At 48.8% G+C, this 142,311-nt stretch overlaps 4 protein-coding genes and 1 long non-coding RNA gene across 10 annotated transcripts; 4 read left to right on the top strand and 1 right to left on the bottom strand.

Moving 5' to 3' along the window:
- The first annotated feature begins 77,239 nt into the window (after window positions 1-77,239).
- Window positions 77,240-135,353, top strand: LOC311594752 (neuroendocrine secretory protein 55-like). The gene is made up of 4 exons (XM_084776741.1): window positions 77,240-77,450; window positions 77,548-78,426; window positions 127,581-127,653; window positions 135,296-135,353. Exon 2 carries the CDS (start codon window positions 77,617-77,619, stop codon window positions 78,382-78,384), a length of 768 nt encoding a protein of 255 aa, XP_084632867.1. The 5' UTR covers window positions 77,240-77,450; window positions 77,548-77,616; the 3' UTR covers window positions 78,385-78,426; window positions 127,581-127,653; window positions 135,296-135,353.
- On the bottom strand, window positions 77,504-87,918 carry LOC311594754. Its single transcript, XR_014778205.1, has 4 exons — window positions 87,558-87,918; window positions 85,840-86,003; window positions 79,287-79,352; window positions 77,504-77,608 (listed from the first exon to the last, which is right to left on the bottom strand). It is a non-coding gene; the product is annotated as an uncharacterized lncRNA (long non-coding RNA).
- On the top strand, window positions 78,294-140,446 carry GNAS (GNAS complex locus). 6 transcript variants are annotated; one of them, XM_084776738.1, is made up of 12 exons: window positions 78,294-78,426; window positions 127,581-127,653; window positions 130,268-130,312; window positions 135,299-135,353; window positions 135,441-135,560; window positions 136,812-136,909; window positions 138,794-138,848; window positions 138,955-139,028; window positions 139,110-139,289; window positions 139,394-139,524; window positions 139,747-139,814; window positions 139,932-140,446. In XM_084776738.1, the coding sequence occupies exons 1-12, from the start codon at window positions 78,384-78,386 to the stop codon at window positions 140,076-140,078; spliced, it is 1,089 nt and encodes a 362-aa protein (XP_084632864.1). In that variant the 5' UTR covers window positions 78,294-78,383; the 3' UTR covers window positions 140,079-140,446. The 6 variants fall into 6 exon arrangements, with proteins under 6 accessions (XP_084632864.1, XP_084632865.1, XP_084632861.1 ...); XM_084776735.1 differs by lacking the exon at window positions 78,294-78,426 and adding an exon at window positions 123,570-123,880; XM_084776734.1 differs by lacking the exon at window positions 78,294-78,426 and adding an exon at window positions 123,570-123,880 and having other exon boundaries at window positions 135,296-135,353.
- Window positions 89,630-93,666, top strand: LOC311594749 (guanine nucleotide-binding protein G(s) subunit alpha isoforms XLas-like). The gene is made up of 2 exons (XM_084776733.1): window positions 89,630-92,628; window positions 92,846-93,666. Exons 1-2 carry the CDS (start codon window positions 90,339-90,341, stop codon window positions 93,124-93,126), a joined length of 2,571 nt encoding a protein of 856 aa, XP_084632859.1. The 5' UTR covers window positions 89,630-90,338; the 3' UTR covers window positions 93,127-93,666.
- LOC311594751 (uncharacterized protein) lies at window positions 121,235-123,325 on the top strand. Its single transcript, XM_084776740.1, has 3 exons — window positions 121,235-121,446; window positions 121,612-121,635; window positions 121,824-123,325. The coding sequence occupies exon 3, from the start codon at window positions 122,007-122,009 to the stop codon at window positions 122,859-122,861; it is 855 nt and encodes a 284-aa protein (XP_084632866.1). The 5' UTR covers window positions 121,235-121,446; window positions 121,612-121,635; window positions 121,824-122,006; the 3' UTR covers window positions 122,862-123,325.
- Window positions 140,447-142,311: the final 1,865 nt, after the last annotated feature.

The following is a 142,311-nucleotide window of genomic DNA, read 5'->3' as shown; positions in this document are numbered from 1 at the left end:
CCTGCCTGACCTGGGGACCATACGTGAGGTAGATGGGCCCCAGGAGAGGAATGGGTAAGAGAGCCTCCCCTTTATCTCCCAGCACTCACCCTCAGCCCTTTTTTGCCCTCTCTGCAGATGGAGAAACACAGATTCAAGGGGTCGCTTTTCCTGAGATCTTCTGGTTGATGAGGGTGGGTGTGAGCTCCCCAAGATCATAGGTGATTGGAGGGATGCCCAGGGGCCGAGGGATCCTGACTTTCCTAAGAGCTGCTGAGTGTCTGATGCTAATTCCAGCTGCTGGGGGTAACAGCGGGAGCACACCGCTTAACTAGAGCCCTTCCCTGGTGATCATCCTTAAAAAGCCAGAGGCAAAGTGTCACAGCAGCCATTGCTATTGACTTGGGGTTGGTAGTCTTTCCCAAACCTAAAGGGCCAGCAACAGCCAGAAAGCTCCCTGATAAGGGTTTTCATGGGAGAAGAATTATGAAAACAACAGAATCCTTTCTAGAGGTGGAGTCTTTCCCTTAGGAGCGAAGACCACAGAAAAGAAGGCCAGGAGCCACAGGGTGCTCCAAAGCCATCCCTAGCCTTCAAGAGGTTGGCCACACACCGTGAGTGCAGCTAGGCACAGGTAGGACCTCTCTTAGCTGCTGGCCATTAGCTATGTTCTTAGATTTTGGTTCTAATCTTAATTTTTGTTTGAGGTCCATGGACTGCTTTACCCTGTCGCCATTGCTGGGAGAGCGTGTTCAGAGTGCTGCTCTGATGCGGGGGCCCCTTCCCTTCCCTTCCCTTCCCTCCTACGATTTTTCTGTCTCAGATATCAAAGCATTGCTGTGTAAGCTGGACTCCTCTGGATTCTTTGCCTTGGCCCCAGCTTCAGCCTCTAGAGCTACCAGCCTCTCGCCTCATGAATCACACCAAAGAAAAATAAAAGAGACAGCCATCAGAAGCCCTGCCTGTTTTCCATTTGCATTTTTTGTAAATGTTTCTTACATCCCAGTAAGGGGCGTCAATGTGCCCAAGGTAGGCACATGGATGGGACTTTCGGTCCACCCTAAACATATTTAACTCTGTGGGTATTTTTGAGGGGCCAGGGGCACACTGCAGGCTTTAACGTCCATCACCTGATCCTCCTTCCAGACGTTAGGGAAGGTCTGCCCACAGAGGAAAGCCTTTTGAGTTTGTGTTGGCTCGTGTTTACTCTGTCAGGGTCTCAGCTTAACTGAAATGCATGCCTGGCTCAGGAAAGATCGGCCCCTCAACAGACCACATATTATCTATCTGTCTCTGGTCGGTCAGTACATTCCAAAGGCAAAGCCCTTATGGAAAACAGGCTTGGGGAAAAAAAATGCACATGCCTCCCAATATCTGAGACTAACAAGTCACCCCTTCAGCAAGTACCTCACTGTCCAAGCTGTGAGGACCACCTTCACCATACCCTCCCTCCAGGCCTGGGATGAAAGGCTCTCTGTGCGTCCTATATGTACCCATGACATCATTGTCCTCCCACAGCCCACTTTGCTGTTAAAGGACCTAGTCAAAGCCAGAGTTGCTTGACGCCAGTGTTCCTTATTTGACCATCAAGTGACCACACAGGGCCCCACTGCGACGTGGTCTCCAGAACCTCCACAGCAGCACTGCTGTTCCCCATCTTTTTCTCACGGATCCCTCCCACCCCTCCTTCATCCTGCCTTCATCCCCGGGAGCAGAACCGGGCGCTGTTTGTCCAAGCACCATGTGAGAGCCATAAATCCTGGCCTGTTCTTTGGCAGTTTCAGACATCGCAGGCCCAGAACCTCCTTAGCTTTCTTAAAGGTCACAAAATTTAATTAGAACCATTGCTAACTGTGTATTCTCGTTGTCGGTAAGCCTTAAATAATAAAAATCAGACCAAATGAGTCTAATCAAGGGAGATGGAAAATCGATGTCATATTTGTTCCAAGTAATTTCCTTTTAGAAGAGAAAAGCTCTTAGGGATGGTTTGCGAATGTAAAAGATGTTGAAAGTTGCTGCTAGACACTGACCATCAAAGTCAGCCCCAAACGGGATTTCTTTGGATGCTCTCGCTCCTCATTCCGGGAAAAGTCACTGCTGCGTGGGATAAAGGACCAAAACAGGGAGGCAGCCGTGCTCTTGTCAGATTAAGTATTTCTGGCTTTGCCAAATATATATATATATATATATTAAAGTGGGTCCCTTAAGACAGGAGAAAAGATTAACGATGCAGGACATACTTTCTCTTCCCTCCATGTTTCTCTGAAGAATTACTACCACCCATGCACAGTACGGGGCGGGGGGGGGGGGCGGTCAGAGGGTGGAGGACCCTTAAATATAATAAAAAATAAACAAAACGACACACACGTGTAGGCAAGGAAGAGAGCTGGCTGGTTCCCTCAGGCTCCTTTGATCTGAAATAGTCAAAAGACTGGTCAGTGTCTCCCGTAAACACCATTTCCAGGTTGGTTTTCCATGAGGCCTCCAGGAATTCTAATGCATGCGAATCCTAGGTGACTTCTTTCCTCAGATGCCACCCACTTTGCCCGGTACTCACAGCTTAGCTTGCTTCTCAGGAATGAGTGACTACCCCGGGGTCACCAAGAACTCCTAATTGCCAGGATGTCTAAGCAACAGCTATTAACCAGTTGTCGTTAGGTAGGCCCCAGGGAATCTAAAGGAAACCCTTAGCCCTTCACCCTGCAAAGCCTAGCCAATGTGCAGTGTGCAGAAGCAGGCAGACCTTTGTCCACAAGTTGATGTTGGACACATCTTCTCACAAGCACGTGCAACCGCACAGTGCAATGCTGCAATCTACGAAATCTCGAACACTCAAAAAGAATGCCATGATGTTTTTAAGTAAGTTTGGCTTTGTGTTGAGCAGCAACGTAGCTATCTTCTGCTGCTTGTGTGGGTTGGACACACTGAAGGGACAAGGGACATCCTGTGCTTGTCACTTGAGTTTTAGCACCAGAGCCCCAATCAAAGGAAAGAGCCTGAAAGGCTGTTTGGGGCTCTGGTTGATTGCTTTTTGTTCCTGCCTCCCTTTCTCTTGTATCTCGTTTTCCTCACTGTTGTTCTCAAAGGCTGTACCGGCCTCCTCCCGCGTCACCTGAAAACACACAATCTCTTTCCTGAGTTGGAGGGCACGCTGGCCTGAAAGGCATGTTGGATGTGTTAGTCTCCTGGTGGGCATACCGAGCCATGGCTGAGACCTCCTCCCAGCGCATCTGGCAGCAGAAGCAATCACTGCCATGCCACGTCTCTCTAACTAGACTGAAGTGATGGATTAGGGTTGAGATTTCACGCTGGACTCCTCCGCTTCTCTTTCCCTTTGCGATCGATGCCCCCTCCTTAGCCACAGGATCTTCCAAGTCCAGAAGGCACGCACTACTGAAGGCGGCAGTGGTGGAGGCAGCTCCTGGCAGACAGTGGGAAACTGCCTCCCCACTGTCACCAGGGGCATGAGCTAAGCTTTTTTGCTTCTGATTTTTGCTTTTGTTGTCAGGGTGCTTGGAGTCAAACCCCAGGCTTCACCTATGCTGGGAAAGCACTCTACCATTGAGCCATATCACAAGCCCAAAGTTTTTATTTCTTTTTGGAGGGGAAAAGTATCGTGTGTGTGTGTGTGTGTGTGTGTGTGTGTGTGTGTGTGTGTGTGTGTGTGTGTAAAGAGAGAGACAGAGACAGAGACAGAGACAGACAGAGAGCCTTCTCTCTTGCTTAGTTAACTAGTCATCGGGCTCCTAAGGCCCTACCTATCTCTGCCTTCTCAATGCTAGGATTATAGGCATGCGCACCCATGCCAGGCTTTGAACTCAGGTCTTTTTCTTTTATAGCAAGCAGATTTATACATTAAGCCATTCCCTCCAGTCCTGGATAGGCTTACACGGTTAGCATGGGCCACTTATTCCTGCCCACTTGCCATAATCTTTATGGGGCCAGCGGCAGACATCACCTGGAGAATAGACCCCAACTGGCCTCCAGCACTGGACTTCTGGGCAGGTGATGGGATCTACTCTTGGCAGCTAAGGCTGCCACTGCCCAAGTACTTAAACTTACTGGAAGGCTGTGTCACCCAACACTACCACCATCTCTCTTTCATTTTCTGTCTGCTGCCTAAGATCCTGTGGACAGAGCTGTGGCCCAAGACCTGGCATCCATCTCCCCTGGACAAGGCCATGGCTGTCAGGAGAAGGAGCTGCTCACTGAGGTATTCGTCTGCTCAAGACATCAGAACCAGCCCCTGGGCAGTTATTACCTCCCCTCTGTCCTACAAATAATTCCCCTGGGCAAAGTAATTAACTCACATGGAACCTGAAAGGGAAATTTATCAACGATTTAAAATAATACGCTGTTTTCACATAAGACCAACCCAGCCCTGCGCTTAGGCTTGCAAGCCTTTCTGTCCCAGGGGGATTCTCCAGAGACTTTGCTGTGGGAGACCAGCCCTAATGGAATCTGCTCTCTTAAAAGCGCCATAACTCAGTCCTGCTGCCTCTGATTCAGACAGTGTGTCCGCCAATGAGGAAGCGGAAGCTATATGTCACCCCTGCACAGGGCAGCCAGATGAGACGCCATCTCTGTAGCTGGGGGCGGGGCCGGGGCAAGAGATGCTGCTGTGCTCTCTCCCCCTCACTCAACTGGAAAGGGAGAATCCAGTACAATTTGAAAACAACTTTAGAGAGATAATGTACTTACTGCAGATCTGATAAAAAAAAAAAAAGATGGAGCGGCTCTCGCCTCTCGCCACTTGGTCCTTTGGGGAAGTCATGTTTTCTGAGAACTGTCATGATGGTTTGAAATGCTGTTTAAAATGAGTAACTGCTGAGGCCATGTCCGGAGAAGCAAGGCCCTGGTCAGAAAGAACACTACTGGACTTGAGGGGTGGGGTGGGGGTGGGGGGGCGCAGGGGCTTTCATTTTGTGAAAGGAGGAGGGAGCTTTGCGCGACCTCCATTTGGGATTCAGAATTTCAACTCAAAGCGCGGTTCCAAATTTAAACCCTCTGAATGCATCAGACAAAAAGGCCCCTCCATTATACCCTCAGTCCTGAGGGGAAGAAATTCATTTTCTGTTAGCTCCTGAGGTGGCGGAGGGATCGCTTTAATGTCCCCATTTTGAGGCCAGAAGAACAGGTCACCTCCGTGAGCCAGGATAACAGCACCCTTCCTCCCTTCTTGTGGGGAAAGCAGTGTTCACTGCCAGCCAAATCGCAGGCCTCCTGCAGGCTCTCCGCAGAGCACCAATTTCCCTGGGCTTTGCTTTGCTTTTCTCTGTCCTGGCAATTGAAGACAAATCGAGAGCCATTTTCTCCTCTACTAGCCAAAGTGCCTTGGCCATTTTGTTGGCCCTAAGGGCCTGCCTCATTCCCTGGAACCATTCAGCTTCAACTCCCAAGGGGACCCTGTACCCGGCAGACCACCCTGTGGCCCACTGTGGTGGACAGGCCCCTGCTGCAAAGGCTGCACATGTCACTGATAAGAGCGAAGGCCCAGAAGGGACTCCTTTGGGTTTACACGATGTGATGTGCGTTGAGAGTAGAGCCTAGATGGCTGCAGTATATACAGGGGGGGCGGGCTGTGGAGCTCTCGGTGCAGAGTGGACGACTGAGCGGCTGGGGCTTGCTTTGCTCACAGCCCGTCGTTACTCTTGGTCATCTGTACATCGTGATTGTTGCGTACTTCATCTCTTATATGACTATAGGTCCTCCCCATTTTAAGTCTTCACCCTAACCAATAATAGCATTGGGATTACACACTGGGTGAGTGAGATGTTCCCCCACTAAAGTACATTAAGGCAGTGTAAGGATTAAGGGGACAATGAAGAAGTCATCTGCCTTAGGGAGCTGGCTAGATATCAGCAGTCGTGAAGGCCGCTGGAGGTGGACTTCTCCACTCTTGGCAGCAGCATGTAACACCAAGTTATGAAAGCAAAGTCTCTTGTTTTTGATCAACTGAGTGGGACCTGAATCGTGTCTGTGTGGAAGCACGGCATCCAAACTACCCAGGAGGTCGCTAGCAGTCGGCTGGCTAAGTCCTGTAAGACCAGATAAGATGGCTCAATAGGTCAAAAGTGCCTGAGGCCCTGAGCTTCTTAGGAACCTGCTAAAGGCAGGAGAGGAAACTGGCCTCCACAAAGTTGTCCAATGGCCTCCACATGAGTGTCATGGCATGCAACTCTCTCTCTCTCTCTCTCTCTCTCTCTCTCTCTCTCTCTCTCTCTGTCTCTCTCTCTCAGCTGAAGAGATGGCTCAACAGTGAAGATTGGCACCGGCAGCTCTTGCTGGGGATCTGAGTTCAATTCCTAGCAGCCAAGTAGTGGCTCACTACCCTCTCTTAACTTCCGTTCCAGGGGTTCCAATGAGATCTTCTAGCGTCCTAGGTACCCACATGCATGTGCACGCAAACACACACACTAAATAAATATTTTTTTAAACTTCATTTTACTTTTCTTTACTTGGTTTTTTGAGACAGGCTTTCTCTGTGTAGCCAGGAGAACTCACTGTGTAGACCAGGCTGGCCTTGAACTCACAGATCAAGGCTTGCACCACCACCACTCAGCTAACGTTTTAATTTTTAAACTTTAAAGGATTACTATGAAGCTGGAGGTGTTTTGATAAAGGACACAGACACCCTTGCCCCCTCCCTTGAGAGTTAAAAATCCAAGTAGGTCTGCCAATCACCTGGACAGGAAAAAAATGTCCCTCAAGCTGGGTTCTAGAGACTTAAAAGGAGCACCGAGCCTCCTAACACGCAGGTGGACACAGTGGTCCCTGGCCACTTGTTCACTCTCACTCTTTGAGAGCGCTCTGCTTTACTCTGTGAGGAACCCTGCCTGTCTCCTGCGCTACACTCTATGCGTCTCTTCTGAATTCGTTCCCTGGAGGTCATGAGGACTGGGAAAGAGAAGACTCCAGAGTAAGATCCTGGTGGCATTTGAAGCCCCTAACAGCTTGCTAGGGACCACGTGGGGGCCATGTGCCATGACACTGATTAATGGAGGGTGGTCCTGGTGGAAAAGAGCATCAGGTGGCTCCTCTCAGGTAAGGACAGCTTGGCCAAAGGCTCAGACCTCAGAAGGCATGTGGGGTAAGGGTGCGGGAGCTCAGCAGAGCTTTGAGAGCTCAGAGCATCATCCCCTCCCCCTCAGAGCTCCATCAGGTGATGGCTCGTCCCCGGAGAGGTTCATGTTCTCATCACACTCACGAGCTGAGCCTTTGTTCTCAGGGCCAGAAGAATCAGCCTGCAATTTCTGCCACCTCCATCCACTGATTGACCCACATTTCTAGCTTGCTAGCACACCACATTTCAAACAGAGCATTTTCCCAGACTTGCTGCAGGCTTGTCCTCCTGGCAAAATTCAAAAATAAGAGAAAGAAGGAAAGGGGCGTGTCAGGGGAATAGCGATAAGAACGTGGTAGGTACTTGGAAAGGAAGATAAACAGACAGACAGGTAGATGACGGATGGATAGATAGATAGATAGATAGATAGATAGATAGATAGAGATAAACGGCAAATAGATAAATTGATGATAGATATAGAGATAATAGAGAGATGATAAACAGATGATGATGGATAGAGAAATAGATAGATGATTGATGGATAGATAGATAGATAGATAGATAGATAGATAGATAGAAGATACCGGTAGAGAGATAGATGATAGACAGACGTACAAGACAGCCAGATAGACATGGAGATATATCCTTGCAGGATAAAGAAGGGGCCGAGGAGACAGCTCAGTTGTTTGCCGTGCAAGCATGGAGGGCCTGAATTCAATCTCCAGAATACATGGTTTTGGTTTTGGTTTTTAAAAATCTGTGTGTGGTGATGTGTGTTAGTGATCTCAGTGCTAGGGAGGTGGAGAGACAGGAAGCCCTTGAGTGAGTCCCTGGCACATGTGCAGCCAGCCGTGCCTACTTGGCAAGCTCCGGATGGGTGGGTGAGCTTCAAAAAGAGGGTGGGTGGTACCTGAGTGAGACCTCTGCTTCCGCCATGCGCCCCTCCTCCAACTTTAACTGTTTCATGGTGACCAGGTGAGATTGTGGTTTATCTTCACCACGGAACTCCCCCCCCCCAACTTTGTGTCCTGTGTGGACAAATCACCCATCAGTCCGTTGTCTTAACACAGCTTAACCTTTCTGTGAACTCTGTACACGTCATTAATGAGGTAAGCTTAGCTTCTCGCTCCAAGGAGTCCTTTTCTCTCCCAACCCATGAGCCTCCAGAACATCAGAGCCAAATTGATTCGACTGATCAGGGAGAGAACAGTCAATAGGGCCACAGAAGGTGGCTGCAGGTTGGCACCATCAGCCTGAAGCTGGCTAGGCCGGCCAGGGCCTCAGGTAAGAAGCTGTTGAGTTTGAGGGGACACAATTGAATCAAATAGTGTTTCTGAATTCTGGACTATCGGTCTGCCCTGTCGAAATGGATGGCATGGTTCTTTTGAAATTGAATTTGTCCCTTCCTATTGGCATAGGGCTAACATGCCCTGTGAGGTCCAACTCCAGACACTCGCTTCTATCAATTAACGAAAACAGCCCAAGGCTGCTCCATGATCAGTTTAGTATCAGCGAAAGAATTTGTCACTGGTAGGTGCTGTCAGGCAGGCTGGACGGGCAGGCATTTAAACAAGAGTGAGGGCCTGAGGCTGGTGGGGGGGGGGGCGGTGCGGGGCTGTGCAGAAAGGTCCCTGAGCTTCTGGCTCATGGTACTGTCTGGGGTGAGCTAAACAGCGGATTATAAGGGAAGGTCAGCCAATGCCACTTTTGACTCTGACTGTACTTGGCTCTTCTCGGCCATGGGGTTGATTGATGCCACTCACCAAAAAGCCCTTTGTGTACTTCTTTGTTTATAAGCCTGACATAAACTGAGGTTCCCAGAGAGAAGATACCACACTAGTGTTGAGCAGTCTACAGAGCTGATTGGCTGACTAGAGTTTCTGTCGACAGTGGAGAGCCAGAATGGCATAGATGGGGAACCCATCTTTAGCTCCCTTAGCCTCCAACTAGCTGCCCATTGCCTACCTTGTGACTATTAGATAAGCCCTTTGAGGATGCACAAACAGACTGTAGCTTCTACCAGCTCGAAAGCTCAGAATGTCATGGGAGAGCATGCCAAACTGAGGCATCTACAGTTTGCTGTGCCCTGCCTGCCTAGTACATCCTCCGATGTATTTGAAATGTGGTTCAATGGATTTCTTTGTTCTGTTACTATTAAACAACAACAACAACAACAACAACAACAACAACAACAACAACAACAACAAAAACCCTTACAAAATTGTTACCATGTTGGAAAATAGTGTTTGGAGATAAACAGAATATGTGTTCCAGGGACCTAGCTACTTGTTTTGGCTGCAGAATAAATTACCTACTATCCCCTTTGAAGTGGAGAGCTGTGATTTTATGTTGACGCTGCCTACATCGTGTGCTGAAGCCCTGCACAGTCAGAGGCCTGCAGAGAGACTGAACTGCACAGCGAACTCAAAAGGCAGCGGTGTCAGGTAGAAAAGCATCACGGGGGGCACAGGAGGCACAGGAGGCAGCCTTGCTCTGTGCCTAGCTCCACGCAGGTGAGCTTTGAACCGAAGCTCCTCGTCTGTGATCATGTAGACGGAGGACTCTGTCATCCTTTGACACCAGTCTGAGCCTCCTAGTGCCTGAATGCCAAGTGAAGCCTTGATGGCTTATGAGCCGGCGACATGTTGGAGGCGGGAGGACCTTATCAGTAAATCAACAGAGCGGTGGGAGCCTCCCGAGGGCTCTGCAGGTCTCATCTGTGGGGATGGCCTCAGGGAAGATGGACAGACAGGAGAACAGGCAGGGTCTCACACTGTGCCCGACATGTGCCACCTTTGTGGAAAGGACAATCAACCCTGGGAAATGCCACTGTGCTTCCTACGTTGGCTCCCTGCTTCCCACCCAAATGCTGTGTCCTCTTGGGAGGCAAGTAGGTAAGCCGCATGTTGAGGCTTCCTTCCCTGGACCCTCAGTCTACTCTGTAGCTACCCATGGTGACTCCTGCCTAACACAGCTTGACCTTCCCTTCGACAAATAGTGGAGGCTTAACGCAGGCAGGGACAGGTAATCCACAAGCTCAAGGCCCGTCAATCTCAAGACCTCACTGTGATGTGTAGAGATCTTCGCACAGCGGCCACGGTGCTGAGCCGGGAGCTGGGGCTTTATCTGGCAGTGATGAGAGATGCATCTGCACGTAGGTTCTTTTTTTTTTTTTTTCTTTTCCTTTTCCTTTTCAGAGAGCGTGAAGGAAAGAGCCTAATCCAAGATATATCTCAGAGGCAAGAAGGAAGAGAAATTCAATTCCCCTTTCCTACATTCATGGAAGGGAAGTGGCCCCAAGCCCAGTCAGACAGAAAGCAGGGGGTCTCCACTTTGCACTCAGGATCCTGGGCATTGGCAGATCAGTCACCAGAGCTTGACAGACCCTTAGCATCGACTGTGAAATGCCAGAGTCCAGGGGCCACTGCCTGGAGGGCCAGCTGCCCTTGGCTTGACGCTCTTCCCCAGACAGAGCCGGGTGCTGGTGTTTCTTCTTTCCTGCTCAGTCAGTCCTTGGGTTCTGAGAAGGGAGGGTGGGTGTCTCTCGAACTGTCCAGGCTGTTCTTGATGGCCCTTCAGGGAAGAGCCGGGCAAGACAATCAAGTGCAGCCGACCCTTGATTGGATTGCCTTTCAAAAAAAATAATAATAATATCTGCAATCAGCGACTTTGGAACAACTAGGAACATTGGGGTGTGTAGCGGGGCCCTCAATAATACTGCAGAATTAGAGTTAATTTTCTTCTTTCTCTTCCTTTCTCAGTAGTGAGTCTGTGAGCGTGGACACATGCAAGCCACACACAGCACACGTGGAGAGGTCAGAGGACAACGTTGTGTGTCTGCCCTCATCTTCTGCTCCGTTTGAAGCGGAGTCTCTTGTTGACAACTGCATGCACCAGGCCAGATGGCCCTCGGCATTCCAGGGTTCTCTCCTCACCGCCTTCCAGCTCACCGTGAGAGGGCTAGGATTACGATGTCCGGCTTTTCATGGTCTCTGAGGGCTCAAATTCACATTCTCGTGTTTGTATGACAAGTGCTTTGCTCACGGAGCCATCTACTCACCCCTGGGGTTCACTTTAGGGATGTCCTGATACGGCTGGTGGTTCCAGGAGAGAAAGTCTTGAGATGGTGGCTCAGAGGGTTCAATGCTTAACATACACACACGCACACGCACACACACACACACACACACACAAACACACACATACATGCATAAAGGGATGTAGGGATGGGCACTACCATTCTTTCAGCTCCTCTGTGTTTGAGCTTTTTGCAAATACAGTTGTCAATTGTCCATCAGCTAACCCAGAGTCCCTACTTATGCTAGTGGAAATCTTGTGGGTGCATAACTAACTGACACCCCTAGAAACTGCTAGAAGCCATCAAGGGGAGGCAGGGAGATATCTCTGCATGCACTTGCACTGACCTGGAGCAGAGAAGTTCATGGAAGATCTGCAGTGCCTCCCAGCTCGGCCTCACCACCGTCAGCGTTCATTGCTCTTCTGGATTGTTCTCCAGAAGCCCAGTCACCCAGAAGAGTGGCATGTGGCTGTTCACCCAGAGAAGGAAATGGATGCTTGCCTGCAATCCTAAAGAAGTTTATCCAGACCTGGAGAGCTGGCTCAGAGGTTAAGAGCACTGACTGATCTTCCAGAGGTCCTGAGTTCAAATCCCAGCAACCACATGGTGGCTTACAACCATTTATATGCCCTCTTCTGGCCTGCGGCTGTACATGCCTGCAGAACACTGTATACATAATAGTAAATAAATATTATTTTAAAAAAAGTTTATTCAAGAGACTGTGGAAGATTGTGTTTATAAGGACTGAGTCTGAGAGTGAGCAGTGACATATATGTGTGTGTGTGTGTGTGTGTGTGTGTGTGTGTGTGTGTACATATATATATATGTATGTATGTATTACATGGCCTAGAGCTCACTACTGGCTTTGTGCTCCACTCACTATATTAACTGCAAAGTCACCACGTCCTCCTGGAAGCCTTCTCGCCTCTCTCAAGCCACAGTTATTCATAAAGGAAGACCTATTGGCCATTAGGACGATGAAGCCTTAAGATGTATTATGCTAAAGGACACTGATATCTCTGCCCATGGAGATGCAGCAAGATGAATGGGTGGCAGGAATGTCACCATTACAGTAAAAGCTAGTTTATCCGGCAGGCAATCACTCAGAAGTCTCGGGCCAACGAGGGCTGCTATTCTGAACGGTAGGCTGAGGTCTCAGAACCCCCGTTGAATGACTCCTTTGTGCTGGAGAACAGTTAATGGCTGGCTGGCTTGGAAGGGCCATGCAGTGGGAACTGTGGATTGGATAGAGAGTTCAGCACCGGGGTCTGGAGAGCGGGCCAGTGTCTCCCACACTAGCTGAGCTGGACTTTTTTGTCTGGTCGACTTTGAGGCGCTCTTCCTGGCTATCAATCCAAGCAGCAGGACTGAAGAGAGACAAATGATCTCTTGACCTCCCAGTTTTCACACCTCTGCATTTGTTAATCTCTCAACTGCTCAGTTAATTCACCGGGCTGTATAGGGCTGTCCTTCGAACACACCAGCAAACGGGTGTGTTCTACGTCAATGAGAGAATGTGGGGCAACTGGCACCACGGTGAGCTGTTTCATCAGGCTTTCTCCTCTTCACCTCTTGATCCCCTGTGAGTCCTGAGCTCCCCAACATCACAAGTTGCTTCAGAGAGCACAGGCCATGTCATGAGTGACGTATGGAGGGTGCCTTTACATTTCACCACCTTTGGTAAACGCATCCTCGAAAAAGAGCTTTCAAGGTGCTTGTTGGCTTTGGCAGTTCCTGACGGGGAGGATAGTAAGACCTAGGTCAGGTGCCAAAAACAAAGAGGAGACTTGAAAGAAGAACTCTCCCATAGAGAACTGAGCCTTGACTGCAACTGCAGCAATCAAACTTGGACCATAGTTTTCCAGAGATGGTCTTTTCCCTGCAACATAAAGTGTCCAGGGACCTTTGAGTGCCCAGTTTCCAAGGCGTTGACTCAGGTCTTTCAGGAAAAACCAGGCAAAGCACAGAGCAGAAAGGGTCCTTGAGCAACACTAGCTGTGTCCACATGGGACCTGGATGATCAAAGAGGAAATAAAATGCAAAGACATCACTCAGTGGGGAGACACATCTCCCACTGGCCATTTTAGGTAGAAGGAAACTGAGAAAAGTATGGGGAAAGATTTACCAAAGGCCCATGGGTTCCTGAAGCTGTTGGAAACTACACAGGGCAGGGCCAGGGGTGTAGGTTTATCCAGCTGTGCCTTGCAGGTAGCAAAACTCCCCCTTGTTAGGAGAAGGGCTCTCCAATTCTAGACAGTCCCACACAACCAGTAACCACGACCGTAGCTGATGTCATTGGATAGGGACAAAGACTTCCCCCAGGTTCCCACAGCCTGAGGAGCTCGTTGGGTCTTTGCGACACCTTGACTCAAATAACACCAGGTCCTTGACTTCCACACAAAAGGCATTTCAGGACTCGGCACTGTTAATTAAAGGTAAGACTTAATAAAGATATTTTAATATAGGGGTTTTTGTTTTGGTTTGGGTTTTGTTGTTGTTGTTTAGGTTTATGTGTATGTGTTGTTGTTGCTGTTTTGTTTTGTTTTTCGAGACAGGCATAACTCCCCTGGCTGCGCGCGCACACACACACACACACACACACACACACACACACACACTCAGTACATCTCTGCATACAGAAAGGGCATCACCTCTGTGCTGACAACCCACACAGCAGATGTTATTCATGCTGGACTCTTGCCTCTTAGCTGGTCGGAACCCTCAGGCAGAGTTTACAGTGGGGGCTTCAATCAGGTATGGATGATTTCTATCCTGCCTATAGTTTCCTGACTCTTTGAAGCCAATCTCCCCCCACCCCCACTCCAAGTCATCTTTGCTCTAACTTCTCTCCTACTGTTACAATAAGGGCGTCACACTGTGTGTCTGTTGTTGCACTGCTTATAAATCACTCCTTTTTTATCACTGAGTAATATTCCATGGCATACAATATATATGTACATACATACATATATATATTATATGTAACTGCCAAACTCGGTTTCACTGTAGTTCTGCCATTTTGCATTCCTACAGAAAACAAGTAAAAATTTTTGTTACTCTATGTTCTTTGTAAACTTGCGACTATCTATCAGGGTTGATGTCTGTCTTGCTATGTTTTTAATTTTGGCTATCTTCACAAGTGCCATTGTGTATTTCTTGGGTCAACAAGATGACTCTGTGAGCAAAGGTGTTTGCCATGAGAGTCTGAGGACCTGAGCTCTGCTCCCAGCTCCCATAGAAGACAGAGACACCAACCCCAACAGTTGTCCTGCAACCTGCACCTCGTACTCACTACACGCCATGCGCATACCCCCACACACAATAGCAATAAGTAAAATTAAAATAAATGTAATAAGCACTTCAATTTGTACTTCCCTAATGACTACTATTAAATATCTTTTCAAAATACTCTTGTTGCCTTGTAGTCTTTGCCATTGTCTATTTAATCTTTTTTTTACTTTTAAAAATTAAGTTGTTTTTATTGAGCTTTAGGAGACTGGGGCTTTCTTCTTTTTTCTTTTCTTTTTTTCCCCTCTTTTTCTTTTTCTTTTGGATGGGGCTCACTATGCAGCTATGGCTGGCTTCAAGCTCATAATCCTCTCTCGCTTAGCTTCCTCGGTGCAGGGAACACAGGCTGTGACGGTGCATATCCTGTATACAAGTTCTCTATCAGACATGTTTTTTGAAAATATTTTTTCCTTGCCTGCGGCTTTCCTTTCCCTGAGCTTTTTAAAAGCAGGAAAGGGTTTGCTGTTTATTTGTTTATTTTTCTATAAAAATTGAGTTTATCAACTTTGTCTCCTCCCCCTCACCCCCCAAAAAAAAACCAAAAAACAAAATTCTTGCTCCATCTTATGGTGATAGAGTTCCTCCTTTTCTATTTTTCCTTCTTTTTAAGATAGTCTCTCGTGTGGTCCAGAGTGGCCTTGAACTCACCATGTATCAGAAAAATGACCTCAAACCTCTCCTCTAACCAAGGGAGCTAAGACTACAGGTTGTGCCGCCGCCACCCAGTTTGTGTGACCCTAGAGCAAGGAGCCTAGGCTTCCTGCATGCTAAGCAAGCACTCTACCAACTGAGCCACATACCCAGAATGATTTTTACTAGAAGACATTTACAGGTGGGCTCTTAATTCCATGTCCATAATCCAATGCCAGTTACTTGCCGGATACAGCATGAGGTTGGGAGCCAGGTTTTGTGTTTAGGAGTTTCTTCGAAGACCTGAGGTCACTCCGGTGTTCACACTATTTGTTGGGAAGGCTTTGAAGATCTATGATGGTTGGCCAGCAAGTCCAGGGACCTTTCTGTCTCTGCCTCCCCAGCACGGGGATTACAGGCAGGCATTCATTCTTGTGCTTGGCTCTTTGCTGTGCTGGGAATCAGACTCAGGTCCTCATGCACTTTATTGACTGAATCGTCTCCCCAAGCCACATCCTAAAGATAATGCTCTGTTAGTTCTGATGAATGCTTGTCAAGGCAAGGCGTAGAACATTTCCATTATTCTGGAAATGTCCCTCCCTCCGTCCCTCTCCCCCTTCCCCTCGCACTCCCCCGACTCCTCTCCAGTAAGAACCTGGATGCCAAGAATCTGAATTCAGATCCTCGCACTAGCCTGGGACTGAGACTGGCTGGCCCGTCTCCCCCAGGCCCCTCAGTTTCCGTGCTCTCTTAGGAGTTCATCCTTCCTGCTGAGTCAGAAAGGAACCATCAACTCAGAATTGGGCTGGGAAACGTGGAAGATGGGGAAGCAGGATTGCTGTGCCTCTCCTTCCTCCACTGCCTGCACCTTGCTGTGTCCTCATGGATGCTGCTATGTGTAAATCCGGTCCCTTTCTTCTGAAGCCTGTGGGCAGTCCGTTGCTCCCTGGCACCTGTCCGGATAGCCTCTAGCTTCTGCGCTCCGCCTGAGGACTTAGCCTTCCGCTCCAGCATCTGCCAGCCGCAGCCCTTCTGGGCAGTGGGGTCTACAGGAAGTCTTAGAAGTGGGGAGCCTCAGTGTTCCAGCTTACTGAGAAAACCCCTGTGGATGTTTTTGGTCCTTGGCTTTTCTATGGACATTCTGCCCGTCTCTAAAGCAGTGCGGAGAACCTGGGACTATATGACACTCGACAGGGGTGCTCAGAACTGTCTTTGAACCCCTGGAACCCCACGTGTACCCCAGACCTGGGGGTGGTGCTCAGAAAAGCAAGGGCAGGGTGGTACTATGGCTTTGAAGACACATTTGCCAACATGTTGGAAATCTTTGCTAGCTAAGCAATCACCCCAACACCCAGGAATTCCTTTTCCCTTAGGTATTTGTACAGAGAAATAAACATGTCTACAGAAGCCCTGTTTCAAATTTTTCTGTGGAAGATTTATTGGTAGCAGCAAAACTAGGCATACAGCATCACAGAGATGGTCTACAAGATAAAAAAAAGAAAAAAAAAAAGCACTTGCTGCCAAAACAGATTACTGGAATCCAATCTCCAGAAGGGGAAGGATCGATGTCTGTAAGTTGACCTTTGACCTCCACACATGTGCTTTGACACACACATACACACACACATCAAACAAACAAAGAATGGCTTACTGATCCATACTACGGAATGGATGAGTCTCAAAAGCATCATGGTGAGTGACAGAAGCCAGATGTAAACACATGCATGTCACCTGAGTCTATGGAGATGACCCAGGGCATGCAAAACAAGCTCGTGTCGATAGAAGTCAGAAGAGCGACTGACTGGGGTTGAGGTAATGGGCTTAAGAAGAGGCATGATGGGGGTGGAGAGAGGGCTCCAGAACTAAGAGCACTCGCTGCACCTGCAGAGGACCTGGGCTCAGTTCCCAGCACCCACATCGTGGCTGACAGCCATCTGAGGCTCTAGTTTCAAGGCACCTGACAGTCTTTTCTGAACTCTGTGGATACCAGGCACATCGCGGGTACACACACATACATGCTGAGGTGACAGTCACACAGAGAAAAATAAATGTACTGAGAGAGAGAGAGAGAGGCTGCGTGGCATCTCCTAGCGCTCAGGAGAGACCCCTGGTGCTCACCGACAAGCAGAATCCCTGAGTTCTCCGTTCAGCCTCTAAAACTGGTGGAAAGAACCTGAAGGAGAAACTGAGTGTTGCTCTGCAGCCTTAACTGCATGCGCACGCATTCATGCACAGATGCATGCACACACAGAGAGAATAAGGTTTACTGATAGACGGGTTAGCTCTGACTCCCAAACCCAAATTTAGGGTCTTTTTTTTTTCAGAGACAACATTTGGAAATCTTATTTGCAAATCAGCCATTCCCCCTACCACCACCCTTTTTTTATTTAGTATCTTACTAAATCTCTGGATTTTAAATCATCTATTGAAAGTCCTACCCACCCCCTTCACCCATCAGAATAATGCTTAGGAATTAAAATTCTCTCCGATGCAAGCACTTTTTAATTAGACAGAGACCTTGGAACCTGGTCACTATATTTCTTCACTGAGCTCATCTGGCTGATTAGAAGAAGATGAAATGGAGAAATGTTGGAAGGAAGGTTGGCAGGAAAGGAGGCCTGAAATGCCACTTGGAACATCCTGAGTCCACCACTGCCTGCTTAGCCTGAGGCCTCTGAAGTGAAGAGGCGCTTGGACACCACAGTACTTGCCAGTTAACAATTTGGCGTGTGCTTCTTGGCAAAGCTGGCGAGATATAACCACTTACTGAGATTTAAAGGTGTCTCTGCCCTTGAGGTTCTTGTGGGTAATCTATAAAGGCAGGATCCATTTTCTCTTTGTCGTACTGTTTTTCTAAAGATCATTGAGTCTACTTGCTTTTACTGTTTCTTCCAAATCATCCGGAATGACTAAGATGCTGGGTATGGTTTGAAGGTCAAGAGAAGGACATTTTTTGTTGTTTTAAAGACCAAAGGATGAACAGGGATACTTCAGAAAATCTAGCAACTAGCTAGTCTGAGTAACCAGTGTCTGCAGAATAGTGTTTTAGATGGCTCCAGGTGACAGCTACGTGGTTTACAGTCATTAATCCTGGGGGATCCGTTAGGCTGATTAGCAAGTGGCAAGCCCAGGTGAGGAACTGTCTCCTGTGGGAGGTGGCAGAAAAGGGTTGAGCAAGCCCACAAGAGACAAAGAAGCCTTGTGCACATACTTAGAGGTAGGATTCATGGCTGTGCAAGCGATCCAAAAGCTGAAGCAAGAATCAGAGAGAGTTTGACGAGAAATGCAAGAACAGGCAAGTGCATACACTTATGCATGTGTGTGTCACACACACACACACAAACATACAAACACACACACACACACAAATTTTACTCTTGGGTAAGAGAAGGAAAAAAAAGAGAAGAAAGGAGGAAAGTCGTGAGAGAAGGAAAGAGAAGAGGGAAGGGGAAAGAAAGGGGGGATGAAGGTGAGAGAGGCTCTGAGCGTCGAGGAAGGCAAGAGGGAAGAGGAGGGAGATGTAGGCAACAGAGAAGGAGAAAGAGAGGAAGAAGAGAAAGAGAGAAAAGGCAGAGAGATGTCAAGCAAGCAGAGAGTGACGGCAGAATGCTGTCCAACCACGCTGCGCCGTACTAAGAGTGCCAGAGAGTTTGTTTGACTCCGTCAGAGTTTTGAGTCTTCATGTCCCAATAAGGAACACCAATGAGAAGTCCAAGGGTCAGAATCTATGGCCTGTGCTACCAAGAGTCCTACCTTCTTCACCTGAATAAGGGGGATCTGCCTGGCATCTGGGTGCACTAGCCTGCTAGGATTGCCAGACATAATGGGATGGGGTGTGTGCGGGAATCTGAGAGAGTGCGCCTCGGTAGAGGGACAGCATCCTTCCTGTTCCTTTCACATTTATTTGTATTTAGGCTGCAACTGGGCCACTGTTTCTCTCCAGGCAAGCCTGGTTGACGGACAGATACGATTAACTCTGTGCTTGGACTGTGTAAGGCGGAATCGAGTACCCCCTAAAGAAGATGGCCTGGGCATCATAGAGAGTATGTGGAGGTCAATCGTTGCTCAGTGTAGCATTTCTCCTATGCAGAGGACTGACGAGGTCTGAGTGATGGTGCTTGCTTCATGGGCATGAGGCTAAGAGGCCAAATCTCCAGACGCTCTTAGCAGCTGAGCTGTAATCCTAGCGCTCAGGAGGCTGAAGCAGAGATTACTGGAGCAAGCTGACTGGCCAAGTCTGTGAGCTTTAGGTTCAAGTGGAAGACCCTGCCTTAGTATACAGAGCACAATCCAGAACACACACACACACACACACACACACACACACACACACACACTCATGCATGCACACATGCGCTCACACACACCATACACACACACACACACACACACACACACACGCACACGCACACGCACACGCACATTAAAAAAATAAGGGAGCGCTTGACTCTCAGGTCAAAATGGCGGGCTGACCTGCTGTTGTGATGTCAAGCAAGTCGCCAGATGATTTTCGAAGATGGTATTATAATGCTGCAGGATTCAATAAACCGGGGTTAATGTGAGATGACACAATATATGAAACTGAAGACACGAAAGAAGCCATAGATAGCTTCCTGAGGCCCTTCACAATGACAGAATGCTTCATATTCAGAAAGCCCTGGACCCGACTCCGAGGCATCAGATCTTGCCGAAGGAGCAGTGGAAAAATATGAGGATAAAGCCAACCTTGAACCCCAGCTGAGAGAAGTTATTCAAGAAAGAGAAGAGAGAGAAGAATAGGCTAAGAGGTGATCTTGTAGTGGTGATCTCTGGGTGTGCCTGGTCTCAGCATGTTTTTATGACGTTATTTCAACCTGAATCACATTTTAAGAATTATTGGCTCTGCAGATGCCTCACTTTAAATAAATGTCTATTGTAAAATAACTAAATAAATAAAAATAAAAAGAAGAGGGAAAGAGTCACAGGAGCCATGGGTGTGTTGACATACACACACCCCCAGTATGTGTATGTCAAAATCAGTCAAAATTCATGGATCTCTGAGAAGCAGTGGGTGTTGGGCTTTCCCATGCAGAAGACAGGAGACCGATCCAGGGCTCAAGAAATACTGACAGGTCCTAAGACTGACGAGAAAGCACAGCATCCGCACCAGACCTCAGCAATTGCTTTTCTCCACTGCAGATTCAGAGAATGAATCAATCAGATGACATGGGTGACAAAGTAGAAACCCACATGCTGCCCTGTGGCATTGAGGGCGGCCACAAAGCACAGCTGAGATGCGGAGGAAGGTATGTGAGGCAAGCATCCCACCCACAGCACCTAGTGGTGGGCAGGAGACAGAACAGCCTCTGGGTGGAGAAGATGGCTGAGCCTGGAGAGGGTGGGGCCCTGGGTTTGTTAATTTTTTTTCTTTATGGCTTTTATAAGACACTCCTATCATAGCCCAGAAATTCATTATAGCCATTTGATGTATTAGCAAATTGGTTAAATAACAGGACCCAATCTGTTAAAGGCTGTCGGGAGAGAGCGTGCAGCAGTCTGTCCACAGAAAGGTGGGAAGGAGGCAAGCTGCTCTCTGCAGTGAGCATGGTAGCCCCGTGGAGCTCTTGGTGGAGAGATGATAAGGAAGGCCAGGCCAGAGCCTGAAGAAAAGATGTCAGGGGCTGCGGAGACAAATAAGCTGTAAAGGACCTGTATATAATACAAGTTCTATCCCAAGAATCCACATTAAAACAAAAAACCAAAACACCACCAACAACAACACAGCAAAAAGCTGAGCCTGATGGCAGGCGCTTCTAATGACAGTGATGGAAAGCCGAGGCAGAGGGATCTCTCAGACACATACAGGTAATACAAGCAAACACAGATGGACACAAGATACCCACACACACATATGGACACACACACACACAGGTCCCAGCTGATGGATTTACAGAGATGGTAGGGATAACAGATGGACATGGGACAGGAGAGCCAAAGCAGAGTCAAAAGTCTACCTTGCTTTTTAAAAATAAGACCTAGCTGGGTGTGGTAGCAAATACCTTTAAACCCAACATTCAGGAGGTAGAGGCAGGCTGTGAGTTCAAGGACAGCCTGGTCCACATAGTGAGCTTCAGAACTGCCAGGGATACATAGTGAGAGCTTGCCTGTAAATAAATAAATAGGTATACAAATAATTTAAAAAATATCAATATGAGAGGTTGAATTCTCTGTGAGGGGTAGCATCTCTTTGCAGGGGCCTTTTCACTAATGAAAAGAAAGGAGAGGGGCCGGGCAATCACCTGCCATTTTTGTTTCTGTTTTGTTTTATTTTGAGGTATGGTCCTATAGTATAGCCCAGGCTGGCCTTGAACTCACTATCCTCCTGGCTCAGCTTCCTAAGTTCTAGGGTTTAAGGTGTACACCCACCATTTTAAATTAACCCGTGAGCTATGGCAGTAACATCTAGACCAAATTCATTGATCTGCTCACATCCCTCCAACCAACACATTACAGGCTAGAGGAGCAGCCACAGATGAAGAAATCTAGAAGCCACATCTACCAAGTAACTCCTGGCAACCAACAGCCTGAATACGACAGGCTCTGAAAAGTATGAGTCAGTTGGAAGGCCCGGACACAGCCTCGGGCTGTGAATATCGGGGTGGTGCTAATATTCTGGATGTGGTCACCGGATTGGCCTTACGCTGCTGAGTGAGTCCTTTCTTCCAGAGATCTTTCCAGCAGCCCTGATGAAGGACCATGCAAGATGGTGAGGCTGACTTGGGCCTTCCTTGGTGGTACTGTTTTACTGTGTATGTGTTGGATTTTTTTTTTACACTAAAAACAATCAAGGCAAGGTCTGGAGAAATGGCTCAGCAGGTAAGGATCTGCCGTGCAAAGAAAAGGACTTGAGTTGGGATTCCTGGCCTTGATTTGGCTTATAATCCCAACACTCAGAAAATAGAGTCAGGATTCAGGGGTGGGGGGGCTGCTCCTGGCCAGCCATTCTAGATGAATTGATAAGCTCAAGTTTCAGAGAGAGAGAGGAGGAGAGAGGGGTGGGAAGGATAGAGGGAGGGAGAGACTGAAAGAAACTAAGGTAGAGAGTGAGGAAGACATCAGATCTTAGCCCCTGCCATCCATGGCCATGGCCAAGGTGCTGGCCAGTGGAAGCTTCATGTGTGAGTCTGGTAAAGACTCCACTGAAGTCTTTGCCGGAAGTTTCCAGCCTTGAGAAGCCAAAGTCCTGAGATCCAAGCTGGTGAGCTGTCTCTCCCTCAACACAAAGCCGACCCAGTACCCAGCACCCAGCACCATCCAGGACCCAAGCCTATTAACAGGGCTGATAACCCTCTCCCCTTTAGCAAAGGGATGGCTTGTTGAGTAGAACCAACCAACCGGTCACCATCCCAACCAGGCTCCATCCCAACCAGTCACCATCCCAACCAAGGTCCATCCCAACCAGGCTCCATTCCAACCAGTTACCATCCCAATCAGTCACCATCCCAACCAGGCTCCATTCAAGAGGAAGCACCAATCTGAGCACCATCCCTGGGGAGAGTAACGATGGTTCTCAGATGCGACCTTCCGAGGGCTAAATGATTTCCTGAACATTTCCCAAGCATTTCCTCTCATTTCTTCCTATAAGAGATGCCCTGGACAAATACCAAGGTATTGATTTTCCAATTGATCGAGGCGGAAAATGCTTCATACAGTTATGACTCCTGACAAGTGGGGGGTAAAAAGCCGATCGTAATGTGTCCATTTACTTTGCTTGATTATATTGCTTGATAACACAATATGTATACCAACACCCCCCATAAAGACCTCCCCCCTCCCCCCCCCCACTTTCTGAGCTGCCTACACTTAAGAGCGCTGCCAGTTAATACTGAAATCCATCTTACTGTATGCATTGTGAATTTCAAGTCCCTTCCAAGTAGGCTTTTGTGACATGACTGTGCAGTGTAGTTGCCCCTTTATCCATAATTGTAGAGTATGGACAGGCCAGATTTGAGGGCAGAGTTTTAGAGGGTGTTTGTTGAGGGCTGTTGTTGCAAACGGAAACACTGAAATCCTAATTGCTAGTTGTAAATATGCTTTTTCCATATTGATTAGATGGCAGCAAAATGAAAAGGATTATCTTATTAGACTATATTTAGGCCTAAGGCTGCCCTGTGTGCTTGACTCGGGGCACTTGTAAGAAACTCACTAATTATATGAAATGAAGTAGGAGGTCTGTTGAGGGGTCCCAGACGTCCAATGGCCACCCTCGGTCCTGGGCAAATGTTTCTTTCATGGCTTCATAGAGATTGTCTGTTCTACTCGCCTCTCGTGGCTAGGCAGGGGCCTTCTGTGCAGTGCCTCGGTGTTGCAGGAGAGCACACACTAAACAGGGCCTCTGTGAGAGGGTGCAGAGGGCCGGCTCGTCTTTTGCTGTGAACCAGGGGGCAAGGGCTGGCGTCGAGTGGGAAGCAGCAGAGCCTCACAATTCTTTAAATAAACTGCTTCACAATCAAGCTCTCCCGAACTCCCAGGAAGTGAGTCACTGAGGGCAAGTATGGTGACTCAGGAGAGAGCTGCGCCCTCCGCTCCCCAGGGGCACCACAAAGCCTTGCTGTTAATCTTAGGAAAAAGCAACAACAACAACAACAACAAAAAATGGTTTTGCTTTTTCCTGCCTTTTCAACAGTGAATACCAAACAAACCTTATCCCTTCCTTGACCAGGAAGATCAAGGTTCCCCTTGCCTTCCGCAGCTCAGCCTGGTTTAGTCATGTGGTGGACAGTCCTTTGGTCCAGGAGGTCCTTCACAGGAAGATGAGCTCAGAGACCACCACTCTCTGGATCCTGGGCTTCTTTCTCTCTGTGTGCTATGAGTCCTGTTGATCTGAGAGACCCTCCACCCAAGGGATCTTCATCAGACCAGAGCAAGAATCCAGGAAGCGAGTGAGGCAGTCGAAATGCTGCAAGTGTGCTGGTCACCCCAGGAAGATGCCAGAGAACACCCCGATACCAGCAGCTCTCTGTCACCTCCACTCAGCCTGCCATGGCTGGCCCCTCTCCTTTCTTCCTGCATAGGGGTGGGGCCTCTCTAGTCAAAGTGTGTCCCAGTGATATGAGATGTTCCACCACCTTGAGGATGACCCTTAAGCCAGGGCCTCCCTTTCAGCCTCGTTGACAATGGTCAAACAAGCACACCTCACCGAGTCCCAGGGTCCTCTCTAGAATACGTAGCTTCGCCCTTAGCTATAGGGTTGAGTTAAAAGTTAAGGTGAGCAGAGATTTCTGCAGCCTCCTGGCACTTGGACGGAGCCCCAGAAGGGAGCAGTTAATCTCCCCATTGGTGCAGGCAAGGCAGCACCAGGCTTCGATTTTGGCTGAGTTGTTTAATTTTCACTTCTGCTAACAGCCTGCCTTTAATGTCACCTCTCTCCTTATTCATTTCTGGCTTTCTGAGCTGCCACGGAAACCTCTCTAGGCAAAACAGTAAAAGTGAATGATAAGTCAGAGCCAGGTTCATTCTGGGTAATATATAACTTGGCCACTAACATAATGACTTAATGCAATGTTCCTCAGAAGGGGCGGGGACACTGCGCTCACTGGGTGGGTGCCCACGGTGTGCCAGGCTCAAGCCAGGCTCTTCATCTTCCTCCAGGCCTCCCTGATGTGTAGATCTCGAAGGTTCACACTTCTGTGACACCCCCGCACATTTGTGCCCACTAATTATGAGCCATTCTGCCATCCTGACTCCCATACAAGGCAGCACTCAGCTCTCACTCCTCCCAGCTCCAAGCCTCTGTGTCACCTCCATGGGCCTCCAGGAAACTTGGCCGAGCACTATCTCTGCTTCCTTGCCACACCTTGGGGAACACAGCAACAGCAGCACTTGTTCCTTGGTAATTAGTTGGCCCCATCTGCTGATTTCAGAATAGACTAAAGTGGAAAACGAGACTGTCTCAGACCACTGTGACACATCTGTAAAAGGCCAAGATGGACCCAGAAGTCCTCAGGCCCCCTGCCTTCTCTGTGGTCCTCCCTCGACTGGTTGAGCTGGTGGCTCTGTGTGGAACTCCCTAAGAACGTGTCCTTTGAAACCCAGTCACCTCCATGGCTGTCTCCAATCCTCAGAGCGTCCTAGGTCAAGTGAGCTATGGAGGGATGAAGAACTGTTGCACTCTCCAAGACCTGCCCCAAGCAGTCCCGACACCCAGGCTCTACTTCTCGTGACCAGGCTCCTCTTCAGGCCTCTTCTTCAGCGTGACCTGACAGCCGCCTACCTGCTTCCCCATCCCATTCCAGCTCTCCACCCCAAGGACTGTGCTCCACTCCCCTCCTTTTGATTTTTGTGCTCCATCACAATAATCCACAGAAGAAAGGAAGGCTGCTTGGAAACCAGAGGGGCCGCCCTACCACTCGGCTTCCTCCACACCTCTTACCTGTCCCCCCAGAACATCCACCCCTCAATTTCCTTAGTCCCTTACACACTCAACTTCACTGGCCTATCTGCTCTGCCGTCTTGTTCTTAAACTGTAAATTCTTTTACCACTCTTTTTCCTTCTGTCACCTCTACCTATAGTTATCTCTTTCTTGTTCTGTTTATCTTTCACTTTAGGGTGCTGTCTGTAAGGTCTCCTGGAAGGTCCATCCTCAAGCACAGAGTTTGAACAAGTGGATGGATGGATGGATGGATGGTTGGATGGATGATAGGTGGATGGATAAATGAATGGGTGGGTGGATAGATGGATGGATGGATAGATGGATGGATGGACAGATGGATGGATGGGTGGGTGGATAGGTAAATAGTAGGTGGATGGGTGGGTAGATTGATGGATAAAAGGCAGACTGTTAGATGAGTCCTTCATGTTCCTCCCATTCAGGGGCTCAATTTTTTGTCTTTAAAATGGAAGTTTGCACTCAGTGGCCTTTTCCAGATCGTTTGTGATTTAATGGTTCACTCAACAACTCCTCTTATGGAAGGCCCTATTAAGAAGGGAAGCACTAGGGAGGTCTGACTTGGTCCCTGACTCCCCACCAAGGCACTCTTACTGGGATGGAGAAAAGCTCCCATCTGGAACAGAGCCCACTTGATCACAGTGGGAAGAGCAGAGCAAGCACACAGCACATTTCATCTTGCAAAGCACCATCACATGCACCCAGCTTCGGGCAGGCAGCGGCTAGAGGTCACCAGAGAAACCTGCAAGAAAGGGCTGAAGCGCTCCCTGGGTTTATTCTGCTCCCGGCTCTGATGAGAGCAGAGTGAACACAGGAGGTAAAAATGCACTCACAGACCTTCATTGGAAGCCAACACTGCTCAAAAAACAGGAAGGCAAAAGCTAGGCATGGCAGTGCATACTTGTAATCCTGATGCTGGGGAGGTAGAGACAGATGGACCCGTTGGGCTCTCTGGCTAGCTATAGCCTAACCTATTTTGCAGGTACCAGACCACTGAGAGACCTTGTCTCAAAAAGCAGGGTGAATGGATCTGAGGAATGGCACCAGAGGTTGACTTCTGACCTCCATGTCCATGTACACACACACACACACACACACACACACACCTACCTGCACACATACACACTTGCAAACTCATGTCCCAGTACACACACATACCTGTACATATAAAGGCCTGCATACACACACCACACCTGCACACACACACACACACACACACACACACACACTTGTACACACATACAAATACATGTAAATGTGTTCAAAACCGCCCACTTTCCCCACACACAAACACAGGAAAGCTCAAAACCTGCCCTGTGATCTCCGAACCCCACTGTAGCACCCCCTCCCAACAGATCCCTGGTACCTTACAGCATGAGCTCAGTGACCACCTAGGATGACCGTATATTTCTAGAGTCTGCCACAGAAGCACCTGAGCTCTCTTAGCCACTCTAGAAGTTTCCGTACACCAATGGTCAGACTGTAAACTGCTGAGGGCCAAGCACGCATTTCTATCTCTGCCTTCCTGTGTAAAACATCACAGAGACCCCCTGCACTTGAAGATAAACTGGAGAAAAGCAGAGAAAACTAAGATGTGGAGGATGTATTTTTATTTTTTTATTAAATATTTTTTACATATACATTTCTATTATTACACATATATACAATGAACTACCTATAGTAAGAAGAACCATGTCACAATCAGAAGTTATATAAATGTTACGTTCTTAGTGAGGATGTTTTTTTTAATGCAGTTTTTCCAGCACTGCTAGGTACCCGTGGCTGGCCTCCCACCCGCAGGCTGGGCTCCCTTCCTCTCTACTTCTAGAGATGCATATTCCCATGAACATAAAACGCATTCCTGGTTGAGTATCTATTCATATCATTAACCCCCGCTCCCCGAGACCAGATACTGGCGAGCTGTTCCTAGAGGGCCACAGTAAATATTTTAGACCTTGTGTGCTGGTCTCTCCGACCCCATTTTGCCATGTGGCATGGCGGCATCTATGGCCATCACACAGACAACTTTAGCTACAAAAGCGGGAGGCTTGCATGAAGCTTAGCGGCCACTGTTTGCTGACACCCCGTGTGCACAAATGGACAAGGCAATCTCCTCTGAGCAGTTGCGTTGAAACGTTTCTCTCTGCCACACAGGTCTCTGGTCTCTTCAATCGGTTACATGCCTCACGCCCCACCTCGTGACACCCCTTCTTTCTCTGTGTTCTCCTATTTGTCTCCCTCAAAGTCCTAGCTCTGTGCAAGCGGTGACCAGCTAGTAAAACCATGCCCCGCACAAGACAGTTGTAAGTATGAACAAAAACTAAAGCACGAATTAAGATCTCACTCTTGAGATTAAAACAAAAATATATTTACATAGCATAACTACGTTTACATGGAAACCAAAACTTCCATTACAGTTAGGAATTACATATATTTTTTTCCCTCATAGTCTTAGGTCAGAAATAATTCTAGAAATCAAACTAGAAATACTTTGCTTCACAATTTAGGTCTTCTTTAAAGCTGAGAGGAGAGAGGGACTGGGGGAAGGGAAAAGAGAAGGGCCTGCACTTAGAAAATTATTAAATTTCCATTGGATTTATTTAAACTGCAAATTCCCTAATAGATTTCTAATATTTGGCTCATTTATTATATTAAGTAGATAATGCGTGTGTGTAGTTAAAACAAAAATAACTCAAACACTCCAAAAGGATTACCTGTGAGAAGTCAATTTCTCTCTCCCTCCCTCGAGGCAGGCGCCATGACTATTTTTTTTTTCTGTGAACCTCCAAAGACAGCACTTTGTATGTAAAAAGCATGTGTGTGTACATACAGAAAATAGGAGCACCACGTCTCATACACAGTGTTCCTTGTTTCCTTCCCTCGGCAGCGTGTCGTAAAGCGTATTCCATACGAGAACATATGAAGCTGTCTCCTTCTTAATGGCTGTATGGCACCATAATTTGTTTGCCCAGCCCCCCAGCGAGGGGCATTCATTCTCTGCTGAAGTTTTTCAGAGTATGAGGCTAATGCTTGCTTAGCTGAGCAGTGGCAGCTAAGTGAGGCGAGCCCTGTCAGTGGTACCCGAAGGCTGGTGAGGGCTGGGCAAAGAGCCTCAAGAGAGACCGGAGCCCCACACATGCCTACGGTGGGGGAATGTGGATCACTGAAATAACTGGTGCTAGGATCTTACCTTAGGAAGGTAACCCCACCCCCACCCCCACCCCCACCCCCAGATATCGTCCTCCCTCTCCTCCGGGGAGTAAGCAAGGCAGCTGCCACTCAAACCCTCTGCCTTTTCCCTGTCTGAGGAGTTGATTCCATGCTTGGCTTCAAAGGGCAGGCCTACCTTGTTTCCTCTAGCCCCACTGCAAGAATCCACTCAGGGCCATGGACTCCCCCAAACACCATTTGGGGGACCAGAGACTGGAAGAAAGAACCCTCTAGGTGCGGGTGTGGCTGTCCATTCCCATGGCACCCTAAGCTCACAATACCACTTGCTTGGGGTTCACCAAGCTCCCAGCTCAGATGGGGCGAAGCATGGTAAAAATCAAAACCTCAGAGTGACAGAGAGCCAAGTAGAGGGGATGGGGAGAGAGAAGGAGGGGGGAAGGGGGAGCCTGTTTTACAGTCCCTGGAGGAAACAATAATCAAACCGTTTTTGTGGTATTTTGTGCACTCTTTCAGGTGATGGTAGGGTACTGCGCAGTTTGAGTGGAAAAACAGACTCAGGCATTAAGAAGCCTACGGACTCCTGCTTAATATTTCATGGTGACAAACTGAATTGCTTTGGCAACATACCACCTTTTAAAATAAGAATTCTGCAAAATGGTCTGTCGTATTAGTGATTGGTCTTAAAAATTAAGGGACCTTTAAAAGCCAAGTCTCACGGCCAGCTTCTTAATTCACTTAAAGCACCAAAGAGTAAAAACAGTAAATCCTTAAGCATATAGACCATCCCATGAACCATGAGCACAGGCCGCACACCTGACTGCTTCCAGAAATCAGAGAACAAGGGGCCACCTCCGCAGAGGGCACATGCTATTCATCTGCTGAGGCACCCCGCAAAGAGTCTCAAGGCTCTGGCTTTCCCCCGGCAACTCCAAAACAACGCCTACAATGGATGACTCGGCAAATGGGAAGGAAATCTAATTCCCTCTGCAGAGCAGAGCCCATTCGGTGAGTCTATTAGCAGAATCTCCAATTGCCACCCTGGGGACAGCAGGGCCTGTCAGGTGTGCCTTCCCGTTGGATGGGAATATTATGCAAACTGGTGGTCTTCAGAAAGCGATCATTAAAGTAATGAAGTTGAAGAGTGCGGGCAGCGGACTCCTGGCAAACAGTTCTACCTTGCCAAGCTACTCCAGGGAACAACACATAGCCTGCAATGGTGCAGGGGAGTCCTGTAGCCCAACACAGGCCTTTCTGTAGCTGGATCCTTGTGGCCAAGGTAGCCCGGCCCCTTACAAACCAGTTGGCAATGGTTTTTGAGGCCTGTGCTTGGCTTCAGTGGCTGCATGTGCTTCGGAACCACTCAGGGTTCTTTGACAAGTCAACTCCTTTGACCTGAGAAAGCGCAACATTCTCACAGCAACCGATGAAGACTCGGTTTGATTAACCAAACCCAGGGAAGAGAGCTGAGGGTGTGGTGTGGGAGTAAGAGTGCTGTGGCCTTGATTTTTTGGCCTTCGGACCCCAGCAAAGGGGAAGCACTGGGAGGCTCTGGGATGCTCTGGGATGCCTGCCTCTGTCATGGACGCCAGAGGTCCCACCTTGAAACACTGGAAATGCTCAGAGCCTCCAAGTGCTGAGAACATGGCTGAAGTGCCTTCAAGTAGGGACAGAACCAACTGGAAGAACGCCTTCCTGGGCCCTGTCACTGCTGCTCATGGCTCCACGGGGGACCCTGAGATGGTCACAGAACTTCCTGGGTCAGAAGAACAGTACTGTAGACTGGGGGTCCCAGGGAGTGTCTGCTCTGTTGCCTCTGGACCTTTCCATCCAGGAAGCCGTGGGGCTATTTCCGCGCTCTGCTATAAACTTTGACTAAAATGAAGGCAAGAGCTGTGAACTTTAAGAACAAAAGTCTCACTACTCTCTGACGGTCTGGGATTGGATGAAAACCCCAGGCAGCAATATTCGAAGCTGCTCAGTACGGAGAGCTGGAAGCCATCCTGAGCGTCCCAACGTCCTTCTGGATCCTTCTCCGTGAACTGTGGAGGATCTGCAGATGGCTCAGCGTGCCTCCAGGAGATACATTGCAGGTCCTTGTGGAAAGATGCGGGGCTTGAGCCAGCTAGGTCCTGCAAAAAAAAAAAAATCTAGCAAATTTAAAATTAAGTTCAAAGCCCTATTCTATAGGAAAGTTTTGCTGGAGAGAGAGAGAGGAAGCTCATTCTCGGATGAGATCTGCTCCAGTTTTTATGAGACACCGGAACGAATCCAAGGGTTGCCGATTTAACTAAGCAGCCCACAGGAAAAGGCAAGCTGAGAGCATGAAGCGTACCACCGAGGAGGCTGGCCGCCTGCGGCTGGAAGCTCAGTCTGTTTATTGAGCGGTGATTTGGTTGGTATTGGAAATCGATGCCTTTCTTCCTCTACCTGTGTGGGGGGAACTTTAGGGGTTATCTAGAGAAGTGTGCTTTGGATCTGGTCTTGTGACCTCATCAACAAAAGTGCTCCTGATGGTTTCTCCTGAGCCTCTCTGGTCCCACTCACCGCTGTGTCAGAGCTGGAAACAAAAGCAGGAGGACTGTAGGAGAACTGCCTAGCCCCAAGCTCTTCTGCATGAAGCCAGACACGCATCTCCAGCCGGGGCCACACCCTCCACAACCTCCCCTACACCGAACCTCGCCCTCTGTGTCTTGCCTGAGGTTGCCTATAGGTGCGAGGACCGACCTCCTACAATAATCAGGAGCCAATGTTGTGACCCCTGAAGAGCTATCTCTTTCTCATTCAGGGCCTAGCAATCAGAAACTTCTTAGTAGATATTTCCAGAATAAACAAAACATATGTCTCACAAGAGGAGCCCACGGGGCTTCGGGCATTTCCTAAAACAGGGCCCACGACATTCAGTTATTCAAGAAGCCATTAACGAGGTGCCTTCTGTATGCTCAGACGGCACAAAGAGTGGCAGAGACCATCAGAGAAGTGACAGCACCAGCCCCACTGTTCGGGGAGTCAACAGTGACAGGTAATCCAAAGAAAACTACTGGAAACCAATAAGACAGCATGTGCTCGGGGCCTGTGGGCTGCTCTGACTCACAGCGGGGATGAGAGTGCACAAGGAAGAGCACTGCCACCCTCACCCCTTTGGGTCGTCACAGTCCCTCTTGCGGAGAGAAGTCTAATATAGTGATTCTCAACCACAGGTGCTGCCAATGTCCCACGAGCAGCGGCCACGGATGCCCCCACCCCCGTGTAGAATGATCCAGCCTTACACATTGGCAAGACGGGGTATGAAGCTGTGCTCCAGTGCAGCAGGTAATAAATCGTTCGGGTTTCAAGCCAGCCCGACATGGGGTTAGACACTTAAGAGCTGCTGTCCCCTAGTCCCTCATCAGCAGAACGGAGGCAATGGTAGACTCTCCCAGGCAGGCGCATTTTATCCTGTGAGAACAGAATGAGATGGTGCGTGCTGAAGGCTGGAGGGCAGCTCCTACCTCATGCATTTAAACGGTTTAGTTCTTGCAGTGACTATGAACCTAAAAAAAAAAAAAGGAAAAAAAATTTCTCAAACTGGAACAGAAACTTGTGCGATTCACCCTCATCACTTGGTTTTCTTCACCAAGGAACGTTCCACAACAGGGGTGTAAAGTCTGACTTGGTTTCTCTCAGAACTCATCTTGGTGTCCCCACATGGGCTCATCTTACTCTGGACACATATGGTTCCCCATCCATGGGTGAGATGCAAGAATTCCCAGCTGACCCGGCACTCCAGAGGCCTGGGGTTGCCTCACGGTGGAAGCGTCTCAAGCATCTTGTGAGTGCCTGAGAGAGTCTGTCCCCTGCAAAGGTCTTCCATTGACCCGAATGAAGGAGCCGAATGCTCTTATGGAGTTGCTGGGGCTCCTGCCTCATGAGGCACAGGTCCTGACAGTTACCACCAGGAAGAACAGAGAAGAAGGAGGCTCAGTGGGGGTGATGGGAGAGATGGGAAGCACCCCAGGACCTGAGCTGTGGAGACACTGGCCCAGGAGAGTGGAAAGCTACCACGCTCAAGGCATGTGGGTGCCTGATCAAGGAGCTCGTCTTCAATCCAGAGTCTGCTTTTTGTCCCCTCCCTCACTTCCTCCTTCCCTCTCTTCCTCCCTCTTCATCTCTCCTTTCCTCCCTTCCTTCTTTCCTTCTACCAAGCCTGATCTCGCCAGCAGGCTTAGTCATGGTTTCTGCTGTTCTTGCTCTCTCACCATTTTTTGTTTTGTTTTGTTTTTTAATCTTCCCATGTTTGTTGAAGAATCTTCTTTCATCACCTGCGCCACCCCGCTCCCTGGTGACAGTTTGTCTCCTCCGGCATAGCAGTAGCTTTCAGTGGGGCCACAGTCCCACCACCGTGTTCAAACTGCCAGGCTAGGCCATGGGAGGGCTCAGTGGATAGAGGAGTCTGCCACCAAGTCTGATGACTTGATTTTGGATTCCCAAAAATTACACTGTGGAAAGAGAGAACTGGACCCCTACAAATTATCCTCTGACATTCACATGTGCGGCATAGCACACACTCTTCACCCCAACATATACAAAATAAATACGTAAAAATAATGCTTAAAAATACCTCCCAGCAGGATGGCATGTGACGGGGGTGTGGGAAGGGGGAAAGCGGAACACATGACGACTCCCTCCTCTGAGAAGAAGGGAGGGGGAGGGGGAAGAAAGTGGGAAGGGGAGCTGGGAGGAGAGGGTTGCAAAAGGTATGCAAAGTGAATAAATAAATAAATTAAAAAAAAAAAACCTCTCAGACGACTCCCAGACCCCACACAGCCATTTGCTCAAGAGCCCATGATGTGTTGTCCATGCAACCAAAAGCAAAAGTGAGCCACCCTGGTGCATCCCCACCGCACACAGCCAGGCTGCATGTGGGCACCGGAGATCTAGACACATGAGTACAAAATCATGGCTGTGCCCAGAGTCAGTAAGGACAGGGATGAAGAGCGTGGTCAAAGAGCCTGGGGGAGGCTTTCTGGGGAGAGTAAGGACTGAGTGGAAAGACAAAATGATGAGGCCAAGTTCACAGGGAAGTAGAAAGGAAGCTGAAGCTATCGTGTGGGGGGTTCATGGCCGGCAGAGGGGTGGGAGCCCTGGCAACAGGGAGCATGCTTACGGAGAAGGAAGGTCACGTGGTGGGCCCAAGGTCATTGTGGGCGTATTCGTCTTCATCCTAGAGTAAGGTTTAGCTGGAGAGAGGGAAGAGAATAACTCAAGAATAGTGTCTCAGATTCTCTTCTTGATGGCCTGACCAGTAAAGGGCAGGAGAGCCTAGTTCTTTTCCTTGGGTACCACACTTTAAATAACTCCAGACCCGGTGGGAGAGAAGCTTCAGTGAATAAAGCACTTGCCTCATCAGCACGATGACTAGATGATCCAGAACTCACATAAATGCTGAGCAGGAGTGGTGGCAGCCTGTAAACCTGGCAGTTAGGAGGCCAAGGCAGCAGATGCTGGGGAAAGCGCCTAGCTTGGCTAGCCAGAATTGGTCAGCTATCAGTTCAAGTAAAGTACTCTGTCTTAAATAGGCCAATCAAGAAAGATGACATCAACCTCTGGTTTCCACGTGCACACACACACACACACACACACACACACACACACACACACACTCACACACACACACACACACATACACATGGTGGCATCCCATCGATGGAGAGATGGGAGGTGAAGACAGGCAGGTGCCTGGAGCTCAGTTGCCAGCTACTCCAGCCCCAATTGATCAAGTTTCAGGTCCACAAAAGGTCCTGCCTCAAATAAAAGATGGACGCCTAAGGTTGGCCTCTGATTTCCAAGGGTTCGCCAACACATATGCAAGTGTGCACTCATGCACATGACCACAAGCCACATGCACCACTATGCACACACTCAAAAGACACATATCCACCTGCTATATAAAGAATAGACTAGAGAGGACAGGAGTATGAGGGGACATTGCAGAGCTACAAGGAGATCTGTCAGGGCAGAGCTACTAGGGTGGTAATGGGGAGTAGATGGCTGAGGGTACTTGCTCCCCCAAGAGTGGGTTAGACACACGCTGAGGATGAGGGTGGGAACTTGCTTATGGAGTTCTATATGGTGGACACCCCCAAAGGCTGTGGAAGAAGAAGAGGGAAAAAACCAAAGACAGTGGGAAATCCTGGTTGATTTGGGGGAGAGGAGGTCTGAGGGCTTTTTAGGACATCCAAGCTTACTCCCCTGTCCAGCAATTGCTAGTGGCCACCTGGCAGCTACTTCCTCCACACCAAAACATAGTCATCACTGTGTCTTTCCCCAGCCAGGAACCGAACTCTTCCCCTAGGGACCCAACTCTTCCCCCAGGCCAGCTTTCTTTCCAAGGCAACCATGCAGATCTCTAATCTAGCACCTCAGACAGAAGCAGCAATATAAGACCTGACCACCATCTTCCAAAACAAAGCTCCTGATAGAGCCTTTCCCCCCAAACAACCAGGACCCACCCCAGCCTCTCCCCGACTTGTTCTTTGGTCACTCAGCTGAGCACCTTAGTATCCTGCCTAAAGGACAGAAACCTTGCCTTGGTAGTGTCGGGACCCTCCACAGACCCACACCTGAGGTCTTGCTCTGACTTGTCACCCAGTGCCCTTGTTGAATAACAGTCCCCCTTGCTGAGGGATGGGGCACAGCCACATTTACATGTCACAGTATGCATTCCAAATGGGCAGAGGGAAGTACTTGCTAAAACACCATTCCATCTTGTGCTCCAAGCCGAGGTCGCGTAAATGGATCTGTGCAGAAAGCGCTCTTTAAAATGCATTACGTGCATGAGTTTAAAGAGACGCCTGCTGCTCGGTGAATTTCAAAAAGGAGCAAGCCAGTGATGAACGACCTCAGGTTGTTAGAAGGCTAAGGAACAAGGGGCTGTGTCTGTCTGCCGGTAAATAAAGTGTGGTCATAGATCACCTAGGGGACGCTGCCAGGGGGAGGCTCCTAGGCCATCAGGGCAGGAGAGCACAGATTCCAGATCATCAGAATAGCATGCAATAAGGTTCCTATTTGGGTAAATTATGGAAAGAATCATGCTGCAGGGTGGGAGCTGCCCCATATCCATCAAGAAAGGTAAGACCTTGGGCTGTTGATCCCGTTTCGACACATCTGATCATGAATGTAACTTCAGTTCAGAAAGGAGACATTTGGAAGACCGCCTGAAGACACAGGCAGATAGGTGTGTTGTTTGGTGGAGGGAGGGATTCACATGTTGTTGGCTTGTGTCTCTATGAGCACGCATGAGTGTGGAGACCAAAAGTTGAAACCAGGTGTCTTCCCTTGTTGCTCTTCACCTCAGTCTTTGAGGTGACAGGTTTCTCATTGACCCTAGCGTTCGTCTGTTTTCCTAGGCCGGTTGGACAGCTCACCCTCCAGGGCCTTCCTGCCTTCACCTCCCACAGGCTGAAACTGTGGGTGCACACGGCCACGCCCAGCTTTTTTTTTTACAAGGTTCCAAGTGTTCTTACGATTGCACGCTCAATCTCTGATACATGGAGTCATCTTCCAAGCCAGGTTTTTTTTGTTTTTTTTAAAATTACCTTAGAGGATTCTACTTTTGAAGTCTCCATCCTAGGCAGGCCCTGATGAGATGAGTTTGTGTCATTTTAGGTCAGCCTGGCTTCATGAGTAAATAAATGAGTTGAGGTCATTGATGATCTATTAGTGGCACCCCTCTGGGTCTTCTCACAGAGCACCTGTGAAATTCAAAACAGAGTGAGCTATTAGCAAGCCATTAATGACAGTTCTTGTGTCAAAAGCAACATGATAGGTAGGTACTGTGGGGTGAGCTTTTGAGCAGCAGAAATGCTCCTGGTGTCCCCAGCCTCTGCATTTGTATGTGGGTAGCTTGAAAGCTACACTCCCCATATGAGCAGCTGAATGGAGGTAGGGCGCACACACCCTGTACTTTGGGGATAAAGGGGAGCTGTGTCCCAGGTGAGCTACATCTGTAGCCTGCTCACACTTCTGCCTGAAGGCTTTCCTTTCCATGTTTTACAGACTGTCGTGGGTCTCCCCAGCCTGGGTGGCACTGTTGTCACAGAGAGATCTACAGAGGCAGATGTAGGATGAAGGATGGGCTCCATCCCTTCAAGGTGATCAGGTGTATAATCACCCCGGAGCCAGTGGTTTGGGTAATTATTCATACAGACCATTTCCCCCCCAAGATGGACAGCTTCTCATGAGGGCTCAGGGGAGCTAAGTTGGCGACCTTGGACAAGTTATTTGCTTCTGAGAACTCTACCTCCTCATCCCCCCACCACCACCACCTGTAAAAGAACAGTCCTTGCCAACGGGGTTCCCCAGGGTGTATCTGTGAGCCCCTCCCCCATCCCGGCCGCTTCAGTATTCCAACCCATGCCCCAGTAAGGGAAGTGATGAACGATGCATGTGCGCAGGGCTTGGCCCTGAGATGAAAGGCAAGCTCCTTGCTCAGCTCCCCAGGGCCAGCCTTATTCATTAAGCAGGTTCTCATTGAGAGTTTCCAGGGTGTCAGGAGTATGCCTGCTCCCTAGGTACGCCGTCTCCTGGAGCCTTCTCGGTTTGCTGGCTTGAGATTTCTGAAGGAGTTTATTTGAACTCAACTCTGGGGATGCTTTTGGGAGATGGCAGTGTGAGCTGTCAAAGGAGTCGTTTCAGGGTTCCAGTGCTTGTGTTTCAGTCCCAGCATTGTCTCTGCAAGTGCCATGATTGGAGTGGTGACATTCCTGCCCGAGGAAGAAGCAAGCCACTGAAGCCATACTGATATGCAGGGACCACCCCCCCTCACAATATAAAGGCTTCTCATTACCGTCCCTAGGGCTATTAGACTCTTGTGTGGCGTGTTATGGGTATACATCCTTGTCCAGTCCTGAGGTCACCTTTAGGTGCTATCCACTTTGTGTTTTGAAGGGGTTTCTCAGTGGTACCTGGGCTCACTGACCATGCCAATGCAGACTCCACGTGGACTCCTGTCTCTTCCTCCCCAGCACCAGGATGTCAGAATAAAACCTTTCTCCTTTAAGTTGCCTTTGTCAGAATATTGCATCGCAGCAGCAGAAAAAGAAACGAAGACCTATGGCAAGCGCTTTACAGCCCGGGCTACCCCGCCAGCACTTTTCAGTTGCTATAAAAGAAAACTCACCCTTGAGGCCACATGTGCTTTTCCTCCATGGAAGCCCGTGGCACAAACCACAGCTCCATGTCTTCCCTCCTGCTTGGTGGCTCTGGACAGCACATCTCTCAGGCTGTTCCTGGGAATAAAACATAGAATCCAGGACCTGGCCTCTACAGAGTCCCACTGACGAAAGAGCCTCTGGTATGCAGCCCTCCATGAAGGAAGAGACTGAAAGTGCAGTGCTTTAAATTCGAGGTACTTGTCCCAGCAACCCCCACCTCCAGGTCTCCAGGCCTTGGAGCAGTGATGCCTTGCTCCAAATCTCAGCTTGCTGCTGTGTGGGTGGGATCAAGACCGCTGGAGCCTCTAAATCACCACTCATATGGTGACAGAATAAACGTTAATGTGACATTTTATATGTTTATCCCCCATAGCATGTTTTTTGTTTTGTTTTTGTTTTATTTAACCAAAGGCTGACTTAGACTCACCCATTACCTATCTGAGGGAGACAAACTCCCTGGTCCTGCCTCTGCCTCCCAAGTACTGAGGTTACGGATGTACCACACCACGCCCTGTTTCAGATGCCAGATTTTGATAGAAATATAGCCAGGCTGTACTTAGATTTCATACCTCTGGGAGAAGGCGATCCAGGTCCTAGTCCTCCAGCTTCACCCTTCACACTGTGACGCTCTGAAACACTCGCCATCTAAAATCTCCAGCGATTCAGTGTCCAGTGTCTCCATCTTAGATCCAGCAAGGCCAACAGTATCCACGCCATGGCTGCACAGGCCATGTGCTGGTTACCAATGAGGCACGTAATCCACAGCCCCGGCCAACCCAAGCCCTCAACCATGTGCTTATGGATAAATCAGTTTTGACAGCAGCCTGGAGAGACACAGTCCAAAAGCATGGTGCGCCACCGTGGGGAGGATGTGGGTCCAAAGCTTGGGCTTTCCTTCAGTGGTCTGAGCACAGAGCTCTATGCTCTCTATCCAAAAGTACCAATTCCTAAGCAAACAGACCCTCCTTTGGCCACTGTACAAAAGTGCTGTATCCATGAATGACTGTGGTTCTTCACTGCTGTTGTGTTCGGCAAAGTTTGATAATCTCTCCCCCATCACCACGGTATCTGCTCCCTGAAGGTCTGTTACCACCTTGCATGCCCCTAGATCTTCCTGTACTCTTTGGGGCTCCCTGTTTTTTTTTTCAGGGAGCCCATAGTTGTTTGCACCACAGACCCTGTGGAACTTGCCAAGCCTGGAGATGAGCCAGAGAGAGAGAGGGGCGGGGAGAGAGAGAGAGAGAGAGAGAGAGAGAGAGAGAGAGAGAGAGAGAGAGAGAGAGAGAGAGAGAGAGAGAAAGCTCCATGCTGGCACTGAAGCTTCAAATGAGGCAGTTAGTCTCAGGACAGTGACCCTGCTGGACCTCCCTTCAGGGCAAGAGCGAAAGTTGGAAACAGCATCTACAGAGTGATTCATATGAACCTGAGAAAAGCAGGAGTGAACAATACCAGCCCACAGAATCCTGACAGCCTTTCTCCTGTCTGGTAGAAGGGCAGGATGTTTTGGAATCTGAAGAAGACTCCCCCAAAGACCCAGAGCCACCACTTCATACCTCTACACACCTGGAACCTGTGCCAGGTGCCATCCAGGCAGCCCAGAGAGAAGGCATGACCACCTGAAGTCACTCCCAAGTGCCTGGGTCTCCTGGTCCATGCAAAGTTCACAGCAAATGACAACAAAGGCTTCTTGGAGGTGAATTTCAGCCCCTGACAAACCCAAGCCAAGCACTGTTCCTCTAGCCCAAGACAGCCTTGGTCTGTTGTTGGTTCCCTGTCTCCACATCTTCCCACTGTAGCACCCTCCCTGCAGGGCACAGTGGGCTAAGGACTTGTTAAAATGTTTGGATACAGTTCTGAGCTAAGTACTAAGGAAATCTAAGCCGGGAGTGGTGGCGCACACCTTTAATCCCAGAACTCTGGAGGCAGAGGCAGGAGGATCGCTGTGAGTTCGAGGCTAGCCTGGTCTACAAAGGGAGTCCAGGACAGCCAAAGCTACACAGAGAGACCCTGTCTCAAAACAAAACAAAACAAAGCAAAACAACAACAAAAAAAGAAAATCTACATTTGTTCTCAATGACTAATTTTGATTATCAATTTGACAGGATTTAGAATTACCTAGGAGATAAAAACCTTTGGGTGTGTCTTCAAGGGAATTTACAGAGAGCTTGTAAGTAAGAGAAACCCCATCCTGAATGTGGGTGGTATCACTCCATTGTATAGGGTCCTAGACTGAAGAGAAAGGAGAAAATGAATGAAATGCCACCTCTCTGACTCTGGTGAAGGCACTGTAGACACCCACCTCACACTCCTAACCCACTCCTTCCTTCCATGATGGATTGTATCCCTTCAAACTGTGAGCCTTCCCTTGGTTGCTTTTGTTGGGTACTCCGTCACAATTATAGAAAAATAGCTATGAGGATTGGTTTTAATGCCAACTTGCCACAAACACCTGAGTAGGGAGCCGCAACTGAAGAAGTGTCCTGACTGCCTTGATTGGCCCACCCCAAAAGTGGCCAGCACCTTTTTGTAGCAACCCAGGCTGGAAAGGTCATGGCAGAAGGAAGAGAAAGTATCTTTAACTCCCTCAACCACAAACAGTGACTTTACTCACTGTTGTCCTTGCAGCGGCTGCCCCCTTCACTGGCATCAGAACCAGCATTTCCAAGCGTGAGGCCTTGAGTGAGGACCAGGCGCTGTCTGGGTAATCTCAGGGGTTTGGGTGCTAGATTGGGGTTGCTGAAGCACGCAGCCTCATGAACCAAACAGGGTCTCAGCTTGTTGGCCCCTGAGGTGTGAGACAATTGTGACTACTTCAACAGAAGCTGATTTCATAAGTTAATTTTCTCTCTCTTTCTCCGCCCCACCTCTCACTTCCTCTCTCTCCTCTCTCTTTCCCCCTTCTCTCTCTCTCTATCTACCACTGGGGGGGGGGCAGGGGGAGAGATGTTCATATGTGCATGCACACACACACACACATGCACCCACACAGCACTCATTCTATTGGCTCTAGTCCTATAGAGGACCCTGGTTGACTCAATAATGAATACAGAAAATTGATACCAAGGAGGAGTCTGCTGCTGCGATAGGCCTGTGTGGTCAGCCTTTAGAATTGGCTTGTAGAACTTAGAGCTGCAGGCTAGAGAAGCCCTAACGCGCTGCAGAGCAAGCAGTGCTGGGCTGTCTCGTATAGAAGACAAGAATAGTGAGAAATACACAGACAGTAGAGGCCCAGCTCAGGGGGCTTCGGAGAGGAACAGACGAGGACTGAGGACTTCCTGGGCCCAGATCTGTTTGTGTTAAACTCTGGCAAAGCAACTGGCTGTCTGATTGCCCTGATCTGAGAATTTTGAGTGAGCATGGCCACAAAAGTGATGGGTGGCCGGGCAGTGGTGGTGCACGCCTTTAATCCCAGCACCCGGGAGGCAGAGGCAAGGTGGATCGCTGTGAGTTCGAGGCCGGCCTGGTCTACAAAGTTAGTCCATGACAGCCAAGGCTACACAGAGAAACCCTGTCTCAAAAAAACAGACAAAGAAACAAACAAACAAACAAATAAATAATGTAAAAAAAAAAAAGCAATGGGTAGATTTGTTCAATGGAGAAAACTTCAAGGCCAAAGAGCATTCAGGTTGTGGCACAGTTACTGCTCACTCCTCTTGCCCAAGTTTAAAGTGGAAAGCGAGTGGACTACAAAGGTTGGAAATTGTGCTCTTTGATGAGCAAGAGAGCATGAATTTAAAGCTGCAGACAAGGTGCAACGGAGAAATTTAGAACCGGGAAAGAGACTATCACCAGTAAAGAGGAAACTGGGCTCAATGCTGGAAAACTAGGAAAGACACCGGTACTCAGCTACCACCCTCCAACTTACACAAAGTCACAGGCATCCAAAGAAGAGCTGTGCAAGGTTCCGTGCTCACAAACAACTGGCCGGGTAAGTTTTTCTCAGGATTAGCTGCTGAGGCACACAGAGGCCGCTACAGCTGTGGTGGAAGAGGCCAGCCCACATCTTAGTTGGCAACACAGCCTGGTAGCAGAAGCCCAGGTCATGAGGTCTCAGAGAGAAACAAAGTCTCAAGTGGGCCCTCCAACTTGGTGCCGGTGTCACAGACGTGCCAAAATGGAAGTCACGAGGTCGTGGAGGATTACACCAAGGTTCCAGAGAGCTTGCTTAGACCCTGAAAAGATACTGCTTGAAGCGATCAAAGTGAGGCTAAACTACAGTGGAGAAGCCAGAGTGTTGGGGATGCTAAGGTTATGAGACAAGGAAACCTTCAAGCATGGAGTAGCATGGAGTGGGACTGGCCCAGGGGAGAAGCTGTGAGTGCTGTGCCAATCCCAACTGGAGGGAGACGGGTAGAGAAGCTGTTGGAGCCTAAAGGATGTCACTAAGAATCCTAAATGCAGTATGAGGCTGCAGGGGTTGTGGTGTGCCCAGTCTTTTCTGGCCGTGCTCCCCTCCTTTCCCTTGCTGTGTGTGTTAGAATATAGAAAGTGGGAACCAGGAACGGCTAGCTGCCCACTAATGCCCCACACCCACCTCATCTAATCTCCATTTCCCCATGGCTTCTCTGGCAATCAGAGAAGAGACTGTGCCAGAAAAGACATAAAAGTAAGCTCAGAAGAAATAAATGTATCTTCCTGTTGTATCTTTGACTTACAGGGGCTCACTGTGACTGGCTGCCCCAAACCCCTCCCACCACACCTTTCTACTGCGGTAGACTACACCCTCAGACATGAGCCATAGGAACCACCACCACCACCACCACCACCCCCTTTTTTTTTTTAAGTTTCTTTTGTCTGACCGTGGGAAAGATGTGTCTCTTTTGAACTGATCTGGTAAAACCTGGGCAAATGGGCTGGGGGAAGTCTTTGTGGGTTATCCTAGCCTCCTCGGGGTCAAAGGTGGGTAGTTGCCCCTACCCACACCTCCTGAATTTAGTCTCCACTTCTCTATGACATTTATTGCAATCAGAGAAGAGACTATTCCCTAAAACAGATTAAGAGTAAGCTTAGAATGCAGGTGTCGTCATATTCCTTGCCCAACTATCTCTGGTGTGAAACACCAGTGAGCATGCTTAGCAGGAGACAGAAGTGAGCCCGTGGTACCTACTCTTGGTTGAAACATCTGGAACTAAAACCAAAAATATGGAAAGCATGCCTGTGATGGATTTTTTGCTTAATTCAAAGTAGGGGAATCCATCTCTCTCTCTCTTTTTTTTTTTTGTTTTTTGTTTTTGTTTTGGGGGTGGGGATGGGGTTGTTGTTGTTGTTTGGTTTTGGTTTTGGTTTTTTGGTTTTTGATTTTTTTTGAGACACGGTTTCTCTGTGTAATGGCTCTGGCTGTCCTGGAGCTCTTTGTAGACCCAGTTGCCCCCGAGCTCACAGAGATCCACTTCCCTCTCCTCCTGAGTCCTGGAATTAAAGGTGTGTGCCACCACACCCAACCAGAAGATGCACTTCTAATTTGGATCTTTGGGGGGGGAGGGGTAAAAAGACATATCTTTAATCCAGATCTTGAGATAGGAAGACATATCTTTAATCCAAATCTCACCTGGGCCACATCTTCTCTGGAGGCCTTTATCAAGGAAACCGTTTGTCTGCTTGGCCTCTACTCACTAACCAGTTCGCTGCGTCACTAACATTAAAGCCTTCTTTTTGAGGGATCCTTATGTTTACGGAAGACGAGCTGAGACATCCAGCCTTGTGGACTGGGAAACTACTGAATTCTTGGACTTTCTGCTCACAGGCAGCCACTGTTGGATTAGCTGCACCACAGAGGGAGGTAGGCAGGAGAGATAGAGACAGATAGAGAGAGACAGAGACACAGAGAGACAGAGAGATAGAGAGATAGAGAGATAGAGAGACAGAGACATAGAGACAGAAACAGACAGAAAGACAGAGACAGACAGAGAGACAGAGAGACAGAGACATAGAGACAGAAACAGACAGAAAGACAGAGACAGACAGAGAGACAGAGAGACAGAGACATAGAGACAGAAACAGACAGACAGAGACATACAGAAAGACAGAGAGAGACAGAGACAGAGAGACAGAAAGTTGTTCTCTATGCCTGTTACTCTAGAGAGTCCTGACTAAGCCGGGCGTGGTGGTGCACGCCTTTAATCCCAGCACTCGGGAGGCAGAGGCAGGCGGATCGCTGTGAGTTCGAGGCCAGCCTGGTCTACAAAGTGAGTCCAGGATGACCAAGGCTACACAGAGAAACCCTGTCTCAAAAAAAAAAAAAAAAAAAAAAAAAAAGAGAGTCCTGACTAATACAGAGCTAGTAGATTCCATGTCCACTGAAGGGACATGAGCAAGGGCAGAACCATGAGAAGGGGACATGGGGAACCTGGCCCTTCGTACCACTCTGGTTAGAAGGTAGACTGAAAGTTGTCTAGTTACTCTGGACTTTTAGATCGGTGACAGATAACATGTCTTTGATGTCTTGCATTTGCAGGGGTCTGTTCTGATAGCCTTGTATTGAGAGAAAATGTGGAAAGACCCTAAACTTGCCTGTGTCACAGAATCTCTTAATGTTCATACATAGACTTCACCCAGGACTTATTAGACTTTCTCTAAGGCCTTGATAGCAAGTATTTTAGATACAGCTTTGTAGATGAGATGGGGGTGGATGATGAATTCTTATATATCAAGGAAACATTCTTTTAATTTTTTTCTTTGTAGCCATTGAAAAATGTAAAGAGTATTCTTTGCCAAAAGATGAGATTTGCCCTACAGGCAACAGTGCTCAGGCCCTGGGACCTAACATCCTTACCACTGGATTCTCCCATCATTCCTGGCACTGCTCACAACCTGCTACATCCCAGGACCCACTGTGAGACACATTTTCATGAATGTTATCTCTCATCGTGAGGATAGAGGAAGACGGAGGGCTGCTGTCTCCTATCAGGGAAGGCACAGAACAGGGACCTGCCTCTCCTATCAGGGAGGGCACAGGGCTGGGACCTGCCTCTCCTATCAGGGAGGGCACAGGGCTGGGACCTGCCTCTCCTATCAGGGAAGGCACAGGGCTGGGACCTGCCTCTAGTTAACATACAAGTCAACCCCCAACCACCAGGTCTTGCTCTGCACCTCAAGCTGGGCTATCTGGTGTCTTAGGCAGTGTTCTCTTGCTGTGAAGAGACACCGTGACCAAGAAAATAATTCTCTGGTGCTGCCTCACAGTTTCAGAGGCTCAGTCCATTATTGTCACGGAGGCACAGGCTGACATTGTGTATGGAAGGAGCTGGATTGTTAGGGAGCAGGAAAGGAAAGGCCTTGGGCCTGGATCGCACCTCCGAACCCATCCTCAGTGATGCAGTTTCTTCAACAAGGCCACACCTCCTAATAGTGCCACTTGCTCAGAGCCTATGGGGCCCTTGTCATCCAAACCACCACAGATGAAACCCCCTCTATAACAGGAGGGTGTGGCCTGGGCTTCATTCCCATGGGCGCAAAGTACTTACAACTGATGAAACTGATGTCAGGTCCCGTTGAAACCATCAGGCAAGTGGAGTCTGGGTTTCCTGGGGGTTGGGGGGGGGGGTAGGTTAGGTATAAAATAGGCCCATCATCTTTGGCTTTCGTGAATTCACCCCTGAGCCATTTACTGATCTGCTTCTGGTTGGCTGGCTGGGTGGACTACAGCGGTCTTCCTGGTGGAAGCAACGCTGGATGTGTAGCCTGCTCCCAGTGGGTCTAAATGATGTGTGGGACTTCCACTATGCTGATAAAGCACTCTAAGACACCTCTCCCTCCAGGCTGGCCAGCCCCTGCCCTGATAGTCCTGGTCCTAAGACAACCCCACTCCAGGCTGGGCACCCGCACCTCCCCCACCCTCATAGTCCTGGTCTTAGACACCCATGAGGAGGCGTCAAGAAGAGACACATAACCAGCTTTTCACAGGGCTGATGGACCCAGAATCAAGGCTAGCACTGGAGTAGGGTGTTGTTCAAACCACTCTGGCCTAGTTTGCTTTCTGTTGCTCTGATAAAACATGGGCTGAAACCAACCTGGGAGTGGAGAGGGTGTGTTTGGTATCGTAGAGGACCGCTAAGGCAGAACCTGGAGATTGTAACTGAAGCGGAGGCCGCGGAGGACGACGTTCACTGGTTTGCCCCAGGATCCTTTCTTTCCCCCCCCCCCTTTTATCTTCTTCAGATACCTTTCTTATCTAAGCCAGACTCAGCCTGCCTAGGCATGGTTCCAAACGCAGTGAGCTGAACCCTCCTACAGCAATTAGAAGTCAAAAAAATGTCTCCACCAATAGGTCCACAGGACCCTCTGATAAAGGCAGTTCATCAAATGAGGTTACTCTTCCTAGGCATGGCAAATTGACAACCAAGAGTAGCCATGTGTGTCTTAGAGTGATGCTGGACCAGAGAGGGCACACATAGTCTGAGTCTTGACACTTGGTCACTGCTCTTGGGGAATCCAAATAATCCTCTTTTATAAGATTTGAACTGAGAGGGCAGTTTCTTTTTTTCTTTTCTTTTTTTTTTTAAATGATTTATTTATTTATTTTTATGTACATTGGTGTTCCTCCTACGTGTGTGTGTGTGTGTGTGTGAGAGAGAGAGAGAGAGAGAGAGAGGTGGGGGGGGAGGATGTAAGATCTCCTGGAACTGAAGTTACAGACAGTTGTGAGCTGCCATGTGGGTGCTGGGAATTGAACCTGGAACCTTTGGAAGAGCAACCATGGTTCTCAAGCACTGAGCCATCTCTCCGGCCTCAGGTAGTTTCTTTTTGATGTTTTAAAATAAAAAGGTAATATTGTTTTCTATTCATTATTTTTTATTTTCTGTATCAGTCTCTACAATCCCAAATCTAGAAAGCTGTTCCTTTAACAGCATCAGAGTAATGTTTTAGTATATAACTTAAATGGTGAAGAATGCCCCAGATGTACTCCAAAATAGTTCATGGTGACCCTTCATCCCTATTAACTGCAAGCAACTTTATGAGGTCTGTAAAAGAAAGCGTGACAGGGTGTTTAATGCTGATCCCCACAAAGATTGTGAGAATGCTCTTAGGACTGGCCAAAGGGTCACAAGCGTGCTGTTTTGTGATAAAGCTAAATCCACAAGTTGCTGCAAGGTTTTGCTAAAGCCTGTCTTCTACGGGGTACCAGTCACTTCTCAGAAATCTAGCCTTAGGTTGAGAGAATAGGCAAACCAAGGAAGAAAAGCTACAGACGACAGACAGACAGAACATTCAGAGGTAGAAAAAAGAAAGGAGACAGGCCTAGAATCCACTAGGTAGCCCCTGGCAGAAAAGAGTGTGGGGCAGACCGAAACCTCATTAAAAGGGTCTTGAAAAATCAACCCATCAGGATCAGATTCTTCTCAAGAGGCTTTTGAATGTTAGGATTACTTTTTAAGGAAATAAGCAGTTTTATAGATTCCTTTTCCCCCAGTCAGATGCAGGTCTTTGAAATTAACCGTTTCCCCAGTTTGCCCTCTGATTCGGATCAAACTCCACCTGGTCCTTCTGAAGTGCTGTTGTGCAGGGTGTGACTCCTTGGCCACTCAGAATGTAACTTTGAAATGTGGTGGAGCAAAAAAACAAAACAAAACAAAACAAAACAAAACAACAACAACAACAAAAAGAAACCAAAAGCATTTTCAGAGAACTGGAAAGAATGTATCTGATTTCAAAATATGTGCTTAAAGAGAGGAAAGGTGGCCCAAACTGATCCTAGCACCAACTGCAGGGCCATCCTGCCCAGGCAGATTGGAAACGCATTCTTGCAGCAGGACAAGTTTATTCATATTTTTTTTAAAGGAAGAAATATGAAGATCTAGGCAGAGGGAGAAAAAAAAAAAAGCACCGTGGAATTAATATAGCTTGGGTTAATCAAAGCGCCTGCTTTTAAGCTGTATGCCCCCACAGAGGAGAGAATTAATGAGCACTTTATGCAATGAATATATTTTTTTTCTTTCATTATCTAGGTATTTCAGAGGAACGTGCTTCTTCTGACTTGAATTCTCCAGGTACCTCTCTTTCACTTTGCATGTATAATTACAGCCTCGAGTTGTTTGGAGAGTGAGTCTCAGGGTGGGGGAAAGCTTCGGGGCCCACACTCATGCAAATCAACTGTTCCGGCTAGCCTCTGCAATCCTCGGCTGACTTCAGAGTGAAGATTCCATTTTGGAATTATCCTCAGGCCAGTTTCGCTAGGGCTGGTTAGGGGAAGGGGTAAGTTACTAAGAAGAGCACAGGTGCCCAGCCCTGCTCCAGGAGACTTAACTCTAGCAGGTCTGGAGCGAGGCCTGGGAAGCTGTCTTTTTCAAAGTCCATCTAGCAGATAAGCGACCATGGTTAACCCGTGAACTGCGTTATGGGGGTGATTCGTAGACCCAAGGCTGATTCTGATGTCTGGAAGGAAGAGAACCACAGAATCCTGGATTTTTCTCTCATGGATCTTGGGCTCAGTTGCAATGTAGACCCCCTAAGCATGTGTGTGGGCTCCGGGTTACTGCTTGTCCTGGTTCGGTAGACCTTTGTTATACTGGCTGTGTCATTGTGAGTCCTTATATTGCACAGTTGTTCCAGCTTCCAGGAAATGAAGAGAGAGCCAGGGACTAGGTGGATGGAATTCTCCAGACTCCAGGTTCATGGCTTTCTCCCTCTCTGCAGCTTCACCACAGTGAAAAAGCAGGTAGGTGGCCAAAACCAAAAACTGAACGCATCCAAGAAGGCTGGTGCCACTGAAGGCTCTGGGCACGGATGTCGAGTTGGTGGACTGTCCCTGCCCAGCAGCAGGCTTTGGGAGAAGAGCCTGGCACAGGCTCCTCCACAGCAGTGTCTTCAGCCATTGTCTGCTCCTTCTAGGCTGGAGCAAGTCGTACCTGACTGGAGAAAAGAGGTGCTTAGGGCCTGCCTCGTTTCCTGTGTCAGAAGGGGCTCCAGCATACACGACTAGCTGCGCACCATTCCCAACACCTCGGTCAAGGTTAAAGAAGGAAACAGGCTGAGATGCTCCCTGACTGATCCCTGCCCCCACCCCCTCCACCCCCTCCACCCCCCATTTCTTCTGAGTCCAGAAACTTCAAACTCGGCCACATAGAAGCAGCCCTCCTTCTGGCTCCCCTCCCTCCGCCTCATTTCCATTAGCATAAGCAGTGCCACTTCCCAGGCCTGGGTTTGGGTAATTATGCTCTCATCAGTTCCATTCACATGTCCCTGCAACCGTCATTAGACACTGGTGTATAAAATGGTCATCTTTCTGCACACACAGCCAACGGGGCCGCACGGGGCCTCACAGCCCTCCACCCACGCCTGCTCCCTCCACAGGGGGGGATGGCTGGCAACAGTCCCTTCCTCCCACTGAGTGCTGAAGGCAAAGGCTTGGAGGGGAAGCATGGCTTTGCACCTTCCTTGGACCTCCTCCCTTCAGTGCTCGCCATCAGCAGGCCAGCGATCTGAGTCGACAATTGTCTTTTTCCTGTGCCTGGAACAGGCGCGGGGAGAACAGTTGGGTAAGCGCAGCCATCTTCAGGCCTGGCGTCTTCCCTGAGTCACCACCCAGCATGCCCTTTGTCCACTCACTCAATACCACTTGTCGAGTGTCTACTTGGAGGCAGGCCTTGGTGTAGTTGGTAAGTAGTTCAGCAGGAACTCAGAGAAAGCCCCCATCCTGGTAGACCCCACCAGGTAAAAACACAGGATGTGGGAACTATGTGGCTGTCTTTAACTATCAAGAACCAAAATTTCTCTTGGTTTAACTTAATGCATTGTAGGTTATGGCAGACAATAAACCAAACAGCTACTTATAAACATACTATAAACCTTGTTTGTTTGTTTGTTTGTTTTAAGAGACAGAGAGTAGACAGGAAGTTTGTGCTAGATTGAGGATGTGGTGTATCCCACCAGACCTGGAGGGACTGGCTGGAGACAGGCCGTCAAGCTGGCTGAGAGGTAGGAGATGAAGTGGAGAAGATGGAATTGGTACCCATCTGCACCTAGGAAGTCTAGGATGTCCCTGAAAGTAGAGACAAAACCACTTCCTACATCCAGGCTTGGGCTAGAGCTAAACTCCTGGACCTTAAAGGCAGAGAGTCACTTCCTTGGGCTTCATCCTAGCGTCTTTTGTAGGCCTACCCTCTTCCCTGGGAGTTGAGGTGCTAAGATGCCCTACAGTTTGTATGTGCCTTGGCCTTTCTCTAAGGGACACGTATTCAGAACTAGCATTCACACAGTGTGCTCCGAACTCCCCGTGGCTCCCAGCTTACTGCGTCTGTACTCATAGGCAACTGTAGCTGTCTTAATCTTCCCATCAAGCCTTGAAGGTGATCCGAACTCTGGAATGAAGTCTGCCTCAGAGACCTGTCCCTAGTGGCCTCTGTCTTTGTGACCATGGCTCTAAGAAGGAGAGCCTTCCAAGAATGGTGGGGACAATGCCAGGACATCCTCTAAACCCCAGTTAGGTGATGGCATCCTTCACACGGAGCGAAGGCTTGGGACCCCTGCATTAGGCACGAGCAGGTGTAGGAGACTCCTTGGACCCAAGTTGCGTCTATCAGCATGATTGTCGAGATTCTCTTTAAATCTCAAAAGGATGTCGCATTCCTGTCCTAGAATGGTCATGGACCAAGCAAAAACTGTGCCACCCTCCCAAGAGTTGGCTTTCCCAGATCATGGTCCCATAGCTGAGATGCTTCTGTGAGAGAAGGATCAGACGGGCTTTCCAGTAGAGGGAAATGAACAAACAGACAAATGCCTACGAAAAAAATGTCTCACAAGGGGACCCGTCCCATAGCAGCTTAAGAGTATGCGTTAGGTTAAAGGTGGGACTCCTGGGTGACACTGACTCTGCCAATGCTCACTGGTGCTCTCTTTGCCCCAAATAGGAGAAGCCTCCAATGCAGGGTGTTTTAGGGGTCGCTTGCATTGAGGTACATCACCCTCTCATGTATTAGGCTTTGTCCCTAGCCCATCTCTGATGGTCCCTCTGACAGCCCTGAGAAAGGATTTCAGGCGAGTGTAGATCTAGTCAAAACCCAGAGCTCATCAAGGTCTCCCTGCTCAGTTTTGGATGCACAGCACTTAAGGCGTAATTGGCATGACAGAATGGACAATGCATTCTAGAACGGAACACAAAATACACTTTAAAATGGAATAGCAAGTGAAGGTCATCCCCGCTGTTCAGAGGTGGACAGAGCATCTCGTACTTTGGGAAGGCTGTTTCCCCACATCTGATTTGCTGCTCGGGCGAGTCACTGAAAGTTACTGAAAACGCACATTATTTCTCTCTCTTCTGTTGATCATATTGATTCAGAGAGTCCCGGAAAGGACAGGGACATTGAAAGTGATGTACCTTTACTAGGAAAAATGGGAGTGTTGAGAACCGGACCGTACACCCTGACTCTCAGCCGCTGCAGAGCTAGTTAGTGTTTCCTCCATCTCTTCATTTCAACACACGATTTGAAAAGGAAATTTGACACTACCATTGCGAATGGGAAAAATCTGAGTCGCTTGCCACAAATAGGGAATTATCTATAGTGGTAGTCCTTAATGTGGTTATTAGCATAACAGCCCTGCAGTCACCTAAACCTTTCTCCGTTTCTCATTGGGATGCTGGGGTTGAGGGAACCGGAGATTTGGGATCTGTTTTCATCTGTAACTAGAGGATATTGACGCCTCATTCTTTGGAAGACCACCCCTGTGCTCCCCTACCCCCACCCCCCCACCCCCCCTCCGCCGCCAAAGCATCACACAGCATTAGCAAAGCAAAGGATCCTTCCAAAAAGAATACCAAAAATGGAGGATTCTGGGAGCTGAGGGCAGGCCCAGGTTTCCTAGGAGACAAATGATCCATCAACGCCTGTGCTGGGACATAGTTTTCATAACAAGTTAGTGCTGAGTGGTTTCGCTTATCTTGTTTTGTTACTTTTAAGAAATTAAAGTTTATATATTGATTTTGTTTTGAGGATCTTATTTCTGGCTCAAAACCCAGTTAAGCGCTTGTCAGGAAACATGAGGACCTGGCCTCAGACCCCCACCCGGCACCTACGCTAGAGGAGAAGGGTGCAGTCTAGAATCCCTGCACCTGGGAGGAGGAAGCAAGTGGATCCCTGGAGCTAGCTGGCCAGCCAGCCAGTCAGTCCAGTCCGTCAGACTGAATGAGCAACTCTCAAAAATCAAGGTGGAAGGCGGTCGAGGAAAACACAGACATGATTGCTAGCCTCCACATGCATGCATACATGTGTGCACCTGCACCTGCATGCATGTGTGCACAACACCCTTACACACAGAAACCAATATCTGCAAAGGGAAGACAGGGAGGCGTCCTTGCCACCTCTTCCCCTGTCCCTCTGCTTGGACACACGCAAGGCCCAAGCAGCCACAGAATTTGTGTGCTTTCCTTCTCTTTTACCACACGTCAGGAGCTACAAACATGGTTCTGTTTCTTGCTTCCATAATGCAGTAACAGGGCCTTCTGTCACTCACTGCCTGGTGATTTTTGAGGTTCTTTTTTTTTTTTTTTTTTTCCCTCCTCCTGGCCTGCGTCGTGACTCTCCATTGTGTGGAGGAAGGGCCCTTGGTGATGGCTTCCTTGTTTCAAGGCTACTGCTCTTACCAGCAGCTCTGTGCTGAATAAAGCTGGATATTCATCACCTGAGCTTCTGTGGTCAGCAGCAGGGCGAGTCCCTCGCGCTGTGATTAGCATATGCTTTAGAAGGTCGGTTAGTGCCTGTTTATAAAGCTCCCATCCCTGATGGGCTGGGGGAGCTGCGGCAAGGAAGTTGAGACGGGCTCAGAAATTTTGCTTTTTATTTTCTCCACGTCAAAAAAGATACTTCTTCTGGCCTCAGTCTGTAGAGGGGGGAGAGCGAGGAGGATAATTCAATTTGAGCTGCACACCCCCTGACTGGGTTCTGTATGAATTATGGATTTTTAAAAAGACAAGAAGGGAGGTGAGATATTGAATTTCCCAAACTGGTTTTTCTCTTACTCAATTTAAGGTTCATCTTCTTGTTCTGATTTAGGCTCTGGTGTGAAAAGTGGCTGCACAGCATCTCTCCTGGTCTTCTCCCAATTAGTTGGTGGGTGTATGCAATCCCAGGAAGCAAGGGGTTTCTTTTTCTGTGTTCAGGGGCTCTTTTCTGTGGTTCCTGTTGGCCCTGTCATTGTTTGCAGGAAAAATCAGAGCCCCAGGCCTTGATGGGGCTCAATAGGAAAACGCCAGGGTTCCCAGACCACCAAGGGACTCACATTTGGGTGCAGGGATGTTTGAGTGGGGGCTGGCACAAACGGAAGATTTGTGAAGACAGAAAAACACAGGCAGTGACTCAGGAATGCAGTCATCAGGGTCGTGACGTGGGGGCCTGTCATCTTTATGAAGTCTTTTTTTCTAAAACACCAGGCAGGCTGGAGCCGAGGGGTCTGTACCAGCTGTGACCTCATGTGCCCTCACAGGACATTTGCCCTTATCTGGAGACATTTTAGGTTTCTCACGACTTGCTGGGGTGGGGGTTGGGGAGTTGCTATTAGCATCTAATGGGAAGAGGCCAAGGACACTGCTAGGCATCTTTCAAAGTAGGGTCTCTCCAATTAAGGATGATCTCACCCAAAAGGGTCAATGGCTCACTGGTATAGAAATCCAACCCTAGCTCAACTTTGAGATAAAAATCAAAATTCTGCAGGAACTGATAGCTGCCTTGGTGCAGTGGGAATATCTACTCCACACATCTCGAGGGCAGGAGGAATGTTGAGTATTGTCCTGTGTCTGTCGCTAGCCAGATAGCTGGCACAGATGAGCCCTTCCTGTGCCTTCTTGACTTCTATGCTACAAAACATGCATGCAGAATCTCAGAGAGGAAATGAGAGAGAGAGAGAGAGAGAGAGAGAGAGAGAGAGAGAGAGAGACAGACAGACAGACAGACAGACAGACAGACAGACAGACACAGACACAGAGACGGAAAGGCTGAGAGAGAGACAGAGAGACAGAGATAGAGAGAGACAGAGACAGAGACAGAGAGAATAGTATTCTCAGGATTCCTAACAATTCTTCTCTGCTCATGGAGCTTTCCCAGGACAACGCTACTTTATATTCCTATAATACATACTGAGAAGGATGCTACAGTTGCCTTCCAGATGTGCACATTTCCCAGACAGCTGTTCTTGACAGCTAGTTAGTGAGGGGGCTGGGTCAGAACCGATAAGTCCCGAAGTCCCCTTTTTATTTTTACAAAACAAATCCAGCTTTTTTTTTTCTGATTATAAAAATGATACATGCTCATTCTCTCTTAAAAAATTCAAACTGTACAGGAAAACATGAGAAAGAGACATAAAGAAAAATCACCCCGGTCCTTACAGCAGGAGATAAACAAATGTAGACATCTTGCTGCTTATCTTTCTAGCTCTTTCTGAGGCATGGGCTTGTGTTTATTTTCTTGTCAGTGGGGGCGAGGGGGTGGGGTAGGGCGGGTGGTGACTTCATTCTCAGCCTCAGTAATGGTCCCGGCTGGGTAGTTCTCTGGGGTGTCTGTCCTATGCTTTATGCTGACCAGTCTCTCTCACCTCTGCTTCAGGGAACCAGTAATGTACCCAGCCCCAACTGTGACAACCAAACACTGTCTCTAGATGTCACTTCATGTTCTCTGGGGAGAACAACAACATTACCCCAGAGCCAGAAAAGGGTCTAAAGTCCAAGTTTTAGGGTTTTGTTGTTTTGATTTGCTTTGGTTTTTGGTTTTTGTTGTTGTTTTGTTTTCCCTTTTCAATTCTTTTAGACAGATCTCACTACGAAGACTAGGCTGGCCTTAAACTCAGAATTCTGCCTACCTCTGCTTCCCAAGGGCTGGGATTAAGGGTGTGTGTGTGTGACCATGCCCCCAGCTACACTTTGCAATTCAATATGGAAGATTAGGAGGCCAAGATTAGGAGCTTTATTTAAATTGTCTTCCTTGAGCCTCAGTTTCCAGTCCTACAAAGCAGGCTGAGTCTCCTCCCAGGATATGCGTGAGGTTGCGGGACCCTTTGGACCTAAGAGAATTTTGCATCTGGTAGATCCCTTGGGTACCTGGTCTTCTGTTTCCCGGGAGGAGAGGGGAGGGGCCTGTTCTGGGAAGGGAGTCTTCAGCTGCTCATCCCAGGCAGGTCAGTGACAGTTTCTGTTTGTTTGAGGTTTGGTTTTAGGTGAAATCTTTTGGAAAGCAGAAGTAAAGAAAATCTGCATCAGGGGGTCGATGTCGAGGGTTTTTTTTTTTTGTCTTGTGTTTTGTGTTTTGTTTTTTGTTTTTTGTTCCCATGTTAACTTTGTTATCTTTTAAGCTTCACATATTTTGAAACAGGGGTGGAAAAAAAATACGAATTTGTGAGAAGCTGCTAGAGATCTGGGCAGAGCCCCGGGGGCTGGGAGAGGTGAGTCACAGGCTGCTTGTATTAGATTTTCACCAAGTAACCCATGGTTTCAGCTTCTGCTGAGAAAAGAGGGGGCCCTGGAAGCCTATCTTTCTGGCCTCTTTCCCAGCTGGCCTCTGTTTCCACCCTGCCCCCCCCCCCCCATTGCGCCCTTGAGTGGATCCAGGAGGCCCTGACTTAACACCCGGTCTGGTGTCAGGTTGCCATGGAAAGAAGCCATGTCTTCCCTGGTCCCTAAGGGCTAACCTGAAGAGTGACCTAGGTTGGCTACTGCTCTCACTGACCTCTGTCTCCTAGTCCATAGCATAATGATGCCCTAACCCTCCTAAGCATCCTCCTTGAACCATGTCCCCCAGGGACCCAGAAGACCTAAAGGCCTGTCTCCTGTCCCTGCCACTCACTTGTCCTCTGCCTTTGAGCACCTGAGGCTCTTCGGTGACTTGCCCATGACCAGGTCTCCTTTGCTGACACTTCTGTGACTCTCTGGCCAACACTGATCTCTCCATTAGTCTGGGAGCACCCTATTGGCTGGGTCCCTAAATTTGTTCTCAGTTGTAGTGAGACCATCTCACATGACTCCCTGGAATCAGTAGATGTTGGGAGTATGTGTTTTCACTCCTAAACGTGTGTTTTGTTTTGTTTTAATTTTCAGCATCACAGTCTTTCATATCCATCTGGAGCGCATACAGCTCCCCAACCTGACCCTATCCCTGCTTTAGGGACTCAGATGAACATCTCCCATTAATGGGTTTGGGAGATTCATTCATTGAACCACCTGCCTGATGGCCCAGTGGCTCCTTTACTGCCTGCCAGCCAGTGTGGGAGAGAAGCCATGAGTCAGCAGACCCCGCTCCATGGCGTGACCATGGCGCCCGCTCCAGCCCTTTCCCAGGGAACGTCCTTAGCCATAATGGAGAAATCATGTGAGATGTAATTTATAGTGAAAACCGACCAAGCATTTGTTCTAGTGAGCCACCCATGCAGAAAGGGCATTGGACTATTGTGGGTGGGGCCCACAGCTGAGGGTGGCATACTGTTCTCCAGGTCAGGATGCCACAAGCTGGGCACCAGGAAGAGTGCTGGGACTGATCTTCTTGGTGGCCGTAGGACATCCTTCCATTCATGTTACCTTGGAGGGGTCTCTATCTTGGACCACGCATCACAACTGGAACACAGCACCTGCTCTCCCCCTGGGCATCTCAGCCCTAAGCCGTAGTGGCTCAGCAGCCAAGGCTGTGGGACTCGCTCTCCTCTTACCCCATCACCTCCTCCGTGGTTGAAGTATTGACGCCTCTCCAGGACAATCCCACAATTAGCTGTCTACAAAGAGGTTTGGGTTTTTCTTTTTTTGTTTTGTGTGTATGTGTGTGTGTATGTGTGTGTGTGTGTTTCCAGATTGCATCCCAAGTCATACCTCTTGATCGGCAAACATGCCATGGCTCACCCCGTCCCTGCCTGGTGAAAATCCAACCTTGGGGTACCTTGGGGTAGCTCCGTGGGGCCGAGGCCTTCTTCTCATGTTCTCCCTCTTGCCCTTCACTCACACGGCTCTTCCTCTAGAAGCCAATCTGCCAGGACTCTCAAGATATAAATGCTACAGAAGACCTATGTCTACCTTGTCTTTGATGTACCTCAGGGGCCCAGAGCAGGGATGGCAAAGGGTGACATATGTCCTGTGGGCTGTTTGTCCTAGCAGAGTAGGGTGACTCAGCATGTAGGAATAAGGATGGCACTGTGGCCCTGGCTTCTTTCTCCTTCCTCCATCTTTCCTAAGACTGTCTTAGAGGAGGTTGTTCTATGGAAGCTGAGGAGGAGGAGGAGGAGGAGGAGGAGGAAGAGGAGGAGGAGGAGGAGGAGGAGGAGGAGGAACTTAGCTCACTCCCACCCTCTCCCTACCTGGAACCCTTGGTCCTTGGTGACAGGCTAAGGGCTCCTCCCCGTTGGCTGACCTGTGTGCACAGATATTCCCTAGGTGTGAAGGCACGGGCCACAGATGCTCCATTCACAGGCGGGTGCCAACACCTAGTACTGGGGCACATTTGCTCTCTTAGAGAGTGGTCCAGAATCACCTCAGATTACATGAACATCTTGCCTTTCAGTAAAGTGAAGAGTTTTAGGGGAGCATAGGGAGGTATTTTGGGCAAACAGAGCCTCCTCTGAGCTCCATAGCTCTCAGATGGGGTGTGCTCTGCTTTGTGGCCTCTACTGACCTTCTGAACCTACAAGTTCTCCTGTTAGAGGCAACCGAGGCAACCTTTCCCTAGAACATCCCAGACATATGTATGAAGCCTCCTGGCCCAGTTTGCCAGCAAGGCCGAGCCCAGAGCCCGGATGCATCACAGAGCCTTTGACTTGCCTACTGCACTCCATGGCTTTTGGATGGTGATGCTTCTCCCTGATGCCCATCAGGAGTCCATACTGTCTCCTCCCCATGGCAGCGCACCAAGGCATTGGAGTCTTCTGCCTGACCTGAACCACAATTGCCTGGTAAAGGAGCATCTGGTGCTCTATCATAGATGTGTGCACAAGAAGATGGAGCTACTATGCAGACAGGTCACACACACACACACACACACACACACACACACACACACACACACACACACACACGTCGCAGTATGGCTGTTAAGCCTGCTTCATCCTGAATACACCTGTGCTCAGTGGGGTGTTCACTTCTGCATCTGACTCTTACTGTGGCCCATGGGAGTTCTCCCTCCTGGGGGACAAGTCAGCACACCCCCTGAGGCCACTTTTTTATTCTTCTCTGTGGTGCCCATCTCATTTGAAAGGAGTGACACCTTTCTGGCTGGCCTGTCTACTCATCTCTGGGAGGTTGGGCTGTAAGTTTAAGACTTAAACATTTTTGGTATGGAAACGACGGCTTGGAGCTCCCATGCCCTTGCTGTTTCTCCATCTTGTTTTGCCACTCAGCTGAAGGTCTGCATTTCAGTGTCACCTAATGGCTCTCCTGGTCCCCTCCAGACTCCCTGCTTTCTGTAGTAGCTTGGCTGTCTGTGCCCTCTGTGGGATGCTCTTCAGTACTGGTTGGCTGATGCTTGGGCTTTGGTCACGCTGGGTGATGCAGTGTCTCTTCACGGTGGGTTGGCCCAGGGTACATGCTGTACACAAGAGGTCCCCAGGAATGCCAGCATGCACTGTCCACTGAGGCCCTGGCTTCTCCTCCACAGGCCTCATTGCCCTCTATTCTTTCAGTCAAGTGTCATCACCAGTATTGAGTTGCTGTCTGGAGTGATGGCACCAATAGGAATTATTTTGAGTTACCTGTCTCCTTCCCTGTTTACCTATTCAATGATTTGTGCCCCTTAATGGCTCAAAGATATTTAAAATTTTAAACTATTCTTAATGTGTGTAGGTCAAAGTTGGCTCTCTCCTCACATAGGCTCTAGGGATGGGATGCAAGTGGCCTGTCACCTCTCCCAGCGGAACCTCAGCAGCTTTCAGCCATTAAATGTGGTTACCATCCTGGCTGACTGTTGGCCAGACTGCCCAGCTTTGAGCACATGCCCACACACCCATGCTCCAACTCATCAAGTCTAAGAGCCACCCGTTTCCTTCAGGAAGCTGGTTCCTCTGGTTGGCAAATGGCCTTTCCACCAAAATCTAGGTACTGTCACTGCTTCTGGGAGCGAGTTATGTCCGTACTCATTAAAAAAGGCCACGCCACGGCCACAAGTGTGCATGCCTAGTGAGTCATTCTCTATCTGTCTGTCTCTAAAGGACCTTTTTTCTAGGTCACAGGTTCTTATACTAACTGTCCTAGGCAGCAGGACAGTGAGATGGAGCTGAAGGAGGGTGACAACCCACTGGTTGAGTGTATTTCAATTAATTTCCTTTGAATTAATCTGTAAATAAGATAAAATTCAGTGCAGCTAACAGACCCTGTAACGTCCCTCCTGAGTAATTTGTCCCCAGTAGGATCTGGAACAAAATCTAGAAAAGCTTCTGGTTGTCATGACTGGGTGGCGGCAGTGGTGGCTTCTGGTATCTAATGAATACAAGCCAAGTTGGATTCACTGCCTGTGGTGGCCAGGAAGACCCCAGTACCCCAATCCAGCCTCATGTGAGCAGTGATCAGGGACCCCTGGTCAGAGGGCAGCTGCCCCGCCTCCATCTCTCCTCCCGCATGTGGCAATTTCCACAGTTCCCGATTCCAACTATCTTCCCCACTAGAAACACACCCAGGAGTCTTAGCTCTTTGTGAGGACAATGGCTACAGACCAGGAGGAGGGTGGGAAGACGAGGGACAGGTAACATGAGAAAGGAAGCGAAGCTAAGGGCACGGAAGTGCTGGAAAAGCAGAAACACCTGGGTCTTACCTGGCTTCCGCTCACAGACAGCCCATAGATAACCCCCAGCTGAGCCTCACAGCCGCTCCTCTTTACACTTAACCTGCTCCGCTTGTGTTTGATTCCTCTTCAACTTCTCCCCCACCCACCCCCTGCCCCGCCCCCTCCAGAGTGACTGCATCCTACATGAAAGATGCTCCAGCTCTGCTGCAGTTGAGTGCAATGTAATGAATGGGAACAGATGTTAAGAAATAAGAAGCAGCAAAGTCTGTGCAGGAAGCAAACCAAACGGAGCAGGTGGAGTGAGTGAAAAGGACCACACACTTGCTTTGTAACCTCGCAGGCAGCTGGGCAGTGGGAGAGCACAGACGAGAATGACACCCATCAATCTTTCTACACAAATTTATTAGCCAGATGCTGTGCCATACATACATGGGAGAGACGGCATTAACGACTCATAAAACTGGGTACTTGACTCCCAAGCCCCACAAAGGTGGTTAACCAAAAAACCCTCCAGACTGGGCAGAAGTTCATGCCTGTAATACCAGTTACCCGGGAGTCTAAAGTAAGAGGATTCCAAGTTTGAGGCCAGTATGGGTAACTCGGGGGGATTTTGTCTCAATGTAAAGTAAAAAGGGGGCTGCAAGTGTTGATCCGTGGTAGAACACTCTCACATGAAGCTGAGTTCAAGCCTAGTCCTGTAGAAAGAAAAAGAGGACACAGAAGTAAAACAAACCACCCACACCAAGGAAGGTCTGGTGCTAGGAAGCAAAAGCGGACTGGGTGGTGGGAGGTGCCCCAGAAAAGGGTGCAGGAGGGTAGGAGGACCCTACACAAGGAGGCACAAGCCTAGGGAAACAGGATGCTGCTGGCCGACAGCAGACAGGGTGTGCGTGCTGACTGGAGCAGGACTAGCCTAGCAGAGGCTGCCACAGGGGATCAGGGCAAAGACAGGGTCCACTCTCAAGGACAAGGGCCTACTTACAGCTGTTGCTCTGCAGACACCTTCAGGAGAGCCTCCACCCAACCCTCTGAAGCGAGCACAACAGGATTGAGGGGGGGCCCTCCAGAAAGGCCCCTTCTTGTCATCTTCCACATAATGCTGTTCTCTTTGCATAGGAATGGAGATGCCCTCTTGGGTCCTGCCAGTTCTGCTTCTGTCTCCCCAACCCTGGGACCCTAGGCCGTGAGTCTCCTGTGATCACTCAGCCAGGATCTTAGCCATCACAGAACGCTCTGGATAGCAGTGTCCAGCTGTACACGCTCACCTGCTGGCTGCCTTAACAACGGGAATATGGCGGCCTGAGCAGCAGGTTCAGGACACTCAGATGAGACCCTCACAGTTCCCAGTGGCACTTGTATCTCTACCAGCTACCTCAATGTGGGAGGGAGATTTTGAGGGTGAGTTCTGCGTTAGACACTCTGCTGGAGTCCCTGTTGGCTCTCGTCAGAGGATGCTGTTGGCCCACTCCTAAGCAGAGAGAAGGCTAGTTCCTCCCAGTCATAAAACCCAAGGGAAGAACAGCCCTCCTCTGCCGAAGGCTTGGGCCTCTTCTGCTGTGTCCCGATGCTGTTGGTTTGTCTTTCAAGCCTAGCAGGAACTTCCCAGCCTACGCCAAATGGCTATGGTTCTCGGAAGCAGTCTGGAAACAGTGAACAGGGCATGGGCTAGTCGGTGCTCCCAAGGTGACTCTCTGAGTGCTGCCAGCAAAGGGGCAGGAGAGACCACTTGTGTCATGGCCAGATTTGTTTATGCGACTGCATCCAAGTGGGCTCACTTACATGCAGTAGCACAGAGAGGGCCATGGTGTGGCAAGTATCTGGTACAGTAAACCCTCTTGTAAGTGTCTTTGGGTGGTGACCCAATCAAACCATTTCTAATAAGACTAGTAGATTCCAAGGCTCTGAGAAGGAGCCACCTTGCTGGGCCTATGTTCTAGCACGACCTGCCTCCCAACTCAAAGGCCCCATGGGTATTGGGTCTGTGTAAGGTGAAAATCAGTTTTTACCTGAGGACACAGAGCTTCCCCCAAGTTCTCCTGCTTAGCAAACCTTTCCTTCAGGATGACTGTTGTGTTCTCAAGCAGAAGAGACATCTGTGAGGCCATGTCACACATAGCAGTGGTAAAGGCTTCAATGGTGACACAGCGCTGGAAACTCCAAAGATGCTTAGAGTAGAGAGAAAAAAATGGGCCAGGGAATGTTAACAACGTAAGCAAAACAGACACACAGAGCCTCCTACAGCCATAGTTGTAAAGCTCTTCACCTTCCTATCTCTGTCCTAGTGGCCAAACAGCCATCAGAAGACATATTTATGGGCAACCTTTGGGTTATTGTCTGACCATGGGAGACATAAAAGCCATGTTTTTAAAAATACAGATCCTTTTCTAATGAGGGAATGAACGCAGGTCATTAATGAAATAGGCTTGGAAGTCATCTTCCAAGGCCTGCCCATGACCCTAGATAAATCATCTTCCCAGAATCCACTTCTTCAGGGTCCTCAACCAGGCAAGCACCAAGGACAAGAAATCAAGTCTACAAATTTGATTTCTTAAGTCAAAAAAGACAAAGGCTTTCTGAAACCCAGTGGTTGAGCAGAGAAAGAAGACAGAGCCATGGTGCTCCAGCTGGCCCAGCAGAGCAAGGGCAAGGAGCAGAAACCGCGGAGCCATCATGGAACCACACACGTGATGGACACCCACCTTGGGCCCTACCACCATGATGAACACCAAACCCAGACATCCATAGGTGACATGACTGGAACAGCTGGGGATGCTGCCAGGCCCAAAAGCTGCTCAGGACAGAGGGGTTCCAGGAACTCTATGCCAAGTGGCTCTCAGAAAAGGAGTGCTTCTCTGTGTTAGCATCACCACCACAGCTGTGCCACTTAGTGGTGAGGGGCTGGGGTATTTTGTACCCCACTGGAGCCCACAGGAAGAGCATAGCTTTAGTGGAGGTCAAAGGAGTACTATAAGGCGATCCCTTCATCAAGTCCCCTCTGTGCACCTGTTCCCAATGCAGACTTTGACTTGGAGGCGTCCAGTAGCCCTCCATCTTCCTCATGGACTGGAGATGTGGCTCTAGGTGTTGGCCACACAAACCCCTTTTCCCACCTATCAAAACAAAGAAATGTCATGAGGTGCGCTCAACTCTCTAGGTTGCTGAGGTGAGCTGGTGACTTAAGAGGAGCTAAGAGGAAGCTACTGGAAGCATACACCATCATCCTTGAAAACTACTCTAGGTTGCTCCTTCAAAAACTTGTATAGCATCCAGTCCAGCCTGCTGCAGCTTATGGGAAAGAGGGCGCTTTGAGATGTTCCTACCACTTGAGGTGGCTGTCCAAGGCTGCTTCTTTCTAGGGTTCTATTTGTTTAGCAGACTACAAAGACCCAACTCTCACTATAGGTTGAGCCCCCAAAGAGCTCAAGATCCCCTAAGTATGAGGGTCCCTCCTCTTTACACTGTCAGAGAGTCCCCAGAGGAAGCCTCCCCATGATTTGACCACTTCAGCGAACAGGGTGCGCAGACCTGCACCGGCTCCAGGGCAAGCTCAAGCTTCTGCTGCCATTCCTGTGAGTACGCACCACTTGCCGCTGCATGCCCCATGCTACCCTGTCACTCCCCCAAGGGACAGCTCACATGTCACCCTCGGTGCTTCTACTGTGTAGACCCCAAGCCAAGTTAGTGGGGAGAAATCTGCTTCCCTCATTTCTTATAGCGCCCAGGCACGGGCTGCTGCAGGGCAGGTCCCTGACAGCCTCAGAACCACCTCAGGCTAAGTATCATCTTGGACCCTCCTCAAAGGCCAGTACTAGCTGGCAGGGGTGGAACTGGACTCTGGGAGTCAGCTCACTTCCTAAGTTAGAAGCTGTGTGGCCCTGGGCAAGCCAGGCTCTCTCTTGTGGTTAAGCTTCTCTTTAAGCTGCCATGGAGGTTAAGTGAATTAAATGAACATATAGTCCCCTGAGGCCCAGGACTCTGCACTGCAGACACTACAAACAGGTCAATAAGGATGAGGCCTTCTGAATTACCAAGACGCAGCTCGGAGCGGTAGGCAGATGACACAGGGCCACCCTCCACGTCCACAGGACTTAGGCCTCAGGCTTCAGGAGAGGGACCATCCAAGCCTCGTCATTTTTTTCAAGAAGCAAGAGTGAGCTAGGGAGAAACTTGTACAGCCAAGGAAATGGAGTTGACCAGCCCCACAGTCCCCCTCCGATTCTCAGCCCTTCCTCCTGTCTGCTCGTATGCTGAGAGAGGCAAGCCTGGATTCCAGGACCTTACTGGTGACTTCTATGCTTTCTATACCAGGCTAGGTCCCACTCAGTTGGTGTGGAGGGAGGCCCAGGGACAGATAGCACCGATGTTGCCATGGTAACTGCCTAACTCTGTGGTACAGGCCAGGTTACTAAGGAATGAGGGAACTAGGTGGCCATGCTTGCCTCTTAAGCCTATCCCAGGCCGCCACGGAGGTTCACTGTTCATTCCCCTCGCCTTCCCTTCTGCAGACCCAGCTTCAGTTCCTGAACAAGCCTAGGCTTCCTAGGCCAATGTCATAGCAAAGTTGGGGCGGGGGGAGAGCCAACAGATCAGCTCTGATGGCTTCGAATTCCTGGGACAAGAACAGCTGCACTGCACTTCAGAAAAGGCAAAGGGCAAATGCCTACAAAATCCAGCTCCCTCTTTAAGATGAGTGACATGGATGGGTGGCGGCAGGAGTCAATGCTGACCAACAGGGGGCAGCTGCCCCTTGCCCACGGCCATCTATGGACATGTGGACGCCCAGAAGAGCGTAAGTTGAGTATCTGAGGACTTGGGTAAAACCTAGTATCTCAAAACTAGTGAACGAGCTATTGTTATTCAGACAAAGAAAGAATGGAAGAAGAAAGCGGGTGGTGAAAATATTATGTATCTAGGTAAGCCTAGGACTGGTGGGTGGCTTCTGGCTCTTACAAAGGTAAGTGTTAAACTTTGCTATTGATCGCAAAGGTTCAGGGCTACTCCTTTCTGAGGCCCACTCAGCTTCTTGCCTAGAGACCCAGGGAAGAGAGAAGGTACCCAGTTGGCACTGAGCTTGGCACTCACTTCTCTCTGACACCAGGACAGGGCAAGACCCACAGGCTTTCTCCCTACACTGTCCCTGTGAGCTGGGACTTACTCAGCCTGACTGTGAGGCTCCATGGCTGTCTGCCAGCAACATCTCCATCTTGTTCTCCTGGCCTCTCTTCCTGCCCATATGTAGGCAGAGCATCGCATCCTCCAGACCCCTCCCTCCGCCCTGTTGCCAACTGCGCTGCCATTTGGCCTGTGACACTTAAAACCACCTGCCTACCCTTGCCACGTAGGATCAATGCTCCCAGTTGTCGGGACCCTGCCTGCTGCCTTACTTGGCTCCACATGCCTGGCTCCCAGCACATTTGCTTGCTGACCTATGGCTCAGGCCATTCAAACCCCTTTCCAGCCAGGCTGTCTTTATTTGGCTCCTTCATCCCATAGAAGGCCCACACAAGCCCATTCCTGTCCCTATAAGGAGAAGTCAGGCAGGGGACTGGGGGCATTTTGAGCGGCAGGACAAGGTGTGGGCCATCTGTGTGCCTGTGTCATGGGAGCACATGCCTAGAGCATGATGTGATGTCCGCCACAGCTGTCCCCTTCTCCTTGGCTTCCAACCCCAGTGGGCCCCATGGCCCTGCTATTAATATAATAAAAGAGGCCTAGCAGCTGGCTGGGACAAAATCTTTCCACACAGACGGTGACAACTGTCATACTGTGGACTCCAAACGTCCTCAGTATGCATTTTTCCAAAAAGGGCACAGCTGAATCTGCCTGGGTGCCTGCTACTGAAGACTGCTGACTTGGTCTTGGCAAAAACAGATAGAAATTGCCAAAGACCAATATGGAGGCATTTCACGGGGCTCCGAATGCAAAATGCAGCTGTAGGGAACTCCTGGGTTTATAGCTGCACTGAGGCTCAAGGCAGGGCCCATCCCGGTTAAATGGCACATGTCACAAGGAGCAGGGGAAGCTGCTTGAATGTCCCCTATTTCTCTCTATGGGAGAAGGAAGATGGCTTCAGTTTACCCAAAGAACCAAGAAGGGGTGACAACCACAAACAGACAATACGGAAAGGCACTGTTGTCCGATACTGTCAGAAGAGCTGTGTGCCTCCTGGACCCACCTAAAGGGCTCCAGAGAGAAAAGGGTTCCAGGTAGCAGGAACAGAAGGGACACACGGATGTCACAGGCTTGATGGCCTCACCTCTACTTGAGTGTACATGAAAACAGGATTCTAGAGTTAAATACTAAACCCCAAGCACAGAGCCTCTGGCCGGAAGCAGCTTGCTGGAGCCTGAGGGCACAGGTCAAGCTCTTTATGATAAGGCTGCTTCCTCTGCAATGTAAACATGTCTAGTGACAGCAAATGTCACAGCCAAGTCCCTCAAGACAATGAGTTCTGTCCATGTATTATTAGGAGGCAAATGTCAAGGAAAGAAAACAGATGCAAGTCATTTATCCTAGTTGCAATTCAACTTACTGGAACCAGAATCCCACCCCAATGCAGAACTCAAGTCCCATCTGAAGTCGGGAGGGGCTGGTGAGCTGGTGAGACGGTTTAGCCAGCATAGGCCCTGGCTGCTGAGAAGCTTTACTAGCTGGGCTCCACGCCCAGAGCCCAAACTGTCCTACAAGGTCTGGTCACGTGCGCCCCACACAAATGAATGTTAACAAGAGGAAAAACCAAAGGCTAAGAGTAGAGATGTGGGAGAGGGAAGCCACTTTGGTAAATGCCTTAAGAGCAATAAGATGACATTATAGTCTGTAAGTGCCACCATACACTACCAGAGTACCCTGTGCATTTACAAGGAAGCCCTACTTTCCCTGATAACTCAACAATGTCAGGCCAGAGGCAGCGGGTGGGGCTGGGGACAGAGACCTTGACTTCTAAACTGGAGAACATTCTTTAAATTGTGGCCATTCCTAGCCTCAACTGTCTAGATCTGGGATCAGAAGAGGAGGTCTTTCTCGTCCAGGCTTCAGTGGTATTGCAGGAGGTGGGGTGTGCACCTACAAGCCGGGAAGACAATCCACCCAGCACCTGAAGTACGCCGGCCGCCCATGTCCTCCCTCCCGCTCCCCTCGCAGCAAAGCTCTGAAATACAGGTTGCTGACTTTCAGCTCCTCTCTGCTGAGCAAGAGAGATGAAGCTCAGGTCACACCCCAGCCCCACCGGCAAGGAGACCAGTTCCAGTCCTTCCCCCAACACACACTTAAGCCTTAGCTCTGTGCAGTGTGGCCGAGTTATTAGATAGTACATATCATTTAGACAGCCACATGTGCCTCTGGAGCATCTAGCCTGCCATGGGTGCACGGGGTGGACATCTGGACAGAAAGCAGGCTCGCCTTTCTTGTACCTCAACTCCACAGTCAGGTGCCTGGCTTCAGTAATATCTGGTGCTTTTGGAGAGGGACAGACTTTTGAATAACCAGCAGAAAAAATATGTCACCAAATTACAGCAGCTTCTCCTTGGCCAAGTCCTTCTGGCTGTGTAGACGTGGCTGGCCTTGACTGTGGGACAGGGTGCGGTTCTATTTCCAGCCTCCAGGGCACTGCTAGCTTCTGTTTTTTCAACAAGGGGCCCGTTCTAACGTGATCAAGAAAGGAATGTGAAAACTGTCAACTGTCCATCTGCCTGTGCTCAAAAAATAGACCTGCTATCAAGACGGTCTGACATCTGAGCCCTGGGCCTGCTTCCCTTCTCCACTTGAAGACTCCTCATTTGGTGCATCAACAGTTGAGACAGAGTTCAGGCTCCACCCCCGAGCCTAAAGCTGGCATTACCACAGCCCTGCAGGCCTCACCCCTCCTCTCCCAGTCTGTGTCCTTACTTGTAAAGACAGGGGGCCAAGACTGGCTCTGTCTGGTCCCTTCCAGATCCAGAACTTCTGTGCAAGTCCAACAAGTTGGGCATAAAGAGGACAACCCTTAAGGTGGCCTCCTTGGCATTAGGTTTCTTCTACTCACTTCCATCACAGCTGTCTCCATCAAGGGCCAGATCTAGGCATCTTTGCAGCATCTGATGTGTTCTCCTGTGGGGCCTAACAGTACGTCTAATCCCACAGGCTAATGCAAAAGGATGATGCTTGGGGCATCCTGTTATCATACAACCAACTGTGTTCCCTATTTCTCTTGCTCCATCTCCCTCGGCACACCCACGCTGTTCCCAAGCTTTGTGGATGACCTGATTAGTCCCTAAAGGCACTCTTACCACCATCTTACATATGTCTAGAGTCAACTCTCTTAGCTACAACCAACTGTGGTTTTCCCTTTTCCCTCCTAATCCTGGTACCAGATAAAATCAGACATCTCTGGTCAGCAGGCTTCCTACCACCCAACACCATTCAACTCTGCCTCCTCCAGACTCATCCCTCTGTCCCAAAGCTCTGCTGACACCCTGCACCACATGACCACCCTTCAGTCTCAGCTCAAGTGTACAGGATACATTCTCCAGAAGGCATCTGACATATCCAAGTACAGGGCGGCTCCCCATGCTGGGTGCTCTGAAAATAGAACAGTTCCTTTCTGGGCTCTTTAGTTCCTTACAATGAGCCCCTCTGTGGCACGATGCCTACTGGGTCCTCTATATCCCACAGCCTGTCCTGTCTCAAAACAACCACACACACACATACACAAAAGCACTCACCGAAAGAAAATTAGAATTGTATTTCACACAGACACAATGCAGCTTAGCTGCGTCTGACACTGGGCCCTTTCTGCCTGAGATTATTGAATTCCTTTCTTTTATTCCTTTCACGTTTTCTACCACTTGCCACCATCAATGTCACCACTTTTATCAACACCATCAGCACTCTTCCCATCATTACCACCAGCCACCTAACACTCCCAGAACAAAATGTGTAGAAGAAAACATGGTGAGCCATAAATGAGGGTAAAGAAATTAGAAAACAAAAACCAGCAACCTAAATAGTCTTCGCTGATGAAAGCAGTGGTTCTCAACCTTCCTAATGATGCAACACTTTAACATGTTGTGGTGACCTCCAACATAAAATTATTATCATGACCACTTCTTCATAACTTTAATTTTGCTATTGCTATGAATCATAATGTAAATATCTGGGCTTTCTGATGGTCTCAGTAGAAAGGTCATTTTATCCCTAAAGGGATCACAACAGGCTGGTTGAGAACTGCTGGACTAGAAACACCCAGAGGGAGAAAATGGAAATAACTTTAGAGTAAAAGAAGCTCAGATTTACCAAAGATCTTAACTCTAAAGCCCAAGAAGGCACTTAGCTGGAAGGTCCTGGATTTTGAGATTTCAGATGATAAAACTTCAAAGAAAATGTGTCATGTTAAGAAGAAAAAAAATAACTTTACAAAGATTTTTTTGTTTTGTTTTGTAGGACATTGGACTACTGGTTTCTCTGCTCTCTTTCTCAGTGTTTATTGCTGGAGCACAGGGTGCTTCAGCTTTGTGACTCTGTCCCCTGCCATTGTGCTGACAACATTGGTGGTATGAAGTCACCTGCAAACACTACTTCAACGCCTTCCTTCCCTAGAGTGATGCTTCTGTTGTTCCTCTGGTCTCACTGCTCCAGTGAAGACTTCACACACTACAACAAGAGCAGGAACAGTGGGCGGCCGGCTTGTGGTAGATGAATGGAAACCCGGGAGCTTTCCCCACTTATTATTTAATGGTGGCTATAGGTCTGTCATATTACTATTACACTAAGGCTCCTTCTAATTCAAGTTTTCTCCAGCACTTTTATTATGAAGGGATACTGGGAGTTTTTTGTTTGTTTTTAAGTCTTGCCTTCATCTTTTGAGCTGGTCTTGTGAGTTCACTTCTGTGATGCAACACATTTAAAGGTGTGTGCTGGACTCTCCCTGCTTCCCTGGAATGAAGTCTTCTTCATGTTTTCTTGAATTTGGTTTAAAAATTTTTAAAAAATGTATGTTTTACATGTAGGGTGTGCCTAGACCATGGCTCATGGAGGGAAAGCTCAAATAACTTGTAGGATTCAGTTCTTTCCTTCTAATCTATAGGTGGGTGGGTTGGTCCTCAGGCCTCACAGCAGTCTTATCCACTAAGCTATCTCATTGGCCTTTGTCAAATATTTTGTTAGGCATTTTTAAGCCTGTGTAAAATTGGTCTCTAATTGTGTATGTGTGTGTGTGTGGTAAAATTCACCAGTGAATCCATCTGGGCCTAGACTTTTTTTTTCAGTCGGGAGATTGCTTTTATTACTGCACCAATATCATTACTTGTTATAAATTTGTCTAAATTATTTCTCTCATCTGGGTTTAATATTGGCTGGTCACATGTACTACAAACTCAAAATTTCTTCTTGAACTCCAAAACTTTGAAATCAATCTCTAGATTTTCCAGGTTAGTGGGATGTATGTGCATGAGGCGTGTCCCAGCGTCCTGCCGGCTTGCCTGCTTCTGCTGTCATGTGTAAATATGATCAGCCATGCTACAGTTCTTCTATGCCTTTCTTTTGGTAAAAGGCTTGCCAATCTTACTTATCTTTTCAAAGAATCAGCTCCTTGTTTTATTGATTCTTTGGGGTTTTTTTTTCTAATTTTTATTTTTCGAGACAGGGTTTCACTATGTAGCCTTGGCTGTCCTAGACTCACTTTGTAAACCAAGCTGGCCTCGAACTCACAGCCATCCGCCTGCCTCTGCCTCCTAAGTGCTGGGATTAAAGGCATGCGCCACCACACCCGGCACAATTCTTTGTATTTTTTTAAATTTCCATTTTGCTGGTTTCTGTCCTAAGGTAACTGCCTCTCTCATTTTAACTGTTCATGTTTATCTAAGGCCCTGAGGTACATTATTGAGCTGTTTATTTAGAATTTTGTGGGTTAAAAAAATTTTTTAGTGTGTATTTAACACACACACACACACACACACACACAGACCCCCTAGTATGGATGTCAGAGGATAACTTGAGCTAAGCTCTTTTTTTGACCTCACAGGTCCTGGCGGCTGACGTCAGACTAAACCCTGCTGGGATTCCTTTTCCTGAAGGAAGCACTCGGAGCTATAAGCTCTCTTAAAACTGCTTCACTGTGAGCCAGTGTCTGGGTTTGTTGTGTTTTTATTTCCACTTGCTTCTAGGACTTTCTTCATTTCCTCTTTACTCCTTTCATTCACTTGTCTGTCACTCAGAGGTGTGCACTTTGGTCCCCTGAGTTTGTGAACGTTCTACAGTGTTTCCTGCTAACTTGCAGCTTGACACTATGAGCAGATACAACACAAGGAATTCTCTTAAATTTTCTGTTTTTGTTAAGGCTTGCCTTGTGTCAGTTGTATTTAAAATTATCTGGGGAGTGGTAGAATTTAGTTAGATTTTTTAAAAATTGCTACTTATTTTTAAAATATCTAAAAACTTAAAGAAAAACAAATACTCTCACCATTCAAATTATCTTCTGTCCTTCTGAAAAATAAAACAAAAAAGCCTAAAAGGTAGGAGGACTACACAGCCTTAGTTAAGATTAGTGCCTTCCCTAAATCAGTTTCAGTGTGAAAGCTCACTGCTCTGTGCCCGCTCCCCCACAGACCTGCGCTGGGTCCTCTGGAGGAGCGGAGCCTCCAGAAACTGGCTGAGCATGCACCGTGGAGCCACTGGGGGCCTAATCAACCAGCCAGTTCTACAAGTAGGAGAATATGAGAAAAATGTACAGAAATCAATATCACCCCATAAACATGTTATAAACAGCCTGAAACCCTAATGAAAAACAGACAGCATATTCACAAAGTGACAGAAGTATCAAATGCATGAGAAAACTATGTATGCCATCTCTTCAAGCATCAAATGCCACATTTTACATTCAAATTGTATAAAGAAAATACGTACCCTTAATGTGGGAAAGACTTGAATAAAGAGATTAGACTCCAGGCTTTAAGACTAAATGCAGAAGAGACTACAGCGCCTTCTCATTTAATTTATAGACCAAACGCAGTTCCAGGCAAAATATCACCAAGGTCATTACAGAACTTGATAAAAACGGTTTTTAAATTCATATAAGAAAATAAATGGGCGCACCTATCAGAGTTAGAGAGCAGTATGTGGGAAGAAGGCACGGCTCTGTCTGGCAGGTCTTAAAAGTCAGCATCTAACAATGAAGGCCAGGCTGTAAGCCAGCTGAGGGACACGATAACTTAGCAAACTCAACAGGAATAGGCCGGTCACAGTAAGAAAGTGCAGAGCACATGGTGAGTCAGCGCCTGAAGAGCAGAGACCTCTTTCAACCCTCTTAGCCCCAGCACAGAGGGACGGCGCCGTGATCTTTCTCTTTCTCCTCGCTTTCCTTTCAGCAAGAGAGGCATCAGAAAATGTCAAGAGGACAAGAGGGAGCTTTCCTAACCCTGAGGGGAAACAGCTCTCCCTATTCCAGTCTTCCAGGGTCCATCCCAAGCCATTCTTCCTAGAGCACTGACAGCTAAGTCCTAACCCTAGCTGAGGTTGGAGAACCCACACTATCCTCTAATTATGCATGTGTGAGGGAGGGAGGCTGCATGGACACCCTGCTCTCTCTCTGTCACGCGGTTCTGTGGGCACCCAGTGGCTACCACAGGGCCTTCCCATGCAACAGTGGCTCTCTGAGAACCCACACAACAGTCCAAGACTTGACGCCTCCTTCCACCACAGGTGATAGATGATGGGCCAGGAGGGAATCGATCACCTACATGAGGAAAAGACCACAGTTAGTGAAGGGTTTGATCACAGCAGTGAGAACTGGGACCACTGTCTGCATCTCTGGATGTGAGATCTACACCTCAGTCCTCTAAGCTTTATTGTTTGCCATGCAGTCTTCATGAGACCCATCAGGAACCACATCGTCTTACCACTGTAGTCAGCAACATGGCTCAGCATCTCAGGAGGGTTCAGAGAAAGATAAATAGAAGAGAGCCAGGGGGAAAGGTGTCCATTGGAAGGACAAGGGCTGCCTAAAGGGAGCCAAGGACTGATCACACACCTATATGCATACCCGAGCAGCTTCTGGGTAGTGTACTGAGCTCATGGGGTGGGGAGGGGCACAGCCCAAGCACAGCATAGGGCAGGGTGGGATGTCTACCACACTGCCTTTGAAACAAAGCCAAGTGAAAAGTAATAAACAAACACCTCAGAATCCTCTTTATCTCAAAGCAAAGCTCTGTGCATGAGGCCAATTTTGCCCAGTTACCAGGAAGGGCTGATGAGAGAGCCCAGACTCATTTGCCTGAAGATAACTGTCTCACTTCTCCACTGCACTTTGCATGTATACAATGAGTCCCAGTCTACTGCAGCCTCGGAGACTAGACATGTAAAATTGGTCTAATCATAGTTTGAAGAGCTCAAGCTGGAAGGATTCCATGAGTGTGAGCCTGAACCATGACACCACTAAGGGCTTCTCCATCTAGGCTGGAGGCCGGCCTGCTCCCTCCCCTAAGACTGAAGGCTGAGTCAGAACCTCAGGCAAGGAGGCTGTCTGTCCATGCTGGCTGAAGGGGGATGAAAGGCGGACAAAGGCTGACTGGAAGCCAAGTCCAGAGCTACCTGCAGTGTTTCCACCCAAGACACAAGTTCCAGGTAGAAGCTGTGCATGTGTATTGACCTGTACACAACGGAGGGCAAGAAAAGGCTACTCCTATGTCTCCTCAAGGTTGATGGGTTCAGCTGTGACTCCATCTTTCTCCCAATAGGAGCAGCACAGATAAACCCACTGATGGTCAAGACAGACCTCAGACACGTCCTAAAGATGTTTTTCTTCCTAAATCACAAAATCAGGAGCTTGGAGTTTTCACCATTTCTACTGGTGAGAGCCAATTGAGATCAGTGCAGTCCAAGTAACAGCAAAATAGCACCCTGGAGAGATGAACCAAATGTTCCAGCATTGTGCCCGTCCCCCTGGAGAGCAGGAGGGAGGGGCCTGTACCACATTCCCAGTGGGGTTGAACCTTTCTGGCTGATTGCCACAGTGAGGGGTGGGGAGCACTTCAAAGTCCCTCAGTTCATTTCTCTCCAAAGGAAAGTTTGAAAAGCTCTCCATCTCCAAAAATAGTCCTTTCCAATGACTGTCCAAAAAAACATGCTCAAGCGCGATCATGCCCACTGGCTGGGCAGAGCAGAACAGCCTCTGTCGTCAGTCTCATCTTGGAAAATGTAGGACCTCTGACAATAGCCTGCAAGCCTTCTGCAGACTCATGTTGCCCAGAGCGACCGGCACATCACCTTGTACACGGAACAGGTAGAGTGGGAGCAATCTTTTCATGAGTTTGAAAAATAAAACACAAAACAAAACAAAAAACCCTAAAATCTCAAAGCTGGACTAGGTTTTAAAAGACACAAAGAAAACAATCATTAGCACTGGCCTCGGAAACTGGAAGAACGCTACCTGTGATCCCAGCCCTGATCAGCCTAGCTCCCCTGCTCATCTGCCAAGGTGGAATTTACTGCTCTGTGCCCACTGGCCGCCTGCTGTTAATGTTAGGGGCATCTCACATTGATCTTTGTGTTGCTGGATGGCAGAAATTGTTCATCCTCATTTACTTCGATCTCCCCACAATGCCAGGAATAGTGTCTTGGTCATAAAAGTGACTCAATTCGTGATTGCTAAATAGCCAATTTCATTTGTAATTTCCGAGACAGCTCCAGGAGGGGAGGCAAAGAAGCCAATATAATTAATAGATGGACCTGACTAATGCCTTTGCTCCAGAAAGTGAGTGTTGTAGAGCAAAGGCCCTCAGAGCCTTGCTGCTTACAGGAGCTCCAAAACAGGCCGCTCAGACCCTCCTTCTTGTCACTCAATGGCGGCACCTTCAAAGTCCTCTGAGACAGAAGCAGAGAGGAAGGCCATAGCACCCAACCCCTGTCCTACAGCCTGGAGGGAGTGACATCGAAAATGGCTGTAGCCATCTGTTCACAAGTACCATGGAAACCCCGGCAGTATGTGGTTTGAGGTCCTATGCCCTGGCACAGTCCTGATGAAGACTCTATCCACTTCAGAACCCTGATTGCTAGAACAGTTCTCCCTGCACTGAAGCCCACCGGTGCCACCACCCACAGGTCCTAACCTTGCCCTCTGGAGCTAGGCAAAGCAACTCATAAAGCGTCTTCCATAGAACAAGCAACCTTCTTCCCAACACAGCCAAGTGAGAACCTGACTGCAAGACACTGTGGAAACTGCTCTCCTGTCCACCTGGTCTAGGAGCCTCCTTATGGCAGAGCCCCAAAGGTGATATACGGCTACTCTTTACTTACCAGTAGACAGCCCTTTTGTTCCTTACCCTGATAACAACTGTGGTCATTCATCACCCACTTGGTCCCTTTTGAAATTCACTCTGCAGCCAGCACTTTTTTAAAGTCATGCACATAATGCATTTTAAAGAGCATTTTCTCTGCAGATCCATTTGCTCGCCCTTGGCACTAAGTGCAAGATGGAACTATCTTTCAGTGCAACTCCTGCTTCTCCAGGAGCCCGCACTGAACACATGCTAAAGCCAATTTGTAACTACACATATGACTAGGGCTTGAAAATGTATGTCCTGTTAAATGTCCATTGGTGGTTAAAATGCATCTTGGAAAGAAAGAGCATTGCTAATGCAGAAGAATCCTAGTCCAAAAACATGTATTATGTAATGCGGATTTTTTAATAATGCAGCAATCTCAGCATGTCTGTGTCAATGCACCGGCTCTGGGCTGCCATCTCGGCTAGAGGTATAAAGCACTCCACCTGAAAAAGGAAGCACTTTGCTACACACACTAGAAAACCATACCCCCCCCCCCACTGCTGACAGCTGGCATCAGCTTCCATCAAAAGGGCATTTACCAGCACCCACACAGTCCTGATTTCCTTCTCGATGTGCCCTAAAATTGGCTTGACCAATGTCTTTGTGCTCCACATGCTGTCATCAGAGTTGTGCTAACTGAAAAAAATAAGGTAAGTATATGGAAGTGGTCAGACCCCCTCTGGTACCTCCATTAGTCAGGGAGGAAAGGTAGAGATCAGGATCTCAGGTCTCAACACTAGGCAACCCTGAGCAATGTCTCACCATCACAGCAGTATCCCAAGAGTCAGCAGGGTACAACTACAGACCACAGCCACATGCTTGTTTAAGGCTTTGCTAAGCCAACACCACCCCACCAGACTAGTTAGCATTTTAGGCTAACAAGAAGAGACGCAGCACACACAGACCCCTCAAGCTCCCAAAGCAGTGCCTGGACCTTCCTAAGTCCTGGGCTCTGCATCTGGAAGCTCTAGTGCAGCTTCCGAGTGTATGAGCATGAGTGACCGTGGCCAGCATCGGCTTCAAGACCCGGCTGAGAAGGAACCCCAGGAAATAGTTTGGAAAGGCAACAGTACCTCTTCTTTTGAGTTTCTTCCACATGGACTCAAGGAAAAAACAGCCCAGTTTATGACAATGTGTCCCATGTAAACCAATCCTGCTGGGACTTCACGCATCCAGGAATACAGCTCTATGGCAAACAAACAATAAACAACCCCTGCAAAACAAACAAACAAAAAGAACCCCTATCTCGAACCCCCCCAAAAGCAAACCAAAAGCAAAAAACAAAACCCAAAAAAGAACCCCATGGCACTCCATATTTAACAAGCAAGACAAGATAAAGGAGCCCCCACCCACCCCCTCGGGCACACAGGTGCAGCCTGAGAACTCCCCAGCCCACAGGGATGGATCCATCCCCTCCAGGACCTACCCAGTCCATCAGGTTTCCAGGGCTCAGGATCACGTCTTTTCCTTAGCCTTCAGACTCCAACACCAGGATCTAGTGGTCTCTGGCCGCCCCCTAGCCATGATGCTCTGGCTGATGCACCTGTTTTTCTCATGTAGAATTTGAGGTAGACGAATGAGTCTGAGTCGATGCTCTAGTTAAGGTACATTAACCCCTCAATACCCTTCCTCTAAGTCAAGACTTGCTGGGCTCCGCGGCTGTCTTCAGCACCCAGAACAGAGCTCCGCGTGTGCCGGGAACAGAAACGTGCTGGTGGAGCCCTCTCAGCTGAAACGCATCAGCCCGCGATGACTACCCTAAAACTCCCCTCGGAGAGTAGCCGCTGTAGGGCCTTCTTTTGGGCACTGTCGGCTTCCGATGGCCTTCCAGCACACCTCATGAAACAGAGTTCACCATGCTAGTTCACCGTGCTAACCACCGGCTTGCAAACCCGTACCGCTGCAGCCGGGGGGACCAATATTGGGGAGGGTGGCTTGTCTGTCTACGGGGTGCATACTTTTTTGGAAGCTGCTCTAATTACTTTAACAGCCCTGACAAAAGTAACTGCCTTCGTCATGATAATGGCTACTTGAGGTTCCTAGCCTCCAAGCATCAAGCCCTTGGAGAATGCCTGGTGCTAGGTCATTAATAATCATGCACGGACCCTCCTTTCCCCTCAATATTTGCGATTTGGGGTCCTGGTTTCCAGTTGTTTGATGGCTGTGCTCACGGAGAAAAGGTTGAGGCGTGGAACAAACCCCTGCGGCAATCTACACTCGGCTTCTCTAGTCCGCTAACCTGTAGCTATCTTCCTTGCTTCGCTCGCTAGACCTCGCTACCCCCCCCCCCCCAAAAAAAAACTCGACGCTTTGGCTAAAATCTTCTCAAACAAGGTTCCCGCCTGCCACCTGCCGGCCCGCTAGGGTCTGCGCCATGGGCTATGCGCCACTCCCCCCCCTCCTTACTGCACATGCCCGGCAGAAGTCCGCGCAACTTTATAGAGCCTCAGTGCCCCGTCTCTCCTCAGTCTCCTCTATCCTCTCCCAGAAGAGAGGACCAGTGGAGGCACCTCTCGGAGTCTTAGACTTCAAGGAGTCTGAGACTTAGCGAGAGGAGCCCAGAGGAGACAACCCTTCTCTCTCCTTTACCCATCCCTTTCTTTTACTTACAGACGCAAGCTGAGGCGCGGAGCTAAAGAAAGTTCGTAGTGGTCGCAAGGTAGGTGCATCCTTTTTTTTTTCCGCCCTGAGGTGAGACTGGGGTCTCCGGACCCAGCTTCTCACCTCATAAGGTTCATCCTTTTTGGCTCCAACAGTCGTGCGCAGCGGGGCCACTCTCTGCACAGCCAGAGGGTGAGTCGGCTTCTTGGTGAGAGCCTAGGAGAATGGATCGCAGGTCCCGGGCTCAGCAGTGGCGCCGAGCTCGCCATAATTACAACGACCTGTGCCCGCCCATTGGCCGCCGGGCTGCTACCGCGCTCCTCTGGCTCTCCTGCTCCATTGCTCTCCTCCGCGCCCTAGCCACTTCCAACGCCCGTGCCCAGCAGCGTGCCGCCCAGCGCCGGAGCTTCCTTAACGCCCACCACCGCTCCGCTGCGGCGGCCGCTGCCGCCCAGGTACTCCCCGAGTCCCCTGAATCTGAGTCTGATCACGAGCACGAGGAGTCCGAGCCTGAGCTAGCCCGCCCCGAGTGCCTGGAGTACGAACAGGACGACTACGAGACCGAGTCCGAGACCGAGTCCGAGTCTGAAATTGAGTCCGAGACAGAATTCGAGTCCGAGCCTGAGTCTGAGCCTGAGACCGCCCCTGCAACTGAGCCTGAGACCGAGCCCGAAGACGAGCGCGGCCCCCGAGGAGCCACCTTCAACCAGTCTCTCACCCAGCGTCTGCAGGCTCTGAAGTTGCAGAGCGCCAACGCCTCCCCCAGTCGTGCGCAGCCCACCACTCAGGAGGCCGAGAGCGCAAGCGAGGGGGAGGAGCCCCAGCGCGAGCCCTTAGACGTGGATCCTCGGGACCCCGAGGAGTCAGAGGAGCGCAAGGAGGAGGAGAACAGGCAGCCCCGCCGCTGCAGGACCAGGAAGCCTGCCCGCCGCCGCGACCAGTCCCCGGAGTCCCCTCCCAGAAAGGGGCCCATCCCCATCCGGCGTCACTAATGGGTGACTCCGTCCAGATTCTCCTTGTTTTCATGGATAAAGGTTAGTAGTTATCCTTATCAAATTGGGGAGCCTGAGGCAGTGCGGTGGGAGGAAAGAGACAGGTTGGAGGCAAGATGGAAAGGGAGCGGTGTTCATTAATCAGCCCAAAACGAACCCCGGAAAAGTAGAGGGGCCCTTCAAATCTTTCCAGGGCACCCAGGGTCGCTAGGGAGGCCAAAGTTTTGTTGGACGGCGAGGTTTTTCCTGATTCCTCGCTGGAGACAACCTGAGGTCCCCGAGGTGGCACCTGGTGCACGCCTCTTAATTTCTGAGTGCGCCTCAGGTTTGGAGCCGCACACCTAAACGACAATGGTAAGTCACTTGTTTTCCGCATCGCTCCACCTCCTAGAAAGGTTAGCCTTTAGCGATGTAGTTGGCTTTAACTAAAGTTCACTGGGCTGGGTATGGCGGTGCGCGCACCAACTTTGGCTATCTGAGAGCCACTGCGCCGTAGCTAGCTACACAGTTGCAATGCGCGGAAAGTAACTGCGCTGGGATTGGGTGAGAACTCTGGAGCCTAAGTCGCACGTGCGCTCAGCCCGCACGGGAGCCTGGAAATCGGGACCCGGCATGGCCAATTTGGGGCCGTGGGACCCTGGAGCCAGTGCGGCTCCATGCTGTGCAAGCAGTCTTGGCCAACACCGTTCACCTCTAGAGGTTCGCGGAGGCCTGAGATCGTGAAAAGGAGCGTGCGCACCTCTCTTGTGCGCCCTAAAGTTAACCTTCCGGCACAGATTGGCGTCTCTTGATAATGAATAGTGCTTGGAGGGCATGCAGTGAGGTACAGGGACCTTTACGGGTGCCCTTCTGGGCTACCCGGATTGGCAGCACTGATAAGATCATATCGGGGTATCTCCCACCTTTTGGCGCAGCTGGTTGGGCGAATCCGATTTGTCTGGAGAGGTCCGGGACTGTGCGCCTAGGCCCTAGAGGCAGGAGAGAAGGAATGAGAGCAGTACCAAGCGGTCTTGGGCAGAAAGGCAAAGCAGGTCAAGGCACAGGCTGAGTAAGGGGGTCGTGGCTAAGAGTTGGACAGCTTCCAGGCTGTCCCCAAAGATCGTGGCACTTCCCAAGCTGGGAAGATGTCTGAATACTGCGCTTAGGACTGAGAGGGGACTGGGAGGATGCGTTACAGCCGTTTTGGCCCTCTTCAGCTGGGGTGGGGCTGTATTTGGAATCCGTAACCCGAGGGGAGGTCACCCGTAATCTGCCCCCAAAGCGCCGGAGCACGTAACACACCTTGGAATGCTTCCCCGTCCAGCCCTGGGCGGAAAGGCTGATCATAAGTAAAAGGCGCCTGCTGGAAACTTTTTTTTTTTTTTAAGTATGAACGTCTGGTATTGCAGCGGCCTGAGTTATTTTGATGGGATGATTTGGGAAATCTGGTTAAGAAAAGCATTTTTAAGGCTTGAAATCAAAGATGGTTGGGCTCCTGCGCTCTTAAGAGGAGAATGGTACTGGAAGGAACTCATTACCTCGTATCCTTCCAGGACTTACCCTCTTCACTAGGGTGGCGTCGCAGCCCCCAGAATTTAAGAGAGGGTAGGCTGTGCGCACTGCGGCTGATTGCGTCGTTGGTACACATAGGGAAGCAATTTGTTAGCAATGGGTAGAGGACGGCGCGCTAGTAGACTGAGGAAATGAGGTGGAGGCATTTGGTTTGAAAGCATGAAATTGCCTAAGTACCTTTCTGAACCTAAAATTCTCGGCAATAGAAACGATGATGATGACGTTTTCTTGACGTTAGGTACCATTTTGCCTCGTGATATATCAGTAGCCCGAGTTTACCAAGCAACAGGTTTCTAGTTAACAGGTGGAGATGCCGCATTTTTCAGCATGTCTTACCCATCTGAGATGTAATTTTTGGCAGTTAGGTTTTTCATTAGCTAAATTAGAAAGCTGCCTTGTTGCTGATCTACAGATCAAGTTCCAGGACAGAGACACCCTGTCGGGGGGGGGTGAACCCCAAAACACCCTACAGCTCTCCCCCCAAACCAAACAAACAAACAAAACAAAAAATAACCCAACAACAACAAAACCTAAGCGGTGTGGCAGGCACATACACGGGGTAAACAAATAGGAACAGGCATCTTGCTGTGTCACAGTAATCTCCCACTGTCTACCTGAGTCACAGCAGCTACATTAACAGCCCAGAGCTACCCACTTACAACCTTCCCCCTCCCCTGTGCTAATCTGACTCCAGATGAAAAAGCCCAGAGGGCTACATAGGAGTGCACCACCCTTGAGAAAGCACCAACACCCACACCAGAGAAGGTTTTGCTAAACATATTCCAACATCCACTTTCTGTGAAACCGACTTCTCTCACTCACTGGGGTTCAGCTACTTTCCTTTCCCAGGGACTTTCTAGCTGGCTCTCAGACATTCCCAACTGGCCCTTTGTCTCACTCACCCTGCTAAGCTGGGGTTAGCATTTGAATGGGCTGGCTTGTCCTTTAGCATAGGTAGATTGGCTGAGGGAGATGTACCCTGGGAAAACCAGAGAGGTGGATGGGGGTGGGGGTGGCAAACGGTGAGCCACAGTGTTTAGGACCCTTGGCTGCACGAGTCATTTGCCTAATGGAAAAACTTCCCTTCCTTCTGTGGGGGAGGGGTACTCTTTTTTTTTTTTTATGTGAATTTCTCTTAAATTACGTGGCTATGTTCAAGTACCCTGTGGTGGCAAAGCCCTGATGTAAGCAATTTTTAGTTTATCAATAAAACATTTAATTATATTTATAAGATTTGGAAAATGAGAGGGGAGAGTGTGAGCTCTAGAGCTGCTGTTTAAGTGTATTTTTTGTTTGTTTTTTATGTGCCCGGCGCCGTTTCTCTTCTGGATTGCTTACAACCTTTGCCTCTTTAGCCTCCATTTTAGAAGCTGTGTTCCGTTAACAAGAAATTTGAAACATCAGTGCTGGTAAGAATAAAGTTCCTTAAAAAAAAAAAAAAAGTATGGATTTACTTAATTTCTCCTGTAGTCACTGCTAAGAGGATGCTCCTGAGGAAACTGAGCAGAGACCACGGTACTGGGGTGGGGGTGGGGGTGGGGGGCAAGCAGGACGTTGCAAAAAGCAAGTAATGAAAACCAAGTTCAGCAGGGCCAGAGGCCAGTGCCGTCACATGTCAGCTCCCCTCTAAATAGCACCCGGTAACAAGATGGGAGACGCAAGTCGCACCTTTAATCCCACTCTCCACAGCGAGGGATGGGAAGCTCTGCTGTGGGGTTTGGGCACTAATTAGCCTATTTCCCCAACCGAGTCAGGGTAGCAAGCCATAGACAAAAGGCAAAAGATAACTGGGTTAGCCCAGGCTGCCTCTATACCATCCTGTAGACGGGCTTCAGGCTTCTCACACCCCTCTGCCTCAGCTTCCTCTAAAATGCACTAACTGAACAAAATGACCCCATGGTTTAGCCCTATGGAGGTTCCTAAATCTCATGTTGATTAAATGAAAAGCACCAACTGTGAAGAAGTCTCTTTTGTGTTGGTCTAATACTAGTTTTGTTAATTTGCTTTTCAACGGGTACCATGACTTAAGAGGACAGGTAGAGAATGTAGGAGTCACTGTGTCCTGTCCTCGGGGAGGATCAGGGGGGCATTCCTAAGTGCCAGCATCAGTGTTGGGGTGCTGGGGCGGTGGGTCGCCTTTCCTGCACCTTCCCCTGTGCTTAGTGTCTAGAAGGGGCCCATTTCCAGACTAGCTGTGGGAAGCAGCCAACTGTAAGTTAAGTCCCGGATTTTCATTATCGCTTCCTCCCAGGGACTCTTCTCCAGCCCTCTCTGTAGTGGCCCCTATCTCCACACATTAGGATTCTGCCCCAGCACACATACAATTTTAGTACTTAAGGTACTAGGTACTTCTTATGTAAGTTGCCATAGTCTGGTGACAGCTAAGTTCACACACACCCACTTTACAGACACACTACACACACACAGCACATACCACAGACACTCATACCACACACACACCACACACGTACCAGACACACAAACACACAGCACATACACACACATACACTACAGACACACACACCCCACATACCACAGATACACACACAGCACATACCAGACACACACATACCACTTACCATAGAACACACACATACCACTTACCATAGAACACACACATCACAGACTATACACACAGACACCACACACACACACACACACACACACACACACACACACACACACACACACACCACATATCAGATAGACACACATACACCACACACCACAAACACACGCACACCAGACACACATATACAAATTTGATTTCATTGCCTGGGGCAAACAAAGCAAATACTTCTCCCAAAATTGGTTTTGCAAATTAAATGACGTAACTTCACTGTGCATTTTGTGCGTTAGCCCCTTTTCAGCCATTTAAGAATTTGGTCAAATATTATGACTTGTTTGTTTTCTCAGTCTCCTTGATGGGGAGCCCCACCCCCAGCCAGGAAGCAGGTCAGGTGACATGGCAGCCCCCACCCCCAACAGCTAATGGGTTGCAATCTCCCAAATCCAAGAGCCTGCTGACAGTGCTCTGCCAGCAGAGGCAGGACACCTGAGGAAAGCTGAAGGGGGGAGGGTGCTGCTTCCCCAGCCTCAAGTGTGGGCACAGCCTGTATGTTTCTTCAGGTGGGCCTACGTTAGGGCCGGCATGTTACACATTAGCAAGAGGCTGTGGCTGCCCCAGGGTTAAGCTGGTTGTAAGTAAGAACACAGGCTAACTGGAGGCAGTCATTTGAGGCAAACTTAAGGAAAACAAAAAGGGTTATGGGATTGCAGGGAGTAAAAGAACAAGATATGAAGAGCCCAGGTGGGAGCAGGGGAGGGGGAACGGACGGCATAAAGCCACCAAGTTTTCTGGGTGTGACAAAGCATTTAAGAGAGAGAGAGAAGAAAAAGGTTGAGGACACACTCAAATATGGCAAACTTGAAAGGGGTTAAAGCCAGGGACAACAAGGGGCAGGTGTTGACTCAGTGTTAGGTTTCTTTGGTTTGGTTTGGTTTGTCACAGGGGAAAAGAAAAGGTTAGTAGTATTTTTAATAGCCAAAGATGGACACTAATGAGGATTTCAGATTAGTCACCCTTGAAGTCATTGTCCCCCATAGCCTCCGACAGACCTAGACCAAGAATTTCAACTTCATCTACTTCAGTTTAAAACCTGAGCATAGGGTTTTGACTCAGAAAGGGGCAGCCTCTAAGGCTCCCTCCCACTCTCAGACTCAGAGGTGCAGGAGTACGGATCCAAAGCCTGACGTGTTCTCCTTCCCCCAGGCAAGAGCTGTCTGCCTGTCCTGGCTTATGTTGCTGTTCCAATTAGACTTCGTTAGGGAAATTTGCTTTGGTTAATTGAGGTTGTGTGAGAAGGTGAAATACACCATTCCCCTTAAATTCAGATAGCATTCAGGCTGCAGAAGCCCCCAGGGTGCCTGGAATTTCCACCATGAGTTACAGAAATATTAAATAGCCTTTCCACTAAAACCAAACCCACCTTCCCGGATCCCACCTCCCAACCCCGCCTGCTAGCAGCTGCCCCTGGTGCCGGGTCTCTGATCTGCGATGGGCACTTCTCCCCCCATAGCTTCTGGGTAGCCTCTGTAGCATCCTTAGCTGCTCTTCACAGTGTGGACACCTTGTGCAGGCACAGTAGCCTGCACAGGACCACGACAGGCTGAGGCACAATCTGGTGACCCTGCTACAAAGAAAGCCATTGAGACAGAGCCATTGCTAGCAAGCCTGAGTCAGTGAGGGGCCTGAACTTTTAAGGCTTTCATCCAGAGCTGACCAGCTGCATTCACAAACATTTCATCCCCTTAACACAAGCCCGCATCAGTCTCTAGTCTTTTATCTGTTGGGGGCATCTTTCCTTTCATTAGCATTTGCCTGAAGCGGCCCAGCCATACAGCCCCTTCTGCAAACAGCAGTAAGCTGCTGCTGCCTCCACAGGCCAAGGCTGGCAGAGATAGCGGCGGGGAGGAGGGTGGTGGTTGGTGGCTGCAGCAGTCTTAATTGAACAGTAATTAATTGAACAGCTTCAAAGTCTTATTGCTACTCCGGGAAGCACTCAGAAAACCTTTGTCACAGGGAGGCTGAAAGACACTTAGTGGTTGCCTGAATTCCTTTTCTATCTCCTCTTTCTGTGTCTCTTTCCTTCGCCTAGAAATTAATGGCACGCATATGAACTACATGCAGAGGTTTCCCACCAGGCTGCCCCTCCCGCAAACCACAAACCACAAGGAACCTTCCTGCCAATGGTGTTGCTGCTGCTGGCTTCTGCTCCCTTCCCTTTTGCCCTCTCCTCCTCCCAAGGGACCTTTTCTACTTGGCTTTCTCTTTTGTGGCTAGTGGGATGGATGAGTCAAGAAAAGTTGAGAAGCTGCTACATGATATCTGGATGGGCCTTGGGCTTTTGGCAGTTAAAAAAAAAAGCACAAGTACAATTGTTGCTTAGAGACATGCACCAGGTACCCAGGGTACCACAGACAAGGGGGACCATGCCTTTTCAGGTGCTGCTAGTGAGGCTGAGGGAGAGTCAGAAGCTAACTTCTTCTTTCTAGTTGGTGTTCCTTCCAAAGGACACCCGATAACTTGGGCATCTGGGGCACCTGCACTGAGCAAGGTTGACTTTCCTCAGAAAAGCAGAGGCCAATGGAAATAGGAGTGCTATTTACCATTCCTTTCTAATAAAACAAATCCTGTCCCCCAACTAGCACACCTTCTCCCTAGCCTTTTGCTCTACCACGTGACTCCTGTAGACAGGTTAAAGACTCCAAGCTTAGCTTTTGTCCTTCACAGCTGGGTAGCCTTCTTGGGCACTGGCCTGCCTTTGCCATAGCTTCAGGCCTTGGGAGCCGACTTGCCTTCCTTATTTTAACTCCTACCTCTATTCATTTATTTATTTATCTATTATTTATTATCTATTATTTATCTATTTATTTAACTCATACCTCATTTACCCCCTTTGCAAAGTCAACTGGACTAGAAAGACATTACTAGCCTTTGCTAGGGAGCTGGTGAGATGGGCATGCTGGCAAAAGGCTCGATTCATGGAACCCATATGGTGGAAAGAAACAGCTCCTGCAAGTTGCCTTCTGACCTCACATGGGTGCATGCATGCTCGCTCGAGTACGTGTATACACACACACACACACACACACACACACACACACACACGAGACAAAAAGCACCCTTGCTAGTGTATAGTTATTACAGGGACAATTAGAAACCTCACTCCTTGCAGGGCTCATCCAGCCCAGGCACTCACCAACACCCAACACTGACCCTTCCCAACCACATCACACATGTATGGAACCAGCAAGATCAACAACCCAGACAGGCTCCCCAGACAGGCCAACCCATCAAGGTGACACCAAGTCAACCTGCACGCTGTCCCCTCCAGCTCTTACCATTCTGGGCTCCCCAAGTTCTTTGGCCAGGCCATCCAGTGACATTTTGTGCTGCTCAGCTTCTTAAACCCTGGCTTGTCTGCAGGGCCCTCTTGGTCTTTGTTGCTGGGGTCCAGCAGAAACTCAGCACTTAGCTCCACTCATCCAACTGACTTGCTCAGTCACTACAGGAAGATGAGAGCAAAGTGGACAAGGGACAGTCAGGATGAGGTGCTGAGCTCTTGTTTTTTCCTAGTATGAATTTACCCTTAAATCAAAGCGATTTTTAGTCAACATAAGAGCTCTGCCTCAGCTTTTTCAACCAAGGGTGACTTTTGTACCCAGAGGTCATTTGGACGAAGCGTGAGGGCATAGTTTTGTTACCACTAAACGGATGCTGCTGGCAGCTAGTAGGTACAGACTAGGGAAGCCATATAATAGACCCTGCCACACATGGGACAGTCACCATAGCAAAACAAACCAAAAACATCAACAAAACAAAAACCAAAACAAAACAAAAAACAAACAAACAAAAAACAACCCAAAAACAACAACATAAGTCACTAGTGCAGAGGCTGAGAAGCCATGGTGCAGGCAGGGGCTTCTCCCACGGCTCCCTCTGGAGCCTTCCCTGCTCTCCCCAACTGTTCTCATCAAATACATCCTTCCATTGGAGACATTTTATCTGATCCAGTGATCTCAAATCCTAGGAAGGTTGCTTTCCAATCTGAATTTTTGTTTTCTACCCTTCTCCCAAACTTCAGACCTTTCCTTTCCAGAAACAGGTTGTAAAAAAAAAATCTCCCTCAAACCGACCATTTTCCTTTCACGTCTGCCATGTCTGAAATCAGACACTCTACCCCCACACCGGCCTCTCCCTGGCTTCTCTGTGCAATTCCCAGTGTCCACAAGCAGGTGCGAGTCTTTGGCTCTTGCACCTTTTGTGCCCGTCTAACACGGGGGGTACCAGGCGGCCCCTGGAAACCTCCTTAGGTCGCCCTTTTCATTGTGTCGAGGTCCCTCCTTTAAGGGCTTCCGCAGCTGCAGCTTCTTTGTACACAACCTTTCCTTTGTTCCCTTTATCGGAACCACCCTCCATATTGGTTCTGCCTTTCCTAAGAACTTGACTCAAATCAAATCTTCATCTGCAAAGGGGGTAGAAAAACACACCTTTCACCATCTATTCCATTTCCTCCTCTTCACTTCCTGCCAAAATAGCCCGGATGCTCCATGGACTCCTCAGAAAGCACATCCATTTTCCCTTTCTTTCCTACTGTTTCTACAGGAGCAAAGGTGTCCGGTCCTTTACGCAGCAAGGGCCCCCACCCTTCCTTTTGTTGGACTCTTTGTTCCAGATAGGTGAAGGTGTGCCCGCCCCGCCCCGCCCCTTCTATTCATAGTCAAGACATCTTTCTATGGAGACCCATTCGAGGCGCCATTTTCTCCATCCGGTCTTTGCAAGCCCTCCAAATGGAAGCCTTCTCTTTTCATTTTAATGCCGATCTGCTCCTTCTGCAAGGAGACTGGCATGTTCTGGATGTTTCTCCCTGCCAGAAAAGCATGATATAAGAAAGAACGTGGAACAAAGGATTCCCACGGATCATAAGAATGTCTGAACAAAGAGAACCTGAGCCCATTATTTGATTAACGTTGCTTTGAGGATGGGTGTGAGAGGCCTGGAGAGCCCAAGGGATCCGCGTGGCGGTCTTCTTGGGTCTCCAACCTCAGCGTCTACTGACCTTCCAAATTGTGCAGGGTTCAGCATCCCTGGGCTATGAACTCTGTCCATCTTGTACTGCTCGTTCTGCATCGGAGCAGTAAGGTCTCTGTCTCCATGGGCTTGGCCCACCACCTCCAGGCCCTGAAAAGCCTCTCCGCGGTGCCTCAGCGGTAACCCTCTCTGTGAAGTGGGTTAACCTACCGCCATCAAGAACCCAAGGGATGGCTCATGGGAGTCCCCGACCTTCCCACCTGGCCTTGGCGATTTAGGGCATCGAAAAGATTGACCCCCTTCAAGGCACTGACGGCTCTCGTGGCCTTCTAGGCCTGGCCGCCATACACCCACCCGCCAACCGCTTCCAACCAACCCAGCAAGCACAACCTCTTTGGGCGTTCCAACGCGGCGCCCCCTATTGGACCTCCCACCCATATCCGGTTTCCGGTCCGAAGCCCCCTGCTCATTCGCCAAGCATCCTTGATTGGCGTGACCCCAGCCCAATAGCTGACCTAGCGCAGGGGTCGGAGGGGAGCGGGTTGGTGGTTGAGACCCAGTTGGACCATTCAGTGTGTGTGTTCAAATTGTTTCGCCATTTTGCGTGGGGGTAGTTGGCCAAACTTTGGACCAAAGTTCAAAGTGTCCGGAATGAAGTGTGTCGAGCCGTAGAGCTGAGGTGACACGCCTTCGGGAGGTCCCATGCATTCCCTAGGGGTCCACTTTGTCTGCTTTCTCTACTCGGGGCGATCACGTGGATGCTGTAGACAAGGGGCCGTAGTGTGCTGAGCCTGCAGTGGGAAAAGGGACATGTTAGACTTCAGAGAATTAGAGCTTGCCGCGGTGCATCCGCATGTATCTTGCAATGCAGCCATCTGCATGGTGCATGAGTGCCGCAGCCCACTCTGTGAACCATTCCACATTCTGTCTCTTCCCTCGGGGTCCTGCAGGCTAGACAACCACCTGCCCACTGCCTAGTTGCACCGCAACAAAAGATGATGGCTCGCGCCATCGCCATCACCTCTTGGCAAAATGACCGCGGTGCGCGCGTGCCGCCTTTATTTGTTCCGAGAGCGGCAAAACAAAACCCAAAAAGCAAGCAAGCAAACAAACAAACAAAAACCCGACCCTACTTTGAATTCGTCTGTATATCCGAGACCTAGGCATTTTGTGTTGCATTCACTGAGCCCACTGGGCAATGCGGCTGTTTATCTCCTGCAGATCTGAGCCCACCGCGGTACCGCAAGGGGCGCCCAGCCTGGCAGGCAGCCGCGGGCTTTGTGGCCGCGCTTAATGCTGCCAGGATGGGCTGTTGCAGTTCAAAGCATAGCAGCTGCCCTATGGTGCTCATACCAGAAAGAACAGGGGGCTGAAAGGGGGCTAGAGGAACTGAACACTGAATCGGCAGCAATCGCCGGAGGCCGGAAGCCGCGAGTCTCGGTAGCTGTTGCCGCCGGGACACCGCTTCTCAGTGGGTTAATTTAAGTACGTACTGTGTTTTCTAGTCTTTAAGACCACCCTAAATGGGTCATCAACCACATCCCAAATTTCCTTTCACCCTTCACGGGGAGGCAGAAGTCTGAAGCCAGCGCTAGGTAGGGGGTCTTCCGGTAAGCCCCATCCCCCCTCCCGTATCTGCGCGGCAGCGGCGACCATGGGGAACGCTAATGGGGGCTTTGCTTGATTTTCCGCAGTGCACTGCCGCGACCCTTATTTCTACTGCGTCACCATCCACATAAACAGAACGAGCCCTGACTGCGTCACGCTAGGCCAAAAATAAGCCCCTTTAAGTATAATGGGGAAGGGGGACATTGAAGGCATTTACCGGAGCCATCCCCCACAAATCGCAAACAAAAACATCAAAACACGACAATAAAAACCACCCCGGAGCATTAAAAAAAACAAATTCCGTGTTTGCATTTGGCAGACCCTCGCCCCTCACCCCCACTCCACCCTTCCGGTGGGCTCACGACCACCTGTCGCATTTTCATCTGGGTGCCTCTGCCCTTTTTCAAGTATCTTAAAGACTCCTTTCTCTGACTTGGAGCTGAATATGGGTAATTGCCTCAGTCTGGGGTCTTCAGATAAGGGGTTCGCCGCATGCTGGGGTAATCTGGGGTGATGAAGCCCTCCTGCAGTCCCTCCTCCCCTCGAGAAGAATCAGACGGGGAGGGAGGATTTCAGCTCCTGTACTCTTAACAGACCAATGCCCACGTCTTGCGTCACGTGTCCCAGCAACGCAGGAGAGCTCGCTCTCTCTCTGGCCAGGGGAAAAGCGAGGAAGAGAGACTCAGTCCGGGAGAGGAGAGGAAGGAGCTGAACGTCCCTGCGAGGCCTGCGCTCATCAGCCCCCTTACCCAAAGTCGGGAGCTGCCGGCACCGGGAGCCAGCCTCCCGGAGCCGGCTCAGCACTGAGACCGGCGTCCTCTGGCGGCAGAGAAAGAGTTCTGCTTACGATTTTCGAGACGAATCGGCGCGCTCCTGAATGCCAAGAAGGCGGAGCTAAACTAGAGCAAAGTAAGAAGAGAGAACTGGAAAGGCCCACACGTGGCTGGATGCCTGCAGCCTGAAAGGATAAGGGTGACTAGGAAGGTGCCAGATTCCACCAGCAAGAAATAAGTCACTTCCGCCGTGGTCTTGGGTCCTAGCCCCTGAGCACCTATCCTTACAAAAGTTGGAAACTGAGGCTGGAGAACTTTTCAGCCAAAACTTGATTTTTTTTTAAAAAAAATATTTTTTTCACCCTAGTTTGGCTGGGTGCTCCGTCTTACGGGGCCCCAATTTTATTTTGAAAAACCGCCACCGTGTTATGGGCATGCGCAACTGCCTCCACGGCAATAATATGTCAGGACAACACGATATCCCCCCTGAAGTCGGGGAGCAGCCCGAGCAAGAACCTTTGGAGGCCGCAGGGGCAGCTGCCCCCGGTGCTGGGCCTGGCCCAGCCGAAGAAATGGAGGCCGAACCGTCTAACAATGAGCCCGTCCCCGACGAGACTGGCACTGAGGTCTGTGGACCCCCTGAAGTCTCCAGATCTGACCTCCAGAGCCTCAGCCAGGCCTTCGAGGAAGTCCGAGTGGGTGGAGGTTACAGCCCACCTCCGGAGGAAGCCATGCCATTCGAGACCCAACAGCCCAGCCTGGGAGATTTCTGGCCCACCCTGGAGCAGCCTGGAACATCTGGGACCCCGGCAGGCCTCAAAGCCTTCAACTCAGCGCTTTTGGAGCCCGGGACCCCCAGTGGTTCGAACCCATGTCTGGGAGACTACAGCCCCCCACCAGAAGAAGCTATGCCATTTGAGTTCAATGAGTCTGCCCAAGGAAGCTGTAGCCAGCCTCTCCTCCAAATCCCAGACCTTGCTCCAGGAGGTCCGGAGGCAGGGGTCCCCAGAGCTCTTCCCGCGGAGCCCGGCAACCTCAGATTTGCAAACGCTAGCATCCGAGAAGACTACAGCCCTCCACCTGAAGAATCTATGCCATTTGGGCTTGAGGGAGAAGAATTTGGGGGCGATAGCCCACCCCCAGGACTCCCGCGAGTCATCCCACAAATCGGCATTGGCGGCGTGTTCCCGGCAGTCGCGGTCCCGAGTGCGCTCTGCCTCGCTCCCGCCGAGAACGCGCCTCCCCTCTGGGTCCAAGACGCCATTGACAGACCGTTCAGCGAGGCTGTCAGATCTCCTCCTAACTTCGCATGCGACAGCCCCCCGATGGAGATCTCCAGACCCCTGCTTGAGATTGGCAGAGCCTCCATTGGGGTCGACGACGACACCACTGTCAATATGGACAGCCCCCCAATCGCAAGTGATGGCCCGCCCATCGAAGTCTCCGGCGCCCCAGATAAGAGCCAGCGCGCAGAGAGACCCCCAGTTGAGCGAGAAGCAGCCGAGATGGAAGGAAGCCCTATCACCGCAGCTGCGGTGGAAGGAAAAGTCCCCTCTCCGGGGAGAGAGGACGGATCCTTCACCCAGCCAGAAGCAATGGATGCCAAGCCAGCCCCTGCTGCCCAAGCCGTCGCTACCGAATCTGACGCCGGCGGAGCTCCTCTGGCCCCAGCAACACCCGCAGATCTCCAAACCGATCCTGAAGAAGTCGGAGCAGCCACTGCTATTCGCCCTGAACCTGACGGAGGGGCAGCCGCAGTCGACCCAGCCACCCCTGCCGAGTCCGAAGGCAACAAAGATCCAGCCGCTGAGCCAGCCTCCGAGGCAGTCCCTGCCACCAAGGCCGAGTCTGCCTCCGGGGCAGCCCCCGTCACCCAGGTGGAGCCCGCAGCCGCGGCAGTCTCTGCCACCCCGGCGGAGCCTGCCGCCCGGGCTGCCCCTGTCACCCCTACGGAGCCCACTACCCGGCCAATCCCCACTGCCAGAGCCCATCCGGCCGCCGGGGCAGTCCCTGGTGCCCCAGCGATGCCAGCCTCTGCTAGGGCAGCTGCCGCTAGGGCAGCCTATGCAGGTCCTTTGGTCTGGGGAGCCAGGTCACTCTCTGCTACTCCCGCCGCCCGGGCATCCCTTCCTGCCCGCGCAGCTGCCGCCGCCCGGGCAGCCTCTGCTGCCCGGGCAGTCACTGCCGGCCGGTCAGCCACTGCCGCCCCAAGCAGAGCCCATCTTAGACCCCCCAGCCCCGAGATCCAGGTTGTTGAACCGCCTACTCCGCGGCCTCCTCCGAGGCCGACTGCCTGGCCTGAGAAGTACGAGCGAGGCCGAAGCTGCTGCAGGTACGAGGCGTCGTCAGTCATCTGCGAGATCGACTCCTCTAGTGATGAGTCGGAAGAAGGGGCCACCGGCTGCTTCCAGTGGCTTCTGCGGCGAAACCGCCGCCCTGGCCAGCCCCGGAGCCACACAGTTGGGAGCAATCCTGTCCGCAACTTCTTCGCCCGAACCTTTGGAAGCTGCTTCGGTCTATCCGAGAGTTCCCGATCACGATCCCTCAGCCCGGGGAAGGCCAGGGATCTCATGGAGGAGAGGCGCAAACAGATGCGCAAAGAAGCCATTGAGATGCGAGAGCAGAAGCGCGCAGATAAGAAACGCAGCAAGCTCATCGACAAGCAACTGGAGGAGGAGAAGATGGACTACATGTGTACGCACCGCCTGCTGCTTCTAGGTAATGCGGTAGTTTCTGCCCCTGGGCAGTAGGGCCGCCCCGGGCACCCGGGGAGGGGGTGGCAGGGCCTTCCGGTGGGGTTTGGGCCTTGCCCATGGGAGGAGGGGGTCCGGAAACCCTGTTAGAAGTTCCAGGGAGGGACCCCAACTCTGCCCTGGGTGGGGGGGAAAAGGGGGATTTTTCGAGGGTTCGGGTAGCCGAAGTATATACCCTCCAGGGAGAAAAGTGGTGCCGAGCGACACTGAGGGTCGTTACCGGCCGGAGGCCAGCGCCAGCGCCAGCGATCGTAGGCTGGACAGGCGGGGGCGTGAGCGTGAGGTGAGCCAGGAACTGCTGGGGAGGGCCCTTCGGGGCTCCCCCGGCTCGATTGTTCGTGACCGCGGTGGGCTAGGGCCATCGGGGTGCTCGCCCCCGCCTCGCCTGGCACGGCTGCTTCGACTCAGACAGCTTGTTGTTGGTGTGTGTTGGTGTCCATTTTCTGTGTTCGCCTGTGCATGACATGCTCAGTGTGTCCCAGTTTCCATCCCTGGCACCTTCAATGTACCCGCCGGTTGTGTATTTGTACTCTGAAATGGGCTGTCTTGTGATTTGCGCCATGGCGCGAGCAAAACTTTCCGTGTTGGCACACTCTGTGATACCTGTGCGCTGACTCTCTGCAGCGAGCAGAGGGAAAAACGCGCAGGGAAAGGTGGTGGGGCATCCTGGGTAATCTGCTGGGCTGTTGGCTGTGGAGGGAGCGGGGTTGAGGGAAGAGGAGTGGGGCCGCAGCCGCGGGCCTCCATAACCTTTTTCCCTGTATGTCTCTCTTTTTCTTTTTCCCTTTGCGCTAAGCGTTTCCTCACTTGTCAATTCGTACGTCAAACCCACCCGCCTTAACGGTTGAAAAACCAGACACTCAGGTATCTGGGGCTTTGGGGTTGTTAATAACATCTGTATTTTGTATTCTGCACACACACACACACACACACACACGCACGCACACACACACACACACACACATACACACACACCACACTGGAACCACGGAGGGAGGGAAGTGAGAGGGAGGAATGGGGGGGGGACATTTAGCCCTGTTGGCAAGGCCACATTCAAAACACTTTGGGTTGGTTTCAAGGGGGTGGGCGTGGCTGCGTTTAAATATATATAAAATAATTTTCTTCTTGGAGAAGAGCCTAAGGTAAGCCAATCACTTACATTTTTTACAACCTTTGGTAGGAGGGGCCTGGTTTTAAAAGGTTGGGAATTATGTGTTGAGAGGGAGATGTTGCTTTTGTAATTTAATTGTACTTGAAATAAAAAAAAATAAATACTCTGAGTGTATACTGAATGCGTGGACAATGCATGGGAAGCTGGAAATATTCCCTGTGAACTATGTAAATGTTTGCATGTGAATTTTTTTTCAAGCATCTTTAGCTGGGGGAAGGAGGCTCGAAGGTAAGATCTGTAAATCAGTTTGGGATGAAAAAAAAAAAAACCCAAAGATTTTTTTAGGATGAAGATTAAAGAAATGGTATGCCGCCAGATGGTCACCTTCCGAGGCCCTCATCTCCCCCCCCCCTTCTATTCAACCCCCTCCACGGCTCTCCATGTCCCCTCCTCTCACCAAGACCTCTCCCCCCCATTCCACAGCCACCAAGACCTCTCCCCCCCATTCCACAGCCAGAGCCCCTTATCCTCAGAGGTCTCATCTCCAACCTGAGGCATTCATTCTTCTTGCCAGATTAATCAAAACAGCAGTTAACAGTGGTCTGGATCTGTGGCTTAAATAAAATCTTCACGAGTGAATCTCCACAATTAATTCATTTTATTCTCTAAGACCTGTCAAGGGATCTCAGGATCACAGTTTCTGAGGCGGTGCTACATTTGTCTGTTGCATACCTGTTAATCTGTGATGGTGGTTATTAAAGACATTGATGACGTGACTGTGCTGTTGTGGCGTCCTCCCATAAACCATGATCTAAGAAGGATGGTCATTTTGTTCCTTCCTACCTAGGGAAATGCTGTATCATTGACTCAAACACATAGCAAAGGGGAGTAGTTGTAAATTTCAAATGTCCCTGGTACACGAAAGTGCAGCCCCTGACGTGAGGCTCTGGTTTCACTGCAGGCCCATTGCCATACTCTGGGCAGCTGACCTGTGAGTGGAGGGGCGTGAGCAGGACGCAAAGGTCTGCAGATAGCAGGCCCAAGTGACTGTGCACGCCTGAATGTCAGTCAGCAAAGTGGACATGTCCCTCACATTCTGGGGCCTCAGCTGCCTCATTGGAGAAACAAACCTTTCCTAGGACGTTTGCATTAAAGTGTCCTCTAGCCCCAGGACTTGGGTCTTTTGTCCAGCCCCCATGCCCTCTTGAGGGAGAAAGGGCTGGAGTCTTATGCTATACGTCAGTGCAGCTCGCTGCACCAAACTGACAGCCTCTCTTAGAAGAGTAGACTTCTTCCTTTTTCCCCTTGTTGTTGTTGTTGTTTTTTTTTCCTTTCTCTCTTTTTTCTTTTCTTTTTTTCTAGAGGGGATAATTAAACCAAACCAGAAGCACAATTTTTGGGGGGTACCATGGCACTGGCCTGCCTGCACTTTCTGGATGTCAGCCATTATGCTCTGTTGGATGCAGCTTTATCCAGGATGCAGGCTGCTCAGCCTTGGCCTAGGCCTCGCCTGAGCCTGTAAGATAGCCACCCCTGCATCGTGAGACTGCAGCAGTGCTTGTCTGTCAAAGCAAGCTGCAGTTTCCCACTGGGCTGCTTTCATTTTCCTGGAGTAACATGAGAGGGATTGTATCTGCGTCCCTACTATTGATTGGGGAGGAGGAGAAAGAGAAGGAAGGAAAGGGTTTACTCACATTTATGAGACTTTTTACTGCCTCGCCTTATTATGGGATGCACCGTAGCTACGCCTCTGACCCCTGAAAATGCAGATCAAATGACCATCCTTTAACATCTGTCACATGCAGACTCATCTGTTGCTTTTTTTTTTAAGTGTTGTGTGCATATTCTGTTTTTATTGCCCAACATTATATTTCTAAAATTACTTTTACAGATAGATGATAGAAAAATAGAAAGATAATAATTTTTAAAAAATTCTAATGTCTAGAGAGCTGAGGCTTTTTAACATAATTTAATCATACAGCATTTCCATGTTTCTGTTAGCTTAAAATAATTCTGTGGGTTAGACTTTTTTTTTTTTTCCAAAATCTTATTTAGGTATTATTCCTTGTTTCAAAATTGCAAGGAATCAGCATTGGATCAGCATTGTTTATTATCTCCTGCCTTTATTACAATTGTGTAGGTAAAGCACTATGTATAATATGACCACTGTAATGATACCATATTTATATAGCAAATCACAATTAATTATATAATAATTTATTTGGCTGCCAAGTGGTACAGTACTGCACTGCATCTCAGTGTGCGAAGCACTTTTTTTTTTTTTAATGCAGCCATTTTTTCCCCTAAATTTAAAATGTTTTCACTGAACTCCTTGGTGCAGTGGGAAGGGCATAGCTTATTGGCTGCCCCCTACTCCCACCCCCTCCCCCCCGAATTTTGCAGTTTTGAGATCTGCATCCTGCCTTCCATGTTTAAAGAGGCCTTTTAGAGATTTTTAATTTCTCTCAAAAACATTTTTTAATTGTTTTTTTTTTAAAAGCTGGCTCACATGACCTACTTTGAGAAGATGGCATGAGGCATGGAGAAGGCGGTCATTCCCAGCCTATATGTGTCTTCCTGATTGAAAAGGGGCGGGGGTGGGGGGGGGCCCTCAATGCTTGTAGCATTGTTAGTGCCAGTGATGATAATGGTGACACGAAAGTATCCTGTCTAGTCATATCAATCCTTTGAAATGGTTCTGGGCAATAAAAGCAATATTCCAGTCCCACCCACCCCTCTCTTTCATAAGCATAGCCATTCAAATCACAGACATTAATTGCCAAGGACTTTTTTTTTTCTTTTTTCTTTCAAAGGTTGCAAGGTAAGTATGTGAAGGCGCTCACCAAGCCCATGAGAAAATTTTTACATGGCTTTCTCAAGGCTGACAGCATGCGTGTCATGTCGGCAGTGTACTCTGTGATCTTAAAATCCCTTCTTACATGACAGGTGTCTAAGAGCCTGCTGCTTTCTGAATTCCAGCCAGGCCCTGACAGATTACTAACTGTGAAGGTCCACGAAGTGAACATGAAATGAACGCTGCCCATTTTGGGGGAAGCCATTGCTGTGGAGGCAGGACACCCACATTTGCTTCACCGCATCCACCCCCCCCCCCAAGCACACATACAAGCTATAGCACTTTTTTCCCCTTTCTTTCTTTCTTTTTTTTTTAATAATGTAGGTTTTTCTTGACATCTTTACTGAGAGAAATCTCACAATAATTTCTTTTTGCAGAGCTCAAGCTTGTAACAACGTGAACATAAGTAACAATAGCAGCAATTAATATTATTAATTAATTATTAATTACTATTATTAATTAATTATTAATTAATAGTTAGCAATAGTGATGCAGTGCAATGGCCTTTGTGTGCACATTCCTGCACGGCCGATGCTACAGTACAGAATTCTGGCTAAAGGATTATAGCTTTTCTCTTCCTGGTCTTTTTAAAGCAACCCTTATTTTTAGTTCACACTATTTTTATTTATCAAGGATCCATGCATGATTTTGAAAGGCTTTTGTTTTATTGTTTATTTTAATGAAGGAAAGTTATATTTTTTTTAAAAAATGTAAAGAGAAAATAGCCTAGTTGATTAAAATTGAAAGTCTCAACTCTAGGTATATCCTCTACTTTTTAGAATCAATTAACCCTTCCAATTAAATCTCTTTCCTAGCAAAACTATAGCTTTTTAGATGCCTCTGTGTCTTCCAGGAGACACACAAATAGCAAATAAAAATTAGTTCCTGAACTTTTTTTTTTAACCTATGACACAGGTTAAATGCACCCCGCCCCAGAGTTAATGAAATTAAAATGACTATGCTTTTTGCTTATTTTAAACTATAACATCAAAGAAAGACATTTTCCAAATAGAAACAACAGGGCCAAAGGGAGACTAAGCAGTGAATTCCCCATCTGTGACCTTCTCGGCAGCAGCCACTGGGACTCTGGTCCTGACATCACCTTGACAAGCTCTTTAGTGCCGGGGATGGAATGCACCCTTCGTTCCTATCACATTCCTGCGCTGACCTGTGACCCCTGACCCAGGATCAAGCTTTTTTAGAGGGAATAAGAAGAAAATGGGTCTGGCCTTGCTTCCGGAATTTCAGATGAAGAATCTTTGAGGCCTTTACAACCTTAAGAATGCTAATGGGCAGTCTCAGATGCCAGAGGGGCCTGGTTCCAGAAGACACAACCATGAGGGCCTCTCTTTTTTTTTTTTTTTTAATTTTCTTTTTTCTTTCTTTTTTTTTTTTCTTTCCCCCCCCCCCCCCTAATTCTCTAAAAGGAGAGCCAGCCAGATCCTGGATGATGCTTTTTATTGGCTATGAGTCTAGTGTGTTTCATATACGAGAGCCCCCAAAGGTTGGCCCTATAACTTTTTTCCCCTTCTTTATTCCAAGTGAGGTTTTATTTTTTGTATATTCTCCATGAGAGACTGCTAACTTAAGCCTAGGCATCTTCTACTTCCGGGGTCTACATTTTATATTTCACTCTTTGTAGAGGGCTTGTAAACACAAATCAACACAATCGGCAAATGACACCTTGCTAAATTTAGGATTATATGGTAATGTGGCAGAAGAAGCAAAGCTCTGAGAGGATCACTTTTTTTTTTTTCCCATGTGTCATTCTTGCTTGTCTCCTTCCTCCTCTTCCTCCTGTTATTAGCTACCTATGTATGAATTAATCCAGTATTGAGTGTGGCTATTTTACATGCAAAAAAAGAAGTGTTTTTAGTTTCCCTTCCAATAAGCAGACCGTCAATGAGGCAGACCAGCTGGTAGGAGAGGAAGAGGACAAGACCCCACGAAAGAGGTAAGAAACCACCCACCCCCGTGCTAACTGTTCAGTTATTGCCAACTATCACAGGCTTGAGGGGGACACAGCATGCTTGTGGAGTTAGAGTTACTCGAAGTAGTTTACATGTTCCACACTGGAAGCTGTAATGAAGGAGGAGCAGCAGGCAAGTGATCTGTGGCAGAGGAATGGACACTAAGAAAGTGCGCTTCCGGTGTGCTTAGAGGTAAAATCCCAAATTGCTTTACAGAGTAACTTGTTAAAGCTCAGGAGATTCGGAGGAATACTTTCCCCCTGAAGAGTCCAGCCCACCAAACCCAAACAGTGGATCTTACTACATTTTAGTGATTTAATTTGGGGGTGAGGAGAGAGGCATATAAAGTAATATAAATTGTTATCTGACTTAAAATTTAATGGGACTCATTCAGCGCTTCTGACACTGTCACACACAGTCTGTGTGGAGGACAGAGCAAGTGCTTAAAATTCACCTAATTACTTACTCTTTGGTGTCAGGAAGGGAAGGCTTAGGTACCTACCTTCTCAGGAGTGTCACGGTCAGGCTGGCTCGCTGCCACTGCTAAGGAAGTGTGACCTCTGACAAGACACCGGTATGGCCAGCTGGAGCCTCTCTTCTGACTTGCTGGCTCTTTGCCTATCCCTTCTGTCAGAAGGGCTGACCACCTCTCTCCTCCTTCCTGTGTGAGCAGTTTGCCTCTCGTCAAACTGGTCACTAATGTAAATGACTATGAAGCATTTTTACAGGTAACCTGCACCCAGGTAAGTCCAAAACTGGATTTTCTTTAAACAAATGTCAACAGCAAAGGTCACAGTAGCACACAGAACCAAATGCTAGGCATGGAGATGAGTCCGGGACCCCAGAGCTGTGAGGAGAATAAAAAAGAGCAAGCATCCTGTACCTTACCTGGTAGATATGTCCTGGGCTTGTGAGACCCATCCCTTGGGTCTGATCACCAGCTTCTAAAGCAGTGAAAATAGCTTACTAGTCTCATCGATGCCAAGCAAAACAAAAACGGCTTCCCCTTACTCCCTAAAGGATAAAGTGTCAGAGTAGACAGCGCTGCTGGGGAAGCACATAGGTGCTTGGACAATTCAGACACATCCTTTCAAAAGAGTACTATCTTCAATCTCTTATTAACTGTGGTCATCTCTAAGTGTCCAGAGGCTAGGACCAAAGCTCAAGGACCTCTTAGGAAAGGCGAAGTTTATTTGTAATTTGTCTCTTAATTTGTTCTTTGTGGGTGTCGGGTTTTTTTGTTTTGTTTTTTTAAGCATGTGTGGGAAGTGTACGTCTTAACTCCTTGCATTGGCACTCTGAGTGGCTGTACTGGGCGTAGTGTATGCTTAACTAGCTTATCAATAAAAAAAATCACATGTGTCATGCAGGGGCTCCTGCCCACTGTCCCCTCAAATAATAATTTTCAGTGGTGGGCTTTAGAAAAGCTCGGAGACAGTAAGCATGGGTTGATATTTCAGGTGGCCACTAGATGGTGAGACAGCATAAGGAAAAAAAAAGCTCTATGTATCAGTGAGAACTGACAGGGAAAGCCAGCAAGGTGGTAAAGGGTCCTACTTTACTTTCACACTGTCACCACCCCAAAGATGAGGCCCATAGGGGCCCTGAAGTCTAGATAGACCCATGACTTATTCTCTTTAGCCATGTGCTGAGATTTTAGGACTATTTAAAGGGGATCTATCAGCAAAGGGGTCTTCCAAGCAACTCCACTGACATTTTGCCATGGGGGGCTGGGACCTCTCCTGTGCTCTGTAGATTTCTTTTCCAACATCTTTGATATCTGATATCAAACACACACATGCCCCACATACCCCACCACACATGCACATGAGCATGCACACACACAGAGATACACACAGACACACATAGACACACACACACACACACACACACATATGAACACACGCATGCACACCACTGCTACCAGTACAACATCCTACTACCACCACCATCACACACAGAGATGCACTACTACTATCAACACACACACACACACACACACACACACACACACACACTGCAGCTGATACTAACAACAACAGCCATCACCATGCATTATACACATATACAACCCACCACTACTAACAACAACAACTATCACTACACACATGTACACACAGCCCATTGCTACCAGCCCAATACCCTACCGCCGCCATGACACATAGATCAACACATACTATCAACACACACACACACACACACACACACACACACACACACACACACATACATACACACACACACACACATACCCCAGTCTGATAACCCAAACCTCTCAAGTTACCACCATGGCTGAGAACTGCTTCCCAGACATTATTGATCCATAGTCCTGGGAAAGCTGAATGTCACACGTGATGTAACTCGTAACCTACAAATGAGTCTCCTGAAGAAAAGCTGTCCCTTCTACCAACTAGTCAGTGAGGTGCAAGCCAATCTTGGTGACTTGCATTCTTGGATAGAAGCAATTTCCACAAATCTCCCAGAGTGACCACCGGATGACCCTAAATTGAAGAAAAGAAGAAGTTATTTCAGGCAAATAAACACGATTGGCCCAGGACTCTGACAATTCAATAGCTAAGTAATCAACAGGCGGCCAATATCAGGGGCATAGGTAGATTTTTAACCCCTAATGATTGCACATAAGGCTAGTTAGGTTGCATTAATTGGCATCATGCCACCCTGGCTCCCTCTAACTGGTGGGCACTAGTAAATTCTGAGAAGGGAAGCTCCTGTACATTCCGTGTACTTGCTGTGAGGTAGATGGTGTCCACTAGCCAGAAGGATGTGAACTCCAAAAACAGCCATGGAAAGGTGACCTGTCACCTTTGAGTAGTAATAGGGAAAGCAAAGTAATACACCAAGGATGATCTTCAGAAGAAACCAGTGGTGCCAATAGAAGTAACCGACCAAAGACACTTTCTGGTCAAAAGTATTGTGCTTGGGGCTTTGATGAAATGTCCCCCACCTAAAAGCAGTGTTTATCTCCATGTCCACCCATCAGAACAAGCCTCGGGCTTTAGTTGTCCTGACTTGCCAACTTGGCACCTTACTTTCTTTCTCCTTTGGCTTCTGGGGCTGAATTCAGGGTTTTAGACCCTGCTGACCCTGAACTGACTCAGCATCCAACGTCTCAAAAACAATGACTTCTGCATTTTCTTTCCCCTACCTCAAATTAGCTATTAGGGAAAAGATCAGGTCAAGTCGTTAAAAACCTGCTGGGTTTGAACAGTTAGATGCTGGCCATGTGAGGTGGCAATCCAAAACTTCCTGCCAACTCGCCTGAGTGGTCCAGGTTCTGTTGAGCGAGGTGGCCCTAAGTAGGAGAACTCCTCACTGCACAGCCCTAGGAATTACTCAGGGAAAAACCTCACACTGTTGATTTTGAGATCTTGCCTGTGACCAAATACAAACATCTTTCCAAGGAAATGCTTAGAAGACTCGGGGCAGAACCCAAATCCAATGCCAGATGTTAGGGAGAGATCTTTAAACTTGGGCAGCCAAAAACAAAACAAAACAAAAACAAAAAACAAAAAAAAAACCTCCGAACTATTTTAGAAGTCACGTGTCTTCAGTTTCTTTCATTGTAGCTGTTAGAAGGGGAGCGCAGAAGGTCATTTTGTTTTGCCACACAGATTTGCAAGTGAGGATTTGAGACGGACACTTAGGAGGGGTGCCACTTTTTAGTGGGAGAATTTTGAAATGTTCCCAATGAGACTCCATCTTGTCGCCTTCCCTGTGTTGCTTCAATGGAAAAGAGAGTTTGATAGTAGTCGAGTGGTGGGCGGAGAAGCCATAACTTTTGAAGAGCATCCTGGGATAACGGAGAGAGCACCGGCCCAAGCACCAGGGCTTTCCCTGGGACTTGAATTTAGAATCCCATGTACTTAACAAGTGATGCCCAGAAAAGGGTAACAGTGGAGTCTTGAAGTAATGACAAGGCTTCGAGTCGACCTGAGGTTCTGCCATGGTCAAACAGGGACTACATTTGATGAGTTGCTTAAGAAGAAGCTAGAAACTTTCCGTGTCTTCCCATGTCCACCTCGATGTATATAGAGCAGTCACAAGGTGAGGTCTTAGGGTTAGGGGCATCTAGAGAAAGTGAGGCAGAAACTCAACTTGTTTGGCAGACAAAATCTAAAAATCATTGTAGCCCAGCCTCGCCCCAAGACTCAAGGTGACAGGAAGCAAATACCTTCACCCCTTTGAAGAAGCTCTCAGTGGGGAGCGGGGTCCTCAGAAAAGAAAAGGCGGGGCCAGCAACAGCTGCCTCAGGTCTAGCAGGGACCCCCATCTCATTTGCATTCCCAGCTGAGAATCTGAGGGAGGGAGGAAGGAAACAAAAGCTCTTGAGGAATTTACCTGTTTGCTCTCTTCCCGTTTTCTTTTCTTGTTTGTTTTCTTTTTCTTTCCAGATCTTTTTTTTTTTTTTTTAAAGTATGATCTTTTGTGTAGGGAGGACATTTCTGAGCCAGAATTTGTAAAGTACACATATATTTTAAAGGAAAGAAAGGAGAATATGCACTATTTAGGGCTGGGAAGTTGAAAAAAACTTAACAAAGCAAGGCTGTTCAGAACTGGCTGGCAGATGGCGCTCCGATTTTACAATCGAGAGCCTGGCTTCAGAAAATTCACGCCTGCGCCTGCCTCAGGCAGCACTGTGGGCCCCCCTCCCTTCATCTGCCTTCCCCGGGATGCAGCCCTGCCCCTGGCCTAAGAATACGTATTTTTAAAGGTTTCAGCTTAGCAATTGATGTCTGGTGACAGGTACCCACACTTTGGGGGCTTTGTAGACCTTAGCAAGTCAGAAAGATTTAAAAAAAGAAAACAAAACTAAAAACAAAAGCAAAAACAAACAATGGGCGCACCCTGGCAGCTCCTAGTTCTTGGGCTCTGACCTCTTGTGGACCAGTCCTGAAGTTTCCTTCTTCCAGGAGCAGTTCTAAGGCCCTGGGCACATCCTATTGTCCCTTTGGGGAAGGGGGGGGGCCAGGTTCTCACTTTAGAATATTTTAAGTCTCTTAGAAGTTTTAAGTAGAAGATGTTTGTTGGCACCCCTTCCTCCCCCAGGCATCTCTCTCCCTCTCTTTCACACATACACACACACACGCACGCACGCACTCACGCATGCACGCACGCACCTTTGAATGTACCCTTACCAAAATGGCAGCCGGTGTAGGAAAAAACATCTTAGGGCCATCCTTTGTCCTTTACCAAAAAAATGACTACTCATTTCCCGGTCCCCATACCTGGGAGCCACTTTACGTAGCAGCACAGTTCAGAAGTTTATCCTTTCCCACCCAGCTGAGGAGAGCTGGGAAGGAGATAGAGACATAAGGCTTCCAGGAGAAACCCAAAGAGCCTCCCTGGAGGAGAGGCCAGTTTAGATAGTCTAGGACAGTGCAGGACTAGGTCCCTTGGTTTCAAGGACAGTGCTGAGCATTTACCCAGATCCCACTGCCCTTGCTGCTCCACAGCAACCGAGGAAGGCCACGGGAACTTACTCCATTTACGCTAGGGCCAGCCTTGTCTTCCATTCTGCTATGTCTCCTCCTCTATTCCTCATCTAAAATGTAACAGTTAGCGGGACAGAGCGAGCAAGGTATTAGTTTAGACAACCATTTCCCCTACTCCGCTATTCAAAATTTTCTTTTCAAACTTCACTATAGCATTCCTCCCTCTTGCCCAGTTTTATTTTGTGTCTTTTGCTCTCTCTCTCTCTCTCTCTCTCTCTCTCTCTCTCTCTCTGAAGATTTGAAAGGCTTTTCTTGACCCTTTACCCCCTCTTTCAGGGCTTGTGATATGTGACCTCCAAGGTTGGCAGTGAACTATCAACACTACCTGCCCCCCAAGGTGTTAGAGCAGATGTGGGTATAGGTGAGCAGCCTGGTCCAGCACCAGTGGGCCTACCCACCAGAGGTCAGCAAAGAGCTCAGAATAGCTAGGTCTGCTTGCATATGTGAGAACTGATGGAATTCTCTAGATCAAGTGTAGAAAACCTAAACAGAAAACAGCCTTACATTTGAAGGGGGTCCTTAGGTAGGGTGTCATCTTGTTTTGGGTCCTCTGATCTCTAGTTTGAACACTGTTGGAGCCATTCTGTGCTTTGGAGGGGGGACATAGGTTTTGCATTTCATGGGTCTCTTTCTCAGCCCCACTTTAAACACACAACCCTTTCCTTATCAGGGACCACACTCTCCTAAGACCCTTAATCTCTCTTGGGGACAGAAATGCCCACTTTCACTTCCCACAGGACTGAAAACCCACAGGCCACACTTGTCCTGGCTCCTTTTATTTTAGGAGTTATACTTATTGTTGAAATGACTTTATAAGAACACACACACACACACACACACACACACACACACACACACACACATAGTCCCCAGCCCTTCCCCTTATCCAGCTCTGATTTTCTTTTCTCTGGCTCTTTACCCAGATGTGTAGCTAGTAAGTATTTATTAACCATGGCTTGCAGGGGTTTTGGGCTTTTTTTTTTTTTTTGGTGTTTTTGTTGTTGTTTGTTTTGTTTTGTTTTAGCCCCCCTCCCCCCCCCCCCAATCACACATACAGAATCCAGGTCCCACATTCTGTCCTCTCTCCACTGACCCTTGACTTAATCCAGCCTTTCACTCAGGTAGGGAAGAGGAGAAAGGTTCTGGGCTCCTCTCCCCTCCTCTCTTCTCTTTCCCTCTTCTCTGAGCTGTTGAAGTCCCAGGGTCCTTGAGAACCACTTGTGAGCTAAGATCGAGCCTCGTGGCTGGTTCTTTATTGTTGGGGAGTGGGAGGGAAAGAAGGAGAGGGAAATGAGTGCAGAAATGAAATAAGAAAACCAATGTCTAGACAGGGGATAGAAGAAAGAAAATAGGAGAAACAGCTTTGCCAACAAGTTTAGTGCTAAACACCAGATGAAGCCCCTTCCCCGTAGAAACTTCTAGTCTTAGAGGAAATCAGGTTTGAGGTAATAATAGTTGACAGTGTGCTGGAGTTGAGCAGAGCAGGGGGCTAGCTGGGTTTAACTGAGGATGAGGAAGAGGAGAATGAGGATGAATAGCTCAGAAGAGTGGCCAGACTTTGAGACTCACTTGGGAAGGCAGCAACCAGAAGGCTGCTGGTGGGTCCAGGATGGAGCCACTGACCGCTGGCCTTCTCTTTCCCAACGGCCTTATTTATTTCTTCGAAGTTTCTTACCTGAATCCAAGTGAGGTTGTTTAATTTTGAAGTTTGAATTACCCCCTCCCACCACAACCTGGTTTTCCAAGTGTTTCCACATGCCTCACCCACTTAAGTGGTTTTGTTCAATTTTATTTTAAGCAATCTGGCACACCACGGCCCTTTTTTGTCAGAAACAGAGAAACAAAACAAAAAACAACCCACCCTATCTTCGTGAGTCCTTTTGATGCAATAATTATCCAGAACAAAGCCAGGGCAGTCCTAAGGTTAAAAGTGAGCACTTTGCACATTAAGTATACATTTGAGAAATCAAGGAAATCCTGAGAGTTTTGCAGGTTGGTGTCCTCGAGATCTGGGCTTGAGCCAGGTCTCATATAGGCATTGTTTTCTAACTTTTCCCCCCTTCCTTCCTCCCTTCCTTCCTTTCTTCCACCCCGCTTTGAAAAACAACATTTATTCTCCTGGGGTACCTGCAGGTGAGAGGAAGGTGATTCTATCCAGTGAGGAAGAGTAGGGGGAAGAGAAGGATGTGGGTCAAGTCAGAGGATGAGATTGATGACTCAGCTCAGGGGTCAGGGCGCAGGCTGGGGAGCCACCACAACCAGACACAAGTCAAGAGAGCACAGCTTCAGCTTCCTGGCCAAAGTGAGGAAAATATTCTGTCAGCTGCCTCTCTACGTCCTGTGCTTTATTCACTAGGTCAAGTTAAGAAAGAAAAAGAAAGAACTAGCCCAGTTGCTGGTGCTAGGACCCTACTCTTCCACATTTGGGTCTTCTGATCGAAGCCCAACCACAGAAAGGAAAGGAAGGGGCTCCCAGACCAACCCCGCTGATCCCCCCACCAGGAAATGTTTTTGATCCTCTCCAACAAGTGCCAAGAGTTAGAAATGTGTTGCTAATTGATTTGAACTGAATTTGTATTGCTTTGAGACTTAGCAAAATGGCTTAGGGTTGGGGGCAGGGGGTGCACAATTGCCGTTCTAACAGCCAAGAGAAGAAACTCATCACAAGAAGGCTCATACAATGCGCCTTCTGTGACATTTTGGAATCCCTGGAGTTGGGAGGTGGGTAGTGGTGTGTCACACTGGTTCTTTAGGAAGGAAAAAGAAAGATTGTTGGGAAGCATTGAATGGAAATTTAGCATAAAAATGACATGCCTGATTTAGGAAGAGTCACTCTAGCATGGTTCCAAATGAAAACAGTTGTCACAAGTTAATTTTTCACATTTTTGACCATTGGCAGAGCTCGGGTTGACTCATATGCAGATTATGTTCACCTTGGCAAAGCACATGGGAAAGTATCAGAATGCTCTATATACATGAGCCCATTTCCCACACTGATAAGTTGTCCCCCGATTTTTAATCAATGTGTGCGTCAAATGTTCTTGTTTCTTTTCTGCTTATCTAGTAGCCTTACTGCACGCAGTAGCTGCCCACCTGTCTACCACACCTCTCAAGGACGCGTCCTTCCAGGGTCGGTGAGTCTGCCTTGATTTGGGCAATTTCATTCATTCATTCAATCTACTCAGTAGATATATACTGAAAGCTTGGCATGTGCCCTTCCCTGTTGGGAAGTGAAAGGTCTAAGACATGGTTCCTCCCCTGAGGAAGTAGATGATGGTAGGTGACTTCTATGGAGAGGAGATACAACAGCTCCCAGATGAAAACCTCATCCAAAGATGGGTGTCAATGGCTCTAACCCAAGTCAGCAGACTAAATCAGGACTGACTTGACACGGTGCTGTTCTGATAACTAAGCTGCAGAAAACCAACCCAGAAGGATTTGCCTTTTGGGGTCAAAAACAAGCATGCGCATCTAGCACAACTAGTCATTTTGTATTGTCATGCCAACCCAAGGCCGAGGGCTTGTATGTGAGCAGTTGTGAGCAAAACTTCTGTAGTCACAGGGGAGATCTCAGGGTTAGTAACTGTCTGTCATAGAACCAGAAGAGGCCTTTTTGTCAGAGATGAGGGCCAGAGAGCAGCCATACTGAGTGGGTAGGCTTAGGTCCAGAAGGTCCTACGTCAGGTGTGGTTCCACCTCCGGCCAGCTCCCACTTGAAATGTCTGCTTGGTATGGACCAAAGTATACCATCTAGGGCTGAAATTCTCTCAGAAAGTAGGCTCAAAATTCATCCACTCGACCTGAAAATATTCTGCCTGTGCTAAGGACTGCTGTCTAGCTGGTAGGATGGGATGGTAACCTTGCTTTGCAGTCAGAGATCCTGATCTACTCTAGATTTTTCACACTGGCCACAACCCTGTGTCCTCCATCTTAGCTCTGAGCCACCATTTTGGATCCTGGCCTGCCTTCCATCTTAGCTCTGAGCTGCCATTTTAGATCCTGACCAGCCCTCCATCTTAGCTCTGACTCTCCATCTTCTATCCTGGTCTGCCTTCCATCTTAGCTCTGAGCCACCATTTTGGATCCTGGCCTGCCCTCCATCTTAGCTCTGAGCCACCATTTTAGATCCTGGTCTGCCCTCCATCTTAGCTCTGAACTGCCATTTTAGATCCTGGCCTGACCTCCATCTTAGAGGCTAGATGTCAGGCCTCTTTCTCCTGTTCCCTAAAACAGAAAGTCTGCAAGCAAATACTGTCATTAATTCTGTAGAATGAAAAAAAATCTAGAATTTATTTCCAGCTTTCCTTTCGCAAACACTTGTAAGTTACCTACATATTTCCCTCAGAGTAGTACATCTTAATCTGTCCATCTCTAGCATTCAGCCTGGGTAGGTTACATATACACTTATATGCATCTTTAAAACATATATGAACACATACACAGTTGGGTTTTGGGTTTTTTGTTGTTGTTGTTTTGTTTTGTTTTTTTGTGGATGACTGAACTGAAGGGATTCTTCAGCAAGTTTTCTCTAATAAACAAAATTCATTTTTATAGCATTCTAAACTTTGATTTCTCCATTAAACTATCCACCCCTCAAAGGGAAGTGAGACAGGAATGCCTGGATTTCTCATTCTGGGTGTTCCAGGCTGAGCTCTAGGTGAATTTGAGAGGTGGGGATTTGGCCCAGGCCTCCTGGCCTACAGGTGGCTGTGTTCTGTTCAGTTAATCCCCATTAGCTGCCAAAGGCTTATAAGGTTTCTCTTAAGGGACATTTACATTTTAATAAAGAGTTCTTTGAGGCCAAATGAAGAAAGAGTCACATTTTTTAATAATGAATTCCCTAGCAATAGGACAAGGACATCGTGAGGAACAAGGAGGGCAGCTTAGGCCATTGTCACCTGTTTTCCTCAGTCCCGTTCTTTCTGCTCAGCACTGTGACTGCCGAGCAACCCCCAGTACAACAAACTGGCTCCCTCTGCTGTGATCACAGGATGTACAGACCCCGTACCCCACCCCCCACTACACCTCTATGGCAGCAGCGCTGGTAGTCGAGTCATTTTGCTTTCTCTAAACAAGAAATGGAAGGTGCCAGGCGTGGAGAAAAGAACAAGAAAGTAGGAGACCAAGCCAATAAGCAAGCCACAAAACAGCCTTGCCACTGGCACGCCTCACAGACAGCCTTTTGGCTGTGTAGTCATAGCCAGAGGAGAACTGGTGCTCAGTGGCACAGGTTGACTGCACACCTTAGCCTGGAGTCACTCAGAGGTGCATTAACAAGCAGAGATTCAACTGAGGGAGGCCTGCATTGCCACTCTGACTTGCCAGTATACCCTCTAGAAACCTAGAAGCCTGCCAGTTAAGCTCCCCAGGGTAACTTAAAACAGGCCTTCCCAAGATTATGATATTTAGGAAAAGGAAATTAAGCTAATTTTGAAAGCTCCTAACATGTGTATTTCTTTAAAGTGTAAGTAGTTGAAAGCTAGGATGTGACTCCCACCCATAACATGTGTTTGAATATATGTCAGATTCTAGTAGCAGAGAGAGTGCAGCACTCCTCAGGGCCAAGGCTCTTTTGTTTTTAATGTTACCTATCTGCAGTGTGCCTTGCACTGAAGCTCTGAGGGTTAACATTGTCACAAGACGAGGAGTATTGCAGAAAGACCCTTCAGCCGCTCAGTGTCTACAGCACATAGGAACGACCCTCCCTGCAGCTGGGTGATGCTCGGCCAGCAACAAGGTGATTAATTATGCGTGTAAGTTACAGCTTTATTGCAAGCCTGCGGCAGGAAGGCCCCGGCAACAACAGTACACGCACACTCACGCTTTCCCTTCAAGCATTAAAGGCGTTTGAATTTTCTCTTCCGTGATCAAACTTGTCCACTTCCTTCTAACTAGCTTCCTCTTGCCCCTTAGCTAAGCCAACAGGGAGAATTGGAGTCTGAGTTTTGTTAATTTGTGGATCCTGACAATGACTGGTATGCAGAGCCAGTGATGGCCGCAGCCACCGTTCCCCACCCTGAGAGAAATGGCCTTGCAGGCACCTCGCTGCAGACACAGTCCAGCTCAAAACACAGATTTTTCTCTGCATTCTCCCACGGTTAGGATTTTGCTCAGAACTCTCTGCTTCCAGCTAAAATTTCCATCACCAAAGGGGCTGATTTCAGGCAGAGAAAGGACCACTTTAGCAAATGAGAGAAAGGGAGGCGTGAGGAGGTCCACACAGCAGCAGCGGGGGAAAAATCAGCCATGCCATTTCCCTGACAGCTCTTTAATTATGATGAAAGAACAAGATATTTTCAGTTTTTACAGAGAAGTCCTAGAGTAGGGGAAGAGAAAAGATCTGAAAGGGACAGGGGTTTCTGGGGTGCAGGGAAAAGGCAACTAGGAATCTCAGACCCTCCCTACAGTCCATGAGCATCCCTCGCCCAAGCCAATCTTCACCATACTGCCCTGTTCTACCAGGGCCCAAAAGATGAGCCAGCCACCTGCTAGCTGCTGGCTTCCCCTCTGTAGATCCAGATGAGATTTTAGCCCCCAGGCCAATCCTCCTGGCTGCCGCTCAGCTCCAGTGACTGGAAGGCTTTTCAAAGTGGTCTGTCACGCACCCCCTGTTGAAAATTGTGCTTTCTTTAAGGTCAGCGTCTAGGTCAGATGTGCCATTTCAGTGGACATGCAAGGACCTTAGCACTGGAGAGTCAGCAGGCTCAGAGACAGGAGTCACTGCAGGCAGAGGCCATGTTGTAGGGCTTGGGGAGGCAGGCAGTGATGGAGCTGGAGGCCTAGGTGCTGAGCCTATGGTCACGCCAAGCAGGAATCAGGAAGGTCCTCATTCTCTTTCCCACCTCTGGGTTTATTTCTAATCCTCCTGTGATCTCAAGCAAACACTTACTTGGCTTGCTTGAAGCTCCCAAAAGCACTCTAACATGTCGAGAAAAGAAATAAAAATGAATTCGAAATGGTTTCTTAGAGATAGAAAGAGCCTTGGTTTCTGAGAACGGGAAAGTAAGACCAAAAAAAATAAAATAAGATAAAATGCACATGTCCAAGGTTAGCCGTGTGATCCCTGGGGATGGAAACAGCAGGCACACCACACACACACACACACACACACACACACACACACTGACATGCAAGGTACATTGTTTTGCCCTACCTCTCTGCTTTAGGGCTTGGTTGTGACATGCAACATAAAATATAGGCTGCTTGTGAGGCAGAGAGCAAAAGACGGGTCTGAGACACTCATCTTGGCTGCCTTTGTAATCATTACACATACCACGTCTGCTAGAAGTGATGTTGCTCTGAGAGGGACCCCAGCCTTGAATCTAGCACTGGCCACTAGGTTTCATCTCCCACCCGACTCCAGGGTCTGTTCTTCCGGAACGATTTGTGATTTTTCTTTTTGCTCGTTCCCCTTATGCCCCTCACTCAGTTGAGACACTGTTACATACACTGGTGGTTTTGATGATTATTAGCCGGCAGCTGACAATGAACCGGCAAGGGCTGAGGGCTTTGTGGTAAGTGAATTACCAGCACTCACAAATAAAACCACTTTGTTTTCTGCACTCAGAGGATTAACAAGCAGAACGCCGCCACATCTGCGGCACCTTCTGGGAGGAGGGAGCCTTGGGATGGTAAGGGGCACTGCAGGATGCACACACAACCTGTCCCACTGAGAGCAACTGTGCTCTCCACAGCTGACCCAAGTCCGAGCAGGCAATTTGTTCTTGCCGTGCAGGGCGATTCTGCCTGCCACAGAGATGCAGGAACAGCAATCTCTCAGATTTTAGTGGATCCATGCTAGGGAAAAACACTTGAAAAATACAATAGAGAGACCCTATTTTGTTTTGTTTTCCCCTCTTTTCTATTGTAAAGCAATATTTGGGGAGCCAGGAGAAAGATAACGAGGACAGCATCCTAATCGCTCTGCCTGTGTAGATTTTTCGCTTCAGAATGATTGTTACTTGGAGGAGAAAAAAAAAATCCCAGATACCTGAGATATAGAAGTATACACAGCTTATGGGTCAGAAAAAAAATACCCTGTGTTACCACACTGGCATTTTTAGTGTCAGAATAGGCAAAGCATTAGAGAATTTTGTCCCTTTTTAATAATATCCAGGTCCTTTGGGGAAGGAAGCACGGAGGTTCTTTAGAAACACGGAGGTTCTAGAAGCCTAAGGATCTGAAACAGGTGGTTTCATTCCTTACGTCAGATTTAACATTGTCAGAGCTTAGATGGTCCTTCATTCACATTTTATAGATGCTGGGATAAAGGAGGGCTGCTGGCCATATTCTAGCTGCAGCATCACCAAACCCGCTGTGGACAGTGAAACCTTTAAACTGTCCTTTCTTTCATCTGTGTGGCTTTGCTCTAGTGAATTTTGAGTCATCTGGCACAACTTAAAAACCCAGGTTTTCCTTGCTAGAAATATGTAGCACCTCGCTGCCATCCATATAGCCTTCATTGTCTGCTCCTGTCCTGTTCTGGTGCCTTTCTGACTTGAGTTTTTTTGTCTTCTTGACACCAATACATCCTGTCAATCTGGCTGGAAGTTAGATTTTGAAAGCTCATCTGGATGCCTTGTTCAGATGCAATCAGTTGGCCTGAATATTTGTGCCCATCAGCCACCACCTGCCCCAATGTCACACACACCCCTCACCACCACCACCACTACCCCGACACACAAACAGCATGCTATAAGGACACTTAATTTTTAGGAAACAGATCTGACCACCAAAGCAGCCAAGGAAGGGAGCTTTACACATGAATCAGATGTGGAAGTCTCTTGCCTTCTCTGGGTAGCCATTTGAAGCCTGCTGCAGAGAGCACGTGAGCATGAGAGAGCAGTCTGCTCCCTACAGGCAGGTGGGCAGGGAGAGTGGATCCTCCAGGCTCCCAGCAGCAGCAGCAGCAGAGAGTCAAGGTCTGCCTAGTGACTGCAGCCATCTTAGATTTAGAGCAAGCAAAAGCCGTTCACCCTTGCTTTGTCTTAGGTAACAACCGGCTTGATCCAGTTCATGAAAAATAAAATAAAATAACAATGAGAAGGGTTTTTAATCACAAAAGAAAAGTCTCTATAATTTTAGTTTGGGACAAATGGATCCCTATCCCCTATTTTTTTTTTTTTAATCTCACAGTCCCCAAAACTGAGATGAGATTATCAATTCTCTCCTTGTCTCTCTTCTTCATGGACAGTTTAGCCATCCATGCTGTCACTCTCCTGTCCTGTATTATCTATGCAGTAAAAAGCCAAGCAGGTCCCTTTGTAGTGTAGTCTAGCTCTTTCTGCAAACACGTCAGCCAAAGAGGACAATGCCAGCATCAACGCAGATGCTGCTCCTACTACAGCTTCTTCATTTCACCTTTGGGGTAGAGGCCAGGCACAGGTGTGAGGAGACCCCGGTAGCTCAGCTTTGACCTTTATTTTTTTTTAACAGTCTCATCCCTCACAACATGTGCTTCTCAGCAGTTTTAAGTAAAAAAAACAAAAAACAAAAAACAAAACCAAAAAAACCAAAGAGCTCAAGAGTTGATGGCTTAGATTTTTAGTCACTCTGTTAATCAGAGACCTCAGGATTCCAATGAGGAGCCTTTGAAATCCATGTCTTGTTGCTGAAAACAAGCAAATGGTGCTGGAAGCTTTGACAGAAGTGGCAGGTACTGGGACAAAGGCTGAGCAATGCCCTCTGTACCTCTCAATTAATCTAGAGGGCATGGAATGTCTATAAAGCTGAGGGGTGATATTTAATAAATTTAAGAACAGACAAAGCAGTTGAAATCTGAAGGTACAGTTGTAAGTTAATCGTATCATGCTCGCTAAGGCTCACGCTCAGCTCCATTTTTTGTTTTTACTTTTAATCCACCTCAGTGACAGAAATGTAATTGTAAAAGTCATTTAAGAAACGACATCATTTTTCCAAGGTGACAATGAACTTTAAATGACTATGTTCCAGGGACTTCCTACATGCTTGGGTTAAATAGCTCTAGTTAGGGGGTTCAGGTAAATGTTTAGATGTTGGTGTGCCCTTACATTGTCAGAAGTCTGCAGGTGTCTGCTTAAGTAGGAGACTGCATATCCCTTGAGCTCAGCTGAGTTTCCAATCAATCTTGCTATATGGCCCAACCCTTACCAAAGACAGTCCAGGGCCTTCACTCTGAGCAAAAAGGCCCCCAAAGCAGGACCTCTACTGGGCCTGTCTTGACCCATCAAATATATGCCATCTTCTTGCACTTGGCTGAGGCTGCTCTGTAACATCTCAGGGTCACCCTCTCAGCAGCAGCTGCCATCACACCGGGACTCCAGGGCTTGCTCTAATGTGTCACCCACCCCGCTCTTCTGTTGTTAAAGCCTTCAGGTGACTGCTTGTGTCTCACCCCAAGGTATCGGCCTCTTCTAGGGGTAAAGGGCTACTTTCCCAGGCTTCTTTAGTGCTTAGCATCAGGTCACTACAGCCTAGTTAACAGTAGGCCTAATTAGTATGCCGTAGTCCACCACCGGATGCCGAGCTTTGTGCCACCCCCTTTAATAATATCAGTTCCAGTGATGTGCTTCCTAGAATCCTGAACTTGCCTCAGTCAGGGAAACCCCCTCGGCTGGGCACCAGGGAAGCCACTCGTAACTACCTTCCTCAACGGGGCGGGGCCATCTTTGCTTTCTGATTCTGTGACTAGGGAACCCCAGCCCTACTCTCCCTCAAGGCTGACACTTTTGCTGAGATGTTGAAGACTGAGAACACATGGCCAGTGGTGCCTGTAGCTAGAGGCGCTTTCCTGGCTGGATGTAATGTTGGCTTCAGTTAACTTGGGGGGGGGGGCAAGGGGAGGGAATTTGAGTTAGGCCTTGCAATTTCAGCCAGTCCGGGCACGAGATGGCTACACCTGTCACTGAAGCCAGTGTCCAAGCTACAGGTCCCAGCTGTAGCATTCTTTCAGCATTAGCTAGCAATTTACTGATCCTAAGGAAAATAAGTCATTCCATGTTGTAGTACTTGCTGATTAACCCTTAGGAGACTTCTTGGGATCCTTTATTTGTTCGGCCCCTTGGGACAATATTTCCTGATTAATTCCATCTTCTATAGGCTTTTTTTCCCCCTAGATTGAGCCTCACTCTGTGGTTTAGGCTGACCTTTCACTTATGGCAATCCTCCTGCCTCCTATGGCAGATTCCAGAGTGCTGGGATTTCAGGCGTAAGCCCCTACATCTATCTTGAAAGGCCATTTCTTACACAGTGGAGAATCGGGGGCTACAAGAGCCCCAGTCTCTCACTCCTTTGTAGCTGCAGGTGTAGGCTTCCAGAAGAAGTTAATATTTTTCTTCTCTTTTGGCTTGTACTTTCACTTGCACAGCATAGACGCTTCCTTCAACAGTTGGGGCTTCCGTTTCTTTCTTTCCACGGGACTAAAACCAGCCTGTCACCTCAGCAAACTTTAATTTACTTATCATTTTATGTAAATGTTCTCCAAGCAACACACATTTTTAATATACCCCCAGTATGTTAGCCAGTCTTTCAACCCGGGTCTTAGTGAATACATTGGCTTCAACAGCTGACACAAGCTTCAGAAGCCACCTAAAGTCTGAAAGAAATTGACTGTGTTTACAACTTACCAGTCTGCTTCGTATTTAGGGTAAAGATCAGCGGCCTTCTTTCAATTTGAGGGTATAATTAGCACAAAAGGAGTTGCAGTCTGGGACTGTAGTAGAGACTAAAGCAGCAGGATACAGACAGGGATGTTCAAGAAAGTGAGTAGAGGCAACTTTCCCAGGCTTGGGTGGCGTGCAGAGACCCTGGGGTGTAGCTGTGGGCGCAGCTGAGGCCTGTAGCTCATAAAACATGTCCTTTTATCCAGTCCCCAGGCTGGCTACAAATGCTTGGTACCTTTTGGCAGCATTATTTCCTTCAGTTTGGCACTTCCAGAGCTTGGCAGAGACCTCCAAAAGCCACCTGGGCTCTGCTGGAACTGAGAGAGTGCCACCACTGCCCCTCCAGCAAACACAGAGTCATAAGGCCACGAAGGGGCAGACAGGGCTTCTAAACAGGCCCATCCGAGCAGCCTTCCTCACTGGAGGGACTGTGCATTTTATGCCCTGGGGGAAATAGGTCGAGCTAAATAATGATTATACATTTTCCAATTTCAACGCGTGTATGAGCAAACACCAAGAGAAGAAAAGGTGCGTACACCTGTAGGTGAATTAAACGTGTGAGTAGTTCTGTCAGGTTGATAGCATAATTTGGGGTTTCCTAACAGCAAAGAGAAAGCTGTGGGAAGTGAAGGACCATGGCTCCTAGCAGAAGCTCAGTTGCCCCACAGTAGAACCAGTCAAATCGTCATACTATTTGAAAATACATGTTGTCAGTAAAAACCAAAGACACAAATGTATGCCCACAAAGTCCCGTTCTGATACAAAATATTTGTTGCCTACGCAGGTTGTTAACTGACCTTGTTCTTATGCTAGCACTAATTTTGAAAAAAAAAAAAATTCAATGCAAGGGATGTGGTGATGGTTCTTCAGAATCAGGAAACAATTAAAATGTAAAAATTTCGGGGAGGATATTTTTTGTGTCTATTTCTGAGACAGGCCTCCATGAGGCCCAGACTGGCCTCAAACTCGAAGACCTCCTCTTGCCTCAGTTTTCTGAGTTCTGGGATTGTAGTCATGAGCTGCCACTTAACAAATTTATCTTAGCTGAAGAAATTGCATTGTAGCTGAGAGTTTCAACACTCTCCTCTCCATCTCAGGGCCACAGCCCCAGCTGCAAACGAGTGGAGTTTTTGTTTTCTCACTCTGTAGGGTCAGGCTCACCATTGTAAAGTAACCTTGTCAACTGGGATGAGGTCAGTTGGAAACTAGTCTGTGGCTAATTAGTCTCCTGCATCACTTCCCACCCCCAGTGAGTTTCCATCTTCAAGGCCAAGTTAAAGTTCTCTCAAGGAAGTGGAGGATGCTGTACTTTGGGAAAATTAGCTTTCCTGCTTTAGTTGGGAGGCTTCTTCGATATTCCTTCATTCAGTCCCACTCTCTGCTAGGCTGGCTCTGGTGTATCCTGACAGTGCTGGCGTGCCTTGGGTAAATTGGGGCCAACTCTCTCTTCCTTCTGCTCTTTGCTATTAGTCCCATGGTTCACGTGTATGCTGCTGAAATCTTTCTTACAGATTATTTTCTCCCTTTTCTCTGGCCATCTAAATTGTTCAGCCATGGAGAATCAATGCAATGTTTAGAGCTAAGTTAAGGGAAGAGTGCTCCCATAATCCCTTCTGGCCTCCTATTTTACAGACCATAGGGAGGTAGTGAGGAGGAGCTGATGGCCTTGGGAACTAGGCTTCTGTAGTGGAGACCATGAAGTCTCTCTTACAGGTGGCTCTTGCCTATCTGGGTCACAGATAGTCAACGAAGGCTATAAAAAAAGTCTCAATTGTCCTCTTATTATAAGCTGTCCCTCATACTGTCATCTCAAACTGCGAGCTCAAGAAATTGGGTCCCAACACAATGGCCGGTGCCCCGCTTCATGTGGTTTGAATGGGATTCAGATTCTATTCTAAGTTGAGGATACATTATTTGAGGACTAGCTGATGCACATTCAATAGGGACATTTCAAAGGCTCATGCAGTTAGTTCATTCTTCAGCAGTTGACTTAGAACTCATGAAATGACACTTAAATGCCATGTTTAATACAGCATGCAAGTTTGGAGTGACTTGGTAGTTGAAATACTAAACAGTGAATATGACAAGAAAAAAGAAAGCCATGGATGTTTAAACACTTCCGAGGCGTAAGGGTTGGAGCCTTTGGATGGAGATTATCCTGAACGAGGGGTGCTTCTTAGAATACCTGCTTTCATCTCCAGTGTGGCTGGAGCTGCAAGTAACGGTTGTCTGCCCCCACAGTTCCAGTCATCTGGCTAATTAAAGTGCAGAATGTGCTTTGAAGACAGAATGCATCACTAAGTACTATTATTAAAGCCTTACAGCTAAGGTTTCTGTTTCAGTGGAAGTGTATTTATTGTTTCCTGGGCTATTAAAATAATATCATAATTGTGTTTTCTCTGGGCTCTTGGAAAGTAGCTTACAGTGACCCCCAACTAATGAAAGGCCCAGGAGAACTAATAAAAGGGCCCAGCACTCAGTTACATTAATAGGTAATACTGTTCTGAGGACTCTAACTTAGAGCGATGCTTCTGAAAGCAGATGAGGCATCCTTAATCAGAAAGCAAGCTACAGAAGGGCAAAGGGATGCAAAGACCCATCTGTAAATACAAAAACTTGCAAGGCTGTAAAACCCAAGCCTCAAGTTCATCCCTTATGAAGGGGAAGAAAGAAAAGACTATTGGAAAGAAACATTGATAAGGCATGTTATGAGGCGTGTGGTCAGCTGTGTGTCAGGTGACCCAGTGATTCAGGTTAGGAACGTGTTGTTACCTCAACTTTCTGTCTTTGGCATGAGCCAGGGTCCCCTCTCTGCCAGCATATTTTATGGTCTCACTCTGGAGCTTTAAGGGTTCTATCATGTCCATGTGTCCTTGAACCTAATGAGGACTAGAGCACCTTCTGGTGCCGAGTCTTTCAGGAACTAGGTTAATCCATTTGATTTACTTTCAAAGTATAGGCTTAAGTGCCGGAAATTGCAGTGCAATCTATTGAAATCAGTTGGTAACTCACAAGTTCTACATTGTGAGACCCAACTCTGGAAGACTTTTGAAAACAAAACATAGCTGTAGCTTTGACTGCTTGGGGAGGTCAGTGCTAGGCCAAAATTACAGATGGTGTCAGCTCACCACGCCAACTTAATAGAATCTCTTCGTTCACTTTGTGTCAAGTGAAAACAGAAAACCGAACAGACCACAAGCCAGCTTGTGTTTCAGATTCTTTAGTGTCCTTTCCTTACCTGTAAACCCTTGGAGCCTACCTGCTGCCATTTATTGACAAAGTAAAGGCTTTATTCACAGATTCCCTGGTTAGTCATAATAACATATAGGCAAAACTTAACATCTAAAAAAAAAAAAAGTGTGTCTTTTTTTTTCTTTTGCAAGAATGGCTAAGTTAGTAGTTGAATAGAGAAAACCCTGCTCTTGTGTTACACGTTTCTAGGACAATGGTCGCAATTGTGCCTTCCCTACAACATGTGCCATCAGACAGGTCACTCTTTTTAAAGATTGGGCGTGATATTTATCTAACAGGAGAAGGCCCAAAGACTCTTCGTTATACCTACTGTATGATTATGTCATTTTGTAGAAGCATGGAGGTTGTGTGGATTACTATTTACCTCTTACCTTTCAAATACAATGTATCTGTGCTTCAGCACACGGGGAGCAGGAAGGAAGAGACTTTTGAACAACTGGAGCGGAACAGAAGTTTCTGGCCAGGTCTTCTCTCTTCTAAGTCTTTCATTTCACAAATGACAGATGAATCAAATTCAAGCAAGAAGTTTTTGGTTGACTGTGTAAAGAAGTAAAAGTTAGCCCCTCTCTTCAGGTTCCCCCCCCAAGGTAGGTTGAGGGTTGAGAATGCAGTTTCACTCAAGCACAGCCAGACAGCAGTTTTCATCCACTCCGGTAAAAAAAAAAAAAAAGCATTAGCCTAGGGCCTAGTTACTTTAAGGGTTTTTATTTTTTATTTTTATTTTTTTAAGTGTATGTTGTGTTGAAGAAAGACCATTATCAGCCATAGATAAGAAGTAACTTTTGAGGAGACAAAGTCTGAGATGAGGCACCAGGCATCACAGGAAGGCCCCTTTTTTAGGTTTAGTTTCCTGCTCTTAATTCCAAGAGGTCCTTGGTTGCTTTCTGTTGTTCTTTCACATCCGTTAAAGAAAAGAAAAGAAAGAAGAAATGTATAGTGGAGGTAGAGGTGTACCAAGAAAAAGAGCGTATTGTAGCTTTATGCGACACGCCCTTTCTGACTTTGAGTTGGGCGAACTTGCAGGAAGGAGGGCGCGCAAACTGTTGACTGGTCAGCAGTGTCTTCCTATTTTCAAAGACAGAGCTGCCCACATACTTTATTCGAAGAAGCCACTCACTCTTTCCCCTTGAAGCCCCTGCTGTGTGTTTGTATTCAGACGTAGTTTCTGTTTCCTTCTACCCAGCATCCCAAGTTTTGCGAACTGTATTCAAAAGTGAAAGGAAGGCAGTCTTGGAAGAGAGAGTTTGTGATTACTCGGCAGCTCTGGGTTTTACCGTCCCCCTTGTCCCATTCAGGGAAGATGCCATGTCTTAGTCTGACCCTTAGCTCAGTACACTCACCTGGGCACAAGGTGGCTGTGGCCAGTTATTGAATGAATGAATGAATGAATGAATGAATTAGTTGTATCCGAGTAGACCCCGATGGCAGACCCAAATCCGCCCGAGGAAGGTGGTTCAAAACTTATGTCGCTGCCCTTCCCTTAGCCCGGTGCTCTCTACCATGTCCTAGCGTGGGGGCCAGGGAGTGAGGCAGGATACGTGTGAGTTTTGAAACAATTCTCCAAAAAGTTCATGTTCGGTAAAGTACTTTTCCCCTTTTATTCTAGAAGACCGCATGGCGCCCGAGCCAGGCTACTGCCTCTCCCACCTAGGAGGACTCCGTGTGCACCAGTGTCATCCATGGCTCTTCTCCTCGGTTCTCGCTTCGCCTGTACATTGCCGCTTGCTTCTTCTAGCCTTGCTCGTCGTGCATGTACATAATACTGCTTTTGAGGAGATCCGAACCCCCGTATGGGGTCTCGCGATTAATTAGCTCGCGGCTACCCACCTCTATGGGCACGCGCCACAGGGTGGGAGGGGTGGGCCGCCGTTCCCGCGTGCGCTATCTGGGAAGCTGAGGTAAGAAGGCGCATAGCATGGGTAAGCGTCGTCGTTGTCGCATACTTTCCACGCTGCCCAGGGCTACACCACTACACGGAAAATTGGGAGGCAGGTTTTGGAGGCGGGGTCTGGTGCCCACCGTCTTGGGCTCGTCCGTACCCCCCACCAGATCGCTCCCTGCGCCCCCTACCCACACCATGAGTACCAGCATATAGGCCCTCACCCCCCCGCCTGCGGCGCAGCCCATTTGGGCTCGTCCTCGGTGGTCTGATTTTTTGCGCTTCCCCTTCGCTTTATAGGGGCCATTGCTTTGGGTCGGTCCTCTGAAGAGGCTGGGGCGTCATCAGGCGGGTTAGAAAAACCCGCTCCACGGCGGGGACACTCAGTCTCGTCGGCACCGCGGAGCGGGCTGCGTCAGGTGGCTGGCACCAGCGGCGCTCGCTAGCTCCCTGCTCTCGGGCTTGGGGCTGCGGCACCGGCTGGAGCTAACCCTTGTCCCGGCTCGGGGCGGCGGTGGGCAGACAGGCAGGCACTGCCTTGCGTGTGAGTGCACCTCACTCACATGTAAGTCTGGGAGCGCGGGGGCTTGCTGCCCAAGTGCGAGGTGCCCATCGCGGGCAAGAGCCGGGACAGGGTAGGGGCGCCTGGCGCCGCTGCCCTGCCTCGCACCTCCCGGGCACCCTCCAATTCTCTCTTTTCTCTTTTCTCTTCTTCATTGGCGTCCCCAAGAGCTAACCCAAGGAGCGCCTAAGGGTAATAGCAAACTCTTGTCATCTGCATCTTTACACTTTTTCTTGTGTTATTTTCTGTTTTTTTTTCTTGTTGAATGTTGGGCATTTCTTGGTGCTTTTTGGTTTCTTGCTGTTGTTGGTGCTATTTTGTTTGTTCTCGTCCTCCCCTTTTTTTTTGGTTTGCTCATCCTTTTTGACGCTAACTCTTAGGCAGCCAACCCAGCAGCCCCCAACGAAGCCCGAGAAAGCTCCACTCGGTGGCCCCAGAACATCACAGAGGAGACCGCAAGCCCCCCGACACGGGGCGCACAGGAGCCGGGAAGCCCGAGGCCGGGGGCAAGCAGACCGCCCGGGCCAGGCGCGAGCCAAGCTCCCCGAGGTGGCCGGGTCACCATGCTGAAGATGGCCATGAAGCTCAAAGCCCGAGCGGCCGAGAGCGAGAGGAAGACAGCCGTGGCTGCCGCCGAAGTGGCTGCCGAAGCTGCCGTGGCGGCTGCGGCGTTGGCCGAGCCGCTCGCTTCGCAGAAGAAAGGGGACCCCGTGAAGCCCGTGAAGCCCGTGAAGCCCGTCAAGACCCCCGCGAACGCCGTGCGCGATGTGCCGCCAGAAAAGTTGCTGACCGCCAAAGAGCGCAAGAAGATAGAGAAGAAGTTGCTGGAGCAGAGGAAAAAAGAGGAGAAGAAGAGGGAGAAAGAGAGGAAGAAGTTGGAGAAGATGATGAAGAAGAAGAAGAATGTGCCAGAATTCCGAGCAGAGGCCCGAGGCCCCGAGGTCGCCGCCGCCGCTGCCGCCGCCGCCGCCACGGCCACCGAAGAAGACGAGGGCGCCACGGAGGGCGCCGCCGGGCTCGGCGAGGGCGCCGCCGGAGGGGGCACGAGTAGAGCCTGGCCCGAGTGGGACACTGATTCAGGTGATGAAGACGACGCCTACTATGCGCCTCCTCGTGTTGGGGGCGTCGTGTGGCGGCCTGGGCCTGCCAAAGCTGGAGCGCTTAGCGCGCACATGCCCCTCGTGGTGTTCCTGGTGTTCTCCGTGCGCAGCCCCTCGTGGGTGCTCAACTTCCTGCTGCAGCGGCGCACAGAGCAGGGCCGCGGCTGCGGCTTCGTGTTTGGGGCGACCTGCTGCTTCCGAGTGTTCCTGGGCTGCGCCTTCTTCTCCTTCCTGAGTGGCCGTGGCAAGCGCAGAGGCCGTGGGCGCTCCCAGGCCAGGGGCACCGGGCGCCGGGGGCGCGACGAGCGGCTCATCTAGTCAGACCCCCCTACCCCTCCATCATCACCATCTACATCGACCACCACCACCACCACCACCACCACCTTCCACCTCCACCACCATTGCTGTGTAGTGTGGATCTTTATTAGTGCTTGTGTGTGGACACATTTTCCTTTTCGGTTGCTCTGTCCTTTGCTTCCTGCTCTCCTTGCTTTTTCTCCACAGTCCCTGCTCTCTGGCTCTCTCAGTGTCTCTCTCTCTCTCCTTTTCGAAATTTTCCTAAGTCCGGGCCCGCGCTCCCTCCCTTTCCGCCCACCCCGGCCCCTTGGCGGCGCCCGCCCGCCTTGCTGCAGGAGGAGGGGGATCGGGGGCCGCCCGGCCCGGGGGTGGAGCGCTGGCATCGTGCGAGGGGTCGTCACCACCGCGGGGCCGCCCCCTCTCCCCCCGCCGTGCGGCCAGGCCCCGGCCCCAAGCCGCGGGTGGGGCGAGGAGGCGACCCCACCGTGTATCCCGGCCCGGGCTAGACGTGGGTGCAGGGACCCCTGCCCGGCCTCCGGGCACCGCCTCCCTGCGCCCGCGCCCGCCCTCCCAGCCGCGGCCCTCCTCCTCCTCCTCCTCTTTCCACCCCCCTCGCCGCCTTCGCCTCCGCCTCCCCCCGCTCCCCCGCCCGCCGTGGCGCTTTTGGGTCGGGGCGGCGGGCCCGGGCCGAGGCAATAAGAGCGGCGGCGGCGGCGGCGGCGGCAGCAGCTCCCGCGGCTCCTGCTCTGCTCCGCCTCGGCCCCGGAGCGAGGGGCGGAGAGCCGCGCGCTTGCCTTAGTCCGAGCCGCCACCCTCCCCGCGTTCCCCGCTTTCCCGGCCCGCCAGAGGCCGCCCGCCCCGTCCCCGCCGCCCCGCAGCCCGGCCGCGCCCCGCCGCCGCCATGGGCTGCCTCGGCAACAGTAAGACCGAGGACCAGCGCAACGAGGAGAAGGCGCAGCGCGAGGCCAACAAAAAGATCGAGAAGCAGCTGCAGAAGGACAAGCAGGTCTACCGGGCCACGCACCGCCTGCTGCTGCTGGGTAAGGGCGGGGCGGGGGGCGCCGGCCGGGCCTGGGAGCCCCGCAGGGCAGCCCGCAAGGCCGCGCTCGCCGAGCCCGCCCCCCGCCCTAGCGCTCTGGCGCTCCCTCCCGGGCCCTTTGGCCCGCTGGGCCACGCGCGCGCGGGGGGCGAGGCCGTCAGGGGGACCCCTGGGTGGAATTCGGCCGGGAGGGGGCTTCAAACAGGGCGTGGGTCCCCCTCGCTACGTCTCGTCCCCTTAGTTGTCCGTACTCCCCCTTGGCTCCGTGTCTGAGCGAGGCCTACACGGTGCCAGGGGCCGGGGTGCGTGTCGGGAGGGGGAGGGGAGGCTCACGGGGCCCCTCTGACTGCGACAGAGTAGGGCTGGGGACAGGAAACGGGCTGGCGGGCCCAGGGAGGGGGACCCGCCTCACTGGGGTGTGCGATTTGTTGGGAGGGGGCCCGAAGAGAGACAAGGATAGCTAGGGGGACTCGGGGGCCTCGGCTGGGGAGGTTCTGGCGAGGGAAGTAGCTGCCGGGGTGGGGGGGCGAGTGACATCAGCCCCTCGGAAAGGACGGGGCGGTAAAGGTGGTGCAGAGGCGGGAGGGGGCGCGGGCGAGTCGTGGCGCCGAAGTGGGGGGGGGGGGCGGGGAGGAGGGAGCGTGGCGGACTCTGGGCGCGACTCGGGGCGATTCGGGCAGGACCCAGGACCGACTGCGCGCAGACGTGTCCTGGGCCAGGCCTGGCGGTGGAAGGAAGAGAAGGAGAATCAAATAAAATAAGATCAAAAAATAAAAACTGAAAAAAAAAAATAGTACGCAAAGTGCCCAGTGAAGCCAAATGACACGTCATTTTACAGTGTGACCTTTTCTCCCCCTTGTAGACTTGCAGGCTTTTTGAAAAGCAAAGAAGAGCATTAAATGGTAGCAGCTGCCCCTCATCTGTGCTCCCACCCATACAACAAGCAATTAACACACACATTTTCCTGCTGGGGTGGGGGTGGGGACCTCTTTTAGAGTGAAAACACGAGTGAAAAATAAAATTAAAAACTGTTTTAAAAACTCATACATAAGATAAAACTGGAAAATGACATTTGTCTGTAAATGGCTTCTTGGTTTCGAAATGGCGTTTTTAAAATTTTTGTCCTTTTCAAGGTGGGAGGGGGGGGACTAAGCGCTCTGAGAAGACTCTCTCTCGGGGTGGAAGCTGATGAAAAGACATTAATTAGTTGTTTGTCAAGTGACATTTGGGTGTTTGGTTTTTCTTCTCTTTTTTTCACTGCGGCTTTTCCTTCCTGGGGGGAGGGATAGAAAGAAAGGAGGGGAGATAGACCCCCAAAGTAAAAGTAAAAGAGATTGTCTCTCCTCCTTTTTTTCCTTTTGGGTGCTGGGGTGGGGGGGGGGGCAACACAAACACATAGACACGAGCACACACGCACACACGCACACAACACACACGCACACGCATACACGCACACACGAAGTGACCACGAAAACATTACACAACATTAATTAGAATGTAAGCTTTCCGAAAACTTCTTGGTATTTTAGCTATCTGTAAATGTGTGTATTTGCTAGGATCACAGTCACATTTCCAAAAAATAGTTTATCAAAAATAAAATATAGAAGGCTGTTTTAATTCGTGGTGGTGTTTGGTTTGGTCTTTTTTTTTGGACGGGGGTCAAGTTCTTTGTTCTCTCTGGGCCACATTTAGTAAAGCAGAAAATTATTAATATTGAAAATAATCTCTTTGGTATTGATGCATTTGTAATTTTAGTAGTTAGATGACATATATGTGGAATCTAATACTTCTAAAAGCACAATTATGCTGTAAATGTTAAAACGCATACACTTTGATTTCAGAGTACACACCTGGAAACGTCTAGAATCTCCTTTATGGTTCATTCTTGCTTTTATGAATACTGACTTAAGTCCAGTATTATATTAATGACACATTAAATTCTAACGCCTTTTTGTGTCTATGTGTTTACAGAGACTTTAAATGCCCCCACTTATTTGAGACTGGTTGTGAGCCCACCCTCCCTCTTTTCAGGTCTCTAATCTACATGGCTGCATTGTGCCCCGTTTAATGATGACCTTTGGCACAGAAATCTGTTGCTTAAGTCATTGGCAACATTTTTATTTCTTAAAATGAAATAATTCCCTCAAAAGGAACCCTTATGCCCCCAACCTCCTTTCCTTTAGCTCATTTTAATTTATAACATATAAATTAAAGAACCACAAAAATACCTTATAGTTCTTTTAGCCCCCAGTTTTCTATTCTCATAAGCATGGAAACTGAGGCACAGATCTAGTTCTGTCTATAAAACCAGGAGTCACAATGTTCATATTTCCGAGCTTAAGAGTACTGAGACTCCTGATTAGCACTGTGCGTTCCCTTCATGGAAACCTCCCAGTGTTGCTTTTTATATTAATTTATGAGCATTTTGCTCAATAGGATGGTCTTTGCTTTGAAGTCAATCCTTCTGTAGAAAACAATTTTAACTTTTATAGATATTGATTATAGCTGTGAGAAGGTAAAGGGGGGAGGGGAGGAATGCTTGCTATCTGGGCCCCAAAGCAAAAGCAATACAATTACAAAGAAAAAGTTATTTGTTTGTTAACATTTAGTTTTTTGTGGGAGGAGGGGAAGAACCATTCTCATAGGGAATGCTGGTTGGAGAGTAGATTTGCAGAATAGCTGTTCTCCCTCTAACTTGATGGAAATGGATGGGGGAGTCTATAAAACCCTACTTAAAAAAAAAAACAGATGAGAGGTGATTTAAAATGGAGGCTTGTGTTCCTACTTAATACCTCAGTTAGGAAAAGCCTAGAGTCTTCCAATTCAGGGGCTTCAAGTAACGTTTGTACATATAATTTAAATCTTGTTTTTTGGGGTTTCTTGATTCTTTACTGTTGATGTTGTATATTGCCTAATGCTAATAAGGTCTCAAGTGCTATGTCTGATAATAAAATGTTTTTTTTCATTTTGTTTTTGTTTTTGTTTTTCTCTTCTCCCTGCTGCTGACAGCTAATTGGGCCGTTTGGTATTTTCTTCTGCAACATGGTAGTTGTATCCAGAGAAAAATGTATCTTTAGAAAGATTCCTTTGCAGGAGAAGGGAGTGAATTAGTGAATACAATGTAACGCTGTGGTTTTAGGGGTGGACTTGAAGCATGCTAAGGAGCAGCTGCATCAGTGGTGTTGGGAGGGAGGTGCTGCAGCAGGACATGATGGGGGGGACTGCAGTGTCTAGGCATCGTCTGCTATTCCTGGGTATTTTAACCATAAAACCTTCTAGCAGACAGGAAACCAGGTGGCTGTTCATTTCTGTGTGTCTTCGACCACATTTCAAAATTAAGTTCCCAGGTTTGACTTAAAAATTTCATGCCTTCAATGGCAATTACGTCATTCATTTTTTAAAAAACCCATAGAGAAAATAAAACAACAACAGAACCTACAAAATAGCTAACGAAGAACAGCAGAGCCCTTAATTGTTGCTTGTTACTCTATGGTGGGTTACTTCAGGTAGACAGGACGTAGGACGTTGGACATGTCCTTTGTTTTTTCACTGCGTCATCACATGGGGGGAAATTGCAGCTGTATTTGTAGTTGTTACCGTGTGTCTGTTCTTAAATGCTGTATCTGCCGCTTTCTGAGGCTGTCATCCAGGTGAAGTGTGACAGCCTCTTTCTTAACCCAAGCCTCAACTTCCTTTCTCAGGTGCTGGAGAGTCTGGCAAAAGCACCATTGTGAAGCAGATGAGGATCCTGCATGTTAATGGGTTTAACGGAGAGTAAGTGTCAAATCCATGCTGGGCACTGAGCAGGAGCCTGCCTGTAGGACATTTGAAGGAGTGTGTATACTAACTTCTAGGAAGCACAGCTGCTAATTGCCACTAATTTTTTTCTAATTTGCATATTAGACAGCCCAGGAAAGAGCTGATGGGTGCATCCCCCCACCCTCTTCTCAACACCCTCTTTGGTGCAACAAATAGGAATAACAGTAAAAGTACTGGTCCACCTAAAGCGGCCCCTCGCACTGGAAAATGGTGCCTGGTTGCAGAGGACAGTGAACAGCACTTGGCCGAGTGACAGCGTCTCTGAGGCCAAGTCCTCTGCCGCAGCCTCGTCTGCTGCAGTGCGGCCCCAACATGGCCGACGACGGGCCTTGGCCACCCCGTGTCCAGCCAGAGCTGGCCAGCACGGGAGGACCCCACCCACCACCCTTCGGGTTTCACTGGAGTGAACTGGTGTAGGGTTTTGTGCTATCAGGAAAACATCATTTCAGTTACATTTTCACTTAAAAGTTGGAATCCATGGCCCTTGCCAACAAGCTTCAAGCTTCTGAGTCCCTCTCTGCTTTAGAATTAATGTGATAGGCAAATAATTGTTTCTCTAATTAAAAAAAAATCAATATTCCTATCTAAACAATTGAAAAGAAAGTGTGAAAATGACGGAAAGACAGAGTTAGCTACTTCTGGCCCATCCGGGGGTGGGGGGGTGTTTTGTCTTTGAAATGACCTTCCTGGGGTTAAGACGCCGGCAATACCATACTGCAATGAGAATAGAGTTTTCTTTAAAAAAGAAAGAAAGAAAGAAAGAAAGAAAGATCAGTGGCAAATATGGAGTCCTGCTTCCCATGAAGAATTCAAACTGAGGAAACTATAAATTAGGGAATTTGCCTTTTCTCTTGCCCCGCATTGTTCTCAGTGCTAATGTGAGACAGGCGAAGCTCACCATACTTGGGCTGTGTTCTCACGGGTTAGCCTAGAAGCACTCACAGGCACTAGTTGGTAATTACTAGCTGGTTAGCAGTTCCTCCCTTCGCCCTGATTCAGTGGGCAGTCTGTCCCTTGGTTGTATTTTAACTATCCCTGGGGAGAGGGACCCGTTTCTGTCCCGTACTGCCCCAATAAGTGCTGGGGAAACAAGATTGAACAGCACTTTTAAGGCTGCCACAGGCAGTTCTTCATGGAAACTTCTAGAATTTGTTAGATTGACCAGTGGGGGTTAAAAAAAAAAAGATGACATCACCCGTGAGAAGGGTTTGGGCTCATGCGCACCTTAAATTATAGCCCAAAATTCAAAGATACATGTGCAGAAGGGAGGGGGCTAGCTCACTGACTTTAGGATTGACTCAGTTACTACTGTGTACCTATAAATTGTCCCCTGTCAGAAACCAACTCTGGGGTTCTTGATTCCTGATGTGCTTCTCCCCAAAAGCCTAAACAAAGAGATTGGCACCTGTCAGCAAACACCCTACCCCAGGGGTGAGGGATTCTTCAGTGTGAGGCTAGCTAAGCAAAAATGATCTGGCCATGCAGCCACTGGACGTTGGCTAGCATTTTTAAAGACATCGGAGTCAGATGGAGGCGATGTCATCCTTGAAGCTTTATTACTTTACAAATTTCCCTAAAATGTTACTTTAAAAAAAAACAAAAACAAAAACAAAAACCAGTTCTCCCTAAGTATTGATGCAGTGGAGGGTTCTAAACGAGAACTTCTTGTTTCTATTTTCTCCCTGAAAGAGGAAGAAACATTCCCAGTTTGCCTTCTTTGTGGGTCCCCGAGATGTTAAATTTAGCCCCGTGGAAGTGATATTCGGGGCCTCCGTGGGGGGCTGGATTCCTTATTTTGACCTGGTCCAACTGAGCCCTGAAGGTTCTCTCACTGTGGTATTGCAGTAAATGTTGTTCCATCATAACAAGAAATTGCTGTATGGTGACCTGACCCTGGTCTCAGACCTGCTTTGTTCTTGGATGGAGCTGTTTAAAACATCCCTTAACTGTGGTCTGCCTACCACTACATTTTTCAAGAGTAGAACATAATATTTATTTGACCTTCAGAAATACAGAGGGCAAATGTAGTTTATCATAACTCAGAGCTGACTTCCTCAAGTTTAATGCCCAGAAAAAAAATTAACACTGGTTGAGTTCATCGATCCCGAGGCTGAGTGTCCGTGTCCCACACGTGGCTCCCATCACTACAGAAAGGTTATTCATTTTGGCACCAGGAAGTCAGGAACAGGAATGTCCCATCAGTACTTTTGTGGGCATGGAAAAGACACGGAGATGACTGACTGCCCTATTCTCAGGAGTTACATGAGAAGTCAGTGCCTCTGCTCCCTGGTGCATGTGCGTTTAGAGAAAGCAGAGGAAAATAATTATCTATCCCTCCTGTCTCCAGCCTGAGTCTCCTGAGGGCCCTTCTAATGCAGCAAGGAAGGTGTGGAGTCTCAGGAGGCATTTCCATTTAGCCAGAAAAGCGACCTAAGAATTAACCGGGAGGATGGTGCTCAGGGCAGTCGGGCTGCTCTGCCCTGCCTGTGTAGAGGTACAGAGGCTGTATGTGGTTTGTATGTGTTACGGTACCTTGCAGATAGGTGAGCTTTCAATCTCTCTTTAAAAGGGGCGGCGAAGAGGACCCGCAGGCTGCAAGGAGCAACAGCGATGGGTAGGCACATTCAAAAACAGAAAACTCTTCTAACGAGCAAAACAAACATGAAGAGCATAGTGGGGAAACTGAGGACACAGACTTGGGAACAAAATAGGGATCACCTCAGGGTCATCAGCCATCTTGGTGTGCATTTGCAAATGACCTGTAAACACGTAAAGTGCAAAACAGAACTATTTTTGGCCCAAAGGATAACTAGCTACAGCTGGGGAAAAGGTAGCCATTTCAGCTTCTGATGAAAATTGAAGATTTTTGAGAATCGATGCTTTCCATATGGTTCTTAATTCCCCCAGCTCTCCGCTTAAACCAACTACTGGTATTTCAGAACTACTAAATTCTGTCCACACAGTGTTCAGTCTGATTTTAAAATTTCAGACCTCTTTGGAAAAATAATTTATTTCCTCAATTAAAAAATATGTATTGTTGCCTAATTTCTCTGGGGGTGGGGTGGGTGGGGGTGGGGAGCAAATATGCCTAATGCCACAGTATTCGTGTGATGACAGGCCGTTAAAGGCTGTCTTGACACCACTGGCTTTAAAAATTATTTTTAAGATTTTAATGCAAGGCACTTTACATTAGCCAACGAGCAACAGCATTTGTGACGGCACCCCACTCGTTACCATTGTTTATTATTTTTGCTTTCTCATCCCCACAACCATCTCATGCCTGTACGCACACGCACACGCATGCCAGCCATCTACCCAGCTCCATTCGCTCACTCAGCATGCAGGATGGAGGGGCTATTTCTCATCATAGAGCAGCTTCTAGCCCAGGGCATCAAAAAGAAACAGCTTCTGAGACCGGGCACGGGAGGGTCAAAGGTTCTGGGGGCTGGGGACAAAGTGACTGACACATGTTTGTTCATCTGTTTCTTTTAGAATCTATTACCCCTACTAGATGATGGCTACAGTCCTCCATCTTCTTCGCTATGTCCTACCCCAGTTATCCCAATTTGCATGCTGGAATTGCCCGGTCTTAGGAAACTACTAATAAGAATACTATTCTGTTGTCTGGGGCGGGTGGGGGGGGGATGGGGTCCCTACCTATTACCTAACCTTTAGACGTAACTGAAAACAGAAAGATGGAATGAAATCCATAATTGGCAACAGCGTAGTAGAACAGCAATCAGAAAAGGCATCGATATGTTGATAATCTGCTGTACCAAAAGTTGGCGCCTGAGAAGTGTGGCAAGCCCCTACTGAGAGAGCCTACTATACTGTGTGTTGTGCTAAAAACCCTTCGATCCTACTAATAACCTTACCTGCACGCCTTTCTTCCTATGACTCTACAAGTAAAAATAAGTATTAACATGCCTGATAAATAAAAATTCTCTGCATGTCTCAGCAATCCCTGTATCTTGCGTCTGTCTTCTGTCTGCTCTCTTGTCTGTCTTTCCCCCACAAGCACAAAGTTAGGGTGTAGAGGTGGAGGATAGGGGACCACACAGCCTTCCCCTACCACTTAACAGGAGAGGGGGCAGAACCTACTAAAACTGCTAACCCCACTAACCTGCCTTGCTCTTCTTCGGGGTGGGGGAGGGGGTGGGACAGGGGTGGGGGAGCAGCACCCTATAGATACCTCCAACCCCAGCTTTCTAGTCAGTTAGAATCCCAGAACTGGCACTCGTCTTGCCTCCGTTAAGTAGTTTAGAGACATCTAAGGAATTGTCTCCGAATTTCACAATCAACGTTAAATTCATTAAGCGGCATTACAAATGAGGATAAACCTGCCAGCCCCGTATGATGGCTCCATCTACACAGTAATCTCTTCAATGGAGAGGTTTTGTTTTAGTACTACATACCCGAATTAGATTTTAGATTTTCTATTTTAGCTGTTTTACACTGGATACACTCCCACACCTATTCACATACGTAGATGAATACTGAACACGTTCTCAGAATATCTGTATTTTAAGACTGGAAGCTTTCCAATTATACTACTACTACTTAGAACAAAACAGCAAGCTGGATGAGGAGTCTTCCCAGGGAAAATGCTTCCTTCTACCTGTACGTCGATTGGAGTAGTTAATACCCAGGTGTCCTCATTTTTCTGTTGTGGAACCTTAAAACCAGACCTCTGGGGCTCAGTACCAATGGCAGGGAGTAGACTTGTCCCAGGGCAGGAGTGGGAAGGTTCCTCTCTGAACTCCACGCTGGAGTGTTGAGGGCATCAAACACACGCTCTTAGTTTGACATCGGCATAGCTTAGTCCAGGGCCTCAACACTAAGTGGGAGGAGACCCATGGCTTCAGAACTGAGCCTTAGTGTGCGCCGCCCCTCCCCCCACCCAACAAAATCAGCCCCTCTGAGGGGTGGGGACACCCTGTCTCTAAATACTGACTGGGTGGAAGAGCTTTAAAGAGTCTGAGGGCCCCAGGCAGCTTTTAGATGTGTACAGCACCCACATCCTGAGTGTTTGCCCCTACCCCCAACCCCAGACTGCCCCTCCTGCCTTCAGTGACCATGGGGCCTTGGGGTTTCCTCTTGCCTCCTTTTCCTGTTCAGGTAGTGGGTTTGATTTAATTGCAAATGTGGAGAGAGAGGCAGCTTGCCCTCTTCCTGTGGGGGTGAGGCTTTGATTCTCCCATTGTCATGGCCCTGTCAGAATCCTGGTACCCTAGCCCTCAGCCCCTCCCTCCTATTGAGGAGAGCATCTCCAACCACTAGACCTTGCATGCCCTCACCTACTGTGGAAGAGCAGTGTCTAGGGGCCACCTAAAAGATGGACCCCCAAGAAAAGTATACAGTGAGATCATTCAGGACACAGGGCCCACTCCCCAGATACACAAGTGTGCATGGAAAGAAAGCCCTATTCAAATATCAGCTGTTAGAACTCTCTGGGCATGTATCTGACCTCAGTATCCTTACTCTATTGGCAGGCATGTACATGACCCCCAAACCCCACCTCATTGGCAGGTATACACGTTACCTCCAGGCCCCCACCTCATTGGCAGATATGCACATGACCTCCAGGCCCCCACCTCATTGGCAGATATGTATATGACTTCCAACCACCCCCTACCTCATTGGCAGGTATGCACATGACCTTTAGGCCCCCACCTCATTAGCAGGTATACACATGATCTCCAGGCCCCCATCTCATTGGCAGATATGTATATGACTTTCAACCTCCCCCTACCTCATTGGCAGGTATGCACATGACCTTTAGGCCCCCACCTCATTAGCAGGTATACACATGATCTCCAGGCCCCCATCTCATTGGCAGATATGTATATGACTTTCAACCACCCCCCACCTCATTGGCAGGTATGCACATGACCTCTAGGCCCCCACTCCATTGGTGGCTATCTACATGACCCCTAGGCCCCCACCCTATTGGTGGGCATGGTATGACCCTTATACCCTAACCCCACTGGTGGGTGTGCACATGATCTTCAGGCCTCACCCTGTTGGCAGGTATGCATATGACCCCCCAGGTCCCCACCTTGCTGGCGGGTATGCACATGACCCCCCCTAGACCTCCCTATTCCATTGAGGGGTGTGCACATGACCCCCCCCAGGCCCCCACCTTGCTGGTGGGTATACACATGACCCCCCTAGACCTCCCTGTTCCATTGATGGGTGTGCACATGACCCCCCCCAGGCCCCCACCTTGCTGGTGGGTATGCACATGACCCCTTTAGACCTCCCTATTCCATTTATGGGTATGCCCATGACCCCCCCCCAGGCCCCCACCTTGCTCACGAGTATGCACATGACCCCTAAACACCCCGTTCCATTAATGGTTATGCACATGACCCCCAGATGGTCAGCTGACGCCCACCTGCCACCCCTCCTGGCTGTAGTAGCCACCGGTCCCATCTTAGATATTTAACTAATTTTCTATTTTGTTCCATGGGAAGTGGGGTGACTTAGCTTTCTCCATCTTGTGAGTTTAATCGTAACCATCACCAAAAGCACCTCTGTCCTATCTTTGTCAACACCACCCACATTCCTCTGCCTCAGTTTCTCCAGCAGCAAGATAGAGCCTGTTCCTCTCCATGTCCTGTTCTGTGATACCAGGCCTCACCCTGCAAGTGCTATGCATGCTGGTCCTCTGAACATTCAGAAGATGAGGCTTGACTAGACAGGATGAAATCTGCTCCAAGCAAGGGGGGCTTTGCTGGTCCCCTAAAGACAAGCTCATGAGTCCCCTTTGGCTGTGCCTGGCATATTGGCTGCCTCCTAAAAGACAGCATTTGACTCACCGTAACCTCCATAAGTGAGCATTCTGCCTGGGGTACACCACTCACCCCCTTAACCAGAGGGTGTGGGATCAGTGACTGACTACATACAAACCATCCCAAGAAGACCACACAAGTTATCCCATAGGCTGGTTAAAATAAGCCAGGGAAAACCCAGCCAGCCCCTCCCCCAGTATATATGAGCCTTATACCCACAGATCAATAATGTGGGGGACCAGGATGCCTGTCAAAACTGGGGGCTGGTGTGTATTAGCGCAACTAAGCCAAAGTGCTGCAAGCCATGGGATCCTGTGACAGATGCGCACGGCTATTTAAATAAATAATAGACCTACAAATAAATAGATGGGAATGAAAAGCCCTGACGTCTATAATAATCCATTGTCCCCTCTGGTTCCCACCCCCCAACCCCACCTACTGAATCCTAAGTGCGCCATGCCCTAACCCACCTCCACACTACCCTCAGTATCTAACCAAGTAGGAGCCATTCAGGAAGCATGTGGATGTGGTTGGGGGAGCAGGGGGACCAGGTGCAATTTCTGGTACAGTCGATCAAGAGCTCGATGCCTCTTCACTACCCTGCCCTTATCAGGCTTGTCCTCAGGACATGCCTGGGAAATTATAGTTTGTTGTTACGTGGGTGCCTCTAATCACTACATATCTGAGCCCACAATTCCTCGGAGAACAGAATACTATACTTTTTAGTTGCTGTATCTCAATGAAGGTGACTCCCTGACGGACAGGATGCAATATGATTTTCTTTTTTCTTTTCAATCCCACTGTAGTGAGAAGGCCACCAAAGTGCAGGACATCAAAAACAACCTGAAGGAGGCCATTGAAGTATGTGCCTAGCCCCTTGCTCTATTTTTTAGCAACCCCCTCTTCCCGTGGTGCTGCCCCCTGACCGCTCTGCTAAACCGTTTTCAGACCATCGTGGCCGCCATGAGCAACCTGGTGCCCCCTGTGGAGCTGGCCAACCCTGAGAACCAGTTCAGAGTGGACTACATTCTGAGCGTGATGAACGTGCCGAACTTTGATTTCCCACCTGTAAGCCCCACCCCGCCCCTGGTTTCCCCTGTCGCTCCCACCTGAGCAGTAGCAAGGCCCAGTGGGAACATGAGGCCAAGACTGACCAGACACATACCTGCCATGTGAATGCATAAGCTAATTCTAAGCATATGCTTAAAACTAAAAGATGATAAAGACATGATTAGGGCTTTGTCCAAAATGAATGGGCAAACTTTTGTCAGGTTTTCTAGACCTCAGCTTAACTGCACCCCAAGTAAACATAACACTCCAGCGCTGACACCCTCAATTTACCAGATGGTAATTTTTATGGGGGTGAAGTCCTGACCTAAGGCATGCTTACTTACTCCCCCTGTACACATGAGGAGAAACAAAACCATGTTATACATGGCATGCAAGTCCTAACGGTCCAGTTAATGCAGCCCAGTACAGATGTGTACCTTCCAAGGCTCAGATCCGAACACAAATTCCAAAATGGAGCATTACAAGAAATAAGATTGTCCTCTTCGGCCCTTTGCCTGGGAGTTTGACCCTCTTGACAAGGGTCTGTTGCCTTTCTAAAAGCTATTTTTAGAGTGGGTAGAACTGCCCCATGGCAAACATGTACATTTAAACCCTTCATGGGGAAAAAGATTTTAAGGCCGGAGAAGAAGAGACTTGTCTTATAGTAACGTTATTGCTGCCTCTTGTTAGGCTTTTGTGGGGGATTTGTGTAGTAAATGGGTTTTTGGCTACAAACTTATGAAGGAAATTAGTATAGGCAGGTAATTAAAAAAAAAAAAAGAAGCTATTGATTTAAAAAAATAACGAAGTGGGAAACACAGCTCTGACTCCCATGACTGCGTGTTTCGAATAGAAAACAAAATGGCAGCCTACCCAAAATGCATCTGATGCCATTGACACCTGGTGCTCTGCTATCTGGACAATATTCCTAGCCTTGGCCTATGTTCCCAACACGAGATAATGCATATTCTTCCTATACAAATAATTCTCGGGAAGAAAGTTTACCCAATTGTTTATTTGCCCTGCCCCGACAGAGACAACAGAGGCAGCACCCAACACAGCGAGTGCTCTAAAGATGAAAACATGCTAATTAATTACATAGATTTCTGGACATCTCACAGGACTTCAGGTTCTTTCCCAACACTGATTCATGAAGGGGCTCACACTTGGACTCACGTAGTGAACTATGGCCTTAGAGCTCTCGGGGCGGGGTTCCCGCTGGTGTGCGCGCATCTTTCAACCAACGTTCTTTCCTGCGTTCTCTTTGAGGAATTCTATGAGCATGCCAAGGCTCTGTGGGAGGATGAAGGAGTGCGTGCCTGCTACGAGCGCTCCAATGAGTACCAGCTGATTGACTGTGCCCAGTAGTAAGTAGCTGCTGGCACCCTCGCTCCCTCTCCCTCTTCCCTTCCCCCTCCCTCCCTACACAAACACACACACACACACAGACACGTGCGCACGCACACACACACGACACAAGCATAGAGGCAGGAAAGCTACAAAACCCACCAGCAGTCAGAGAGCTGTAGTCTGATTCATTGTTCTATAAAGCCCTTAATTGCACTTTATAGCACACTGATATCGTTTTACACAAACAATTAATAACCGTTAGAGCAAGGCAATAGTTACATGTAATAAAGTGGTGTGTGTGTGTGTGTGTGTGTGTGGTGACCTTAATGGCCGGTCGCTCATGGAAGTGACCTAAGCCTTTAGGGGCATGCACAACACAGCAAGCACATAGTGGCCCTTCATACAACGCACACAGGGATGTTTTTCTTTGCCAGTGCCTGATAAAGCATCTCGGCATCATGACAGGGCGTGGGGACCCTTTCCTTGGCCCGCTCTCCCACGGAGACTTCCTTTGGTTACTTTCAGTGTTGCTACATATGTAGTCACGCATGGTTTAATACACATTGCCTTCTATATGTTCTTTCAAGGAACTGAAAAGCGGGTCCCCACAGCACCCCACCCCCCTCCAGCAAAGTTCCTGATTTTTCTCAAAAGTTTGTACTAAAAGCTGGAAACACTAATTATAGAAACACAAAACAAATGGAAATCCTGGAATTGTTTGTGGCTTGTATTTTGGATCCAGTTCAGGAGTTAAGTGCACATACAAGATGAAGAGGCTCAGTTCCCCCCCCCCCTGGGGAATTCCTGGGGGCAGTTTCTTTAGCGCTGACCTGGCCAGGTTCTTTGGGGTCACACCAACTTTAAATGCAGTAAATGCAATGGTGTAGAATGCAGTGCAGTACGCCCCTGAAAACTGTACCACGTGCGCCAACTGTGCAAAGTTTTAAGGAGAGAGAGAGGACAACTTTACAGTTGTTGGAGCCACCTCCACAGCAGGGCTGCACTGGGGACCGCCCGTTTGCTTAACTGCCTTTATGTCTGACAGCAGGCACTGGGCCTGGGCCGGTTCCTTAAGCTGCCAGGTTTGTGTTTGTTGAGCTGTAGTTTGGCTGGCCCCACTCCAGATGTCTTCTCACAAGATTTGGTGCTAAGGATCTATTTATAGAATTGTGGTTCTGTTGCCATGGCAACATGCTGGAGGCCAGGGTGGCTAGGGAGCTATTTCTGGGCCTGTGCTGTAACGTAAGATTGATTGGGCCAGTCAGTGCGTCCTCTAGGCCAGACTATCGGAACTGGTAAAAAGGAAGGGGAAGGCAAAACACACACACACACACCAAAAACTTTGAGGCTTTCTTTAAATAGAGTCTGCTCCTTTGTGATTTTTCTCTTCTGATTAGTCTACTTTAAAACAGTTTCCAACCCAGACCTCTGCATCCCCCCCCCCCCCGTCCCCTCTATGCTAGTATTAATATTACTTTTTCTCATTGCATTATCCCAGTTTTGCAAAGGCAAAAGTTAATTTTCCTAACTGTTTATAGTCAAGCAACACCAACCAAATAGATTTCTTTCCTTTTCTCTTTTAACTAGAAGTTTGTTATCTGGAATGTTCTATTTAACAGACCCACTAGATAGGAAGGGAACTCTGTGTTTGGTTCCTGCTCAACATGATGAGAGCAAGAAAGGCCCCTTTGTGCCCGCAGCTTTTGTTGGCTAGGTTCTCATTAATCAATGAGATTATTCCAGAGTGGATAGGAAGGGCCAGTTCCGGTTTGTCCTGGAACAGAGGACCCTTAAGCCCCACCACCACCTTACTGTCTGTTGTTTTTCTGTGTCTCCCATAATGCTTTGTGGGGGACACACTTGGTGCATACACTGACCACCGTGTTTCCTCTCCTTCCAAGCTTCCTGGACAAGATTGATGTGATCAAGCAGGCCGACTACGTGCCAAGTGACCAGGTATGCGTGGGTCTCTGGCCTCAAGGCTGTGGCTCCATGTTGCTGGTTCTCCTCAGGGCCATTAGAGTGAGAACCACTGACACCCCTGCCCCCTTCTTTGTTTTAGGACCTGCTTCGCTGCCGCGTCCTGACTTCTGGGATCTTTGAGACCAAGTTCCAGGTGGACAAAGTCAACTTCCAGTAAGTGAACCCCTATGGGTCCCTGACGGTCTGGCCTGTAGAGTGGTGGCCCAGGGTAAGCCAGTGTTTTTCCTCTCCCAGCATGTTCGATGTGGGCGGCCAGCGCGATGAACGCCGCAAGTGGATCCAGTGCTTCAATGATGTGACTGCCATCATCTTCGTGGTGGCCAGCAGCAGCTACAACATGGTCATTCGGGAGGACAACCAGACCAACCGCCTGCAGGAGGCTCTGAACCTCTTCAAGAGCATCTGGAACAACAGGTGTGTGTGTGCGGGGTCTCCCACCGGTTCGCCCCACCCTGTGGGAGGTCTGCGGGCTTGGGCTCGCTCTGGCTGCGGCTCTCACCCCGCCCCTCTCTCCTCAGATGGCTGCGCACCATCTCTGTGATCCTCTTCCTCAACAAGCAAGACCTGCTTGCTGAGAAGGTCCTCGCTGGGAAATCGAAGATCGAGGACTACTTTCCAGAGTTCGCTCGCTACACCACTCCTGAGGATGGTATGTTGCTCTCTGCGTTGGTTTGGTCAGGTGGTTTTTGGGCAAAAGGTATGGCTAAGAGTCCATGCCGGCTTCCGCTACAGGGGAAGGCAGAAACACTTCCCTCGTTTTCATATGCAGAAATCAAAGAGTTTGGGGGATGCTAGGCTACAGTGGTGTCAGGCTAGTTCTTCAAAGCTAATGAGCATAATTAATAATTATGTTTTTGTTTTTGTTTTTCAGCGACTCCCGAGCCCGGAGAGGACCCACGCGTGACCCGGGCCAAGTACTTCATTCGAGATGAGTTTCTGGTGAGTATGGCTTGTCTGTCTGTGGTCTCCCACTTTTTCCCCATCCGTGACTGGTCCTCGGTGGTAGGGGGTGGAGTTCCTGGAGACGGTTGCTGACGGCCTCTCTTCTGCCCACAGAGAATCAGCACTGCTAGTGGAGATGGGCGCCACTACTGCTACCCTCACTTTACCTGCGCCGTGGACACTGAGAACATCCGCCGTGTCTTCAACGACTGCCGTGACATCATCCAGCGCATGCACCTCCGTCAGTATGAGCTGCTCTAAGAAGGGAACACCCAAATTTAATTCAGCCTTAAGCACAATTAATTAAGAGTGAAACGTAATTGTACAAGCAGTCGATCACCCACCATAGGGCATGATTGACAACGCAACCTTCCCTCTTTCTCCCCCGAGTGATTCTGAAAACCCCCACTTCCCTTCAGCTTGCTTAGATGTTCCAAATTTAGTAAAGCTTAAGGCGGCCTACAAGAGAAAAGAAAAAGAAAAAAGGCCACAAAAGTTCCCTCTCACTTTCAGTAAATAAATAAAAGCAGCAACAAACAGAAATAAATGAAATAAATGAAATACAAAATGAAATAAATATTGTGTTGTGCAGCATTAAAAAATCAAAATAAAAATTAAATGTGAGCAAAGCATGTTGTCACTTTATTTGCGACCAGTGGGTCCCAGTGTCCACGGGTGGGACTTGGTCTATGCACCAGTTGGGTCCCCAAGATGAAGGACAGGTCCCAGGGCTGTGAGCAGAGTGATGTGTTGCCGCTGAATATTGGGCGGAACCTAATCTTCGGCACACCAAAGCTTCAACCCCTTTCCCTTCCCCCAGGCAGATATTGCTAGCTACCCTTTGACCAACTGCTTTCCCACCTGAGACTAGCAGCCTACTTCTGGGGGGAGTGGGGTCCCCTGGTGGGGGTCTACAGGCAGAGTTTACTCTGGGTGGGGGAGATGAGGGTTGGAAAACATTCCTACTTCATTCCATGCCAGGATGAATCAGGTGCAGATTAATTACATCTAAAATATTCTTGCCATAAAGGATATTGGAGATGATGGCTGGCTATATAAGAAAATGAAAAATCACAGAAGATATCCTGGGTGTGGGATTGGGTAAACAAGGATGCCTAATAAGTAAAGAGTTCTGAAGAGTCAATAAGCAAAATCATGGGGGAAGTACATGAACATTCGATTGGTACAGATAAAAATGACTAGTACAACATAAGATGTCACCACTCAATGACACAAGCCTTCATTATGATTGGGTGGGAGATGGGGGACACCTGGGGAGGCCCAATATCAAGCCTAACTGGATTATGGCTTGGGACTGAGGTCCATTGTACCTGCCTCATCTTTACCCTTCAGACTCAGTCCCCAAGTTTGTGTTTACCAGACAGGGAAGAGGCCAGTGTTGGCCCTAGTATTAACACACCGTATCTCTGAAATGAACCAAATGAGATATAACCAAGACCACAAACTAACTGTTCAATTTATCCAAATTAATTAAATTGAACCAGATTAAATTTTAGTACAGTTGACCTCAAGTATGAGTGCCAAGAAGGGCCACAAAAAGAGCTCTTACCATTCCTAGCTCTTAGGTCTTGCCAAAGCTAGATCCCATTGCCTGTACCTGGCAATCAGAATACGCAGATTTGGGCACAAAATGAGCCCAAACCCTCTTTCCAAATAACCATATAATCTGAGTAAAGATAGCAACTTGTTATGCAAATATCCAGGCATGCCCACAAATTCCCATATCCCTTAACACTACCCATTAAATGTGTAATCCAAGATGGAGGCTTGCTGGGCAAATAGAAGACTCCAGAGTTCCTATAATCTTCAACATCTCCAATAACCACAGTAACCTTCAATCCAAGGGCCTGCCGTGCACAAAGCTCAAGCAGCCCATAAATTCCCACAATGCCTCCAAACTATCCAATAAACATACACTCTAAGATGGAGGCTCAATATGCCAATAGTAAGGCCTCTTCAAATTCCCATAGTCCTCCAGAGACCCCCCCTCCATAAACATAATAAACAGACCAGTGACTTGATATACAAATAGTCAAAATTCCCACATCCCTCAAAGTGTGTATGTGTGTGTGTGTGTGTGTGTGTGTGTGTGTGTGTGTGTGTGTGTGTGTTCCAAGATGGAGGCTTGATATGCAAATAGACAGAAGACACGCCCATAAACTTCCATGATCATTCACTGACCCTTTCCCCTAAATAAACATACAATAGAAATAAGGATGGGGGCCTTGCTATGCAAATAGCCAGAAAGCAGGCCCACAAATTCCCGTGACCTCCCAAAACTACCAAATGCACAATCTAAGATAGAGACTTAATATGCAAAAAGCTAGAAGACACACCCACAAATTCCCATTACCCCCAAAGCTCCCCAATAAACAAGCAACTGAAGATGGAGGCTTGTTATGCAAATAGATAGAAGCTATACTTACAATTTCCCACAATCCCTCCAGACTGTCCAATAAATGCATAATTCAAG

The sequence above is a fragment of the Acomys minous genome, assembly GCF_964271855.1.
Source record: "Acomys minous genome assembly, chromosome: 3".
NCBI classification, from domain to species: Eukaryota; Metazoa; Chordata; class Mammalia; order Rodentia; family Muridae; genus Acomys; species Acomys minous.
This window is presented reverse-complemented; position numbering and strand designations above follow the sequence as displayed.

Coding starts and splice junctions, on each gene's coding strand:
- LOC311594752 (XM_084776741.1), top strand. CDS start 77,617: ATGGATCGCAGGTCCCGGGCTCAGCAGTGGCGCCGAGCTCGCCATAAT.
- LOC311594749 (XM_084776733.1), top strand. CDS start 90,339: ATGGGCATGCGCAACTGCCTCCACGGCAATAATATGTCAGGACAACAC. Junction 92,629..92,845: donor GCACCGCCTGCTGCTTCTAG/GTAATGCGGTAG, acceptor TATACCCTCCAG/GGAGAAAAGTGGTGCCGAGC.
- LOC311594751 (XM_084776740.1), top strand. CDS start 122,007: ATGCTGAAGATGGCCATGAAGCTCAAAGCCCGAGCGGCCGAGAGCGAG.
- GNAS (XM_084776734.1), top strand. CDS start 123,742: ATGGGCTGCCTCGGCAACAGTAAGACCGAGGACCAGCGCAACGAGGAG. Junction 139,029..139,109: donor GTGGACAAAGTCAACTTCCA/GTAAGTGAACCC, acceptor TTCCTCTCCCAG/CATGTTCGATGTGGGCGGCC. Junction 139,525..139,746: donor CTACACCACTCCTGAGGATG/GTATGTTGCTCT, acceptor TTTGTTTTTCAG/CGACTCCCGAGCCCGGAGAG.